This window comes from Doryrhamphus excisus, chromosome 3 (assembly GCF_030265055.1).
Source record: "Doryrhamphus excisus isolate RoL2022-K1 chromosome 3, RoL_Dexc_1.0, whole genome shotgun sequence".
Classification (NCBI taxonomy): domain Eukaryota; kingdom Metazoa; phylum Chordata; class Actinopteri; order Syngnathiformes; family Syngnathidae; genus Doryrhamphus; species Doryrhamphus excisus.
This window is the reverse complement of record NC_080468.1, coordinates 15,629,663-15,734,741: the sequence shown is the minus strand read 5'-3', so window position 1 is coordinate 15,734,741 and position 105,079 is coordinate 15,629,663. Positions and strand designations below refer to the sequence as shown.

At 39.9% G+C, this 105,079-nt stretch overlaps 2 protein-coding genes and 1 long non-coding RNA gene across 5 annotated transcripts in view; 1 reads left to right on the top strand and 2 right to left on the bottom strand.

The window, feature by feature from the left end:
- lrrc24 (leucine rich repeat containing 24) overlaps positions 1-21,853 on the bottom strand; it is a 23,226-nt gene extending 1,373 nt beyond the window's left edge. The window contains exons 1-5 of the mRNA XM_058068332.1: positions 21,510-21,853; positions 3,820-4,003; positions 1,410-1,688; positions 493-661; positions 1-386 (exon numbers count right to left, since the gene is read on the bottom strand). The exon at positions 1-386 is cut by the window's left edge and continues 1,373 nt beyond it. Of these exons, the coding sequence (XP_057924315.1) occupies positions 1-386; positions 493-661; positions 1,410-1,688; positions 3,820-3,981 (996 nt within the window). The 5' untranslated portion in view covers positions 3,982-4,003; positions 21,510-21,853. The remainder of the gene's footprint in view (positions 387-492; positions 662-1,409; positions 1,689-3,819; positions 4,004-21,509) is intronic.
- A 15,565-nt stretch (positions 21,854-37,418) lies between these two features.
- Positions 37,419-104,032, bottom strand: slc6a9 (solute carrier family 6 member 9). 3 transcript variants are annotated; one of them, XM_058066768.1, is made up of 13 exons: positions 103,852-104,032; positions 58,294-58,450; positions 56,980-57,111; positions 54,472-54,748; positions 52,829-52,961; positions 52,616-52,750; positions 51,109-51,212; positions 49,800-50,037; positions 48,666-48,800; positions 48,483-48,582; positions 48,228-48,328; positions 46,353-46,523; positions 37,419-44,688 (listed from the first exon to the last, which is right to left on the bottom strand). In XM_058066768.1, the coding sequence occupies exons 1-13, from the start codon at positions 103,879-103,881 to the stop codon at positions 44,446-44,448; spliced, it is 1,956 nt and encodes a 651-aa protein (XP_057922751.1). In that variant the 5' UTR covers positions 103,882-104,032; the 3' UTR covers positions 37,419-44,445. The 3 variants fall into 3 exon arrangements, with proteins under 3 accessions (XP_057922751.1, XP_057922750.1, XP_057922753.1); XM_058066767.1 differs by lacking the exon at positions 103,852-104,032 and adding an exon at positions 89,723-89,970; XM_058066770.1 differs by lacking the exon at positions 103,852-104,032 and adding an exon at positions 68,599-68,761.
- On the top strand, positions 47,693-53,581 carry LOC131125333 (uncharacterized). The gene is made up of 3 exons (XR_009129010.1): positions 47,693-47,942; positions 48,197-48,343; positions 52,800-53,581. It is a non-coding gene; the product is annotated as an uncharacterized LOC131125333 (long non-coding RNA).
- Positions 104,033-105,079: the final 1,047 nt, after the last annotated feature.

Below are 105,079 nucleotides of genomic sequence, written 5' to 3'. Positions count from 1 at the left end.
GACAGCTGTCACAGCTCCTCTAACGCCGGGTCGGAAAAGTTCACCGTTGGGACCCAGTTCTTGAACCAAGCCTCGCGGGGACAACTGAGCCTTACCATTTGAAGACTTTTTCCAGGTAACCTGAGGCTGAGGGTATCCCGAGGCTTCACAGGAGACTCTGAGGCTCTCGCCAAGTCTTACGGTTAAATGGGTGGGTTCCAGCTGCACAACAGGGGGGATGCAGACCAGGCTGTTTGGGGCCACTTCCCCCAGGCTGAGGTGGGAGAGGCGAGGTGGCTCGGAACACATCAGACGACGCTGCTCCGCAGAGCTTAGCAGGCGCTGCCCGTCCTCGCTGATCCATGTCCTCAGCCAGCCAAGAGCACAGTCACAACGCCAAGGATTCTCTGGAGGGGGGCAAAAGAAATATTGGAATATTCCATTGTTTACCAGGTGGAGCATTTCATTGTCCACAGTTTTTAGCTTAAAAGCTCCAGTCCCAAGACTATATACCTGTGACTCTGAGCACCTGAAGGCTGACAAGTGGCGTGAGTGACGAGGAGCCCAAGGTATGGAGGTGATTTCGGCTAAGATCCAGAAGAGCCAGGGATGACAGTCCGGACAGTGCTTTGTCTGCCAGAAGTTCGATGCTGTTTTCCTGCAGGTGGAGTTCTTGAAGGCGCTGCAAGGACAGTGCGGAGAACGACAAATATATTCATTCATTTTCCCACCTGTCTTCGGATGAGAGGCGGGGTACACCCTGGACTGGTGGCCAGCCAATCACAGGGCACATATAGACAAACAACCATTCACACTCACATTCATACCTATGGACAATTTGGAGTCGCTAATTAACCTAGCATGTTTTTGGAATGTGGGAGGAAACCGGAGTACCCGGAGAAAACCCACGCATGCACGGGGAAAACATGCAAACTCCACACAGAGATGGCCGAGGGTGGAATTGAGCACTGGTCTCCTAGCTGTGAGGTCTACGCGCTAACCACTCACCCGCCGTGCAGCCCCCTGACAGTGTTAACGTAAGATAATACCTGAAAAACCCCCCGGCTAAAACAGTAAAAATGCTAACATTTTAACTGTTAGCATGCTAACACCTAGCGAAATAGCGCTTAGTCTTGGTGTAAATTTCTCCATAGAAAAATGAAGATGAATCCTTTATTGCGGAAATTCATTTATCGAGTCTGGAAGCAATTTTAATAATTAAAATTTGTTGAATAAAATTAATTCATATTATAGATGGCTGAGGGTGGGATTGAACTTGGGTCTCCTAGCTGTGAGGTCTGCACGCTAACCACTCTCCCGCCGAATATAAACAGCAAAAAAATATGGGATACATAAAGTACTGCATATACGTCACAACAAGCCGCCATCCACCAATCTTACCACGCAAACGATGCATAATCCAAACCAACCTGCAAGCCCCGAAAGGTGTTGTCCTGTATCCGAGTGATCTGGTTCCCGGCAAGGTAGAGGATCCGAAGGTGCACAAGACCCCGGAACATGCCTGGGGTAACCAAATGGATGAGGTTTCCATTGAGGGCCAGCTCAAGTAGCTGGCCCTGGCTGAGAAACGCTCCTGGCTCCAGAGCTGAAATGCTGTTGTTTTGGAGGTACAGGTAATGGAGGCTACCCAGCCGGGTCAGGTCCTGAAGGCGGATCTGAACGATAGCGTTGTCCTGGAGGAACAAGGTCTGTAGGGTTGAGAGGGGAATTTGAAAGTTAGTCAGTCAATCAGTCAGGCAGCGCTTTGGTTTTTAAAAATCACTGAAGATGTTCGTTGTGGTGGCAACATAGCCTAGTGGTTAGCATGTTGGCCATGCAATCAGGAGATCGAGGATTTGACTCTAAAATCAAGGGTATATGAAGTCCAGGGTGTACCACACCTCTTACCCTAAGTTAGCTTGGATATAGGCTCTAGGTTACCCGTGACCCGAATGAGGACGAGTGGTATCGAAAATGGATGGCATCAACAAAAGCCTAATACAAATACGGTTTTGTTGTGCAGATCCTGAGGTGTCTTCCCCGAGGTCTCCTCCCGGTCAGACATGTCCTGAACACCTCCAGGAGGCATCTGACCAGATGCCCAAGTCCATAGTTCTTACCCAGAATAGGGTAGAGTTTCATCTCCGGGTCGAAGTTGATAGAACTGGAGATCAACAGATGGATTGGTGTGGCATCTGCAGTCATGTGGTCTTTGCATTGGTCGGTCCGTCATGGTGGCTGGGGCATCTGGTAAGGAAGGACTTCCAGATGTCTCCCTGTGTTCAGGGCATGTCCAACTTGTCGAAAAGGCTCTGTTGGCTTTGTTGTGCAGCTCCTTCGGACAGATCCTGAGGTGTCTTCCCCGAGGTCCCCCCCCCCCGGTCAGACATGTCCTGAACAACTCCAGGAGGCATCGTGACCAGATTCCCAAGTCCATAGTTCTTACCCAGAATAGAATGTCTGGGTCGAAGTTGATGGAACAGAAGATCGACGGATGGATTGGTGTGGCATCTGCAGTCATGTGGTTTCTGCATTGGTTGGTCCGTAATGGTGGCTTGGGCATCTGGTAAGGAAGGACTTTCAGATGCTTCCCTGTGTTCAGGGCACGTCCAACTTGTCGAAAAGGCTCTAGGTTACCCATGACCCGAATGAGGACGAGCGTTATCGAAAATGGATGGCATCAACAAAAGGCTAATACAAAAATGACTTTCTTGTGCAGCTCCTTCAGGCAGATCCTGAGGTGTCTTCTTCGAGGTCTCCTCCCGGTCAGACATGTCCTGAACACCTCCAGGAGGCATCCTGCCCAGATGCCCAAGTCCGTAGTTCTTACCCAGAATAGAATGTCCGGGTCAAAGTTGATGGAACTGGAGATCAACAGATCAGAGTCATGTGGTCTCTGCATTGGTCGGGTCATCATGGTGGCTTGGGCATCCGGTAAGGATGCCTTCCGGTCATCTCCCTGTATTCAGGGCATGTCCAACTGGTCGGAAAGACCCAGGACCTGTTGGAAAGACTGTCTCAACTAACCTGGGACCGCCTCAAGATCTGCCGGGAGCGACCTGACCTTGAATAAGCTCAAGAAGATAGATGATTGGACGATTCCCAAACCCCTAATGAGGAGTCATTGTTTCGAATTGTAAAATTTTACAACCCAAGTCCCAACCCTCGCCAATGCGGGCGTGCTTCCAGATATTTCCAGTCCTATAATATATGAGCCAATGGTTTTGCGACTTGGCAGAGGTGTTCCGTACTTCTCTATCTTCTTGTCATTGTGTTCTAAAGCCAAAATGCAAATCAGACCAAACAGGACGAACATTTAGCAGACGTATTGTGTGGGTGTTTGGAGGACAACAAGTCTCGAAGCAGTGATGGATAATGTATGGACGTTTGCTCCGTTAATCACATGCTGGTGTTTTCCAAAGACAAAAACAAGAGACGTGAGATAAAGTACAATCAACAAGACAGACTTAATGGAAGGAATTATTCCAGACATGGTTTCATGAATATTCATGAGCTGCACTAATGTTGGGATCGTGACCCCATGAAGAGAAGACGAGGCGATGTTAAACGTCTTCCTGACAGATGATCAGAGGGTCGTTGCCCCTCCCTCGGGCTTATAGCAGAGAAATGATTAACCGCAATCGTTTCACTCTAATAAGCTAGAATGAATGACAGCTTGGCGTATCGTTGTACGCCTGTCTCATAGTCCGAAGATTCAGGTTAGAATCCCCGTGGAGTTTGACTGTTCTCTCGAACCAGAGACTCTAAATTAGGTGTGAATCCCGTTGGAAAAATGGCTACAAATGGAAGTGAATTATAATCCGGACTTGGCCAACTGACCTCAGTGAAGGAGGGGACCCCCGGCGGGATTTCTTTGATTCCGAGAGATCCGCACTCTACCGTGAGACTGTAACAACGGCAACCAGACGGACATCCGACTGAGGTTTTGGAGAATAAAGCCAGAACCATCAGGACAACGACGGACGACCACAGGAGAGCCATGGTTGTTGAACAGCTTGAGAAACTACAACAGAGGAAGGAGAAGCAATAATCGTAAGTAACCATGGAAACAACACAAATACGTGGAAGAGAAACAAGTGGGTTAAAACACACAAAACTGCAAAAAATACCCGCAAACAAGCAGTATTTCTTTATTTTATTTCGTCGACTTGTGTACTGTGGTGTGTTGCTGCATGATAACATCAACCTGTCCGGGGACAACTGGCGGAAATTAGCCTCTGGCTAGAATGTAGCATTTCCATCATGAATATGTGCTGTACATATTTAAATAAAAATACACATGTAGTCACATACTCACAACTCAATGGACTAGGCTTATTTCAGGAACATTAATATATTACTCATATAGTTGAATACAGATTGTATACACTTCATAAAAATGATATATTGATTTTTTCCCATTATATTACTGCATGCTAACTTTTACATTTACAGTTAATTGGATGCAAAATAATACCGTATTTTCCGGACTATAAGTCGCACTTTTTTTCATAGGTTGGCCGTTATAGGGGCCTATAGTTGGCCTTATACTCCAGAGCGACTTATAAATGAAAAAACTGTTTATGTTGCATAAACACTGGACACATTTTCTGTTCATGTTTATTTTTTTGTGTAGCTGAATAACTATTGTGTTAGCATAGCTTACACTTATTCATTCTCTATTTTTTTATTATTAGAACTTGCCTTCCAAGATGATGTAATGCAGGGGTCTCAAACTCAATTTACCTAGGGGCCACTGGAGCTAGGGTCTGGGTGAGGCTGGGCCGCATCAGGTAAAAAAAAAAAAAAAAAAAAAAAAAAAAAAAAATATATATATATATATATATATATATATATATATATTAAAAACAGAAAAAAATAAGATGGAAAAATAAATAAGCAAATCAAAAAACAAATGAAACAAGTGAAACAAATTAACAAATAATTTTTTATTTATTATTAAATTATTAAATAAATGTTTAATGTTATTTTTTTATTTTTCGACACAATATAAGATGGAAAAATAAATAAGCAAATCAAAAAACAAATGAAACAAATTAAACTTTCATATCAAGGCGGGGGCCTCAAACTAGCGTCCCGCGGGCCACATTTGGCCTGCCCGTCGCGAGTTTGAGACCCCTGATGTAATGTCTGTTTTGTTCCAAAAACATGCTAGGTTAATTAGCGACTCCAAATTGTCCATAGGTATGAATGTGAGTGTGAATGGTTGTTTGTCTATATGTGCCCTGTGATTGGCTGGCCACCAGTCCAGGGTGTACCCCGCCTCTCGCCCAAAGACAGCTGGGATAGGCTCCAGCACCCCCCGCGACCCTCGTGAGGAAAAAGCGGTAGAAAATGAATGAATGAATGAAAAAAAACCCATAAACTATATTAGGAAAGCAGGAAGTGAACAAATGTAACAGTTACTGATTGTAAAAGTACCAGGTGGAGGGGTAAGATTTAATAAACTTTGCTTCTTCCTACTCCTTTTGGACATGTGGAACTGTGAACTGATTATGTGATGCGTTCAATTGTAATCTGATGCATGTTCAAATGAAATAAAACCATTACCATTACCATATTATTATTATTATTATTATTATTATTATTTGTTACAGCTGTAGAAGATACAGTATAGTGTGCTAATCTACCACCATGCTGTTCTAGTTATACAGTAAACCTCGGATATATCGGATTCAATTGTTCCCACTGGTTTTGTCCGATATAAGCGAAATCCGTTATATGCGTATACCGGAAAATGTCCGTTTTACGCATATATCGGATTTATATCCGGTATATGCGTAAATCGGATTTTATCCATTATAAAAAGGCACTTCCTTGACTATGTTTCCAATGTACCTGGACGCGCAGGCAACGCTGCAAACGCTGCAAATGACGTCGTATAGCGGCCTGTCACGATTCGGCGAATCGGAGCGCCACGATGCGGCCATCCGATATATATGTGAGGGAAATTTAATGGAAATGCATTGGAACGGGACTGAAATAGGCGAAATCCGTTATAAAAAATCCGATATATGCAATGAATTTTTATTGGAAATGCATTACAGAAAAATCGGTTCTTTTTTATCTGTAAGCGAATTTCCGATATATCCGAGTCCGATATATCCGTGGTTTACTGTAGTATATCTACCTGTGTACTTTACTAAATGTTGTGCTGAGAGAGCGTATAGGTCGCCATGTTGCTTGTGCCCCCTGGCAAAAAAAAAGGGCTGCTAACGTTCCAGTTGGAAAGATCTGTGCCTCATCCTGGCCTCTTTTCAACGTACGCGAACAGCTTCTGTCTGGTGGAACGGCAGCCGCTTCTGCTTCTATTGTGGCCTCCAATTAATTAAAGATGTTATAAAAAGATTTGCCACAAGGATGTCTCCCTTGTGTTGTTAATGCATGCACAAACATACGCTCTCCCTCCGTTTCTCTCTCTCGAGCGTCGCAGGGTAAAAACAGACATCTGCACAAACTGCAATTCCATTGTAGACTTTGCTACCATAATAAAGAGTTTCTATTTGAACTTGCAGCAAAAGCACACTGGATTCAGTTTTAGGCCTTAAAAGAACATTTTTTTTTCACACCAAAACAAACCTGCGGCGCCATCCATCTCTAATCTAATTTTCTGATCAAAAAAACATCAACGTTGGCTGCTGGCGGCGTGTCGCTGCCGCATCTTCCTTTCACTTCATCACTGAGCAAGTTTTCCACGCTCCTTCTGCAATTTCTACACAGCTTTGTTCACATCAAAAAACCCGCTCGCTGGACTCGCTGTTCAATTCCCTTCAGGCCCGGCTGCGAATCTCTGCAAGATATGCCGGGGTTGTCGCTACAATGCATGTTGAACCGTCACCTTGGGCCTGTCAATCTGACTCGGAGACAGCAAATAGGGTCACGGTACTCTGGCTAGCACCTGCTTCCTTTTCACAGCGTCTGGCTTTACAGTAAAGTACACAGAAATACAGTAGTTGATAAAACACATACATTTAGAGTAGTTACTGAGGAAGTAATGAGGAACTAATGTCTAAGGTCCATACAGTTATGTAGTAGTTATGAAGTAATGAATAGTTGTTGAGTAGTTATGGTGTAAAACAGGGGTCTCAAACTCAATTTACCTGGGGGCCACTGGGGCTAGGGTCTGGGTGAGACTGGGCCGCATCAGGTTTTAAAAAAAAAACAAAAAAAAAAAACGCATTTATTAAAAACAGAAATTTTAATTTTAATTTTTCTGCAAGAATAAATCAAGAATAAAGAAAATTAATCAGTAATAAATAAATATAATAATAATAATAAAACAGCAAATAATAAAAACTTAAGAAACCACATATAGTTGGTGGGTAGACAAATTATTTTTTTCAGATTAAAATGAACAAAGCATTATTAGAGCCCTGTAGACATGACAAAACACGACTATAGTCACATTTATACTCTTTTTATTTACAACATATTGCACAACTGCAGGGTCTTGAGACACTTGCTAACTCGCAAACTAGAGAGCTATAGCGACCTAAACGGTAGCCTCCAAGTTATTTCCTTTACACTTAAAAAAAGCCAAAAACTTACCACTTCCACACGGATAGGGAGGATAACTATTAACAGTTATTTAACCTTTAACATGAACATTAATCAAACGTAATAATTTTTTCTGGGTACATGATACCATACAGCATCCATATCAAACATTAAACTTTCATATCAAGGCGGGGGCCTCAAACTATTGGCCGCGTGTTTGAGACCCCTGGTGTAAAATAAACATTTATCAGCTGATGAACTTTATCAACTTTATGAACTTGTTTGCATGAAATTGCGGATTAAATGTATTTATTATATTCCTTCAGATCCAACAGTTCAAAATGTAAATTCTTGCCATTTTTCAACTGGTCTGAGAACTGTGACCCCACCGACCCCAAACATTTTGGGGATGTAGGGTTCTTGATCTGACTGTATTGTTTTAAATAATGGCTCATAATTCCGAAATTGATGTAATTATCGTTTTAGCTGCACATCGAATTGTTTACCACAAAGATATTTACGCTACTTATATATAAAAACAGATTTCTATCTGCGATTAAATGTGATTAATTCCAAGTTAACTGTGGTCAAAATGTGATTAATCGCGATTAATTATTTTAATCGACATTTTTTTTATTGACTGATGACTGCCCTATATATATATAGTATGTATATATACTGTATGTATAAATATATATATGAGCATACAGGCTACTGATAAAAGCAACGGCAGAGCTTAAGCTGACACGCATAAAAGGCTAATTCCGACAAATCTCCCTGCAAGTACCTTCTCCCTCTCTGTCTCTGTTAAGTGTCTGTCAAAGAATTTCATGTATTCAGTTTGTGTCAGAGCTACCAACCTTGAATAAATGTTATTAGTAGCAAAGGATGGCATATTGTTATATACTGTATATATCAGGGGTGGGCAAACTTTTTGACTCGCGGGCCGCATTGATATAACAAAATTTCCGGGGGGGGGGGGGGGGCAGACTATATATTTTACACGTAACAGTCCACCTGGTATTATTGTATCTGTAAAATTGTCATGCAATCTGCTATTATTATTTATTATTTTATATTTATATTTAAATATTTTAAAAATAATAAAATATTATAATAATTAAAATAAAATTAAAATAATAATTATTGTATTATTATTATGTAAAATATGCAAATATAACAATATTATTATATATAATTAATATAATAATTAGCATTAATATAATAAATATAATAATCATAATAGTTCTAATAATAATTATAATCTAATAATAATAATTATTATTATTATGTGCTTGTGTCTCTTTTTTCAGGAGCACTTTGTAAACAACAGACCATGTCAAACAATGAAATTGATACAACCATCAAAAGGTTGGCTCAGGCCATGATGCCAGGTTGTATGTTGAGTTTAAATTAAATACTTTTGAAAGATTGGTATTCAAACACTTGGTGGGCCGCATGTGGCCCCCGGGCCGTAGTTTGCCCACCCCTGCTGTATATACATATTATTATATGTTTTTTTCATACAAGTGTTTTGCTAGGGGGGAATCATGGGACGGTGAAGCGGATCCAGGCGAATAACGATGCGTGTTTTCTCCAATTGTGTGAGTGTGCATGGTGTGTTGCATGAAGTAGCTGAAAACAAGATGAAAGGAGTAAGCCGATCTTGAATGCAGCAGATGAAAATGACGCTTCCAACATTTTTTATCCGCGTTCTTAAAGGAAAAGTGTATGTTTTGGGAATTTTGGCCATTATCTCCAATCCTTATGTGAGACATGAACATTCATAAAAGAAGCTAAAAAGAAGCTAATTCATGCAAAAAATGCGACCCACTTACTCCGCCTAAAAGCCCAATATTAGCCAAGATGATAACTTCTGCTTCCCAAAATGCCTTCAACTCACGATTTCCGGGCTGCCGGCATGCTTCCAGGCATGAACGCCTCACCATTTTAGCAGCGTTCCTGCTTGTGGAACACACAGTGAATTGAGACCAAGAGGTCCCGTATCTGCACAGCGACTACAATAAATTGAAAGTGTTCACGTCTTACTGCACTGCCCGGTGAAGGGATTCTTGCCCTGCATTAAATTATGCCTTATGAACTCTTCATAGTCGTCATATTCATACTCATTACCAGAACGTCTACAGTGTATGCCGTTCTAATAGCACCAATCATGCAATGGCATATTTCAGTGTGAATTAAACTATTAAGACAATTAGCAATGAACTGGATGTTAATATTGCATGTTCTATTTACGAGGATAGCCTAGCTAGATGAATCCAACGTGGCCTACATAAAGTGAGCCCCGTCCCAGACTGGAAAGCAGGGCTCTACACTCTACACAAAAAATAATTCAGAGTATCTGTTGACAAAACTTGATTTAATACATAAATGCAATGTAAAAAATGTCATTAATTGATTTACATAAACTTTCTAAGTTGCTAACTTTATTTTTGAAGTTATGATCAAATAATAATGTCGGCTATTACATGAACTTAATTTAGTATTTTATTGTTGGTAAGCTTAAAACAAAATTCAAATTGGCATGACTTAGTAAAATTAGTTTACTGACATAAGTTACTGCTACTTTAAAAGCTGTGTAAGGCTAAAGGCTAAGGGCAGACAAATCAAGAATAAAGAAAATCAATCAATCAGTAATAAATAAATATAATAATAATAATAAAACGGCAAATAATAAAAACTTAAGAAACCACATATAGTTGGTGTGTAGACAAATTCTTTTTTTCACATTAAAATGAACAAAGCATTATTAGAGCCCTGTAGACATGACAAAACACGACTATAGTCACATTTATACTCTTTTTATTTACAACATATTGCGCAACTGCAGGGTCTTGAGACACATGCTAACTCGCAAACTAGAGATCTAGCGACCTAAACGGTAGCCTTCGAGTTATTTCCTTTAAACTTAAATAGCCAAAAACTTACCACTTCCACACGGATAGGGAGGGTAACTATTAACAGTTATTTAACCTTTAACATGAACATTATTCAAACGTAATAATTTTTTGCGCGGGCCGCACTAACTAATTAAACTTTCATATCAAGGCGGGGGCCTCAAACTAGTGTCCTGCGGGCCACATTTGGCCCGCGGGCCGCGTGTTTGAGGAACCTGGTGTAAAATAAACATTTATCAGCTGATGAACTTTATCAACTTTATGAACTTGTTTGCATAAAATTGCGGATTAAATTCAAACAAAATTCAAGTTGGCAAGTTAGTAAAATTAGCTTGGTAACAAGTTACTGCTACTTTAAAAGCTGTGTGCATTGTTACTATAATTAAGTCGACAACAAACTAAACTACTTTGAATAAAATGATTAAGTCAGTTGACTTAACATATTTTTTTCGAGTTACGAACTTAAAAACTTGTCCCTATGACAACAATTATTCAGTAAGCATGACTTAAAATAAGCTTTGAGTGAAGAGGAAAAGCTAATTCGTGTAATGCAGTATTGTTTGTCGGTTCAAAGCAATTTCTAATTAAGTTGTCATAACTAAGAGGCGGGGGCCTCAAAATAGTGTCCTGCGGGCCACATTTGGCCCGCGGGGCCGCATGCTTGAGACCCCTGAACTAAGGCATAGAAGGAACTAAAGGAACTAGTATATAAACCAAACTAAATAATGAATAGTTATTTTTGGGAAAATTAGGTTGGGAAAAAATGTAATTTTATTACAATAACATTTAAAAATTAATTTCAAAAATTAATATTTTTATGAGAATACATTTGTAATATGAAGAGAAATGTTTGTAATGTTGCAAATGTAAACGATTCTGTCCATTTCAAGATTTGCAAGGATTGGTTTGCAAATTAGCACCGGAATTACGCAGTCCGTGTAATTCCCAACAAGAACCGCTTTTAAAAAAAACTCTTGGCAGTATGGAATACCAAATATCACTGATTGGATTTACTTGCCCGAATTTTGTTTTAACTTGCCCCAGGCCTTCGGTACATTGTATATTGTCGATCCCTGGAAAGGATGTCTAAATCTAAAAGTCTTTGGAATGACAGAGCATAAAAAAATCATGTTAAACAAGGCCTTGGATTGTCATTGATTTTTTTTTTTTTTTTTTGTGATTCCCATTTGTGACAGGGTTTTAATTAGCTTTGACTGATAAAAAAAAGTGTCAGCGGGAGATCATAGTGCAAAGACACCGTCGCCCTCAGGCTAAGGGCAGACACACAAAAAAGGTTATTAAGATACAGTACGAGCTAAGCATAAAAGCAAAGAGCAGGTAAAAATCCTGACTTTATTATAGGAGACCTTGTGTTGTCATAAGGCTTAGATACTTCCACAAACAGAAAGAATAAAATGAAAGCAATAACAAAATGGCCTATGGCAGCGTTTCGTGAATCAATACAAACTCCAGCATGTTTTTTTTTCTGTATGTTTTATGTTTTTTTCCCTGATTTTAACGCTCATGTTTTGTCATGCTGGTGTAGGGATTTAAGTGTTGAGAGGTCAATTTGTTCATTTCAGTCCGAGTAATCCCCTGCGGTACATGCGTAATCTGCACAATCGGATGCTTGTTAGCTAAGCTGCTGTCGGCGCCGTAGATGTTTTTCCAGCGCGGAGAGAGGTCTTTTGTTGTGTGCTTTTAAAAAAACAAGGTCAGTAGCGTGTCCCCCGCTGACGGTGTGAAAATGTAATAGGATGATTTTAGCTTCATGTTGTGGACTTGGATGTGTGTTGAAAGCGACTTAAGAGGCGAATGTTAGTCCACAAAGACCACAGGGAATCTAATTAACAACACATTGTTATGGTCAAACCTCCGTTTTCATTATTAATTCCTTCCCAAAGGCCGGACAAAAACTGAAACAAAAACCTAAGCCATTTTTCCTACAGGGAAATCCAATTATTCTGTTCCACACACCCAAAATAGACACATAAATACATTTTTTACAGAAAAATATATATTTACATGCAGAAAGCAATGCAAAATATCGATCCACTCCCTGCTGCTTTTCCTCACAAGGGTCGCAGGGGGTGCTGGAGCCTATCCCAGCTGTCTTCAGGCGAGAGGCGGGGTACACCCTGGACTGGTGGCCAGCCAATCACAGGGCACATATAGACAAACAACCATTCACACTCACATTCATACCTATGGACAATTTGGAGTCGCTAATTAACCTAGCATGTTTTTGGAATGTGGGAGGAAACCGGAGTAGCCGGAGAAAACATGCAAACTCCACACAGAGATGGCAGAGGGTGGAATCGAACTAGGGTCTCCTAGCTGTGAAGCCTGCAAGCTAACCACTCGTCTGCCATGCAGCCAGCTAACAAGCTAACAAAGCTAATACAAACCAGATGGCCGAGGGTGGACTGGAACTAGGATCTTCTAGCTGTGAGGTCTGTGCGCTAACCACTCGACCGCCGTGCGAACGTCATATGTGAATTCTCATCGGAAAATGGTAACGTGCCGAGAGGCCACGACTGGACCAAAAGACATTTTTTGTTGTTTTGGGGGTTTGGTACCCCCAAACGGGGGAATATGCTCCAGGACAAGAAGGCAGCGACATCCCCTTCAACGTCATATGTGAATTCTCTTCGGAAAATGGTAATGTGCCGAGGGGCCAAGACTGGACCAAGAGACATTTTTTGTTGTTTTGGGGGTTTGGTACCCCCAAAAAGGGGGTAATATGCTCCAGGACAAGAAGGCAGCGAGATCCCCTTGAGCGTCATGTGTGAATTCTCTTCGGAAAATGGTAACATGCCAAGGGGCCAAGGTTGGACCAAGAGACATTTCTTTGTTGTTTTGGGGGTTTAGTACCCCCAAAAGGGGGACTATATTGTAAAATGACTACTTTCTTGTACACTGAATATGACCTTTCTGGTTTTTAGGTAAACTCTACTTGAACTTAAGAGGGCTACATGACTTGGGGAGGTCAACGTGACCTTATTGTTACACAAGATGTCTTTGGAGTCCAAGATTTTCTGCCAAAATACTTAAGTCCGGTCACGAGACTTGACCAGATACGGACTGAATTCTGGAAAATCCACGTAATTGCTATTGTTCATAAGGTCTATATAAGTATAAGCTGTATTAAATAAACACGAGGACCCTTTTGCTCCAACTGCAGAGGTGGTTCGTGTTGCATTATTTGCCAACACGACAAGGTGGTAAAGCATCTTATGGAAACATCTTTTATCTTTCAATTAAGACCACTTTACGTTCATTAAGAAGCCAATTTAACGATGGATACACTTGACCAATCTAAGCTATAAAGGTCATTTTCCCGCTCGTTTTCCACAATCATAACGAAAATCCCTAACAACGTATCCCGTAAAGTATTTAAGCAAAGTTGATGACTCACGGGACGCGATATCCAAAGCAGGAAAAACAATGTTCCTGAACGCACCTGACAGCCACAGAAGTTCACATCTGTGTGTTGCCATCGCTGCTGGTCTGCCTCAGCGGTTGTTATGGCAACGGCGGTAAGAAGTGGGAAGCGTGCTCATGGGACCCAAAGGCCAGGCACTGTTCCTGTGAGCTGACATTAGGCAAAACGCTGCACACAAATACAAGCTGTCATTTGTTGTGGAAAATTGCTCGCAGGAAGTTCAGCTCCGTAATGACCCCCGAGCCAAATTCGAAATTCTCTTTCATTTCGACTTGTTTTTCCGCCTCTCTCTCTCTCTCCCTCCCTCCCTCAATGATTTCTCTGAAAGCCTCCATCGTTTTTCCAGCCTCCCTTTCTGACCTCTTTCTTTTCTCATGGCTCGTCCTTGCGGCCTGACTGACGGGTGCTAAATCATTTGTCTCACGACATCCCATTGTCAACACGCCCGCTCAGGCCAAGGCGAGCTGGGACGGCGCGGCGGTGCCGGGGCCATAAAGAAACATCTGACTTTGAGTGATAGTCAGGAGCGTACGCGCAAACAACACAAGCACGGGAATGCTCATAAACATTCCGCGCGCAACCCAGGCAGCCTTTACGTTACAGTTTGACTGACAAGTCGGTATAAAACCCACACGCTGCTTATGCGCTCGCACATCCTGGCTGCCAGGATTCTCGGACACGAGTCAGATCCGGAGAGACGGACACAATTTGGGGTCGGTTGAGGGAAGGAAGCTCATTTCCCAAATACGACTCTGATAAGCTAACCAGTCATTAGCCATGTATACATGGACCCAAATGTTCCAATGTGCCAATCCGAATGAGCATATAATGGGATTCCTAGGGGTGGAATATTCCTTTCCCCAATCCGATTGAGGTATCTTGTAAAAAACGGAAAGTTATCAGGGTGCGTTCTTCTTCTTCTGTTGTTTATTGGTAGTTGGCAAGCAGCTTTCGTGTGCATTAGCGCCATCTGTGAACAGAATGTAAACCCTTTTATACTTTATTCACAAGTCCAGTTTTATTAAAAAAGAAAATATATATCCCAAATCCAAACTAAATTCCAAGAAAAACTGGCAATGTGGAGTTCTAGTGAAAAGTTGGTATCACGTGATGTTGATGTTAACGTTTTACTGGGCATGCCCCATTGACTATTCTGGTTGATTATAGCGGCGCATGTATACAGGAGATTGGAATATTCCTTTTCCATGTATACCGTTGTTTTCGGAAAAGTCATTTGGAAAGAGGAAAACTCCTGATGTAAACGTGGCTATTGATAAGCCGATAAAAATGTGTGTTCTAAATGTATTTTAATTTGTATTGTACTTATTTTTATGTACTGTGTATTTTTATATATACCGTATTTTCTTGACTATAAGTCGCTCCGGAGTCTAAGTCGCACAAGGCTAAAAATGCCTTATTAGGTATGGGTCACACTTAGATAGACAGGAGATTGGAATATTCCTTTCCATGTATACCACTGTTTTCGGAAAAGTCACTCTGGAAGATTCCATTCGGAAGGAAGAAAACTCCTCATGTAAACGTAGCTATTGATGAGCCGATAAAAATATCTGTTCTAAATGTATTTTAATTTCTATTGTACTTACTTTTATGTACTGTGTACTTTTATATATACTGTATTTTCTGGTTGATAAGTTGCGCCGGAGTATAAGTCGCAAAAGGCTAAAAATGCTCAATTAAGTAGAAAAAAACATACATAAGTCGCACTGGAGTATAAGTTGCATTTTTTGCAGGTAATTTATTTGACAAACTACTTGACCAAAACAGACATTACGTCATCTTGGAAGGCTAGTTCTAACAATAAAAGAATAGAGAATGAATAGGTAAGCTATGCTAACACAATGGTTATTCAACTACACAAAAAATAAACATGAACAGAAAAGGTGTCCAGTGTTTATGTAACATAAACAGTTTTTTCATTAATAAGTCGCTCTGGAGTATAAGTGGCAGGAACGGCCAACCAAAATAAAAAAAAGTGTGACTTATAGTCCGGAAAATACAGTATATATATTTTTGTTTGTTTTTACAGAACTGAGTACAATGCTGTAGCTATTGAGAATTTTGCGCTATTTTTTTGTTATCATCATTCCATCTGTCCAAACAAATGCACCTTTTAGTTGTAGCAGACGTTCCAATGGATCAATACGCTGAAGAAACAAGGCTGGTCTAATCATGTTTTCCATGGCTGTGTGTGTGTGTGTGTGTGCTTCGGAATGCCTGTTAGTTTATTTTGGCCGCCTCCAAAGGTCAGTTTGGATTGATGCTTTTTGATTCACGTTAATCAGAGCTGTGTTTACGATGAGCTGTCCTTTCAGGATGTGGAATGCATCCCAGCTCAAGGCTTTACAGCTTCTAAAATTTAAACCCAATTTTTGACAAAACCTTGTCAAAAGTCAATTCCAGGGCACATTCTTTATATACAAACATCTCAAAGGAATGCATGCATTTTTAGGCTCAAAATTAAAGTGAATTATAAGTGAAAAGTACGTTGGTGCATCAATCTTAAGCATATATAACACTTGAATGTTAAAATGTCACTACTTTATGATGGGGACTGTATAATTAATCACGTTTTTTTTTAGGTTGGCGCTCAGATTTTCTTGACTGAACGTCAGAGGAAGGTCAATGTGTCTGCCCAGTACAAGTAGCTCCTTGAAGTCTGAAACAATCTCCCCCGGATTTTTGAAGTTGTCTGTGATGATATGAGTGAAGATTCGGAGAGCAATTTCAAGTGTTGTTTCAGTTTAAGGTCATTAGACAGCGTGGATACGAGTCTTTGTCCAAACAATCTCCCCCGGATCTTTGAAGTTGTCTGTGATGATATGAGTGAAGACTTGGAGAGCAATTTCAAGTGTTGTTTCAGTTTAAGGTCATTAGACAGCGTGGATACGAGTCTTTGTCCAAACAATCTCCCCTGGATCTTTGAAGTTGTCTGTGATGATATGAGTGAAGACTTGGAGAGCAATTTCAAGTGTTGTTTCAGTTTAAGGTCATTAGATATCGTGGATACGAGTCTTTGTCCAAACAATCTCCCCGGATCTTTGAAGTTGTCTGTGATAATATGAGTGAAGACTTGGAGAGCAATTTCAAGTGTTGTTTCAGTTTAAGGTCATTAGACATCGTGGATACGAGTCTTTGTCCAAACAATCTCCCCTGGATCTTTGAAGTTGTCTGTGATGATACGAGTGAAGACTTGGAGAGCAATTTCAAGTGTTGTTTCAGTTTAAGGTCATTAGACATCGTGGATACGAGTCTGTCTAAACAATCTCCCCTGGATCTTTGACGTTGTCTGTGATGATATGAGTGAAGACTTGGGGAGCAATTTCAAGTGTTGTTTCAGTTTAAGGTCATTAGACAGCGTGGATACGAGTCTTTGTCCAAACAATCTCCCACGGATCTTTGAAGTTGTCTGTGATGATACGAGTGAAGACATGGAGAGCAATTTCAAGTGTTGTTTCAGTTTAAGGTCATTAGATATCGTCCATTTTCGTATGAAGCCTTCGTCTTTTGGAAAAGAAAAGAGTATATGTGTCACTCGGATATTGTGAACATCCAGCAGCAACACGACATCATGTTGCCTGTGGGTTTCCTGTGAGATCTTTCTGAGGTCTTTGTGTGTTTCTACTTCCGTTTTGAACGAGGCACTCTTTGTCAAATGAAACTGTCATCTCCCTTCTTGCTCTTTTTGTTCCAACGGAGATCAGGGTCACCTTTGTGACACCAGGATTTCTATTCTTAGACGTTTGAATGTCAATTCCCTCAACTCTTACCCACATGCTCATACGCACCGGAGCGCCGTTTCCATTTTAATCGCCGAGGATGATTGACATAATCGATTAAAGCAATTTAGTCCCTCTGCAGAATTTGCGGGTCAACTCGGTCTTTATATATTCTTCCCGTTTCGGCGTTCCTTCTGTCCAATTGTTATGCGGCCATTTCTTGACTGAATGGCAGCGTTTCTCACTGTAATTGATGGATGACATCTGACAGGATGGAGGATAGATGGTGGGATCTTGCACAAAAAAAAAAAAAAAACCTTTCAGCTTCATATTTCACCCGAAGCATTCACGCTGAAGAATATAGACTTAATTCTGCTTCTTTTCAAGCTCAAGTATTATTATGCGTCTGGACGTGTCACAGCTGGCTGAACCGAAATTGTCAATGTGCTCGCTGACAGCGCGACCGTTACTCACGAGTGTCTCCTAAAAGGCAAAATGGAAAACAATGCTTTAATAAAGATTCCTTTGCACTCGGATGCATTTGAATGAATATTGAATGTACGATACTGCGTGCCGTAAGTCATGGAGTCCAAATGGATTAACTTCCTGGTTGCCATGGAAGTGAGAGCAACTGCCAAAAGTGTGTCATAATAACGCTGAGCTGGATAAATGGTGAAAAGTGTTTTTCCTGATATGAATTTCTTGCTGTATCGGAGTTTTTCATTCTTAAATCTTCCGTTGGCCAAACAATACGCCCGATACACATTTCATCATCACTGTCTGGCAGACAGAGGTCCATAAAAAATTGAAACATCTCTCCGGCATTCAATCTTGTCCACATCGGCCCCCGTATGAAACCGACTCCACACCCCACACACCCCCGCCTCCCAGCTCTCGGGTTAGACAAACAGGGTTCTATGCAAGGGTCTCCTGTTTGATTCCCGTGATGCTCCATGTCCTGAATAGCAATTACGCAGAGTGATGTGCATAACAACTGTGACATTAGCCCAGAAATGGCACCAATTAACGTTGAGAATGAGAAAACACTACGACCTTCCAGCCACCATCAAATCACACTGTAATGTTTACGTCTGTGTACGGATGTCACAGCCTCAGAATCCAGTTTTGATGGCGTCGCCTTTGGATATAAGCAACATTTTACAGAAAAATATGGAAAAATTGAGGGAAAATAGGAGACTTCCCTAACAGGCTGAGACCATCGCTGATTGGAAGCTTAGCATGTCCGTCAAAACTACAGTGAATTAGCTTTAAAATACTAGAACACTAGCATGGCCAGGCCAATACTTTTCACTCGTCCTCTTATAATATTCCCAAATACAGTCATTCAAGTCAGATTCCTTATTTCTAAATACAATATTTCCAAAGGAAATATGTTTTTTTTAACATGATTAGAGCCCTCCATCCATGAAAAAACACCCCTATAGTCGCCTTTATATGGGTATTACGCAATATAGTTGACATGCAGTGGAAAAACTTGAGGGTGACCCAACTTGAGAGTGAAGGGTGGACAGGAAGTGGGTTTGGGGGTTTAGCTTTAATGGTAGGGCTTATTAGCATGTCCGGCAAAATACTATAAAATACTATAATACTAGCATGGCCAGGCCAATACTTTTCACTCGTCCTCTTATAATATTCCCAAATACAGTCAGATTCCTTATTTCTAAATACAATATTTCCACAGGAAATGAGTTTAAATATGTTTTTTTTAACATGATTAGAGCCCTCCATCCATGAAAAAACACCCCTATAGTCGCCTTTACACGGGTATTACGCAATATAGTTGACATGCAGTGGAAAAAACTTGTGTTCTACAGCAGGATGGTTTTCTAGAGCAAGTCCACCAAAGCAAAGGATCCGATTGAGATGCTGTGGCATGACCTTCAAAAGACGTTCCATGCCGGAAAAGCCTCCAATGAATGACAACAATTCCTCCACAGCGCTGGAAGGGACTCATTGCAAGTTATCACCAAGGCTTGATTGCAGTTGTTGCTGCACTTATTAGCTTTAGGGCCAATCAGCATTCTAAGAAATGCATTTTGGGGGGGAAGTCAGTGAAGGGTGGACAGGAAGTGGGTTTGGCTTTAACGGTAGTGATTATTAGCATGTCCGGCAAAACTAAAGTGAATTAGCTTTAAAATACTATAACACTAGCATGGCCAGGCCAATACTTTTCACTCGTCCTCTTATAATATTCCCAAATACTACAGTCAGATTCCTTATTTCTAAATACAATATTTCCACAGGAAATGATTTTAAATATGTTTATTTTAACATGATTAGAGCCCTCCATCCATGAAAAAACACCCCTATAGTCGCCTTTACATGGGTATTACGCAATATAGTTGACATGCAGTGGAAAAAACTTGTGTTCTACAGCAGGATGGTTTTCTAAAGCAAGTTCACCAAAGCAAAGGATCCGATTGAGATGCGGTGGCATGACCTTCAAACGGCGTTCCATGCTGGAAAAGCCTCCAATGAATAACAACAATGAATAACAGGGACTCATTGCAAGTTATCACCCAGGCTTGATTGCAGTTGTTGCTGCTAAGGGTGACCCAAACACTTGTTATCTTTAGGGCCAATCAGCATTCTAAGAAAGGGGAAGTGAGTGAAGGGTGGACAGGAAGTGGGTTTGGTAGTTTGGCGTTAAGGGTAGGGATTATTGTGACTGCTGTGAGAGCGAGCAAACCAGTAATAAAATCCTGGTGCTTGTGTGTCATGAAACATTCCAGTATTTTTACTAACACCTAGTGAACAGTGTGCAGTTTTACACATCATTGTAATGTATTTGAATGCATCTTCTGAATGCCTTATACAGTAAACCTCGGATATATCGGACTCGGATATATCGGAAATTCGTTCACAACGGACAGATAAAAAAGAACCAATTTTTCTGTAATGCATTTCCAATAAAAATTCATTGCATATATCAGATTTTTTATAACGGATTTCGCCTATTTCGGACAAAATCTCCAGTCCCGTTCCAATGCATTTCCATTAAATTTCCCTCGCATATATCGGATGGCCGCATCGTGGCGCTCCGATTCGCCGAATCGTGACAGGCCGCTATACGACGTCATTTGCAGCGTTTGCAGCGTTGCCTGCGCGTCCAGGTACATTGGAAACATAGTCAAGGAAGTGCCTTTTTATAACGGATAAAATCAGATTTACGCATATACCGGATATAAATCCGATATATGCGTAAAACGGACATTTTCCGGTATACGCATATAACGGATTTCGCTTATATCGGACAAAACCAGTGGGAACAATTGAATCCGATATATCCGAGGTTTACTGTATGTGTATTTTACTTGAGCGGCAAAAATTGATGCGTGAATCGGCGAAGGATTAATGGATGTGTTTTTCATTTGGAGCGTTCTTGGATGCTGGAGAACTTTGGAGGCAAAACGTAGTTATAATAATCAATATTGGTATCAGGAATACTGCAAATAGAACTCCAAAAATACACATTTTTGTGCTATGGTGCAATAAATCGGCTGCTCAAGATGTTTATTTTCGGTTTTGTTACTTTATGAGGCACAAACAGCTGCAATATTGTCGCTTGTGTTTATTTTGATTATGTTTATGTCATATATTGTGTGCCGTATGATGAATTATTGGACTCTAATAACGTTTGTACCCTTTTACATGGCTAAAATATTCATGTATGTTCCTATTGTGGAATTATTACAGTGACAATAATATAGTAATGTACTTTTTCTGTTTAGAATTGAGTAGCTTCCGGTATTTGAATGCGTTATGTGTTACAGTGCAAAAACAACAGCAATAGAAATAACATCGTATATAATAGCATATCCCTTCGTAAAAGATGTGTTCGAACCCCCGCTGTGTACCACTAATCCACCGATACACAAAAAAACGACTTACCGATTGTCCTGCCGGAAGGGCTGCTCTCCCCGCCAACTTCCTCTCCGAGCCCAACAAGGACGATAAACACCGAACGTCCACCGTGAAGCCCCGCAGGCGACGCTCCTGCTCCTCCGCTGGTGTCGGCGGTGATAGTCCTCAAAGTGGGGGCTCGTCCATCCGCACTGGACGCTGACAGGAAGCAGATCATGTGCGCCGAAACCGGACGTCAGCGACGATGATGATGATCGATGAGACTATTTTCACCTGCCCGAATCTTTTGTTCTTATCTCCTCCAACTGTATGATGTTATCTAATAGTAATAAGGAAGCTATCTGATGTTGCTGTGAGAAGTAATTGTCTCATTTGGTCCTTCTCAGAGAGAGAGAGAGAGAGAGAGAGAGAGAGTTAAAGGAGGCGGGGCCTTCCTCATTGATTCATTGATAAAGCATACATTTATACAATGAATAACTTTAACTTAAGGGTGCAATACCCTCCTGACCCATTAGATGGCACTGTTCCAGACCCTCGAGAGTATAGAAAAGTATATAGAAAACATGTTTATGACTTTATGAATACGGTTTTTAGCATTATTACAACCCTGTAGACATAAGATAACACACCTTTACATATTTTATTCATTTTTATATCACATTGAGAGGGTTGCTAGCTAGCTAACAAGCGAATTCATTCATTTTCTACCGCTTATCCTCACGAGAGTCGCGGGGGATGCTGGAGCCTATCCCAGCTGTCTTCGGGAGAGTGAGAGGCGGGGTACACGCTGGACTGGTGGCCAGCCAATCACAGAGCACATATAGACAAACAACCATTCACACTCACATTCATACCTATGGACAATTTGGAGTCGCTAATTAACCTAGCATGTTTTTGGAATGTGGGAGGAAACCGGAGTACCCGGAAAAAACATACAAACTCCACACAGAGATGGCCGAGGGTGGAATCGAACTCGGGTCTCGTAGCTGTGAGGCCTGCGAGCTAACCACTCGTTCGCCATGCAGCCAGCTAACAAGCTAACAAAGCTAATCCAAACCAGATGGCCGAGGGTGGAATCGAACTCTGGTCTCCTAGCTGTGACGCCTGTGAGCTAACCACTCGTCCGTCATGCAGCCAGCTAACAAGCTAACAAAGCTAATACGTACCAGATAGCCCAGGGTGGAATCGAACTCGGGTCTCCTAGCTGTGACCCCTGCAAGCTAACAACTCATCTGCCATGCAGCCAGCTAACAAGCTAACAAAGCTAATACAAACCAGATGGCAGAGGGTGGAATCGAACTCGGGTCTCCTAGCTGTGACCCCTGCAAGCTAACAACTCGTTCGCCATGCAGCCAGCTAACAAGCTAACAAGCTAATACAAACCAGATGGCCGAGGAAGGAATCAAACTCGGGTCTCCTAGCTGTGACGCCTGTGAGCTAACCACTCGTTCGCCATGCAGCCAGCTAACAAGCTAACAAAGCTAATACAAACCAGATGGTCGAGGGTGGAATCGAACTCTGGTCTCCTAGCTGTGATGCCTGTGAGCTAACCACTCGTCCGTCATGCAGCCAGCTAACAAGCTAACAAAGCTAATACGTACCAGATAGCCGAGGGTGGAATCGAACTCGGGTCTCCTAGCTGTGACCCCTGCAAGCTAACAACTCGTCTGCCATGCAGCCAGCTAACAAGCTAACAAAGCTAATACAAACCAGATGGCCGAGAGTGGAATCGAACTAGGGTCTCCTAGCTGTGACGCCTGTGAGCTAACCACTCGTTCACCGTGCAGCCAGCTAACAAGCTAACAAAACTAATACAAACCAGATGGCCGAGGGTGGAATCGAACTCGGGTCTCCTAGCTGTGACGCCTGTGAGATAACCACTCGTCCGTCATGCAGCCAGCTAACAAGCTAACAAAGCTAATACAAACCAGAATTGACCTAGGGTCTCCTAGCTGTGACGCCTGTGAGCTAACCAGCTAACAAAGGCAGCTAACAAAGCTAACAAAGCTAATACAAACCAGCTTGTGGTGTCATCAACTGTTTTGGCTTCTCATGAAACATGAAAAAACATAAAATATGTCAAAATACGTTGCTGGTCCGGGGCGTTCTCGTTGATAAAAACGTCTTTGGTACTTTAATTAAGTTAAGTTTAATTGGTCCCATTATTGACCCCTGGGGTACACCAGTGTGTACTACACTAGAAGTACCTGGAGAAAACCCACGCATGCACGGGGAGAACATGCAAACTCCACACAGAGATGGCCGAGGGTGGAATTGAACCCTGGTCTCCTAGCTGTGAGGTCTGTGCGCTAACCACTAGAACACCGTGCCGCCTAATTTGATTTTATTTTAACATAGTCCTAGCATATAAGTGTTTCAAATTTAGTTCTTCCCTGAAATAATCATGGATTCAATTCAAAGGGTGGAAGTGAACCCTGGTCTCCTAGCTGTGAAGTTTGCGGGCTAACCACTAGGCCGCCGTGCCGCCTAATTTTCATTCATTCATTCATTCATTTTCTACCGCTTTTTCCTCACGAGGGTCGCGGGGGTGCTGGAGCCTATCCCAGCTGTCTTCGGGCGTAAGGCGGGGTACACTCTAGACTGGTCGCCAGCCAATCACAGGGCACATATAGACAAACAACCATTCACACTCACATTCATACCTATGGACAATTTGGAGTCGCTAATTAACCTAGCATGTTTTTGGAATGTGGGAGGAAACCGGAGTACCCGGAGAAAACCCACGCATGCACGGGGAGAACATGCAAACTCCACACAGAGATGGCCGAGGGTGGAATTGAACCCTGGTCTCCTAGCTGTGAGGTCTGCGTGCTAACCACTAGACCACCGTGCCGCCTAATTTTATTTTATTTTAGCATAGTCCTAGCATATAAGTGTTTCAAATTTAGTTCTTCCCTGAAATAATCATGGATTCAATTCAAAGGGTGGAATTGAACCCTGGTCTCCTAGCTGTGAAGTCTGCGGGCTAACCACTAGGCCGCCGTGCCGCCTAAGTTTATTTTATTTTATTTTATTTTAACATAGTCCTCGCATAATAAGTGTTTCAAATTTAGTTCTTCCCTGAAATAATCATGGATTCAATTCAAAGGGTGGAATTGAACCCTGGTCTCCTAGCTGTGAAGTCTGCGCATAAACCACTAGACCGCCGTGCCGCCCATCCTGGTGATTGTCTGTTGGAAACAAAGTCCAGAACACTTTCAGAACCAAGGACAGCGACACAGTCTTTCATTCTGGAAGCTTTCTGTCCGGCGCCTGCGGATGTCATGCTTGACTCTACCGGACCGCGATGATGTTGCGTTTCATGCACACTGAAAAGGAGTGCGAAGAATCATTTATCCCGACCAGCGCGGCCTTAGTGTCGCACGCAACCACATTGCTCATTCATACACACCCGTATCTGGAGGCTGAGTACGGGCAGAAATAAGATTTGATAGCACATTCCAAGCCCCGTGGTGCTGATTGTTTGGGATATGCAACATTGAACTGCTTAGCTGAATTGATGCGGCGGCGGTGGCGGCCTCGAAAACGGGTCCTCGTAAACACAACCAGGCGGGTAATATGAGCTGAGCAAGCTCAGCTAAATCCTCCATCATGCCCCCTTAATGCAGGCATTTAAATTGACTTCGCTCTCAAACGTTGAGTTTCAAAGAAATATTTGCCCCCACAAGGCAAAGCACTTGAGACAGAAGTCGGCCCTTCAATCATTTTTTCATTAGTTTGCAGCCACTCCATCCGTTCGCCGAGCCATCGAGGAGCCATCGAGCGACGGTTTGTGTTGCATCAGGAAATGACTTAAAATCTACTGCTCTTTAGAGCTGCTTAATCCTGATACCATCCTTATTACCGTCTTGCCCTTGCAGTGCTTAAAAAGATGTAAATAAGTGTTTCAAAAAAGCTAGCAAAGCTTTACAGATGACATTCCTTGTTGCCATTTAGTAAATAGTAGCAGGTCATTAATAAAGGATACAATGAACACAATAGCCAGGTATACATGGACCCAAATATTCCAATTGAATTCGGTTTATTTACTCAAACAGAATGAATGTAACCTTTGTATACACCTCATTCCGAAAGAAAAGTACCAATCCGAATGAATATATAATGGGATTCCCAGGGGTGGAATATTCCTTTCCCCAATCCGATTTAGGTATCTTGTACCCGCTCAAACTTCTTCTGTTGTTTATTGGCGGTTGGCAAGCAGCTTTCAGTGTTAATTAGCGCCATCCGTGGAACAGAATCTAAACCCTTCTATACTTTATTCACAAGTCCAGTTTTATTAAAAAAGAAAATATATACATCTATATAAAACATGTCCTGAGTTTAATTATAAAATATTAGCAAGATTGAATTTGATCTTTTTCTGTTTAAATTTGCGTTCTTTCAACGTATGCTAAGATATGACGTAAAACGCAGCTCCAGATGTTCTTCAGTTTTAAAAATGGAGGCTGGACTGCTGCGGAAAGTTTGTTTTTGATCCAAACTAAATTCCAAGAAAAACTGGCAATACAGAGTTATTCCAACAAGTGAAAGAAAAACTCGGAGAAGTCGGTATCACGTGATGTTGATGTTTACGTTTTACTGCGCATGCCCCATTGACTATTCTGGTTGATTATAGCGGCGCATGCATCATTTGGAAAGATTCGATTCGAAAAGAGGAAAACTCCTCATGTAAACGTGGCTATTGGTAAGCTGATGAAAATGTCTGTTCTAAATGTATTTTAATTTGTATTGTACTTACCTTTATGTACTGTATTTTCTGGACTATAAGTCACTCCAGAGTATAAGTCGCACAAGGCCAAAAATGCACAATTAGGTATGGGTCACCCTTAGGTAGACAGGAGATTGGAATATTCCTTTCCATGTATTCCTTTTCCACTCGGAAAGAGAAAAACTCCTCATGTAAACGTTGCTATTGATATGGTAGGAAGTTAGTTATATTTAGTATATTTCCAGACTGTCTGCTTTGTGATAAAGGTAAAAAAAATATTTTTATTTTTATTTTTATTTTTATTTTTATTTTTATTTTTATTTTTATTTTTATTTTTATTTTTATTTTTATTTTTATTTTTATTTTTATTTTTATTTTTATTTTTATTTTTATTTTTATTTTTATTTTTATTTTTATTTTTATTTTTATTTTTATTTTTATTTTTATTTTTATTTTTTCTTGTAAAATTACTGCTGATTTTTCTATTTTTGCTTTAATTAAATTCTATTTTTAGATTGTGCTGCGGGCCAATAAAAAAAAAACATGAGCCACAAATGGCCCCCAGGCCACACTTTGAACACACTAGTTTTAAACGCTCGGCCCCTCCCATGGTTGACAGCGAGGTCCGTTTACAGCGTCTTATAATGAATTTATAACCAGCAATAATGTTTTAAAGGGCTTTAGAATTCCTCAGCTAACCTGTTTTGAAGAAATATTCATCCGTGTGGGAAGTAGAAGGACCTTGAAGGTCCACAATACATGCAAACCAGAGAACGGAATAGTTCATCATTCCAGCAGCTCCCACTGACGGATATAACATATCAGTGGATTCATGCTTACTTGTTTGAGGCTGCCGTGCGTCGCTTTGTGTGAAAAGGTTCTCATGCTTGAGGAACTCCAGCTTGTGTCTAATTGTGTCTCGGTGAAGTTAAGCATGGCACGCAGCGTGTGTGTGTATGTGTGTGTGTGTGTGTGTTTGAGATCCGAGTTAATGAGCCCCTCCTATACCCCGGAGTGTGTTTCAACCCAAATCGGCATAATTAACATCAAACCCAAATATCTGGAAGACCTATCTGCTCCTTTTCACCATCTCAGCAGCAGCATCTCTCAATGCATTTGTACTTAAGTCAAATGCATGTGAAGGAATTGCTCCATAAACCTTACCAACCTTACCGACCACTCTGGAGTGGTGGCCAGCCAATCACAGGGCACATATAGACAAACAACCATTCACACTCACATTCATACCTATGGACAATTTGGAGTCGCTAATTAACCTAGCATGTTTTTGGAATGTGGGAGGAAACCGGAGTACCCGGAGAAAACCCACGCATGCACGGGGAGAACATGCTAACTCCACACAGAGATAGCCGAGGGTGGAATTGAACTCGGGTCTCCTAGCTGTGAGGTCTAGGTGCCAAATGTCTAAATGTGCAAATATACCAGTGTACAGTGACAGTTATGATGTCGTCACTACCAACGGCACTAAATTCATCACATAGCAACTTAACACCCAAAAGGTGCACCTGATATAAACATGTATCAGCCTTAGTGATGCTAAGTCTGGAGACAGCAATTAGAAACTGTATTTAGATGAACTGTGTTTCCATTATTTCCAATGGGAAGAAACCATTGCCATACTTTCCCTACTCTGTGCCTTCTGAAGAGCTAAAAGAGGCAGCTAATTAATGCACTTATTGGGACACACCTATTCCGCCTACAAAGCTATTGAAACACCTTCACAGGCACATTACAGACAAAATGTAATACTTTGTCATGTACAGTGTTGGCCACGTTACTTAAAAAAAAGCAATTACTTATAGTTACTAGTTACTTCTCAAAAAAAGTAACCAAGTTACTAACTGAGTTACTCCACTACAAAAGTAACTAGTTACCAGTAAAAGTAACTATTGCCTATTTTTAGGCGGCTTCAGTAACATGCAGTAACAGGGTATCCAAAATGGTAACGGCGTTACTTTGACAGTAAAAGTAATTAGTTAGATTACCTGTTACTGAAAAAAGTAACAGCGTTAGTAATGGTAATGGTAATGGTTTTATTTCATTTGAACATGCATCAGATTACAATTGAATGCATCACATAATCAGTTCCCAGTTCCACATATCCAAAAGGAGTAGGAAGAAGCAAAGCTTATTAAATCCTACCCCTCCTTCTGTTACTTTAATAATCAGTAACTGTTACATTTGTTCACTTCCTGCTTTCCTAATATAATTAAAGTTTTTTTGGGGGGGGGTTAATTTTTATTTTTTTTGTTTGTTTTTTGGGGGGTAATGGTAATGGTTTTATTTCACTTGAACATGCATCAGATTACAATTGAATGCATCACATAATCAATTCACAGTTCCACATGTCCAAAAGGAGTAGGAAGAAGCAAAGCTTATTAAATCCTACCCTTCCATCTGTTACTTTAATAATCAGTAACTGTTACATTTGTTCACTTCCTGCTTTCCTAATATAGTTTACGTTTTTATTAAATTAAATTAAATTAAATTAAATTAAATTAAATTAAATTAAATTAAATTAAATTAAATTAAATTAAATTAAATTAAATTAAATTAAATTAAATTAAATTAAATTTTGTTTTATTTTATTTTATTTCCTTACTCAATCCATTCCATAGTTTGATTCCACATACTGAAATGCTATGGCTTTTTAATATAGTAACGTTATTTTAAACACTGTTATTCCTATCACTGGTAATGTTATGCTAGTATTTTTACCGAGAGCCATGGCTGGGATTGAATGAGGTAGTCCAAAAGTGAAATATTTATGTTGCGGCGTTTCAATGTGTGAAACCGAGCACCAAAAAAAAAAACACGTTTGTGATTGTATCTATGTCTCTTGCTGTCAAATTAAATGTTTGAGCAATTTTGTGATAGCTTGAATCATTTTCACAGAGACAGACGTGTGATAAAGACTCGGTGCTGTGATTTATGAGGAAATAATTGGCGGGTGCATTTCCATGTAAATATGTATGTGGGTGGGGGGGGGGGGGGTACAGGTGAGAAGCTGCTATTGTTGTTCATACTGCGGTCTGCATGGGTTTAAATCAATAACAAGCGCTCGCATATGCTGGCGAGATAAGAATGAGTAAAAGGTACACACACTGCGTATAATGAGATCATCTTCCGTGAAAAACACGCAGGACATGAAAGCAGCACCAACAGCTGTCACATGACACGCAAACATTTGTTCCACTCATCATCGATGCAGCCTGAGAGAGTCTTACGGTATTAGTCTGTGTGAGACGCCCAACACCAGCGAACCCCCCAATATACCCCCCCACCCCCCACCCCACACACACACAAGTGAATGTGTCCATCATGCCCTGGCTTGGCACTCACACACACACACACACACACACTGACAGCTGTCAGTGATGAGATTTATCTGCAGGGTTCCCCGGAGAACCGACACTGACTGAAAGGTAGTACGCATATCAAGGTATACATTCCACTTTTTGACAGGAGAAAACTCTAAAAAAAAACAGCACATGTAACGGCGGCACGCTGTATAAAGACGCATAACTGATGAGAGTTTAGTGGATTTCTGCACCTCTGATTGTGCTATGTGAGTGTGTCAATAAATATTCATTTTTCCGAGAAAAAACCTCATGATTTTATGGTAATGGTAATGGTTTTATTTCATTTGAACAATCCTAGTACCCCTCCATCTGGTACTTTTACAATCAGTATTTGTTAGATTTGTTCACTTCCTGCTTTCCTAATATAGTTTGAGGTTTTTATTTAATTTTAATTTTAATTTAATTTAATTTAATTTAATTTAATTTAATTTAATTTAATTTAATTTAATTTAATTTAATTTAATTTAATTTAATTTAATTTAATTTAATTTAATTTAATTTAATTTAATTTAATTTAATTTAATTTAATTTAATTTAATTTAATTTCCATTCCAATCCATTTTATTTTATTTTATTTTATTTTATTTTATTTTATTTTATTTTATTTTATTTTATTTTATTTTATTTTATTTTATTTTATTTTATTTTATTTTATTTTATTTTATTTTATTTTATTTTATTTTATTTTATTTTTTAATGACCATCCAATGACATAATGGGTACCACCGTAACTGTCAATATAGTGATATATATAGCACATCATGACATCATTTATTACAGGTTTTTACATTGTTATTGTCAAGTTTATTGCATATTATTACAAGGTTTATTAACCTTTATTACATGTTTATTACATGTTTATTTTGAGGTTTATTACATGATTTATAACATGCTTATTGCACAGTTTATTGCATGTTTATTGCCAGGTTTCTTACATGATTTATTATTACTGTTTTTTATTATTATTTAATGCGGAGGATTTGTGGAGCAGTTTTTGTTATGGAATCAGACGAGTGTAGGAAGGAAAGACCTGCGATACCTCTCTGTCGCACACTTGGGATGTATCCTCCCGTCACTAACTGAACCCCTTTGGTGCAGCGAGAGCATGTTGGAGGGGGTGGGGGGGTCATTGTCCGTATTATTTTTTACAATTGCGAGTTCAGGTAGAGAAATACTTTTTTGGGATCTTGATAGGCCGATATCCCTAAAGCATTTCCTCTTTTGCATTTAATCTCCATTCTGATTTTAAAGATACAGAATGGGCCTAATCGTAAATATTGATCTCTGCAGCTCATAAATGCAGAAAATACTTTTTTTTTTTTAGCATCAAACTGCCATTTCCAGTGAAAACGTATGAATTAATGTGATTCTTTTAGCCCAGGGGTCTCAAACTCAATTTACCTGGGGGCCACCGGAGCTAGGTTCTGGGTGAAGCCGGGCCGCATCAGGTTTTCAAAAACCCCCCCCCAAAAAACGCATTTATTTAAAACTGGAAAAAAAATTAATTAAAAATATAAAAATAAAATAAACAAATTCAGAATAAAGACAATAAATCAATCAATCAGTAATAAATAAGTAAAATAATAATAATAATATAACAGCAAATAAGAAAAACGTAAGAAACCACATACAGTTGGTAGAGAAATTATTTTTTTCAGATTGAAATGTACAGTATTAACACTTATTTAACCTTTAACATGAACATTAATGAAACTTAATAATTTGACCCAATTAGCAAGATAGCATCGTACTCGGTTCCATGTGGGAGCAGCGTCGTAACTTTAACAACATGTTTTAATGAGATGCTTTATCTTGATGTGTATTTTCCGTTTTATTTCCTGCATTTATTTGTACCCGGCGTCATTAGCATTTAGCTTCATTGCTAATCCAAAGCAAAACAGGGCGGGGTAACAGAGTAGGATAACAGTACGGGCGGGGCACAAAATCATGTTAATTGTGTCCGTTGTGCACACAGCTTTAAGCTGTCATTTCAACAAGGTGGGGGCCTCAAAGTAGCATCTCGCGGACCACATTTGGCCCGCGGGCTGCAAGTTTGAGACCCCTGTCGTTTCAACATTCAACTTTGGTATCAAGGTGGGGGCCGCAAAGTAGCGTCTCGCGGACTGCATTTGGCCCGCGGGCCGCAAGTTTGAGACCCCTGTTTTAACCCTTGGGATAGTGGATTATGTGTGTGTGTGTGTATGCTTCGGAGGGATTTGTCCATTTTACCCAATTAGCAAGTTAGCATCGTAGCATCAGTTCCATCTGGGAGCAGCGTCGTAACTTTAACAACATGTTTTAATGAGATGCTTTATCGTGACGTGTATTTTATGTTTTATTTCCTGCATTTATTTGTACCCGGCGTCATTAGCATTTAGCTTCATTGCTAATCCAAAGCAAAACAGGGCGGGGTAAAACAGGGTAGGGTAACAGTATGGGCGGGGGGCAAAATCATGTTAATTGTGTCCGGTGTGCACACAGCTTTAAGCTGTCACTTCAACAAGGTGGGGGCCTCAAAGTAGCGTCTCGCGGACCGCATTTGGCCCGCGGGCCGCAAGTTTGAGACCCCTGTTTTAACCCTTAGGTTAAAAGTGGCATATGTGTGTGTGTATGTTTTGGAGGGATTTGTCCATTCTGTTTTACAGTTTTTGGGAAACAGCAGATATGGAAGAGACGGATATCCCTAAAGCAAGATAAATAATACTAAAACTGTCTGCATGGCCAAATAACACAGGAGTTAATGGGGAAAAGGATATGAGATATGCTAAATGGACCTTTTAATCGTCTGCTTGTGCTTTGGTGCTCTCTAGTCCTACAGTCCTGAATGAGGACTTATGCACACACACACACACAGACACACACAACACACACACATAACAAGGTGCAAACAAGCCGGACAGAGGTGTTTGTCTCTTTGGGAATATCCCCTGATGGCTTTTCATCTGTGATTTCTCAGGAAGTCCATTACTATTGCAGACGGGTACGGTTGCTCCGGCTCCGCAATCAATACTCTTCCATTAAGGTGATGAACGGTCTGTTTCTCCAAACCGCTACAGTCCAGACAAATTCTCAGGACCCCACTGATCCAGATCTGTCGGTGTGGATATGACGGCGTATTCACACCGAAACGACAACATGGAAGCTTGAGGAGAAACTTCGAACGTAAAATCGTTTTTCATTCATTCATTTTTGGCAACCGAGGTGCTTTTGATCTGGGAATCGAGCCGAAAGGACGGAGTATTAGTACTGAGTACGCTGCTAAAATACACGACATTGATTTCTGCTCAGTGCGGCGAGATGTGCTTTGAATTACAAGAACTTACCGAGGCTCAACGTAAGGCCGACTCAAAAGACGGAAGTCGCCCACACTGCAAACACGTCCACCTCGTACGGCGTCACTCACAGTCACTCACCGCGGTTTGACGACTGAATGATGAAGTGAAACATTGTTGCTAGGTAACTGTGATTAAAGTGACGGGCGCTGACGTGCAGTCAGGAGACGCAGAGCTTCATTCAAATATCAATAAAAAAAAAACAAACGGAATCGACCCATCGGCGGCCAAAATGAGGCGCCAGATGAGGCGGTTCGGGCATCTAATCAGGATGCCCCCTCCTGTTGGAGTTAAAGTCCCTGAATTAGCACATTTCCTGGCTAAATACCGCTAGAACACTAAGGTCAGGGTGCCGTCTGAGTGCACTCGGTGAGTACACTAAGTTGGATAAGTTGAAGAAATGACCTTCTCAGACTGCAATGTAAGGACTTGGAATCAATCAAGGAATCGACCGTCGCCGTGTTTACATTTGCCGCTCTTTCCGAGATAATGTTTTTCATCAAACAAAAAATAAAATAATCTTTTGATTTGTGAAGCAATCAAAGGCACCGGCAGGGTTTTTAGTGCATGGGCATCACTCTACGCTGCACTGGAGACAGCCTCGCTAATATGCTAATATGCTAATATGCTAATATGCTAATATGCTAATGTGCTAATGTGCTAATGTGCTAATGTGCTGAAATGCTAATGTGCTAATGTGCTAATATGCTAATATGTTAATATGCTAATATGCTAATGTGCTAATGTGCTAATATGCTAATGTGCTAATATGCTAATGTGCTAATATGCTAATGTGTTAATGTGTTAATATGCTAAGGTGCTAATGTGCTAATGTGCTAATGTGCTAATATGCTAATATGCTGATGTGCTAATGTGCTAATGTGCTAATATGCTAATATATTAATATGCTAATATGTTAATATGCTAATATGCTAATGTGCTAATGTGCTAATGTGCTAATATGTTAATATGCTAATATGCTAATGTGCTAATATGCTAATGTGTTAGTGTGCTACTATGCTAATATGCTAGCGTGCTGACATGCTAATGTGCTAATATGCTAATGTGCTAATGTGCTAATATGCTAATACAAACCATAAGTCGTGACACCATATAGTGTCAGCCTATTATTAGCATTTCAGCCACATAATCAGCCTATTGGGATATGATTGACTAGCATAGTTAGCATAATAACATGTCATGGTGACGCGGCATGGGTTGAGTACAATCTGGCGGCATCCCTCAGGTTGTTGTACCAAGTTAGCATTGCTATGCATCTTAATAAAACTCTTTTTTTTATTGATGGGGAAAAAAACGTCTAGAAAAAAGTGTAGAATCTGATGCTAGTCGATAGTCCAAGTGGTTTTTTTTAAATGGCTCGCATTCTAAAATGATGAATATAAATAAAAAATACATTCACACACCATTTTTTTTAATATTAATTCATTGATAAAACATGCAGCTCATGCTCTCAAGGGCATTCACACATTTATAATTCTTCTCCATTTTTGTGTGAATGATCCATTGATCCAATTAGATCAAAGGCATTTAGAGAAGCACATCCACATTTCTCAACAGATTCCCACCTCCCTGACATCAAACCATTCCATCAATAATTGAGCACATACCCACATACCTTTCTCGATGTTCCTATTTTTCCAGAATGCCGAATGCCTTTGATCTAAATAGATCAAAGGCATTATACTTTTTTTTCACTTGCTTAGTTATTATTATTATTATTATTATTATTTTGCCCCCAAATGTGATCAAACATCCACCATGGGACGTGGATTAAAACTAAGCAAGATTAGAATGGGGTTTCGTGCCATTAATTATAAGGTAAAAAAAATTGAACTTACAACAGTATTTGCTCAAAAGCGTCAATCCAAAACTGCCACCAGGTGAACGTTTGCTTGGGATCCAAGCAAAGCGTCTTGTGGTTTTTTATCTTTCAGGCAGCCAACAAAAGGCTTGATTAATGACGGCCCCGCCATCAGGATAAAGATGGCGCCGTGCCCTAATTCATCTGTGGCGGCACCAATTACAATAAGACTGGAAGACGCACAAAGGTGTGACTTTACCGAGTCATGCAGGGCTCGGAAAAGGTCCTGCACGATTGGAGCCGCGCTTTCGAAATAAACGCCGCCATCATCTCGGAGGCTGCTAAAAAATTGCTTTCTGTCAAAAAATAAATCAAAAAAAAAAAAGTGAGTTTTGTCTGGGAGACTCCTTCCTTCACAGGAATGAACACACCTCCCCACTGCAAGATGCTGGAGCTAGCGTCCAACCCCTGCGACTTTTTGACACCAAAGTTCAAATCCTACAACAAATCTGCTGCATTTTACACCACAGAGACGCTCTACTAATTTGCTATAAAATTGTTATAAATGACCGGGTTTAATGCTCATCGATGCTCATTAACAACCTGCTGTCCGTTCATGCATCCGATGCACATGATGGATGGCCGGTGAGAATATGCAGCAACACTGCCCCCTGGTGGCCGACTTATGCCAATGCTTGTAACGTAAAGTCCTAAATCAACTGTATTCACATCATTTTACGACTTTATTTTTTTTTTTTACGAGTTTTTTTTTCTAATGTGGCCCTAATACTCCATGGTAATATATACATTTAGATGAAATAAAAGAAATGAAGGATAATTATTTGTCTATTTATCAGTGTTCATGTGAAACACAATACATATCCTTTTTTTCATGTATATTATATTACTTTATTCTTGTAAAATGACAAATATCCTCCTTTGATTACAACTTATATTTGCTCAATATTTTTATTTTAATTGTTTTTACTGTTTTTTTTTACTTATATTTCAACTCTATGCTACTAAAATGAAACTATTTCTTTGTAATTATATCCCCACTTTCCCATAAAAGCGTGACTATTTCCTCTTCCAATATTTTCACTTAAATCTCCCCAAATCATATTTTTTTTCCTCAACCCAACTTTCCTTAAATGTTTTTCATATTTTCACTCAAAGAAATGTTTTCTGTAAAACTTGATGCTTATTTTTGTCAAATTAGGACTTCATTTATTTTATTCTGTTTAATATTACATATTTTTTGGTTTTTATATGTTGACTTGACTTCTTATTTTGCTGTTTTATCTTCCTTGTTAAATTAGATTTCTATTGTTACTATTTTCACTTTTTTGTTTTTCCTTTTTTAGTTATATTTTTAGAATTTTTAAAATAACATTTCAACATTATTCTACTAAAAATATGTTTTTCCTGAAATTAAATAATAATAATAATAATAATAATAAAAAATTACACTTGTTGGATTATAACATTTTCCCCCTTATTTTTAGAAAATATTTTGAAGATGCTTATTTTTGTCAAATTAGGACTTTATTTCTCTTAGTTTGTTTAATATTACATCTTTTTTTGTTTTTATATTTTGACTTTAATTGTTATTTTGCTGGTTTATCTTCCTTGTTAAATTAGATTTCTATAGTTACTATTTTCACTTTTTTGTTTTTCCTTTTTTTAGTTATATTTTTAGAATTTTTAAAATAACATTTCAACATTATTCTACTAAAAATATGTTTTTCCTGAAATTAAATAATAATAATAATAATAATAATAATAATAATAATAATAATAATAATAATAATAATAATAATAATAATAATAATAATAATAATAAATTACACTTGTTGGATTATACATTTTTTCCCCTTATTTTTAGAAAATATTTTGAAGATGCTTATTTTTGTCAAATTAGGACTTTATTTCTCTTAGTTTGTTGAATATTACATCTTTTTTTGTTTTTTGATGTTTTATATTTCTTGTTAAATTAGATTTCTATTGTTACTATTTTCACTTTTTTGTTTTTCCTTTTTATAGTTATATTTTTAGAATTTTTAAAATAACATTATTATTATTATTATTATTATTTGTCACGCGCTGTGTGGGTTCCTGTGTGACAGTTTGAGTTTCCTGTCTGGGCTTTGGTTTACTTTTTGGGACACTCTTATTTTGTAATGGACTTCCTGTTTTTGCCCTGTCTTCCTTCGTTGTCCCAATCATCCACACCTGCCCCTAATTTGTGTCTATTTAGTTCAGGTGTGTGCGTCTCCCTGTGTTGGATCATTGTTGGTTGAGTTGCGTTTTCTTCTGCTGTTATTATAGCTAAAATAAATATTAATTTACCTGCATTTGGTCCTGCTCTCTGCACCGCAACACAGACATGCCGATCCGTGACATTATTATTATTATTATTCTGCTAAAATTATTTTTGTCCTGAAATTAAATAATAATAATAAATTACAGTTGTTAGATTATTTATTATTATTATTTATTATTATTATTTATTATTATTATTTATTATTATTATTTATTATTTTTTTCCCTTATTTTTTTGAAAATATTTTGACTATTTAATTACATTGTATTGTGCTGCGTCTGTTTCCATCGAAGAGGACGTCATCGTGGGTTCGATAGAAGTGCCAGCAAGACAGAAGACAAGGCGGCTGATCTTTAAAATAGATTTTATTTCCCAATGTAATTGAACAGTTTTACAATATACAGCTGACAGGACTAAGACGTGAATGTATTTTGGCCCTAAAGACTGAAGAAGAAGAAGAAGAACAAGACACCGTTAGAGATGATAGAAGGTACCAGAAGAACTGTGCTCTTTTCACCTGTGCTTTTCCTCGCCCGTGCTAACATGCTAACATGTCTTTCCGTGGGATGAAGCGGTTCAATTCAAGTCCAAACATGGCGGTGGATTTTTTTTTTTCTACACGAGTCCGGTTCTTCACCTCCGTGTACATTTCCTTTCCATGATAAAAGATAACCAACCGTCTCAGATGCGGAACATACCACAGACTGCCGGAGAAATATCGGGAAAAATGGCTCCTGAAATCCGTGGAATATTTTTCTAAGGTTAACGTTGTTATTATTTGGTGTTGCTTTTTGTTGTTGTTGTTGTTTTTCGGGTTAGGCTCGGAATTAGTGTTCGTTTTTTATAGACAGCTTTTCGCCTCACGCTACTCTTCGAGACAAAAATCTAAGAAAAAGTCACTGCAGGCCTCGCCGGAAAAAATACCACGGAGTTTGAGGGCCATGTGAAAAAAAAAGTCGCAAATTTACACGAAAAGTCGTCATATTACGTGATTAAAGTCGTAAACGTAAGAGAAGAGAGTCATACATTTACGAGAAAAAGAGTTATAAATTAACGAGAATAAAATATATCGTAAATGTACGTACAATTAAGTCGAAAAAAGTTGTAATATTGAGAGACTAAAGTCATAAATGTACAAGACCAACGTTGAAAATCAAAGAGTAAAAAAGTCGTAAAATTATGAGACAATGAAATATATCGTAAATGTACGTACAATTAAGTCGAAAAAAGTCGTAATATTAAGAGAGTAAAGTCATAAATGTACAAAATCAAAGTTGAAAATTGAAGAGTAAAAAAGTCGTAAAATTACGAGAAAATGAAATATATCGTAAATGTACGTACAATTAAGTTGAAAAAAGTCGTAATATTAAGAGAGTAAAGTCATAAATGTACAAGACCAATGTTGAAAATCGAAGAGTAAAAAAGTCGGAAAATTACGAGAAAATTAAATATATCGTAAATGTACGTACGTACAATTAAGTAAAAAAAGTCGTAATATTAAGAGAGTAAAGTCATAAATGTACAAGACCAACATTGAAAATAAAAGAGTAAAAAAGTCGTAAAATTACGAGAAAATGAAATATATCATAAATGTACGTACAATTAAGTCGAAAAAAAGTCGTAACATTAAGAGAGTAAAGTCATAAATGTACAAGACCAACGTTGAAAATCAAAGAGTAAAAAGTCGTAAAATTGCGAAAAAATGAAACATATCGTAAATGTACATACAATTAAGTAAAAAAAAAGTCATAATATTAAGAGAGTAAAGTCATAAATGTACAAGACCAATGTTGAAAATCGAAGAGCAAAAAAGTCGTAAAATTACGAGAAAATGAAATATATCGTAAATGTACGTACAATTAAGTCGAAAAAAAGTTGTAATATTAAGAGAGTAAAGTCATAAATGTACAAAACCAAAGTTGAAAATCAAAGAGTAAAAAAGTCGTAAAATTACGAGAAAATGAAATATATCGTAAATGTACGTACGTACAATTAAGTCAAAAAAAGTCGTAATATTAAGAGAGTAAAGTCATAAATGTACAAGACCAACGTTGAAAATCAAAGACTAAAAAAGTCATAAAATTACAAGAATAAAGTCATCAATTTACGAGACCAAAGTTGAAAATCGAAGAGTAAAAAAAGTCGTAAAATTCCGAGAATTAAGTCATCAATTTACCAGGAAAAAAAAGTCACAATTCCCAACAAAAAAAGTCATACATTTATAAAAAAAAAAGTCGTACATTCACAATAAAAATATGAAAACACCATCGTACATTTACGATAATAAAGTCAAATTTACGACAAAAAGGTCAAAGTCGTCGGGAAATAATTCCGATTTTTTTCTTCTCAATTTCGGAGAATAAAGTTGTTGTTTATTCTCGAACAATGTGGCCCTCGTATTCCGTGGTAAAATCCTTCCTGTCCATCCTTCTAGAGTTCAAGTTTTAATCCAAAGCTTTTGTTTGGCAACGCTTGCAGAATATTACCTAACATCTGACGATGAAATACTCGATGTCCATTTCTTTCTCCTCTTTTAGTACAAAAAAATACTTTGAAAAGACATACTGTATATATAGATGTGTGTACATATGTGTATATATACTGTTTCTACAGTATATACTGTATATATGTGTGTGTATACTGCATATACACAGTGGTGTGAAAGGTTTGGGCACCCCTGGTCGTTTTATAAATGATCAGCTATTCCAGGTAAAAATATCATAGAGCAGACAAATGAAGTTTATAGGACAAAATTTGAGCAACCCGACCAAAAAAAAATGACATAAATATTTAGTAGATCCTCCTTCTGATCACATATAAAGGTTTCCTATAGCTTCAAATGAGTGTCCGGGTTCTAATTATTTATTCATTCATTCATTTTCTACCGCTTATCCTCACGAGGGTGCTGGAGCCTATTCCAGCTGTCTTCAGACGAGAGGCGGGGTACACACTGGACTGGTGGCCAGCCAATCACAGGGCACATATAGACAAACAACCATTCACACTCACATTCATACCTATGGACAATTTGGAGTCGCTAATTAACCTAGCATGTTTTTGGAATGTGGGAGGAAAACCCGGAGAAAACCCACGCATGCACAGGGAGAACATGCAGACTCCATACAGAGATGGCCGAGGGTGGAATTGAACCCTAGTCTCCTAACCACTTGACCGCCATGCAGCCCGAAGTTCATTCATTCATTTTCTACCGCTTTTCCTCAAGAGGGTCGCGGGGGGTGCTGGAGCCTATCCCAGCTGTCTTTGGGCGTAAGGCGGGGTACACCCGAGACTGGTCGCCAGCCAATCACAGGGCACATATAGACAAACAAGCATTCACACTCACATTCATACCTATGGACAATTTGGAGTCGCTAATTAACCTAGCATGTTTTTGCAATGTGGGAGGAAAACCCGGAGAAAACCCACGCATGCATGGGGAGAACATGCTAACTCCACACAGAGATGGCCGAGGGTGGAATTGAACCCTGGTCTCCTAACCACTTGACCGCCATGCAGCCCGAAGTTCATTCATTCATTTTCTACCGCTTTTCCTCACGAGGGTCGCGGGGGGTGCTGGAGCCTATCCCAGCTGTCTTCGGGCGTAAGGCGGGGTACACCCTAGACTGGTCGCCAGCCAATCACAGGGCACATATTGACAAACAACCATTCACACTCACATTCATACCTATGGACAATTTGGAGTCGCTAATTAACCTAGCATGTTTTTGCAATGTGGGAGGAAAACCCGGAGAAAACCCACTCATGCACGGGGAGAACATGCTAACGCCACACAGAGATGGCCGAGGGTGGAATTGAACCCTGGTCTCCTAACCACTCGACCACCATGCAGCCCGAAGTTATTTATTCTCTTTCCAAAACATCTCCAGATGGTTTCCAAGCACTGGTTCATGAAGACTGGTGGCAACAATCTGGTGATACCGACTGGAAGATTTCTAGTACCTGCACTGCCCCCCCCCAAGCCCCCAAAACATGATGGAACCACCACCAAATATTACTGTGGGTAGCAAGTGTTTGTCTTGGAATGCTGTGTTCTTCATCCGCATGATGAATCGTTGACGGATGCCCAGTGACAACATCTGCATCTACATCAGGTTGGAGGTCTTTGGAGCTGGTCTCTGGGGTTGGATCTGAGATTACATAATCTCGGACTGCCACTCCGGGCCTTAACTAGAACCGTTCCTGTGGTCTTCCAGTTTTTCCACTGTTTGTATCCTTCCCTTAGACCATGATGTTGAACAATCTTTGTTCATGTGGTCATGTGAGAATTTCTTATGATTGGCTTCACTTTCAGGTCAAGGGTCAAAGGTCAATGAGTCGACCTAGCTAATTTATTGTTTCCCTTGTCATCTATCAGTTCATTGGTCTGCTATATAATATATTTACCTGGAAAACCTTGTAAATTACCACTTTTTCATACCATATATGTGTATATACTGTATATATATATATATATATATATATATATATGTATGTGTGTATATGTGTATATACTGTCTATATATTTGTATATACAGACAGTATATGAGTACATGAGCAGAGTAAGAGTGAAAATTAGAGGTACGTTGACATTAATACTACGTCTGCTCTACATGCAGACTCAGCAGTAGCGGACGCTAACGCACTATACACACAAGTAGTACACACTACACGTGACGTCTACGTTACACTAAGAAGGACAAATGAAAAGCAAAACAAACGTGCCTCGCTAACGAGAAACGTAAAGATACACAGTCAGTACTGGAATACCATTTTTTTTTACATGACTGTACAAAGGTTGGGGGAGTGATGGGGGCCAGCAGGGATGGAGGTGGGGGTGTGGTGGGGGTTGGTGGGGCGGAGGGCGTATACACAGCTAGTATGACAACATGGCGGCGTTAGAACGACGTCACGGGGATGCTGAGACCGCTAACGGAGGCATGGTGTCCACGCTTCCTGTCTAGAAATACGGATCAGAGGGTGTTCAAAGTGCGGCCCGGGGGCCGTTTGCAGCCCGTGCCACATTCTAAAAATATAATTGAACTACAAACCTAAAAAAAACAGCAAAAAATGGCAACACAAGACAAAAAACTGAGAGAAAAAGTAGTAATTTTTTTTTATCAGAATCATGGAGTGGGTAATATTCCCAGGAAAAATAAAATTTTTTAGCATGAAGTTAAAGTCTAAAAAAATTTCGTATTATTATGAAAAACAAACAAAACAATGAATGAAGTTGGAATTTTTGGAAAACTGTGTAGCGTTTCTAAAGATGAAGTGAAAATATGATGAGAATTCCAAGAACAAGTTGAAATAATTGGAAATATTTGAGAATATTAATATTATTAATTAATATTATTAATATTAATATTCATATTAAGAAAAAAGATTTCCAAGAATAACCTGGTGTATTATTTAAAAAAATTGTATTATAGAAGAAAATACTCTTTTGTGTTTTATTTGTACTATTTTGAGGAACCAAAAAAAATAAGTAAATTTAAAAAAAATGAGGTTTGGTAGCAAATTAAAATATTATGGGAATAAAGTCATAATATGCCAAAAAATATTATGAAAATGATTAAAGAAGTAAAGAAGCAATAGCGGTGTTCGTACAATATTTCTTCCTGCATTAATTTTTCACTATGTGGCCCTGGCTTTGTAGAACCGACACCGAATGCCTGCTACCTCCAACTGTACACAGGAGAACAGCCCCATCCTGTGGACGAAAGGTGCAACTGCAACACAACGTGGCAAAGCGGGCCAATTTGTCCCATTACACTGTCAATAATAATAATAATTCAATAATTATGTATGCCTGTCCTTCATGTTGGTAAAATAGCATTCACCGATTTATGTCACCATCAACTCCGCCCTTCTATGGACTAATAATTATTATTATTAATAATTATTATGCAAGACTGAGACAGGTCATTTTTTGGGACATTTTAGGGCAAAATGAGCTTCCTTGCAGTCTTAGAGCAATCCCCACTGGTGTAGATACTACAGGATACAGTAATCCCTCCTTCATCACTTCCAGGCCCGACCATGATCCCGACCATGATCGTACATTCCGCCAAGTAGGACTCCTTATTTAGGAATGGAATATTTTGTTAATTACGTTAAAGAAAACCTGTTTACCACCTTCAAAATTTGTTTTGTTTTTACATTTGAGACCTCTAGACATGAAATAACACCCCTATAGTCACCTTTACGCTCATGTGATCATAATGATAAGACATAAATAAGACTATATTGCTGTGAATGTGTTCAAAACCCGCAGTAAAAGCCTGGTGCTTGTGTGTCTCAAATAACATTACAGTAATAAGAGCCCTCTAGACATGACATAGCACCCCTATAATCACATTAGAGTGACATTACTGACCCTTGGTGACCAGTGTAGAACACTACATGGCATTGTGACATCTTTCAATGCATCTACTGAATTCTGAATGCCTGAAATTTTTACTTTAGTTAATAAATAAATTTTTCTGCGTGAAATCTTTTTTTAAAAAACAAAAAAATGAGCTTAAAAATGCATGTAATGTAATAATAATAATTTATTTTAATATATAAATATATATATATTATATTATTATTATTATATTATATAATTTATATAATTTAATAATTATTATATATAATTATATATAATTTATTTAATATATTTTTGAACAAGCGTGATGTGGCGAGGGATTACTGTATCTGTGATTTCAACGAGGCAAACCTCAAAGCTTACTTGGACCCTGAGAAGTGAAGAAAGTGAAAGTGAAAGTAAAGAAACAAGAGAATTAGTCTGTGAGGTCACGGTGCGGTGCAAGGTGTATGCAAAGGAACGTCCTTTGAACGTGGTAATTCATTTTCACCTGGTGTGTATTACGACACAGTAGATGGGGCCGAAAGAGGGGTGGGGGAGGAAGGTGGGGGGCAAAGTGGGGGTTTAAAAGGTTCTGCTTCCACCCATCCCATGCGGGCCCAGGTTCAAGATGTCAGGAGAAGAGTGCGTGCGTCTGTGCACGACACAAACAGCATCTAGCATACCTCTAACTGCATGTGAAGATGAGGAAATATTAAATTATGTGCAAGAAACGAAACAATCCCACGCACGCACGCACGCAAACATACGCAAATCATTTGGACGATGACCCAATTTATTCCTTTTTTTGTGCCTTTTTTTTTGTTTTTGCTCCTAGAGATATCACAGCTAGACAGCAGAGGTTAGGATAGATATAATAAGCCCTTACAATATGTAAAGGTCTCCAGCAAAAAGGGATCTCCCCCACAGAGGACTGTGGGAAAGTGGGGTGAGGATTGGAGGAGAAGGGAGGAGAAAGGATGGAGGAGGAGGGGGGGGCGCACGGCGACGGTAGCCTGGCCCGCCGTCTATGCACTCGGGTTGGGGTTGTTGTGCGTGTTGGTGGAGCCGTTGCTTCCCTGGATGGTGAGGCCGATGTCATCCTTCCTCTCCTTCTCCTCCTCCCGCAGCTCCTCTTTCAGCTCGTCCTTCTCCTTGAGGGGACGAGCCTCCACAGTGTCTTCCGTGGCTGCCGGGGCGTAGCGGCCGATGCGGTGCTCCCGCAGGGCCGGGCCCCACTTGGGATGAGGCTGGCAAGCACTCTTCAAGCGCTGATACAAAAAGCGAGAACAATAAAACTGGCGTCAAAAATAAGTGGGGTGGGAAAAGCGATTCTTTTCAACGACTCGGTTTGTAGAAAGTCTGTGAAAATGGAGTCTTTGTAGAACAGTGAGTGAGTCAGTGATAAACGAGTCTTCCCCAATTACCCATAAGTCTGTGAAAGGTGAGTCTTTTTGTCAAACACCTGTGACTCAGTGAAACTCCAGTATTCGTTGAGCACTTGTGAGTCAGTAAAAAATGAGTCTTCCCCAATTACCCATAAGTCTGTGAGTCTTTGTCTCTACTTGTGAATCAGTGAAACTCGAGTATTCGTTGAGCACCAGTGAATCAGTGAAAAACAAGTCTTCCACCAATCGCCCATAAGTCTGTGAAAGGTGAGTCTTTGTCAAACACCTGTGACTCAGTGGAACTCGAGTATTCGTTGAGCACCCGTGAATCAGTGAAAAAACGAGTCTTCCACCAATCGCCCATAAGTCTTTGAAAGGTGAGTCTTTTTGTCAAACACCTGTGACTCAGTGGAACTCGAGTATTCTTTGAGCACCCGTGAGTCAGTGAAAAACGAGTCTTCCCCAATTACCCATAAGTCTGTGAAAGGTGAGTCTTTGTCAAACACCTGTAACTCAGTGAAACTCCAGTATTCGTTGAGCACTTGTGAGTCAGTAAAAAACGAGTCTTCCCCAATTGCCCATAAGTCTGTGAGTCTTTGTCTCTACTTGTGAATCAGTGAAACTCGAGTATTCGTTGAGCACCGGTGAGTCAGTGAAAAACGAGTCTTCCAGCAATCGCCCATAAGTCTGGGAAAGGTGAGTCTTTTTGTCAAAACCTGTGTCTTAGTCAAACTCGAGTATTCGTTGAGCACCGGTGAATCAGTGAAAAACGAGTCTTCCACCAATCGCCCATAAGTCTGTGAAAGGTGAGTCTTTTTGTCAAACACCGGTGTCTTAGTCGAACTCGAGTATTCGTTGAGCACCCGTGAATCAGTGAAAAACGAGTCTTCCACCAATCGCCCATCAGTCTGGGAAAGATGAGTCTTTGTCAAACACCTGTGACTCAGTGGCACTCCAGTATTCGTTGAGCACCTGTGAGTCAGTGAAACACAAGTCTTGCCCAATCGCCCATAAGTCTGTGAGTCTTTGTCACTACTTGTGAATCAGTGAAACTCGAGTATTTGTTGAACACCTGTGAGTCAGTGAAAAACAAGTCTTCCCCAATCACCTATAAGTCTGTGAGTCTTTGTCAAACACCTGTGACTCAGTGGAACTCGAGTATTCATTGAGCACCCGTGAGTCAGTGAAAAACGAGTCTTCCCCAATCACCCATAAGTCTGTGAGTCTTTGTCACTACCTGTGAATAAGTGAAACACAAGTCTTTGTCGAGCACCTGTGACTCAGTGAAAGTGGAGTATTCGTTGAGCACTCGTGAGTCAGTGTAAGTAGTCTTTGACAAAAACCTGTGAATCAGTGAAAGTCGAGTCTTCTGTACGCACATGCCAGTCAGTGAAAAGTCTTCAATTAGCACAAGTGAGTCGGTGAAACACAAATCTCTGTTGAGGACCTGTGACTCAGCAAAAGTCGATGCTTCGTCAAGCACCCATGAGTTAGCAAAATTTGGGTCTTCCTTGAGCACCTGCGAGTGTACGGTGACCAAAACCTACCTCTCTGAAAGTGGCCCCCGGGGACCTTGAGATCTTGTAGAGGGCGTAGATGGGTATGCAGATGACGGAGGACAGAGCCATGGCGAAGCCGATGGCCAGGGACCAGCCGGGGTAAACGTAGTCATTGTAAGTGATGGGCTTGTACTGGATCACCGTGAAGATCAGGATAAACTGCGGGGGAAAGGGCAGAATGAGTGAGTGCCGATATGCGATATCCGGTCATTATTGCAGGTCATTATTTCAATATAACAGTCTGACTCATAGTGCCATCTTGCAAACAACATTAAATTCATCACACTGCAACTTTACACTCAATGGTTATACCTCAGAAATATAGCAACATTGCAACAGTTGGGTTTAAACACATTTTTAAATCATATTGGGACATATTTGTATATTTGTTTATACACCTCTTGAGTATTAAGTCGCTGTGTGATGAAATTAGTAGTTGTGATTGTGATCGTATATAAATGCATAAGCAAAAGGATCAAAGTTTAAGAAAAAGTTGCAACTTTTATGGAATTTACAGTATGTAAACATGGCTTGGAGAAACCAGGCTAGCCTCCTAGCCTCTAACGCAAAGTCAGACCATGACTTTGTGTCCATCTGGTCCTATATTTTGGTCAAAAATAGCAGTACTTTTTTTATATATGTCTCAATTACTCCCCATTTTCTGCCATTTGCAGAACGTTTTCGAACTTCGATAGGTTAAATTTTAACTCGCTGGTTTCATTCAAAAGCTTATTAGAGTTATGAAGATGAAAAGTCATCTTCACAGACCCTGGAGAGCAGACTTTTAGTCGATAATGCAATGAATGAAAGGGAAAAAAAAAGGCCTGAAATGGAAGCTGTAATCCACAACAATGCATTTGGTGTTTGGTTCAGAGGCTTAGTGGACTAATAATACATGTGCTTGGGAAAATTCTACTGATAGAGGCTGCTCGTGTCCATTTCCCAGTCAGAAAGATTTGAGGTTGGAATTCGGAAACAAAGACAGATTAGCTCCGGAAATGTAGGTCAGATTCCTAAAATGTGTTTAGCGGTATTCAAACGTGGTGTGTTAATGTAACAGAGTTAAAAATGCACTTTATTATTTATTTTCTAAATGCGGGAATTTATTATTATTTAGTTATTGTGAGAATTTTTATCTCAATTAGTATTTTTCTTATCTTGTTTACTCCATTTTCATTGCTTTATTTTATCCTTTCAATTCTGCTCCTCCCGGGCTTCCGTAGTTGGCCCCAGCTCTGGTAGCACTTCCTGTCTTTGCCACACCACGTGACTGGCATTGACGGAGGGTAAGTTCAGTTAAAGAGCTGCAGACAAAATATGTTGTTTAGTTTAAGATTTGGTCATCTGTGTTGTGTATATTGTTTTTATGTCGATATATTTGTCATTTCAAGCGGTTTTTGTGTTATTTCGATTGTTGGTTTTAGTTAAAAGGGCTTCTTTTCATTTACATTTATGGCGGGATTTTCGTTACATTGGTTTACAATGGTTTTTTGTTACAATGTGTAATTTATGTCCCGTCTGTGTAGGGTGCAGAAGTGGAGGAAAAAAGAACTTTATTTTCATTCTTTTGTCCATCAGGTATGTGTTTTTCATTTTTGTAATCATAATACTTTTTCGTGTGTCATTAATTGCTCCTTCCGCTTCTCTCCCCCACTCTGTTACTTATGTTGGCCACTAGTCGGCAGTGTTGTGAAACATTGTAAATATAATCTGTGTTTTGTTTACCATTAAAACAAGTATTTCCTCTCTTTGCCACACAACGTGGTTGGCATTGACGAGGGGTGCAGAAGTGAAGGAAAAGTAACTTTTATTTTCATTCTTTTGTCCATCAGAAACCCAACAAAGGCCGTTACGTTAACTTACAGAAATAATAACGGGGGAGATGAACCTCCAGCACACTTTGAAGAAGAGCGGAGGAGGGAAACCCAGCATCATCTCAACGTCTTTGAAATAGTTTCGGTGACCTGCAGGAAAAGACGGTAAGCAAAAACATCATCTTGGGTTGCCTTACTTCTATGGCAAAGAATCCGAGTAGTACTTTTATTGATATCCATGTTCTCGGAGGATAACCAATAAAGATAGAAAACCATGCCAAAGTGAAAGGCAGCCCATCCTTACCATAAATATACATGATGCAGACACACATAATGCAGGAAATGATGACCAGAGAGAAGCTAGCAGCGTAATTGTCCATCAGGAGCAACCAGTAGATTCCTGCCTGCGAGCAGAAACACACATGCGGTAGGAAAATGGGAGGACTGGGAATGCTCCAGGATGGGAAATGCATCCTGGTGGACTTACCTGAGTTGTTAGCGGCACTCCGAGTAGGAATCCGACAATCGCCACGCACAGTGTAACCACGGTCTTGTTTCTGATGATCCAGTCGGTGCCGATCTCATCCACAATGGCCGTCACCAGCGTCTCCAGTAAGCAGAACTGAAGGAAGAACAAACGAGAATTATTTATGTTTTTGCTATGAAAGATAATTATATACTTCAGGAGCTCGTTTATTGCAATTAATGGCTCCGTGGTAAATTAATTTCCGCAAAGTAGGATTCTTTATTGACAAATACCCTGTTTGCAACCTTCTAAATACACTTTTCAGTATTATTAAAGACCTCTAGACATAAAATAACACCCCTATAACAACATTACAGGAACATTACTGACACCTAGTGACCAGTGTACAATACTACATATCACAACAGCTTTTTAATTCATTTAGCCCAGGGGTCGGCAACCTTTACTATGAAAAAAAAAACATTTTACCCGCTTGCTCACTAAAGAGAGATAGCCTGGAGCCGCAAAACATACTTTAAAAACAACTTTGGTGGGAATTTGGGGGTATCAAAGTAGTTCATATAAGAAAAGACAAGTTGGAGTACTCTTGCTAGTATTGGAAGTAAACTTACATAAAAGTACATATGTGTAAACTACTGTAAACTGAAGTTTTTAAAAAAAAATCATCTCTAATTTATTTTTTTAGAAATGCCAAATAGCTCTGGGAAAGTATTATTTCTTATTTTCCTTCATGTTTCTGCTCATCCAATCACCAGCCAGAAATCAGTCAGGATGCATTCATGGTCTCACATAAAGTTGGATTTTTAAAAACTCATTACAAAGAAGTGCATTTTCCCCACTCAGGTGTTAAAAACATATTCAAGCATTGCAAAGGGAGCCATAACATATAGGCCACATGCGGCTCTGGAGCCGTGGGTTGCTGACCCCTCCCTTATTTAGCCAATAATATGAATCAATATGCTTAAGTCATGAAAAAACATGTGAAATTCTGACTAATAGCAACCACAAAACAGCATGATTGATGAATATATTAAAAAAAAAGTGTTATGGTGTACTTGTACGTACAAATATGACATATGCAGTAAATTCCTTCCACCATGATGCTTTTCGGTCAACCGAGTATTCCAGTCTCACCTGAGTACCCAGCCCGAGAAGGATGAGCATGAAGAAGAAGAGCAGCGACCAGAGTGGGGAAATGGGCAGCAGAGTGAGAGCCTCCGGGTAGGCCACAAAGGCCAGACCCGGGCCGTGGTCGGCCACCTCCGATACGGGAACGTTCAGATGGTGTGCCATGAAGCCCAGGATGGAGAAAATGACAAAGCCGGCGTAGACGCTGGTAGCACAGTTGGTGATGCTGATGATGATGCTGTCTCTGTACACGGAAAAGCAGATTGGACAGTCAGATCGTGGCTAGATTGGAAATGGAAATCACATTTTGCAGTAATTTCATTTCAAAGAGATTCTTTTGTGTAAATTAGGAAATTATCTATAATGTTAGCAATGAAAAAAATGCTAATTCTCATTCATGGTCATGACAAACTGTTGGAAAAACCAAGCTGGAAGCTGTATTGCACCAAATTGCATGGCATCAGTGGCGTCAATGGGCCTATTTTAGGGGAGCTTAAGTGCCCCTAAAATGTTCTTAAGCCCCCCTAAATAATTTGATATTTTTTATACATTTTTTGTTTTTTTTTTAGTTTTTACAAAAAAACCCTCAAAAACAAATTTCATATAATAGGGCAAAAGAAGCCAATAAGCAGACTAATACTAGCCTACTACTACTAGTAGTAGTTGTTGTAATAATCAGAAGAAGAATACTGAAAAATAATAAAATAAATAATTTCATATTTTTTTATTGATCTTTTTTTTCTTTTTTTCCAAAAAAATCTCTGACAAATTTCATATAATAGGGCAAAAGCAGGCTAATAAGCAAGCCAATAAGCAGGCTAATACTAGCCTACTACTATACTAGTTGTAGTAGTAATAATCAAAAGAAGAATAATGATGATAGTAACAATAATAGGCTTATTAATAATATAATAATAATGATGATATCATTGATCCCTGTCCACTGGATAGAATGGTTGCAGAGCTTGAGCAGCGGTTTTGCAGTATAGATTGTGTGTACTTGTGTACATTTAATGGTGGCCTAAAACAATTGAGTATCTCTACTAAATCTTGTCCAAAAGTGGGAAAGTTATATCCCGGTTCTTGGATTTTTTTGATTTTTTTTGAATGTCTACTACATTGATTCATATCCTGTACATCTCCAGGGGGCTTGGTATGATAAATGATTAAGACTCGGAGAGAGTAAAGTGGTTTTTAAGCAATAATCGATTCCCCGGATGCTTGGCCTGCCTTGTACATTGTGGACCAATCAGTGAGGCCAAAGAATAGCGGAGCTATTCTCTGATGCACCTTTATGAGGAATAGTGTGAAGTACCTGAAACAATTGTTGTGGAACTTGTTATAGGAAGCCATCGTAATGAGGCCGCCCCACGCACATCCCAGGGAGTAGAAAATCTGTGACGCGGCATCTCCCCACACCTGGGAAAACAACACAAGAACCAATAATTCGCGCCGCTACTCATTATTGACAAAGTCGGAAAACTGGTACTATATAAGGGTATCTGTATATATATATATATATACATATGTAAAAAATATATTGTATGCTCGAACTGGGATTATTTTGGTGTAAATTTAAATTTATCTGAAATTTTATATTATCTTGTCTTATCTTAAAGTTTCTATTATGAGACAAAAGCCACTGCAGGTAACAGGAGTGAAATGTGATTATAGGGGTGTTATTTCATGTCAAGAGGGCTCTAATGTTCATTCATTCATTCATTTTCTACCGCTTATCCTCACAAATTGCTTGGTATCAGTGACGTCATTAGGCCTAATTTAGGGGGGGCTTCAGCCCCCCTAAAATGTTATTAAGGCCCCCATAAATAATTTGATATTTTTTATTGATTTTTAAAATTTTATTGATTTTTTTTTACCAAAAAAAATGCCCCTAGTGCTGGAGCCTATCCCAGCTGTCTTGGGGCGAGAGGCCGGGTACACCCTGGACTGGTGGCCAGCCAATCACAGGGCACATATAGACAAACAACCATTCACACTCACATTCATACCTATGGACAATTTGGAGTCGCTAATTAACCTAGCATGTTTTTGGAATGTGGGAGGAAACCGGAGTACCCGGTTTAGAAAACCCACGCATGCACGGGGAGAACATGCAAAGAGATGGCCGAGGGTGGAGTCGAACCTTGGTCCTCCTAGCTGTGAGGTCTGCGCGCTAACTCATTCATTCATTTTCTCCTGCTTTTTCCTCACGAGGGTCGCAGGGGTGCTGGAGCCTATCCCAACTGGTGGCCAGCCAATCACAGGGCACATATAGACAAACAACCATTCACACTCACATTCATACCTATGGACAATTTGGAGTCGCTAATTAACCTAGCATGTTTTTGGAATGTGGGAGGAAACCAGAATACGCGGAGAAAACCCACGCATGAACCCACTCCACACAGAGATGGCCGAGGGTGGAATTGAACTTGGGTCTCCTAGCTGTGAGGCCTCTACTGTATACTACTAAATATAATAATAGATACTGTATACTACAAGTCTAATCGAGACATTTTGTCCCATTCCCCTCACTAAAGAGCTCAAGTTCTGTCAGGTTGCATCGGGATCGGGCGTGAACAGCTCCTATAGCAGGTCCAGCCACTGTACTGAGATCTGTGGTTTTGACTTGGCCCCCCGAGAAGATTTACTTTGCTGTGTTTCAACAAGTTCTGTGTGGCTTTTGCTGCATGTTTAAGGGAGGGGGGGTGGGACGATGGGGGGGTCGCTGTCTCCCGAGGCGTAGTTCTCATGCAGGTTGAAACAGATTATGGCCCACCATTATCGACACCTCAACAAGTTATATATGGTTGTAAAAATACCTTAGCATCCAGGACCTTCTGCCACTGCGGAGTCAGGTAGTACATGATCCCGTTGATGGCTCCGTCCAGGGTAATGCCGCGGATAAACAGGATGGTCAAAACCACATAAGGGAATGTGGCTGTGAAGTACACCACCTGGAATTACACATCACACGCATGTGACGTGTACACGTCACTCACGCAGGGAGAGAGGAGTTTCGTGAGAACACGGACCTTTCCCGAGGATTTGACGCCCCTGATGAGGCAGAGGAAGACCACCACCCAGGACACAGCCAGGCAGCCCAGGATGGGGAGGCGCACTTCTCCAAAGTTGCCGATGTCGTCGGAGATGTCCAGCACGTAGTGTCTAAAATAAACACACAGCTTTTATATGCATTATCAAGCACGTTTTGTCTGCTGAAATCAAGTATAAAAAATGCTAAATTAGCTAAAATACAAATATAATATGCAGTATTGCACACTGGCCACCAGGTGTCAGTAAATTTGTCTGAAATTTTATATTGTCTTATTTGTGAGACAAAAGCCACTGCAGGTAACAGGAGTGAAATGTTATTATAGGGGTGTTATTTCATGTCGAGGGGGCTCTAATGATGTAAAAAATATATTGTATGCTCGAACTGGGATTAAATATATCTGAAATTTTATATTATCTTGTCTTATCTTAAAGTTTTTATAATGAGACAAAAGCCACTGCGGGTAACAAGAGTGAAATGTGATTATAGGGGTGTTATTTCATGTCGAGAGGGCTCTAATGATGTAAAAAATATATTGTATGCTCTAACTGGGATTAAATTTATCTGAAATTTTATTTTATCTTGTCTCATCTTAAAGTTTCTATTATGAGACAAAAGCCACTGCAGGTAACAGGAGTGAAATGTGATTATAGGGGTGTTATTTCATGTCAAGAGGGCTCTACTGTTCATTCATTCATTCATTTTCTACCGCTTATCCTCACAAATTGCTTGGTATCAGTGGCGTCATTAGGCCTAATTTAGGGGGGGCTTCAGTCCCCCTAAAATGTTCTTAAGGTCCCCCTAAATAATTTCATATTTTTTATTGATTTCTTGAAATGTTTTTATTGATTTTTATTTATTTTTATTGAAAAAAAAATGCACCTAGTGCTGGAGCCTATCCCAGCTGTTTTGGGGTGAGGGGCGGGGTACACCCTGGACTGGTGGCCAGCCAATCACAGGGCACATATAGACAAACAACCATTCACACTCACATTCATACCTATGGACAATTTGGAGTCGCTAATTAACCTAGCATGTTTTTTTGGAATGTGGGAGGAAACCAGAGTACCCGGAGAAAACCCACGCATGCACCCACTCCACACAGAGATGGCCGAGGGTGGAATTGAACGAGGGTCTCCTAGCTGTGAGGCCTCTGCGCTAACCACTCGACCACCGTGCAGCTTGAAATCAAGTATAAAAATGGCTAAATGAGCTAAAATACAAATATAATATGTAGTATTCCACACTGGCCTCTAGGTGTCAGTAAATTTGTCTGAAATTTTATATTGACTTATTTGTGAGACAAAAGGAGTGAAATGTGATTATAGGGGTGTTATTTCATGTCGAGAGGGCTCTAATGATGTAAAAAATATATTGTATGCTCTAACTGGGATTATTTTGGTGTAAGTCACAATTTGGGGGAGGAACTATGATCTCTGAGTGCTGTGACTTGTCTGCAAAATAAATAGCACGTGTCCTGCATGTCGTTCATGAGCTGTTCCACTCCGATGAAAGGTTGTAGCATTTCCAGGAATCTTGAATAAATATTTGACAATGGTTGGCCGAGGTAACTGAGGTCACGTCATTCCCAAACTGCCAAACAGGGGAATACAAAGTGCTTACTTCCAGTATTCCTCGCTGGGACTGGTCCTCTTGGTGCGATTGACGACCTCGCTGACCCCCGCCGCCACGCCGCGGGTGACGTTGGCCAGGGTGCCGTTAATCTGGCCGCTTTGGCTCACCACTCCGCTGCAGTCGGGCGTGTTCCAGGGGTTGTTGCAGTACGTCCACGGCAATAAGTTAGTCATGGACATGAAGAAGTAGTAGAAGGCGATGCAAATCACCACGTTGTAATAAATCCCGATGTAGGTGGACACCACCATCATGCCGTAGCCCACACCTGGCGGGGAAGAACACAGGTTCGAGTTCATCCATGCAGTTCTAGACACCCAAAGGATCCTCTTAGGAAACATGGCTGGGATTGAATGAGTTATTATTATGGGCTTGCAAGCCCCATAGACTATGGGGCTTGCATTATATCTTAATCTTCCCATTTTTGCGCGCGTAATGCGGCCAAAACCGCAAAAAGGACCCCCACAGATGTTACACCGCCGGAATCGTGAGGCTCGGGACTACAGCAGTATTTATTTTTTGGAATGTTTTGTGTAACTATGGCGACGCTATAAACCAAAACGTTCAAAAATGGGCCACTAGATTAGGTACACATGTTCTACAGTAAACCTCGGATATATCGGACTCGGATATATCGGAAATTTGCTCACAACGGACAGATAAAAAAGAACCAATTTTTCTGTAATGCATTTCCAATAAAAATTCATTGCATATATCGGATTTCGCCTATTTCGGACAAAATCTCCAGTCCCGTTCCAATGCATTTCCATTAAATTTCCCTCGCATATATCGGATGGCCGCATGGTGGCACTCCGATTCGCCGAATCGTGACAGGCCGCTATACGACGTCATTTGCAGCGTTTGCAGCGTTGCCTGCGCGTCCAGGTACATTGGAAACATAGTCAAGGAAGTGCCTTTTTATAACGGATAAAATCCGATTTACGCATATACCGGATATAAATCCGATATATGCATAAAACGGAAATTTTCCGGTATACGCATATAACAGATTTCGCTATATCGGACAAAACCAGTGGGAACAATTGAATCCGATATATCCAAGGTTTACTGTATTATTATATCTTAATCTTCCCATTTTTGCGCGCGTAATGCGGCCAAAACCGCAAAAAGGACCCCCACACATGTTACACCGCCGGAATCGTGAGGCTCGGGACTACAGCAGTATTTATTTTTTGGAATGTTTTGTGTAACTATGGCGACGCTATAAACCAAAACGTTCAAAAACGGGCCACTAGATTAGGTACAACCTGTTTTATTTTTAGAACAGCCACATTCCAGAGAAAACGAGAATTTACAGACTTTTCACAGCCTTGTAGCTCAGCCATACGGCCATGATTTACGGCTCATTTTTTAGATAAACTTCTCAACTCTCTCTGTGGCGAAATGCTAATTGCTAGCATGTTAGCATTTAAGCTAATCTACTCATGTCTAAAGGCAAATACACACATGGCATGATGTAGGGAAGTTATAGGACAACCTTGGCACTTTCTAAACTTGAGGCCCTCTTGCTAGGTGCTGGCATGATGACTGTTAGCATGTTAGCATTTAAGCTAATTTACTCATGTCTAAAGGCAAATACACACATGGCATGATGTAGGGAAGTTATAGGACAACCTTTGCACTTTCTAAACTTGAGGCCCTCTTGCTAGGTGCTAGCATGATGACTGTTAGCATGTTAGCATTTAAGCTAATTTACTCATGTCTAAAGGCAAATACACACGTGGCACGATGTGGGGGACACTATGGGACTGCCCCAAACTTTTCGTGACCTGAGGCCGTCTTGATAGGTGCTAGCTTGGTAGCCGTTAGCATGTTAGCATTTAAGCTAATTTACTAATGTCTAAATGCAAATAGACACATGGCATGATGTGGAGACACGATGGGACTGCATCTACCTTTTCGGTACTTGAGGCATTCTTGCTAGGTGCTAGCATGGTAACCGTTTGCACACCGGGCCCGAGGTTCACAGCACAGGTGGCAAGCCCATCCAAATTTCCGCGGGAATTTTCTAGTTACTATTATTACTCCTCAAGAAAAAAAGTATTGTGTTTTTACTGATAAAATGCGTGTTTGCAAAAAGTAAACCCCCTCAGACTGTAAACTTGATGAAAAACGTGACTCGTGGAAGCCAAAGTACAAAGTTATGTTGACTTGACCTCACGTTCTTAGCGATGTATGCTTTTCACGTGCAGATGTTTTCTCCAATGTGACGTCCAGGAAGTGGGAACTTATACCTAAATCAACTCCTCTTTGGACCCAAAGACTTTTTTTTGGATATGGATATGTTGTTGTGTTCGGTTGTTCGGGATTATAAAAACATATATCTATGTCTTTGGTGTTGAATTAGTTAAGGGAAAATTGTTTCGGTTAGCATCCGTTTCAGTTTCCGTCTGGAAGGAATTAACGACGCTAACCAAGGTTCCATGGCAACGTATGCAATCCGATTTATGAGTCTTACACACAAAATACACAACAAACCTTTGAACATTGGGCTAATCTTCCAGACTCCCAGACACCCCAGGCTGGCAAACTGGCCGAAGGACAACTCCAGGAAGAAGAGCGGAATGCCACAGAAGACCAACATGATAAAATACGGGAGCATAAAGGCACCTGGAAGGGAGAACACACACGACTCAGTCAATTCCAGTTAGATGTATTATGTCTTTTTTTCAAAGCAATAGTAGTTTGAGTCGTTTGTACACTCCTGGAGGTTAGGAGGACTGAATAAATTTGTCCTAATCAAATATATAATATACTACGATCAGGAGAAGCAGAGCACAGAGGGGGAAGAGCATCCTGCCGTGGCCCAGGAAGGTGCACTGTATTCGGGCACATGCTCAGAGCAGCTGATACGACATCATGGAGGTCTCTGGCAAATCTTGTGCAATTTTCAAACACCATGGCACTGCCATTTCAGGTAGCCGATAAACATATAATTTAACAAGAAACTACAAAAAAAAATGGAATAAAGTCAAAATAATAAAAAATGTATATAATAATATAAAAAAAATAATATATAATTAAAAAAAATCAAAATGTCCTAATTCTAATAGTGTCACATATTATGAGGAAAAATAACATTTAGCATGAAGTTGAAAAAAAATAAATAAAGAAAATAAAATAAAAAATAAAAATAAGTTTACATTTTTGTAAAATTAGTTTGTGGAAAAAGTTATGTAATAAGAATAAAGTCAAACTATTATTGGAATAAAGTCACCATTACAAGAAGAAAAAAGAAAGTGGAAATAGCTTCTGAAATAGCAGAAATTAAAAAATAAATGCTGTAGTTTTACAAGAATAAAGTCAAAATATGAAGAAAAATAAGTAGCGTTTTAACCAACAGTGTCACAATTTTACAAAAATAAACTGTTAATATATTTGCGATTGGTGGCTATTTTTATTGGCCTACGCCATATTCTAAAATTATAATCAAACATAAAATATTTAAACACAAAAAACAGCAAAAAACAAAAATTCATATAAATATCAAATGATCATATTAGAAGAATAATCTAAAACTAATGCCATAAAATAAAATAAAATAAAATAAAATAAAATAAAATAAAATAAAATAAAATAAAATAAAATAAAATAAAATAAAATAAAATAAAATAAAATAAAATAAAATAAAGAGCACAGACAAAAGTGGATATTAATCGGCTTTTTTTACATGACAAAGTGGAAGTAGCAATTATTATTTAGAGTCCGTAGTCAGGAAAAAGCTGAAAGAAACAAACAATTTAGATAATACCAAAGTGTTCCTTGCAGTCGTTCATCGTCCAGTCTACCTACCTCCTCCGTTTCTGTAGCAGAGGTAGGGGAACCTCCAAACATTTCCCAGACCCACAGCATAGCCCACACTGGTGAGGACAAACTCGATTTGGTTGCCCCAATTCCCTCGTCGGGAGTTTTCATCCTTCCTCACCGACTCGCCTGGAACTGCTCCATTCTGCAACAAAGAGGCGTTCATGGGTCGTTCCGCTGTAAGCCACATCTTTTTCAATTCTTTCATAGCTTTTATTTCAAGAAGACACCAAAATATGTCCACAATGTTCATACTGTTATTGTTTTTTTTTTTTTTTGCATGATTGACACACGTTTCAGATCAATATTAGTCAATTGCTTAGTTAGTTAGTTACAACCATTCACACTCACATTCATACCTATGGACAATTTGGAGTAACCCGGAGTAAACCCACGCATGCACAGGGAGAACGTGCAAACTCAGAGATGATCGAGGGTGGAATGATGCATATATTCAAATGAAAAGTAAAAAAAAAAAAACAGATACTAAAATCGAATTTGAGTTTTATGTTGCATATTTTATTGTTTGCTGTGTTTAAATGTGTGCACCAGACTGGTTCATAATGGGAAGTTTTACTCACCTAATTGTGGTCTGAAAATGTTGCCAAGATGCTTTTACAGACACTCACTTCTTGCGTTTTGTCGCAAAGATCTTAAAAGATCTTAAGAGATCTTAAAAGATCTTAAGAGATCTCAAAAGATTTTAAAACATCTTAAGAGATCTTAATAGATCTTAAGAGATCTAGATCTTAAGAGATCTTAAAAGATCTTAAGAGATTTTTAAAAATCTTAAAAGATCTTAAGAGATCTTAAGAGATCTTAAAAGATCTTAAGATATCTTAAGAGATCTTAAAAGATCTTAAGATATCTTAAGAGATCTTAAAAGATCTTAAGAGATCTTAAAAGATCTTAAGAGATCTTAAAAGATCTTAAGAGATCTCAAAAGATTTTAAAAGATCTTAAGAGATCTTAAGAGATCTTAAAAGATCTTAAGATATCTTAAGAGATCTTAAAAGATCTTAAGAGATCTTAAAAGATCTTAAGAGATCTTAAAAGATCTTAAGAGATCTCAAAAGATTTTAAAAGATCTTAAGAGATCTTAAGAGATCTAGATCTTAAGAGATCTTAAAAGATCTTAAGAGATCTTAAGAGATTTTAAAAAATCTTAAAAGATCTTAAGAGATCTTAAAAGATCTTAAGAGATCTTAAGAGATCTTAAAAGATCTTAAGAGATCTTAAAAGATCTTAAGAGATCTTAAGAGATCTTAAGAGATCTTAAAAGATCTTAAAAGATCTTAAAAGATCTTAAGAGATCTTAAGAGATTTTAAAAAATCTTAAAAGATCTTAAGAGATCTTAAGATCTCTAAAGAGATCTAGATCTTAAGAGATCTTAAAAGATCTTAAGAGATCTTAAAATATCTTAAAAGATCTTAAGAGATCTTAAGAGATTTTAAAAGATCTTAAGAGATCTTAATAGATCTTAAAATATTTCATACTTGCATATATATATATATATATATATAGATTTTATATATATATATTGTATATATATAGATTTTATATATATGCACATTGATGTGGTATTTAGAGCTAAAAACTGACCATGAAATCATGTATGTACAAATGTACTTGGACAAAGAGCATGTGTGCCTTCATCTTAATGGGCAGGCGATCAATAAATATCATCCATAAAGTCGTTTCTATTCCATCCCAAAGTTGAGCATGAGATGGACGCGCTGGAGCAGACGGGATTTAAAGTGAAATCACCGCCTTAAGACGAGAGGCCGTGTACACATTTGGTCTTGTCCTGATTTCCAGCTTCTTCTACCGCTTTCCTCGCTCCCTCCATCTGCTGCCATCAGATGGTTCCTCTCCCGCCCTGCTCCGTAATAACCTCGGCCGCGTCTCCCTGCGTGTATGCGGATGCAAATGTCCACACCGGACAGAAGGGTACTCCGATTGACAATGCATGTTTGTACCATAATGTCGTCAGATTACATATTTATAGTGCACAAGCAAAATATTCTGATTATTTTTTCAAATGCACACAAACACACACTATTAAAATAATGTTTTTTTTTAAACTTGCTGATATAGTTCATCTTCAAACAGCTAAAATAATATCATATCAACTTGTATTTCAGTACTTGATAAAAAAACAAACGAAAAAAAACACACAAAAAAACTTAAATTATATTATGAAAGCAGGAAGTGAACAAATGTAAGAGTTACTGATTGTAAAAGTACCAGATGGAGGGGTAGGATTTAATAAGCTTTGCTTCTTCCTACTCCTTTTGGACATGTGGAACTGTGAACTGATTATGTGATGCATTCAATTGTAATCTGATGCATCTTCAAATGAAATAAAACCATTACCATTACCATTTTCAATATGTCAATATGGCCGTCGCAACACACTTAAAGGTACTTCAGCGTCTATTTGACGGTACTTTATAGATGGTCATTTATTGTAAAAAAAAGCGTTTTGACCTGTTTGGACTACATTTAGAGGTGAAAACAACATGAAAACCAGAGATCTGACCACATTTAGGCTTAATCTTTATATAATATTTTTATTGTGACTTACAATATCGTCAATATGGCCGTCGCAACACACTAAAGGGTACTTTATAGATGGTCATTTATTGTAAAAAAGTGTTTTGACCTGTTTGGACTACATTTAGAGGTGAAAACAACATGAAAACCAGAGATCTGACCACATTTAGGCTTAATCATTGTATAATATTTCTATTGAGACTTACAATATCGTCAATATGGCCACTATCTTCACTTAATTTCTATCAGCAGCTCCAATCCTTATTAGTTAACATGATTCTCCCAAGCGGTAGTGCACCAAAGAAAAGAAAAGCCATTACAGTGGAAGCGAAAATGAGCAAAAAAAAAAAGCTGAGAGAGCGGAAACAGGGCCACCATCTACAACATTGGTTATTAGTTAACTTAGGAGACTTAATGATTCCCATTGGTGGCAGTGCACCAAAGAAAAGGAAAGCCATTACCACAGGAGTGAAAATGAGCCGAATAAAAAGCTCAGAGAGCAGAAACAGGGCCACCAAGATCATTGGTTATTAGTTAACTTAGGGGATTTCATGATTCTCCTAAGCGGAAGTGCACCAAAGAAAAGGAAAGCCATCACTATGGGAGTGAAAATGAGCCGAATAAAAAGCCCAGAGAGCAGAAACAGGGCCACCAACAACATTGCTTATTAGTTAACTTAGGGGACTTCATGATTCTCCCAGATGGCAGTGCACCAAAGAAAAGGAAAGCCATTACAGTGGAAGAGAAAATGAACCTAATAAAAAACAAAAACGAAAGAAAGAGCCATTTCTATCTTTAGCAATGGTAAAATGCTGCCAGAGCCTACAACAACAACAGACACCCACCACAAACACTAAAGGTGCCGTGGTTCAACCAACAGCATGACTAGGAATAAATACTCATCGCTCAGCCGGCATAATAACACGTTTGTAAAACAAACAGCAGATTGTTGTTGTCTTTTGAGTCTGGCTGTGCTCAAACAAAAAACCCGACTTTCCCATCCCGTGACCCGTCCCCGTGCAGATGGAACGCACGGGGAGCGCGGCAAACAAGCGCCGTCGCTGCCCAGATTGCTCAGAAGGAAACGGGTCACAGCAGTGGGCAAGCGGAAATCCCCAGCGGTGAGACCGCCCTCGCAGCGGTCCACTTATGACGCGACCCCCGTCTGGAGTTGATTTTGGAAGAGAAAAAATGGCCGAGCCGGGGAGCAGCTGTGTGTGTGTTTCTTGTTGCAAAGCACACATACTGGAACTTGGCTATCAGCAAGCAGGTGCGTGCCTTCAGAAGACATCCACAGATGCGTCAACACTGGATGTGTTGACTCAGCTCCAATCTGACCGAGATGAAGACGAAACATCGGGAACAGCAACGACTCGGGAATCTGTGGCCTCCTCATTCTGATTCAGCTAGGTTTGAGGTCTCCAAAGTGTAGCCCGGGGCCGTTTTGGACCTCCAGCTTGCTTTTTAGCTACACTGAGGAAAACTAAAATTGGTCAGTAGTCAACTTTTTACAATTTCTGTAGTCTCCTAAGTGGCAGTGCACCAAAGAAAAGGAAAGCCATTACAGTGGAAGCGAAAATGAGTATGATAAAAAGTTCAAAAAGCGGAAACAACATTGCTTATTAGTTAACTTAGGGGACTTCATGATTCTCCTAAGCGGAAGTGCACCAAAGAAAAGGAAAGCCATCACTATGGGAGTGAAAATGAGCCTGATAAAAAGCTCAGAGAGTGGAAACAGGGTCACCAAACACATTGTTTGTTTATTAGTTCACTTAGGGGACTTCAAGTGGCAGTGCACCAAAGAAAAGGAAAGCCATTACAGTGGAAGTGAAAATGAGCCAAATAAAAAACCCAGAGAGCGGAAACAACATTGCTTATTAGTTAACTTAGGGGACTTCATGATTCTCCTAAGTGGAAGTGCACCAAAGAAAAGGAAAGCCATTACAGTGGAAGCGAAAATGAGCATGATAAAAAGCTCAGAGAGCTGAAATAGGGCCACCAACATCATTGCTTATTAGTTAACTTAGGGGACTTCAAGTGGCAGTGCACCAAAGAAAAGGAAGGCCATTCCAGTGGAAGTGAAAATTAGCCTAATAAAAAGCTCAGAGAGCGGAAACAGGGCCACCAACATCATTGGTTATTAGTTAACTTAGGGGACTTCATGATTCTCCTAAGTGGCAGTGCGCCAAAGAAAAGGAAAGCCATTTCAGTGGAAGTGAAAATGAGCCTAATAAAAAACCCAGAGAGCGGAAACAACATTGCTTATTAGTTAACTTAGGGGACTTCGTGATTCTCCTAAGTGGAAGTGCACCAAAGAAAAGGAAAGCCATCACCATGGAAGCGAAAATGAGCATGATAAAAAGCTGAGAGAGCGGAAACAGGGCAACCAACAACATTGTTTGTTTATTAGTTAACTTAGGGGACTTCAAGTGGCAGTGCGCCAAAGAAAAGGAAAGCCATTACATCCCATTGGGAGTGAAAATGAGCATGATAAAAAGCTCAGATAGCGGAAACAGGGCCACTGACAACATTGCTTATTAGTTAACTTAGGGGACTTCATGATTCTCCCAGGTGGCAGTGCACCAACGAAAAGGAAAGCCATCACCATGGGAGTGAAAATGAGCCCAATAAAAAGCTCAGAGAGCAGAAACAAGGCCACCAACAACATTGCGTATTAGTTAACTTAGGCGACTTCATGATTCTCCTAAGCAGAAGTGTACCAACGAAAAGGAAAGACATTACTGTGGAAGCAAAAATGAGGATGATAAAAGTTCAGAGAGCAGAAACAGGGCCACCAACATCATTGGTTATTAGTTAATTTAGGGGAATTCATGATTCTCCTAAGTGGCAGTGCGCCAAAGAAAAGGAAAGCCATTACAGTGGAAGCGAAAATGAGCCAAATAAAAAACCCAGAGAGCGGAAACAATATTGCTTATTAGTTAACTTAGGGGACTTCATGATTCTCACAAGCGGAAGTGCACCAAAGAAAAGGAAAGCCGTTACTATGGGAGTGAAAATGAGCCTAATAAAAAGATAGGGAGCGGAAACAGGGCCACCAACATAAGTGGTTATTAGTTAACTTAGGGGATTTCATGCTTCTCCTAAGCGAAAGTGCACAAACGAAAAGGAAAGCCATTACAGTGAAAGTGAAAATAAGCATAATAAAAAAAACTCAGAGAGCGGAAACAACATTGCTTATTAGTTAACTTAGGGGACTTCATGATTCTCCCAAGCGGAAGTGCACCAAAGAAAAGGAAAGCCATCACTATGGGAGTGAAAATGAGCCTAATAAAAAGCTGAGAGAGCGAACGCCCACCAATAACATCGCTCATGAATTAACTTTTGGGACTTCCTTACATCTCCCAGAGTAGTGAGCCAAAAGAAAAGGAAGGCCAGAGGGGCCCAAAGTGGGGGCGGGGGTCCATTTACTATAAAGATATCGACTGAATAGATTTTGTAAATTTGAGCTTGAAGGTTTAGATTAGATGTCAAATTTGATATTTTTTTTGACATTTCATGACAATTTCTCTAATTTGAGCGAACGCCATGTCCCCACCCAGGTGTTGTGGCCCGTGGCGTTGGCGTCCGGGGAGCCCCTGTGGTCAGTCAGTCAGACGACAACCTCTCCCTCCTTTTTCTCTCCGTCACATGCGACTTTTGAAGCCATCTGGGATTTACATAAGACCACACATGGCCTTGCCCGTTTATCCACCCTTTGAGTTTTAGCAACTTTTCCAAGGTCACTTTGGGGTCACTGTTTACTTTGCCAAAAACATTCGTACATCTGCCACTTAGCCGGACTTTGCCGCGGGAGGACACCATCAAGAGCGGTTGAGTCCACATCAGCGTATGTTAAAATACGCCATATTAATTTAGTGTGTAATGTTACTGGACAATTTATATTTTATAATTACTTCATAATGTCATTAAATAAAGTAATATTTTGGTAATGTGCAATAAAAAGGACCTCTCGAAAAAAAAAAAAAAAGATACACATCGGCACGGTATTTGTCATTTCTGAAAGTTTAACATGTCAACACAGCTGAAGCGTTTATCATGTGACCTTTGACAGCTGGTGCAAGTGCAAGTGTCACTGCGCTGACACATGCGCTCGGCACACGTGCACGTGCACCACAAATAAACACTGCCGATTAAACAAAACGGCTTTTAGTTACAACTTTTTCTGACTATTCTACATGACATAGTGGGAATAGTGGGAATAGTGGGAATAGTGATAGTGATCATCACCGCACAAGTTTGCCAAAGTACGTTCCAACATTGGACTCAAATCCGTAACGTGACAGGACAGGAGGAGGGTTGAAAGATCACACCTGAGCCTCATGCGTCATTTTTTTTGAGCAAGCATGTGCGTCCCTGAAGCCGACTGAATTATGCAACGTTTGGCGTCATCAAACGAAAGCAGGGGCTTGCAAGCCCATTCAAACTCATGCCGATAAAGATCTACAAAAAAAAAAGTCTGAAGGTCGCTCCAGAACCAGTGACGGCACGCTTCAGAATACACAAGAATAACATTGCCATTAGTTAACTCTTTACATTCATTATTTCTCTCCAGCAACAGTGCGCCAAAGAAAAGGAAAGCCATCGTCCATAGTTTATCATAAGGGCGATTGAATGCTACCGGGGTCATGGATTCTGTGCGCTGTTACAATGAGACTTGGGATGAGAAAAGGAATTTATCCTTTCAGACTACCTTGGGAAAATGACAGAACTGTTTTATAAACCTAGGATGGGGGTGTCCAAACTGCGGCCTGGGGCATTTTTTTTTAATTAGCCTATTCCAAAAATAGAATTTAACAAAAAATAAACAAATAAAATGAAAAAAAAAACAGCAAACATGGAAAAGCTAAAAGCACTAAAAGTCCCTGATCTCTGCATATTGGGGTTGCTGGCACAACTCCCAAATGCCAAGACGTGACATGCATGTCTGTTTGACCCTCGCACATCCATGATTGAGCATTTATGGCCATGAAAATTTTTATTGCTATGTTAAATAAATAAAATAAATAAAATAAAATAAATAAAATATAGTATATAATAGTTTTTTGTTTAAATTTAAAAATAGTTAACTTAGTAATAAAAATAGTAATAATAATAATAATAATAATAATAATAATAATAATAATAATAATAATAATAATAATTATTATTATTATTATTATTATTATTATTATTATTATTATTATTATTATTATTATTATTATATAATATTATTATGATCATTAATAATAATAATAATAATAATTATTATTATTATTATTACTGATATATAATTATTATAATTATCTAATAATAATAATAATAACAACAACAATTATATAATAATAATAATAATTATTATTATTATATAATTATTATTTTTATGAATTATTTCAATAAATAGTTAATAAATTATTTAAAAAAACAATTTTAATTATTTTAAAATAATAATAATAATTATTATTATCATATAAATTCAAATTTTCTCCAAAAAGAAGCCCTTTTCATCAAAATATTTATGATTACATTATTGTCATTATCCTATATGTAAAATACTATTATAAGATTAGACATTTTAAAACATTTTTCTCCAAAAATGTTTTTTTTTTCTTCACAGGAATCACATTTTATTCAACATAAGTTGGTAATAATTTTAAAAATATCTGATCATTTTTATCATATTTATATAAAGCCACAATAATACAGGTAAAATGTACAGCATACATTAAAAAAAATGCATGTTTGAGTCTTTATGTATCACTGATCACGTTGATCGCCGGTCCTTGAATGCATCACAGTTGCTGTGAACGTATTGTATTTGATATTTATATCATGCTTAAGGTTTTAAGAAAACATATTATCAATTATGGGAATGTGTGTTTGGTTAAGATTCAGGAATCCATTCATGTCTTCCATTTACATTAATTAGGCTCCTGTGATATTGAGATGACCATTAAAATACAATCAATATTTTAATACCGAAATCATTAGTGTACGTCTCGGCCACTAAGTTGTGCCTAGCATGGTATTATTTTGCAACCAATCATCCGGCCTCAGTGGTTGAAAGTGGCACACGTAATCTCCTTCACTCAACCTACGCAGAATTTAGTAAACATGTCTATCTGCACTGACTGAGTCCACTCAACCATTATGGGACAAAAAGCCCACCGGATCCCCTCAGAAACAAGACCGTTCAAAGCCGTCTTTATGAGTGAGCTGTGAGGTGAGAGTAATGGGCCTAAAGACAGGGTAGACTGTGGCTTCTCAACCTGCTACCGTGGGGGTGTGGGGGGGTCTATTGGACAGGGACTGAATTAATTCCCATTCCACGGCTGAATAATACAACTCAATGGATGGCTAGTGTGGACTGGACATCACAGATTTCATTGCGTTGTACATGATGCTAGCAATGCTAACATGCTAGCAATGCTAACATGCTAACACCGAACATGATACTGTCAAGTATACAGAATATATAAGTGTCAACCTAGAAAAACAGCTACAAATGCTAGTATGCTAATGTTAGCATGCTAACACTTTGCTTGATCGTGTTAAGTGTTTATATACAGGTAAGTGTTTACCTATGGAAACAGCTATAATGCTAACATTATGGTGGACACTAGGGGGCAAGTTGGGGTCGTGGTTTGATGCCACGTAAACGTTAGCGCTATATAAGAGACGTTCCATGTTTGTGATGCGGTGGTTTTTGAGCCGTTGTCAAATAAAGATCGGCATGAGACGAAACACTGAGTCTCTCCTGCAACAGCCACAACATGCCGATTTTAGCATGCTAACACCTAGCATAATAATGGTGTTTATAAATGTGTTTAATTATGAAAATTGATAAAAATGCTACTTTGCTAATGTTGTCATTCTAGCAACACTTACATGCTCACCTTAGCATGCTAACACTGAGCATTATAGTTAGTTTTACAAAAAAGAAAACATTTTGGAAAAAAAAATCTGCAAAATTAGTATAATAACTTTTTTATAATAAAATTTTTTACAAACTGGATCATTTTGTGAATTTCTGGGGTTTTTTTTGCGATATTTGGACAATAATGAAGATGACACAAAATGATCAGAAATATTGTGATTTTTCAAAATGTATTCCCCTCAGTAGCGGCCATTTTAGACGATATGGATGGATTTTTTTTAATGACACAAAAATATTGTTTTCTATGACTACGTAAACATGGAAACCCTACCAAAACAAAGATTACACTCTTTCATGCCAAAAAAGCCATGTGCCACTTCTGGCCATTGCGCCGCACTTTTGACAGCCCTGTGTTAGAGTAAGAGTACTGATTATCTTTTCTAATTAACCCAAATATGTAAACAAATAAGACATTTATCAAGGCTTTTTATGACTAAGATTTCATAATTTTGGGCTACAAATGCAATTTTTCCAGGATTCCGAGTCCTTTAAATGAAAATTTATTTCTTAAATATGCGATCTGATGAACGTGGAAGACACTTTACCTCATCAAAACATAAATTTCATACATAATTTAGACACAATTTAATTTGATTTCAAAACTGTGTTATTTAAAAATAACATTAAATTTTAAATAACATTGGTCTTAGTTAGAGTCAAAGTAATATGTTATCGTTTTTGCTAAGATCCAGAAATAAAAACATAGTAACATGACCAATCTGACAAGTAAAAACCTTTTCAGATGATTTTTAGACCAGATCGGACTATCTGAAAGTGCGCCTGTATCCATGAGATAGCTTACCGTGACCTGATGTTCCATGTTGAGGAACTTGCAAGCGCAGCATCAGCCTCCAATGGTCCAAATAACGTATTGGCTGGCCAACCTCCCAAACTTCCTGATACTTTGACGACTAAACACAACATGCTGGAGTCCTGAAATACCTCCCCCCGGGGGGAGGGGGTTGGGGGCCAGTTATGTCTTTGTGGCGAGAGAGCGAGAGAGCGAGAGAGCGAGAGAGAGACAGAAAGAGAGAGAGAGACATGGCGGGAAAGCGGGTATGGGAGTGTGGGATGTGCCGGGGGGCAAAGAGCAGAAGGGGGCATTGGAAGTTTGAAATCAATATTTACAAAGTTATTCATGTTGGGATTTCAACCCAGCTCAGTCAATACAGACAATAAATGATTGGCAGGTAAACATGAGATTAGGCTGTAACTGTACAGTAAGACATATTCGCATAAGAGAGATTATAAATTAATATGCACAGGATGGACTTTGCAAACTCGGAGAAAAGTCCGCATTTGTCCTCATTTGATTCGGAATGAAAGTTGTCAAGGCACTTCTTCATTCGTCTAAACCAGGGGTGTTCAATGTGTGGATCGGGGGCCGGAGGTTGGACTTTATAAAATATAATTTAACAAGACAAGAGCAAAAAGGGGCAAATAAAAGTCAAAATATGACGAGAAAATGTTATTTATCGTATTTTTTCCGGACTATAAGTCGCACTTTGTTTCATAGGTTGGCTGTTTTAGTAGTTAAAAATATGTTGAAATTTTTTTTTTAATTTTAACAAAAAAAACTAGAAACAGGAGAATTAAACCAAATATAAAATGAAATCATACTGTGAAACTCAAAAAGTTGTAATTTACAAGCAAAAGTCAAAATTTCATTCGTCTAAACCAAGGGTGTTCAATGTGTGGCCCATGGACCGGAGGTTGGACTTTATAAAATATAATTTAACAAGAAAAGAGCAAAAAGGGGCAAGTAATAGTCAAAATATTATGAGAAAAAGATATATACCTTATTTTCCGAACTATAAGTCACACTTTTTTTCATAGGTTGGCTGTTTTAGTCGTTAAAAATGTGTTGAAAAATTCAAAAAATATAAACAAAAAAACTAGAAACAGGAGAATTAAACCAAATATCAAATGAAATCCAACTATGAAACTCAAAAAGTTGTAATTTACAAGCAAAAGTCCAAATTTCATTTGTCTTAGCCAAGGGTGTTCAATGTGTGGCCCAGGGGCCGGAGGTTGGACTTTATAAAATATAATTTAACAAGAAAAGAGCAAAAAGGGGCAAGTAATAGTCAAAATATTATGAGAAAAAGATATATACCTTATTTTCCGGACTATAAGTCGCACTTTTTTTCATAGGTTGGCTGTTTTAGTAGTTAAAAATGTGTTGAAAAAGTCAAAAAAAAATTAACAAAAAAACTATAAATAGGATAATTAAACCAAATATAAAATGAAATCATACTATAAAACTCAAAAAGTTGTAATTTACAAGCAAAAGTCAACATTTCATTCGTCTAAACCAAGGGTGTTCAATGTGCGGCCCGTGGGCCGTAGGTTGGACTTATAGGTTGGAATATAGTAATTTAACAAGAAAAGAGCAAAAATGGGGCGAATAAAAGTCAAAATATTATGAGAAAAAGTTATATATCGTATTTTCACACTTTTTTTCATAGGTTGGCTATTCCTGCCACTTATACTCCAGAGTGACTTATAAATGAAAAAAAAAAGAAAAATACAGTATTTTCTGGACTATAAGTCGCACTTTTTTCATAGGTTGGCTGTTCCTGCCACTTATACTCCAGAGCGACTTATATATTAAAAAAACTGTTCATGTTACTTAAGCAATGAACACTTTTTCCGTTCATGTTTATTTTTTGTGTAGCTGAATAACCATTGTGTTAGCATTGTGCATTGTGTTAGCAAATAGGATGTAATGTCTGTTTTGGTCAAGCAGTTAAAATTAATTACCTGCAAAAAATGTGAATTATACTCCAGTGCGACTTATATTTTTTTTCTACCTAATTATGCATTTTTTTAGCCTTGTGCGACTTATACTCCGGAGCGACTTATAGTCCAGAAAATACGGTAATTTAACGAGAATAACATTGCAATATTACGAGGAAAGTTGAAATACAAAGATGTGTTATTATTACTATTACTATTACTATTATTAGTTATTATTATTATACTATTATTAGCATAAAGATACATGACATATTTAATCCAAATCCCTCCATTTTCTCTTTCTCGTTGTCTTCACTGAGGTCAACATCCTGTGCCGTGACACTAAGAGGAGGTCAAGTGCGGCCATTGCGTGGAAACACTTTGTCACATCCTTTGTTATTCCTAGCAAGCCACTGCGGTCGATGGCGTCGATGTGATGAAACCGCGGGCGTTGCCCCGCGCTGTTTTTACTCTCGTCATTCGTCATAAACTCCTGATCAAAATTGCAAGAATTTACATTTCGCAATCTTAAGAATGTTCTAGGAAAAGCTTCAAAACGCCAGAAGAAGAAGAAATGGAAGTTATTGCAACGAAGCATGAAAGTGAAACAGGCTGATCACCACTTGATCAAACCTTTAAAAAAATTGTCAAAAATGGGGATTGAATATGATTTAGTGTCGGGTATTCACACTGTTGTGATCTCTTGATGGCAAAGGCAAAACAGCTTTCTGTCTTTGAACACGGTGGGATTGTTGAACTGCACTTCTTCAAACATCGTGAGGCTCATGGAACAAAAAAAATCAAGCGGAAGACCCGAAAAACCGTCATCCTATTGGGTTGTCCGTCAAGACACGGGACCATCGACGGCCCAGTCTGAAATCCATCAGTCGGAATCTGAAGGATTTGAAGACGAAAAAACGTCCTGTTTGGAATTTGCAGAAGAACACCAAACATGGGACATTAAAAATCCATCCCATAATGATCCGTCAACAGTGGAGTTTCAGTTTGTGCAGGGGTGTCAAACGGCGTACGCCTTAACTGAAGGCTCCATTCTTTGCGGTAATGGCCTTCACCAAGGAGCACCAAACATGGCACATTAAAAATCGATCCCATAATGATCCGTCAATGGAACAGTGGAGCTTCAGTTTACGCAGGGGTGTCAAACGGCATCCGCCATAACTGAAGGCTCCATTCTTTGTGGTAATGGCCTTCACCAAGGAGCACCAAACATGGGACATTAAAAATCCATCCCATAATGATCCTTCAATGGAACAGTGGAGCTTCAGTTTGTGCAGGGGTGTCAAAACGGCATCCGCCATAATTGAAGACTCCATTCTTTGTGGTAATGGCCTTCACCAAGGACCTCTTCCAGACCAATAAGCTGACTCTTTTAGACCATCCTTCATGTTCTCCTCAACTAAATCCGATGGAGAACAATCGGGAATGGACGGCAAGAGAAACTTACCAAAATGGACATCAGTTCCAGACACTAACAATAATAATTCTGTTAACAAGAATTCCACAGAAATTCATCAATTCAACAAATGGGTTCCCGCTACTATTTTTCACAGCTTGACTAAACGTCACTAAATAAAGTCCAACATGAAGTCATCCATGCACAAGACATCGTCAGCTGCGTCCTTAGCTGACCTGCTCTTTGGTGTCCGCTTTCACTCCATCTCGTCTATGGGGGGGGGGGGGGGGGCACGTTTAGCGTAGCACGAGTGGCGTCACGAGATGAGAACTTTATTTTAAAGAAAAGTACAATGAAAAAATACATGGAGTTTTGGAGTAATGGAGTATTATTCATTCATTTGTATTATTCATTCAAACTGGAACATAAATAAGTGCTGTATATTGTGTTAATCAGGGGTGTCCAAAATGTGGCCCCGGGACCATTTGTGGCCTGCAGCTTTTTTTTTTTATTGGCTCATGGCACGTTCTAAGTGTATCATTTAACAACAAAAAAAATATGAAGAAAAAAATAATTGTATTCTAAGAAGAAAACTATATATTTGACAAAAAACAAACTTGTAATATTATGAGGAAAAATAACTTAATTTTAGTAGTTAAAAATGTGTTGAAAAATGTAAGAAAATTTAAACAAAAAAACTAAAAACTGGAGAATTAAAGCAACTATAAAATGAAATCGTACTATGCAACTCAAAAAGTTGTAATTTTCAAGCAAAAAGTAAACATTTTACAAAAACTATGAAATTGTGAGAAAAAAAAAATCAGCATAAAGTTGGAATATGGAAGAAAATCAATCATTTTAAAGTTGTATCAGTATGAAAAAGAAACAAAAAACAAATAAAATTGGAAAATTGGAAAATTAAGTTGAGGAAAAAGTAATGCTATGAAAATCAAGTCCAAAAGATAATTATGAGAAGAAAATTTACAAGAAGGAAGTTGAAATATAGCCGTAATTTTACCAGCATAAAGTCAAAATACTACCAGGGCAAAGAGGTTGTCTTCAAACAAGAAAAAAGGCAATTTTTTTCCAGAATAAAGTCGTATATATTTAATATTATGAAGAAAAATTATGTCATTTCAGGAGCATAGAGTTGAATATTTAATAATAATTTTTACGCTTCATTTAGGCCAAGAATACATAACATTTGCTTGATATGCACATTTTTCGCTGACGAAACAGCAACCATGAATGAATTAATTCCTGAAAAACCGTGATATAGCGAGGAAGTGATAATCGAACCGTGGAACAATATCGCGAGGGATTGCTATAAACGACATAGTTCTCAACATGCTTTTGAGACCAAATTATATTCAATATTTCTCTTAGTATGCCATCTTTCACTGGTGTAAAGTTTGTGACGTGTACTGTATTTCCAATTTCTACCGTCTGTCAAACATTTGCAGCATTTCTCGAAATACTACCTTTGCAACTATATTAAACAGCAGCGTTTCTTTTGCGAGTTCATCGAGTCTGGGGTTGTACTCATTACGACCAATGTCTGATTTTCATTTTGTTGTTGTTTTTTCTCAGTGAACATGCAAAAACTATGAGATTTCCAACTGTATATTATTTTTGGAATAAAATAAAATTGATATCCCTTCACTCCTTTAAAATGTGATGTAGTTATCGTAGTCGCGTATGGAATGGTTTACCACAAAAAGATTGACATCCCTACTTATTATAACTAAAAATGTATTTCTATCTGCGATTAAGTGCCATTAATCGTGAGTTAAATATGGACAAAATGTAATAAATTAATTTCACGTTTACTACAAAGGGTTTTACCTTCATACTTATGGATGGATGGATGGATGGACGGATGGATGGATGGATAGATAGATTGTCATTGCACAATAACACAGCAGTGAAATTGCCAATGAAATGTCGTTGTCTGGCTCCCGTATAATAATAATAAATAATAATAATAATAATAATGTGGAGAATAAATAGATGACATCAAATATGAACAATAATGTACAGCGTAAACAGTAAATTGTACAAATAATTTAAATAATTTAGAATAAATCATAATAATGTATTTATTTATTTATTGATAAACTGCGCTAAAGTGTGATTAATTAGGAGTTAATTATGAACAAAATGCGATTCATGGCTTTACAGACGTAGTTTTCAGTTTTCAGCATCAATAAATGAATTGACCTCACTGGTCCAATACTTGTGGAGGGGGACTAGTCCCTGAAGGCATCTTTTATTGTAGAATGAGAGTAATTCATCATAGTGTTGACAGCATAATGCAATCTGTTCTCTAATGGAGTTATCTGACAACATGGGGACTGGGAGCACTGGGAGTGGGGGGGGGGGGGCGTTTGAAATGGAGAGAGGAGAAAATAGACACTTTTTTACACGTTTTACACTCCCGGACGGTGATGTGTGCAGACAGTTAGGCAGGCCGCTTCAGCCGCGTGCGCCCAATACCACCACCACCACACAGCCCCCGCCCCCACCCTACCCCGCCCCGCCCCGACCCTCGCTCGGTCACTCATTTGCTTAACAAGTTCACTTGTGCGTACGCCTTCATCGGGTATGGCTGTCAAGTGATGCGCGAGACTGGCCCGCGGAATTGTTGGCCCTCGCAAGCTGTTCACCTGCATCCACCCCCCCCCCCCCCCCCCCCCCCCCCCCCCCCCCCAATGCCCCAACCCCCCCTGGAGCGCACACACACAGACATGGCTTCCAACATGCATGATGTGCTCCGTGCAATGAGCAGTGGAGCTGACGTGTATCATTGGATAGCTTCTTTTGTCTAATTTACACCAAGACTAAGCGCTATTGTGCTAGGTGTTAGCATGCTAACAGTTTGAATGTTAGCATTTGTACTGTTTTAGACTGTTTTTTTTCAGGTGTTATCTTACATTAACACTGTCAGGGGGCTGCACGGCGAGCGAGTGGTTAGCGTGCACACCTCACAGCTAGGAGACCAGGGTTCAATTCCACCTTCGGCCATCTCTTTGTGGCGTTTGCATGTTATGAATGAATGAATGAAATTTGAATTATGAAAATTGTTTCCAGACTCGATAAATGAATTTCCGCGATATAGGATTTATCTTCATTTTGGTGTTAGCATGCTAACAGTTAGAATGTTAGCAATTGTACTGTTTTTTTGTGAGTTTGCATGTTATGAATGAAATGAAAATTGTTTCCAGACTCGATAAATGAATTTCCGCGACATAGGATTCATCTTCATTTTTCTATGGAGAAATTTACACCAAGACTAAGCGCTATTGTGCTAGGTGTTAGCATGCTAACAGTTTGAATGTTAGCATTTGTACTGTTTTAGACTGTTTTTTTCAGGTGTTATCTTACATTAACACTGTCAGGGGGCTGCACGGCGAGCGAGTGGTTAGCGTGCACACCTCACAGCTAGGAGACCAGGGTTCAATTCCACCCTCGGCCATCTCTGTGTGGAGTTTGCATGTTATGAATGAATGAAATTTGAATTATGAAAATTGTTTCTAGACTCGATAAATGAATTTCGCGATATAGGATTTATCTTCATTTTGGTGTTAGCATGCTAACAGTTAGAATGTTAGCATTTGTACAGTTTTTTTTGTGGAGTTTGCATGTTATGAATGAAATGAAAATTGTTTCCAGACTCGATAAATGAATTTCCGCGATATAGGCTTCATCTTCATTTTCCTATGTAGAAATTTACACCAAGACTAAGCGCTATTGTGCTAGGTGTTAGCATGCTAACAGTTGGAATGTTAGCATTTGGACTGTTTTAGATGTTTTTTTTTCAGGTATTATCTTACATTAACACTGTCAGGGGGCTGCACGGCGGATGAGTGGTTAGCATGCAGACCTCACAGCTAGGAGACCAGGGTTCAATTCCACCCTCGGCCATCTCTTTGTGGAGTTTGCATGTTATGAATGAATGAATGAAATTTGAATTATGAAAATTGTTTCCAGACTCGATAAATGAATTTCCGCGATATAGGATTTATCTTCATTTTGGTGTTAGCATGCTAACAGTTAGAATGTTAGCATTTGTACTGTTTTAGACGTTTTTTTTTCAGGTATTATCTTACATTAACACTGTCAGGGGGCGGCACGGGGTTAGCGCGCAGACCTCACAGCTAGGAGACCAGGGTTCAATTCCACCCTCGGCCATCTCTGTGTAGAGTTTGCATGTTCTCCCCGTGCATGTGTGGGTTTTCTCCGGGTACTCCGGGTTTCCTCCCACATTCCAAAAACATGCCTACCAGGGACCCAAAAGAGTGGGAAATTAGGAATCTGACCCTGCAAAAAAATATATATATTTTTTTTAATTAAAATTTTAAAAAAAATTAAATATAGCAATTAAATATAAAAAAATATTATCAGTGAAAATTAATTTTACTATTAATCTTTTCATGTATGGTTAAGCTCTATAACAGTTATTATATCGAAAATAACAAATTCTTTTGTATTTTTTTGCATATACACAGTTACTCATTGAATGAAATGGGCACTTCGAGGGTTAAAATAATGAAAATATTTTGTATTTTTTGTTAGAAGTCAAGTTGATTCAGAAATCTAAGCAAAAAAAAAAGTAAAAAAAATATTATTTGCATTTTCTGGCCTTTTTTTGAAGGTTAATCCACACTTAATTGCAGCAATTACGGCAAATTTGACTGAATCGAGCGGTGGTGCTGTTGATTGAAAACGATGAGAACTAAAATGTCAGCAAGTCGAGCTCCATCCGTGCAAACCTCCACCATGGCACAACTTTTTTTGGCAACATGAACTGCCACCTAAAAAAAAAACAAAATGTAATCGACCACTAAAATGATTACACACGGAATATTAGGAGTATGTGAAAGTCCCGACTCGTTTACTTCCCCGACAACCTCCTCCGCAAGTTTTGCAATGTAGCAAAAACACGGAACATGAAAGCAAAAGGTAAAAAAACGGGCAAATTTCATACCAAATAGCACTTTTATGAAGAACCCGTACAGCACTAGAAGCGCAGTCTCTTGCATCGAAAACCATTGCACTAATTAATTTCAATTAATCTCAAGACTCATTTAAAAAGAGCAATTAATGGCCGATGCGACTAGAAGCCTGAAGAAAAGAACAGAACTTCGGGTGTGTCGCTCAAAAAAGATATTCCCATCTTTATCAGCCCACTTGTGCAAAGTGTTCACCGATATGTCCACGGCGACATGTGAATGTGCGACCCCACTGATAGAGAGATAACGCTCTCCCGTGGAGATAAGACCACCAACAAAGAAGTCCTCAAGATGAACCCTCTAACCCCGACCAACACATTTAGCAGCACCATGCTGGGAAGCCATGTTGGCTGGAATGTCCGACACGCACTTTTCAATTTCAGACCATTCCGTGGTATGGGTGACTACATCTTCCTTCGTGACAAGAACAGGCATTACGGATTGGTTGGAGATTTAGTAGCGAGGCTGACATCCCGTTAGAAAAGTTAGCCAGATTGTTGCCAATAAATAAACATGCTTTTTTTTTTTTTTACAATTTAAATTTTATATTGTGATACAATCCAAAAACATCCTGATATATGCTAAGGTCCAATATCGCCCAACCCTACTTGGTACTTACTTGGTAGTACAGTAAACCTTGGATATATCGGACTCGGATATATCGGAAATTCGCTCACAACGGACAGATAAAAAAGAACCGATTTTTCTGTAATGCATTTCCAATAAAAATTCATTGCATATATCGGATTTTTTATAACGGATTTCGCCTATTTCGGACAAAATCTCCAGTCCCGTTCCAATGCATTTCCATTAAATTTCCCTCGCATATATCGGATGGCCGCATGGTGGCGCTCCGATTCGCCGAATCGTGACAGGCCGCTATACGACGTCATTTGCAGCGTTTGCAGCGTTGCCTGCGCGTCCAGGTACATTGGAAACATAGTCAAGGAAGTGCCTTTTTATAACGGATAAAATCCGATTTACGCATATACCGGATATAAATCCGATATATGCGTAAAACGGACATTTTCCGGTATACGCATATAACGGATTTCGCTTATATCGGACAAAACCAGTGGGAACAATTGAATCCGATATATCCGAGGTTTACTGTATTAATCAACTGCAGATTGATGAATACTGGTATGAGTCGGTATGAGATCCTGTATAGTATAATAAATTATACTTATAATTATACTTATAATAAATTTGTAGTAGTGATGGAAGTGGTAACATTTGTCGGTGATAATAATAATAAAGATTGTAAGACTGTTGTAATTTATTTGTATGTACCGTATTTTCTGGACGATAAGTCTCTCCGGAGTATAAGTCATGCAAGGCCAAAATGCATAATTAGGTAAAAAAAAACATACATAAGTCGCACTGGAGTATAAGTCGCATTTTTTGCGGGTAATTTATTTTAACTACTTAACCAAAACAGACATTACGTCATGAACAGAAAAGGTGTCCAGTGTTTATGTAACATAAATAGTTTTTTCATTTATAAGTCGCTCTGGAGTATAAGTGGCAGGAACAGCCAACCTATGAAAAAAAGTGCGACCGGAAAATACAGTATTTTTATTATCTATATTATATATACATTTAATTCATTCATTCATTCATTTTCTACCGCTTTTCCTCATGAGGGTCGCGGGGGGTGCTGGAGCCTATCCCAGCTGTCTTCGGGCGTAAGGCGGGGTACACCCTGGACTGGTGGCCAGCCAATCACAGGGCACATATAGACAAACAACCATTCACACTCACATTCATACCTATGGACAATTTGGAGTCGCTAATTAACCTAGCATGTTTTTGGAATGTGGGAGGAAACCGGAGTACCCGGAGAAAACCCACGCATGCACGGGGAGAACATGCAAACTCCACACAGAGATGGCCGAGGGTGGAATTGAACCCTGGTCTCCTCGCTGTGAGGTCTGCGCGCTAACCACTTGACCACCGTGCCGCCCCATATATATATTGATTTTATTTATTTTATATAATAAAAACATTATTGTGATATAGTTATTATTATTGTTATTAATGACATTATTATCTATATTATTAATATTATTTAATTTTTATTTATTTAATATTTTTTATTTTTTTTATAATAATTTTTGTTTGTTTTTGGTGGTGTATTTGATTGTCTGAGGGGGAAAAAAAGCACGTCATTTTTATAACACGATGAAAGTGGAACACATATTATTTCAAATCCAGTCTACTGGGACTAATCCAGGACCTCAAGTCATAACACAATAAATATTTCCTTATTTAAAAAATGCAATACTTTAGGTTAGGGTTAATTTTCAGACGTAATTTTCATCTCAGGTACACTTCAACTTCGAGACATAATGTTAAAAAAAAAATTTTGTATATTCTTGCAAATATTTGAATGCCTCTAAAAAATCACGAATCATGTGACTACCACATATTTAACTTCTCCTCAAGGAAGCTCTTACGTCCTCCACTTGATGCCTGCATTAGTGTTAAACTGTATAACAGACACAAGTCCACGGCCTCAAACAGTCAGACTCCAAACTCCACCACAGTCAAGACCAGAACAAAGGCCAGGATAAGCTATGGAGCTACAGGCTAATTCAACTGTGTTTCCACTAATTCAAAAGAGATCCAGACCGGAGACAATCTGCATGATCTTAAGGGAGAATGTCATGTGATCAGATGAGACCAAATTCAAACAAAGGATGCTGAGCTGACCATCCCTAGGTGTGAAGCTCCAGGTGGAAACATCTTATCAACATGAAGTTCCTAAATCATGTCAGGGTCCCTTTAAATGTTTTACTACAAGATCAGGTTCCTGAGGTCTTTGCATCTCGTTCATCAGAGCAACCGTTGGATGAACGTGATGTTGGCAACTGTGGCAGCTGCGAGCCCTCAAGCTTAACTTAGTCAAGTCAGGGGAAGGTTAGTCAGGTTAGAGCAACCGCAGGAAGTGGATGTGGCACACACACACACACACACACACATACAAACTTGATCCGTCTTGTTTGCTAAGTCCTGGTGCAATAAGTAAACAGAACTACACTTCACTTCCGCTCCATAAACTGCCATATTTGCCCCCGATAAGCGCTTGCAATTTATAACGTGCATGGGACCAATGATAAAGTAGCCACGGGCCACAGACGGCCCCTGGGCCGCACTTTGGACACGGCTACTTTTGTGGCTCTGTGAATATTTTTGGAGGTGCATGTCGCACAATGCAGATTTGCAAGGCGAGTCGGCGTGTGATGCGGATTGGTTGGTTTTCGGGGGCAAATGGGGGGGGCGGATTCAGGGGCCAACATGGGTGCCTGCACTGTTGTGATTTTTTTATTTTTTTTTTGCATTTATTTTTGAGAATAGGGCGGCACCAGGGTTCAATTCCACCCTCGGGCATCTCTGTGTGGAGTTTGCATGTTCTCACCGTGCATGCGTGGGTTTTCTCCGGGTACTCCGGTTTCCTCCCACATTCCAAAAACATGCTAGGTTAATTAGCGACTCCAAATTGTCCATAGGTATGAATGTGAGTGTGAATGGTTGTTTGTCTATATGTGCCCTGTGATTGGCTGGCCACCAGTCCAGGGTGTACCTGATACATGTTTGTATCAGGTGCACCTTTTGGGTGTTAAGTTGCTGTGTGATGAATTTAGTGCTGTTGGTAGTGACGACATCATAACTGTCACTGTACACTGGTATATTTGCACATTTACACATTTGGCACCTAGACCTCACAGCTAGGAGACCCGAGTTCAATTCCACCCTGGGCCATCTCTGTGTGGAGTTTGCATGTTCTCACCGTGCATGCGTGGGTTTTCTCCGGGTTCTCCGGGTTTCCTCCCACATTCCAAAAACATGCTAGGTTAATTAGCGACTTCAAATTCCATATTCCATAGGTATGAATATGAGTGTGAATGGTTGTTTGTCTATATGTGCCCTGTGATTGGCTGGCCACCAGTCCAGGGTGTACCCCGCCTCTCGCCCAAAGACAGCTGGGATAGGCTCCACCACCCCCCGCGACCCTCGTGAGGAAAAAGCGGTAGAAAATGAATGAATGAATGATTTTTTGAGAATATTTTCTTAATTGCTAGTCTTAGCATCATTCACAGAAGAGTTTATACCTAGCGCTCCATTTAGCTACCAAGGCTCAACAAGATGCTAGTTTAATTAGCATTTTTAAAATCAATCAGTGTACGTTAATACATTAATGCATGATCACAGCATGGATATATATATAGCATGCTGATATATTTATTTTTAGAGGTCTTCATAGTGGAAATATGTGTATGCCAATGATAGCACTGTAAGCTAGCTTAAATTAACTTGTTTTCATGTTATAATGCACAAAAAAGGGAAATAAGTATGTGTTCATGTTTAACATAAGGACTGGGAATGATGAGCAATATTCCAAAAAAGGTGCAGTTCCCCTTTAAGTTCCAGTAGTGCAAAATGTACATACTGTAAATACATGCAATTTTTGACCAATTTTGACCATTTGAGTGAATAATGTGTCCTGTTCCAAGAAGACGTGAGTGTGTACTTCTGGTAAAAAAAACAAAAGTCGCGTGCAACGTCTTTTGAAACCATGGAACTGTTAAGCAGAAAGGGGAAATTAATATAGGGAACTATGATGAAAAACAACATTTCGCCAAAAACAGAAACAGTTTTCCAGGGCGAGTCCCGTTATAGCACTTGGTGCTGCCAACCCGTGTTGCGCAATCACAGTGGACAAAGTTGTCTCCTCCGAAACAGACGCTCAACCACGGGACGCAGCGTACCGGGCGGCGGGTCGTCCACCCATCAGGCGTGGACCAGTCTGCGGACGCCCGGTAATCCATTTTCCTCTTTTATTCACTTTTACTGTCTTTTATTTCAACAAGGTTGAATTGACAGATTTTTGATCTTATGACATCATAAATACCAGCCTGATGATTATTGGGTCAATATGAGGAATTATGACATACGTAATACCAATAAGTCCGATAACATTGAAAAACAACACTGATATCCAATAACAATTTTTTTCATTTGGGATTTAATTTTGGAAATGTCGTGTTGCTGCTGGATGTTCACAGTACCTTAGTGCTAGTTTGTTTTCTTATCCATAAGAGGAAGGTTTAAAACAACAATAAACAAAGCAAGTGCAGCAAAGGAGAGACAGATGGACGCCCATTTCCAGTTCTGTCCTTTGCAGTGATCATTTCACTGATGACTTTTTCAAAAGTTACGGTACGGTATAAATACACGTTTTTTCGCCGATACACAGGAAAAAGACAACGAACAAAGAAGGACTATTTCTTCAAAGTTGCCACAGAATAGCATAAGTCATGTCTTGTTTACATCATGTCTTCCCAACACTATTCCACAATAGCGACAAGGCTGTAATGTATTAGAATTGCTATATAAGCATCTTTACAGAGTGATTTGAAAGAATAATGAAAGGATGAGCAATTCCGGAGTCATTTCCTACTTTTTCCGATGTTTGTTGACCTGAGTGATAGTACTCCCATGGCGATCTCGTCATGGCTAGCGCCATAAAAAATAGAACAATGTAGACCATAATTCCAAACAATATATAGCATATTTAAGAGAAGGTGATGAATCATGTCAGAGACCTTGCATGTCACTGTGGCGATTCCGAAATCAGGAAAAAAACAAATAAAAATAAAAATAAAAATAAAAATAAAAATAAAAATAAAAATAAAAATAAAAATAAAAATAAAAATAAAAATAAAAATAAAAATAAAAATAAAAATAAAAATAAAAATAAAAATAAAAATAAAAATAAAAATAAAAATTCATTTTCTACCGCTTATCATGAGGGTCGCAGGGGATGCTGGAGCCTATCCCAGCTGTCTTGGGGCGAGAAGTGGGGTACACCCTGGACTGGTGGCCAGCCAATCCCAGGGCACATATAGACAAACAACCATTCACACTCACATTCATACCTATGGACAATTTGGAGTCGCTAATTAACCTAGCATGTTTTTGGAATGTGGGAGCACGGGAGAACATGCAAACTCCACACAGAGATGGTTGAGGGTGGAATTGAACTCGGGTCTCCTGGCTGTGAGGCATGCGTGCTAACCACTTGACCACCGCGCAGCTGCCTTATGCCTAATTAACCTAGCATGTTTTTGGAATGTGGGAGGAAACCAGAGTTATAATAATAATAATTATTATTATTATTATTATTTGTTATTATTAATTATTTATTTATTAATTTAATTAATGAATAATTAATAAAATTATAACAAATATATAAATTAAATAATTATTAATTTATTAATTATTAATATATTAATTATTAATTTATTAATTAATTCATTAATATTTTTTTATAATTATTATTTTTATTTCATTATTTTTATTATTAATATAATTATTTTATTTAAATTTTTTAGGCTGTTTCTTTGACACAAGCACCCCATCCAAATCCCGAATGTGAGTGTGAATGGTTGTTTGTCTATATGTGCCCTGTGATTGGCTGGCCACCAGTCCAGGGTGTACCCCGCCTCTCAGCTGGGGTAGGCTCCAGCCCGCCACCCTATTGAGTATAAGCGGCATAGAAAATATTAAGGATGGAAGTCAGTAGGAACCTCCTTGACACCAGCTCACATGAGCAACCAACAGGTCCCAGCCTGGAGGCACCGATGCCCAAGAGACGTCGAGGTTCCCTGGGGGAGGGGGGGGGGAATCAACATATACACCACAAGGGGAGATGCTAAATATGAGTCCGAGTATGTTCAAATAGGATCCATGTGTTGCAGCTAAGCTGTATGAATCTTTTTGCAAGTGAGGAAAACATCTCAACACAACGGCCTCATTATCTTCTTGGCACGCTTTGATGCGATGCAGAAAATCTGCTTACGTACAAACCAATAATTTAGGTCAATCTGTTAAGCTAGTCTTTTTCTTCCCGTTATGACTATTTCAAATTGGCTACGATCGACGATGCCTCTAAAAATATCCAAACCAGATTGGAGAATGCAAATAAAAATATGTATATAATATGTCGTATATTTCAACTAAAAACAACCGATTACTGATTAATTAGTGCTGATCTAACAACTTCATTTGATCTGATCTTTTCTTCCAGGGAGAGGAAAAAGCGTTCCCGTCATGAATTCCTTATTATTTCAATTATTAGTCGAGCATGTCTGGAAAACCCGAGTACCTCCTGCGGTTGTTGTAGCACCTTGGGTTCAGTCCACCGCTGAGAGGGGGGGAGGGGGGGGACCGCTGCCATTGCAGTTTATCTTTAAAAAACATGAGTTAATCCCATTGACAGCATAGAATGTGTGAATGTGCTACAGCAGGGGTCTCAAACACGCGGCCCGCGGGCCAAATGTGGCCCGCAGGACACTAGTTTGAGGCCCCCGCCTTGATATGAAAGTTTAATGTTTGATATGGATGCTGTATGGTATCATGTACCCAGAAAAAATTATTACGTTTTTATTAATGTTCATGTTAAAGGTTAAATAACTGTTAATAGTTATCCTCCCTATCCGTGTGGAAGTGGTAAGTTTTTTTGCTATTTAAGTTTAAAGGAAATAACTTTGAAGGATACCGTTTAGGTCGCTATAGCTCTCTAGTTTGCGAGTTAGCATGTGTCTCAAGACCCTGTAGTTGCGCAATATGTTGTAAATAAAAAAAGTACGAATGTGACTATAGTCGTGTTTTGTCATGTCTACAGGGCTCTAATAATGCTTTGTTCATTTTAATAAAAAAAATAATAATTTGTCTACCCACCAACTATATGTGGTTTCTTAAGTTTTTATTATTTGACGTTTTATTATTGGGCGTGATTAGAGCATACTCACACTAGCTTAATTGGACATTTCACACCTAAAGTCCGATACGTGTGGCGTTCACGTTTTCAAATTCATTGGGAAATTAGTGTTTCAGTTAACTGAGTAATCGATTAGGCCCGAGACGGACCAAATCAATATGAAGCAAATGAGAAGAAGGAGCAGAGCTCAGTTTACCGGTCAATACGTTCCTATCCAATGGGTTTTCTCTGTAGGGGGGCGGGGGGGGGGGGGGGGGGGGGGCAGGGCTCTACCGTAGGTGAGAAGCACTGTCATTTGGGAGAAACTCGGAGTAGAACCGCAGGTCCTCTGTACTTCGAGGAGCCCGACACGTTGGAGAGACTATGGTCTCTCAACCGGCCTGGGAAAACCAAAGTCGTCTGGGAGAAACTCGGAGTCGAACGCTGGTCCTCTGTATTTAGATGAGCCCGATGTGGTGGTGGCTCGGGTATCTGCTAAGGACGCCTCCTTTTGGAGGTGTTTAGGGCACCGGGGAAGACCCAGGACACGTTGGAGAGACTACGGGCTCTCAACCGGCCTGGTAAAACCAAAGTGGTCTATGACTGTCCTCTACAGGTTGTTCCTGATGTTCCTGTTTTAGCCTCTTTCTTTACCTTCTGAGGTTTTTCTTGGTCTACCTGTTGGACGTCTGGTACGGAAGTAAACCAGCATTTGGTTTCTGGTTTCTTCATGACATTCCAAATGGTTGTTGACCAATGTTCAATGCTGCTGATTGGTTTTTCCATCTTCTCTTGGATTCACCCAGAGATAGGTTGATGGCTCTCATATTGTTTTCACCTCTAAATTCAGTCCATGCTGGCAAAAACTATGTTTTGGGGGTTTAAGGACCCCCCAAATATATTGTTTGCATTTCTATTAAATTAAGTTGTTCTTTCACAACATGTTGTTTTCACCTCTAAATTCAGTCCACGCTGGCAAAAACTGGTGTGCCTATGTGCCTATGAACATGTCAGGACACAGGCATTTAACCAAGGAACATTTTTTAGTTGTTTTGGGGGTTTAAGGACCCCCAAATATATTGTTTGCATTTCTATTAAATTAAGTTGTTCTTTCACAACATTTCTTCTTATCAATGGCTCTCATGTTGTTTTTACCTCTAAATTCAGTCCATGCTGGCAAAACCTTAGTGCCCTTATGTCCCTATGTCCCTCGGGTGAACAGGACAGGCATATAACCAGGGAACATTTTTTTGTTGTTTTGGGGGTTTAAGGACCCCCCAAATATATTGTTTGCATTTCTATGAAATTAAGTTGTTCTTTCACAACATTTCTTCCTATCAATGGCTCTCATGTTGTTTTTACCTCTAAATTCAGTCCACGCTGGCAAAACCTATGTGCCCCTATGTGCCCCTATGTGCCCCTATGTGCCCCTATGTGCCCCTATGTGCCTATGTCCCTGGGGTGAACATGTCAGGACACAAGCATTTAACCAGGGAACATTTTTTGGTTGTTTTGGGGGTTTAAGGACCCCCAAATATATTGTTTGCATTTCTATGAAATTAAGTTGTTCTTTCACAACATTTCTTCCTTGGGTGGGGTCCTGCCAATCCAGAGGTACTGTTCACTGCTACCCACTTCATACCTTGTTATTCTCGTAATATGACAACTTTATTCTCAAAACATCAGATTTAGCCTCATACTCCGTCGTAGATAAGGAATTTGTCAACTGCACAGCTAGCGTTGATACACAACTCTTAGACGTAGGCTACACAGGGACAAAAAATCACATCGAGCTAATCAATCCATCCATCATTAGGGTGGGGGTATGCTGGAGCCTATCCCAGGGTACACCCTGGACCCATATAGACAAACAACCATTCACACTCACATTCATACCTATGGACAATTTGGAGTCGCTAATTAACCTAGCATGTTTTTGGAATGTGGGAGGAAACCGGAGTACCCGGAGAAAAACCCACGCATGCACGGGGAGAACATGCAAACTCCACACAGAGAATGGAACCCAGGTCTTCCCGATCTCCTGGCTGTGTGGCCTACATGCTATGCTAACCACTCGGCCAATAATGAGTGACGAAGAAAGACAAAGCAAGAAGCCAAAAGTGTACCACTTCCACACAGAATGGGAGGAGTATTCCTTTTCACTCCGTCATGTCCATGACTGCTTAAGAGTGCTTGAGGCTGTTCGACTCCTCTCTCTGCCAGCGTCCCTGGCTGATTCCCTTCGGTGCAAGTCATCAGAGTAAAGCATATTCCCAACCAGAGCATCATTTGTCTTTATTCATCTATCTGCCAGCGACGCGTATTGACTGGTAATACAATTCTAGGCTCCTCCACTAGATGGCAGTAATCAGTGTATTGTGGGCTGTATGTCCACCCACCTGTTGCCATTTACAGTATGCATCCTTTTTGGTTCCAAATATGTGCCTTTGCTCAATAATAATATGCGTTCATGCAGCAATGCAAGGTATACCGATATACATTGTACTTACAAAGATATAAGTGATATATTGACTTAAATATAAAATGTATTAAATATATTTTGTATACAATAATAGTCATAAAAACATGTTTTCCAATCCAATTTCATAGTAAGAGGTAGATCCTGTGCATAAGTGGAAAAGTACGAGCCGCCATGCTGTAGGTCAGGGGTGTCCAAAGTGCGGCCCGGGGGCCATTTACGGCACGTGGTTGTTTTTCTATTGACCCGAGGCACATTCCATAAACACAATTCAACAAAACGACAGCAGCAGTCATTTCTGCGAATAAAGGCAAAATATTAATATTAAATAATATTATATTATTATTAAATTAATAGAATTATTATAAATTAATATAAATAATAATATTATATTATTATTAAGAATAAGGTCATAATGAAAGAGATTTTTTCTATTTTTTAAACACTTAGTGTGAGAAAGGAACAAAACAAAAACAAACAACAAAGCCATAATTTTAGGAGATTTAGGTTGGGTAAAAGTTAAAAAATTAACTATAATTATTACAAATTAATTCGCATCATAAAGTCAAAATATTATAAGAAAATAATGACACAATATGAATAGAAAAACATACAAGAACTATTTGTAAAATAAATAAAAACCAAGCAGATACAGGCCTTTCATGTGTGCATATTGAGGCGGGGGGGGGGGCACATTATTATTTCACTTTGGAAATTCAACCATTCAAACAGGCTCGAATTGATATGTAAATTATAATGGCCCCTTTTTGAAATTGTTACTTTTCACTTTCTACTTTGACCTTTGCCATCACTGTGGCTTTTTTATATTCAGCAATAGTGATGTCATGTTTTACTGAGAATTCATCTTTTTTTTTGTGAATGGGGGAGGTAGTGGGGGGGCACGACTCCCCACACATGCATGGCATTTTGGTTAAACTGCTTTTTTAAGGCAATCATATTTACAATACATGTATCGCTCTTAAAGAGAACTGCACGGAAAATGGAATGTCACATGTAATATTAACTGAGCTACAGCAACATAATAATAATAATAATAATAATAATAATAATAATAATAATAATAATAATAATAATAATAATAATAATAATAATAATAATAATAATAATAATAATAATAATAAGTAAATAAAATAAATAATAAAAAAAATAAATTAAATAAAAAAATAATAAAATATTATTATTTTTTATATTATTATTAACATTTTTACTGGTGTACTGAGACCCCGCCACAGCACACCGGCTAGCTACTAGCCGCTTATTGAATAGCGTCACCACACACTGTGCTGTCAGTGCCCCAGACCAGTACCAAGAGACAAGTAACATCATTGCTTAAAAGTACTGTAAGTATTCCACGTTATTGTGTTACTACATGCAGACTGCATGGACATAAAACCATAAACCTTGTTGGATGCTTTTGGGTGGGGGGGGGGGTCCCTCTTTATCTCTTTTTATACCTTCATGTCCCTCATCAGGATTGTGCATGATGGGAAAGAAATGTCCTTTAACTACAACAAAAAAAAAAACATAAAATGATGTTTGTATACTGAAATTTGCAACAATTGAAATACTTGGAAAATAACTAAAGGTTGGCGATGGGTGGCTTCAACTGTCAATTTAGTTTGATGCCATATTTCCATCCTGCCAGTCGTAGATTTGGGCAAAAACATTGGAGATATGATCAAATGAACACAAGAGCGTTGGCTTAAAAAGGTAAACGCACACACACACACACACACACACACACCTCAGCAATCGGAAACAGGAAACAAGGACTTGGCTCCGTGCGTTACGAGGTGGCAGCGCGCTCGGGTCCACACACACACACACACAGGTTTTTTGTTCCAGGCGGCCCGTCATAAATAACGTGTTTATCTTAAACAGAGCAGAGGATTCCATTGTCCCGCCTGCCATCTGAAGGAAACGGGGCGTCCGTGCCAATGCGTTTGATTACAGCGGCTTGTGTATGGGGGAGGGTGCCGGCCGGACGGGGGTGGGGGGGTGGGTGGGGGGCATAAATATGGTCCCTTTCTGCACCCATCTACTCCGTCACTCTCTTTCACACACACGGCGGTCCGGCCCACTTCCTTAGCGGTCCCATCTCTCACAGCCACGGCCCCCCTGGACTTCCCACTGCAATTACTTATAAAAACTTTTCAGGGCCCGCCACACGTGGTCAGGTTTTTAAAGAGCTGCGTCCCCCTCCTCACGTGGCGCGGGGGGTATTGAGTCGTCACAGACCCCCTGAATGATCACTGAAAAATAAGGCGGCGGAGACAATAGCTCGTCTTGATGAATTCAATTCTTTCGGGAGGCTGTACCGTTGTCCGGGCAGCTCCCGGGAAAAACAATAGTTTCTTTGATGCTCCCAGAAAACACACGCTCAACTTCCTCGCTCCTATAAACTGCGTCTAAGTACTTTCAAATGAGGATCTAAACACAATTCATCCTGAGCGGAAGCAAAGCCTCCTTACGAGGATGCAAAAACTCCAAACTGACCTGATCTGCAGTGGAAGCAGCGATGGCGTTGGACTCGGACATGGTGCGATGCGGTGATCCAGTGGTGCTGCTCTGCCGGATCCGGTATGTTCCGTCATTCACACCTTGCCTTTCAGTTCCTCGGCCAACGATGGGGGGGAGAAAGAACAGTATTCGCTCCCCTTTTTTTTTTGCCCCGGCTTGATTAATGCGGAATTACTTTCACCTCATTTCATCCGATGAAGCTCCGCTTCCTCTCCGCCTCTCTCGCTCATTCGGCATGGTAGCCCACTCGCTCTCTCTCTCTCTCCCGATTCCCCCCAACACCCCCCATCCCCCCTCCAAGCCTTCTTCAGTGATCCCGGGTTCTCCCTCCCCTTATGCTCTCTCTCTCTCGTTGATTTACCGCCCCTTTTTTTTGCCCCTGTTTTCAGCCGTATTTCAGGAATATGCACCCTCACGCTTTTTTGCCTCCCTGAAGAACCCCCCCCAAAACATCCACCTCCTCAATCAATGAATGGCCTGTTGTCACTCTAGCACCTAGTCGGAATACAGAAGCAGAAGAAGAAGAATTGGGGTGCCGGTGGTGTTGGGGGGCAATCCAGGGTTTTGAACCTCTCTAAACAGCCTGGCAGAGGAGGATGACGAGTGCGGTGGAGCATTTATGGGCGGCCGCCAGCCAAAGCTCCTTCTTTTCCGACAGATTAAAGTTAGGAGACAAAATAAGTGGCCAGCAGGCGTTACATCAGACTCGTCTGCCCCCGTCCCCGTCCCCCCTTGAACCTTTTCCCGCTCTCATTTCTTTCCGTTTGTTTTCAGAGGCAGCTGCTGCGATTCCGCGGACCACCAACAACTCCCCTTTCAGCGCCACTTGACTCTTCCAAATCCTCGTCTGTCTCTACAACCTGACATTGCCAATGCCGCCCACCCCCCCCACCCCCACAACTACTCTCCCCTCCCCAACCAAACACACACATACACCCTCTGAGAGGCCCCCGCGGCCAAATGCCCTCCTACTTTAGTCTTGTCTGCGACATGTTCACAGAGTTACACCCTTTTAAATTCAGGCGCTTCTGTTTTGTTGCGTGCATTGTTTCCCCGCCATATGGTTGGTGTCGGGCCCCCACAAAAAAGATGAGGGAGGGCCGTACGGAAGCAGGGAAGGTAAAAGTGCAATGGAGAGGTCAGCCAAGCCAAGATAATGTCTTCCGACGACGCATCGCTCGGTGATGTACTACAAGCGATGTCAAAAGTCGACAGGCAACTGGAACCAAGCCTAACGGGGGTTTAAGAGGTGGGGACAATGGTTGCTGCCGCTCGAGTGCGGAGCCTTCAGTTATGCTCACCTCCAGATGAGAAACGCTGACAGGATGCTATTCATTTGTCTATCAATTTAGAGCCTGGGGATCTCATAATGGGGTCATTAGCATATGCCCGCCCCGTTCACTGGCAGAGAGGATGTGCCGGGGGCAGTGAAAGGCAGTTAGGACCACAACGACTGGGACCGGTCAGGTTCTTTTGCTTTTGTTCTTTTGGATTTTGCGGGCTTTTTGGGGGATTCTTGTGGCCAATGAACCAAATATGGCCTGAGTCTGGCTCGCATCTGGACAAACGAAAGGATGGATGAGTGGATGGATAGATGGATGGATGGATGGATGGATGGATGGATGGATGGATGGATGGATGGATGGATGGATGGATGAATGGATGGATGGATGAATGGATGGATGGATGGATGAATGGATGAGTGGATGGATGGATGGATGGATGGATGGATGGATGGATGGATGGATGGATGGATGGATGGATGAATGGATGGTTGGATGGATGGATGGATGGATGGATGGGTGGATGGAAGGATGGATGGATGGCTGGTTGGGTGGATTAGTGGATGGATGGTTGGATGGATGGATGAGTGGATGGATGAGTGGATGGATGGTTAGATGGATGGTTAGATGGATAGATGGATGGATGAGTGGACGGATAAATTGACAATGAATGGATATAGATAATGGATGGATGAGTGGATGGATGGATGGATGAGTGGATGGTTGGATGGATGGTTGGATGGATGAGTGGATGGATGGATGGTTGGATGGATGAGTGGATGGATGGACGGATGGATGGTTGAATGGATGAGTGGATGGATGGTTGGATGGATGGATGGTTGGATGGATGAGTGGATGGTTGGATGGATGGATGAGTGGATGGATGGACGGATGGATGGTTGAATGGATGAGTGGATGGATGGTTGGATGGATGAGTGGATCGTTGGATGGATGGATGAGTGGATGGTTGGATGGATGGATGAGTGGATGGATGGACGGATGGATGGTTGAATGGATGAGTGGATGGATGGTTGGATGGATGGATGGATGAGTGGATGGATGGTTGAATGGATGGATGGATGGTTGGATGGATGAGTGGATAGATGGATGGATGAATGGATGAGTGGATGGATGGTTGGATGGATGAGTGGATGGATGGATGGTTGGATGGATGGATGAGTGGATGGATGGATGGTTGGATGGATGAGTGGATGGATGGGTGAATGGATGGATGGATGGATGGATGGAAGAATGAGTGGATGGATGATGGATGGATGGATGGATAGATGGATGAATGGATGGATGGATGTTGCAGCCTAAAAATGCCAAAAAGTTGGCAAAACTTGTGATGGTTTGAGTTGTATTTTTTTTCAACACATTGCATCATGTTGATATTTTATGGATATTATTGAGAATTAATCTTTTTATATAGATATATATGTTATTCATGTTTTAAGTATTCTTTGTAACCTTCAGCCCAAAAAGCAAAGGATTCTATCATATACCATATAAATGTTAACATACCCAGAGTGAACCCGTTACAGGCATTTGTCTTGGTTTAAGGGACTAATAAAGAAAAAGTAAGTCAGAAGTGCATATTTGCTATAGTATCCAAGTTACAGTATTGTGTCATTTCTCAGGTGATGGTACTCTACGCCTGTAGTCACAGCTGCCCTGTGGTGTTTTAATATCAAGCTTTATAGGCAGAATTGGTGTGTCCCATTACGTGCATAAATGAGCCACCGCTCATGAGCTGTTTTTATATCTTTTTTTTTTTATCTCTCTATTTACATTATGTCTCACATAATTGTGGATGATGGGCAACATTCTTCACAAAAAAGTGCATTTTTCCTACAACCCTGAAGGATTTGACCATGCAGGAGTTAAGACCTAATGTGACATGAGTGGAGGCTGCAGCTGGCTGTTTATGGGGGGGGGGGGGGGGGGGGGGGGGTGTTGCGCTAACAAATTACCCTATTACGTTAGGTCATGTAGCACGAGAGTTACACAAAGCCAGCTGTTGCTGCACACAATATGCGCTTACAATATGATCACTTGATCACTTGATCACTCAGATATGACTGATACGATACCGGGCAGCTTGATCACAATCGGACGCCACTGGAGTGACAGGAAGTCATACTAGTAGAGCACAATCTTGCCCTGGAGCGCGGCCACAGGGAGCCAAGCACTTTGCAGCTGAGGTTCCCTCCGTATGAAAAACAATGATGGCCGCATGGCGTACACCATTGACGCTTTCATTGTGTTTTTAACACAACCTTGGCTACGTATCAAGAAACAGACAACCTGGCAACCTGATGATTCTTATTCTTGTCGTATTGATCCACAATATGCTCGGGTCCATTCATCTATGCTACTACAATGATTCTGCCAGCGCTATAGGCATATTGTTGCATTGACATTCACAAATCAAATCCAATCGCAGCTCACTGAAGCGTAATTAAATCGACCCGTGAGGTAGCTACAGATTCAATTTCGCTATCAATACAGCGTGTTCCTGCACGCCCACGAAGAGACAGACTTTTGTGGGATTTTTGGATTGGATTTGTCCTGCATGAGGCAGCTGCGCGGTGATGGAGTGGTCATCACGCATGCCTCACAGCTAGGAGACCCTAGTTCAATTCCACCCTCAACCATCTCTGTGTGGATTTTGCATGTTCTCCCGTGCTCCCACATTCCAAAAACATGCTAGGTTAATTAGCGACTCCAAATTGTCCATAGGTATGAATGTGAGTGTGAATGGTTGTTTGTCTATATGTGCCCTGTGATTGGCTGGCCACCAGTCCAGGGTGTACCTGATACATGTTTGTATCAGGTGCACCATTTGGGTGTTAAGTTGCTATGTGATGAATTTAGTGCTGTTGGTAGTGACGACATCACAACTGTCACTGTACACTGGTATATTTGCACATTTGGCACCGTTATATTTTAACATAGCTGCATGGAGGTCGAGTGGTTAGTGCGCAGACCTCACAGCTAGGAGACCCGAGTTCAATTCCACCCTCGGCTATCTCTGTGTGGAGTTTGCATGTACTCCGGTTTCCTACCACATTCCAAAACAATGCTAGGTTAATTAGCGACTCCAAATTGTCCATAGGTATGAATGTGAGTGTGAATGGTTGTTTGTCTATATGTGCCCTGTGATTGGCTGGCCACGCCTCACGCCCAAAGACAGCTGAGATAGGCTCCAGCACCGCCCGCGACCCTCGTGAGGATAAGCGGTAGAAAATGAATAAATATGTTAAGGACCCTTAAGGGGATAGTTGACATTTTTGGACCCCCCATCCTCAGTGTAGTCCATCAACAGCTCCCAAATCCAGTTCTGGTTGGACTTTGTTGATGAAGAACATAGTTCCAAAACATTAGCTTCTCAAAACGATATACGCCCAAAAGAGAAATATATACAAATTATGATACATGAGTGATATTTATTTTATTGTAGTTGTTGCCAGTCGGTGAGTGTATATTTAACAAAGTTTTCACATATCAACAAGGATGGAAAGATGCCGTATCAGCTGTACACATTAACCCACACTAACTGCAAACTGGATGTTCTCTCCTGCCTCAGTGGACACAGTCGTCACACTAAATTGGTCTATGATCCCAGAGATGTCAGATGATGAAACGATACAAGAGACACGAGCCATTGAGTTACCATTGTTGGAAAAAGCTAAAAAAAGCACATGATTATTTGAAAAGATTGTCGTGAATTACCTTTTTGCGAAACCTCTTTTACACCAAACTCAAACGAGGCCAACTTGCCCCTAAACTGATGAAATCTTTATATACATCATATACTTTATAACAATTAGGTTAATATGGCTTCACCTCTTATTATCCCAGCATGCCTGTGATGGGACCTCTGACTGTGACAAAGGCCCTTAACTGAAGGAAGCATCCGTACAAGTGATCTTCTCTCCTCCTAAGAGCAGCTCACATGAGTAAAACGGAGAGAGAGAGAGAGAGAGGGGGGGGGGGGGGGGGAGGGCGGAGGAGTCGGAAGAGAAGACGGAATGAGAGAAATGAAGTGAAGGGCAGGATAAAAGTTTGAGGTTCAAAACGGGACACGCACTGTCAAAGCCATCGGAGAAAGGGTGGAAAGGATGGAGCTCAAAAGCTCAATTTTCAGCAAGCAGGTCGGCTTTGTTGGCCGCAACAAAAGGACTAAATTGTTTGGAGGGGAAATGAGCTTGTCCTGGTCGGACCTTAAGCAAAGGTGCAAATGTAAGAAATGAAGCAAAGGGATTAAGAAGAAAACGAGACATTTATTTTAATGACGCTTGATGGTTGTCCAACTGACCTGACCCGGCTGCTCTGGAGAGAAAAACGAGAAAAAAAAAAAAAAAAACGAACAGAGAGACATTGCCAACGCTTGGTTTAACCTGAAGTTTCCATGATAATTTCTCTACCCAACCCCCCCGACCCCTCACTGCTTTGGCTGGGAGGGCCCCAGCTGTTGGGTCTGTATAAATAGCGTGAGGCTTCGGCCTCGGACCCCCCGGGGGAGTGCCGGGCTCATCGGAGGGAAGGCAAAGGGAGCAAATCGGGCTGGAAAAAAAAAAAAAGCACACAACGCACACATTTTGACAAACATATGGGACCGTTGCTGGGAATGAAAGCAAGGTACATGTGACTGAAGTTGGACACACGTGGCTCAAGTCACTGTCGCGCTTGTAATGTGACACAAGGGGGGGCGGGGGGGCAAAAATTATAGCATTTCTGTCTCTTATCATCTTCAAAGTGCATAAAAATAGCTTTGGTGAAAGATAATTTCATGGAGACTTTGATATCTGGTTTAGTCAGAAAGTCAACATTAAAGGGTTCCTGACATGATTCATCAACTATATATTGTTTATATATTATTGTTTATATTTTTGAAACGCAAAAATTACATTTCTACTTCATGGCACCACCCATAGCAAAATCGTTTTCACGATTAAGCAAAGCTTCTCGACATAGATGACCAACTTGTTTCAGGATATTTTTCAACAAAATAGTAATGTTGCAATGTCGAGTTGCTGCTGGATGTTCACATTATCCGAGTGATACTGTAAGCTTGTTTCTTCTTCCAAAAGTGGAATGTTCTTTGTTTGAGTTTTGTTCTTTGAAGTGATCATTTCACAAATCATTTCTTTGAAGAAACAACTTTAGAATAAGCATTTGGTGCGAAAGTATAGTTTCAGCGCAAGGGGTTGCCATTGGTACACGAAAAAAAAATTCAACAAAAACATTCAAAATTCATCTATTATTTCATAAGGACAGAATCGATACTAAATTTTTAAAGGGTTCCTGACATGATTCATCGACCCTGTGGTGTTCCTAATATATTGTTTATATTTTTGAAACGCAAAAATTACATTTCTAGTTCATGGCACCACCCATAACGAACTAGTTTTCAAGGTTGAGCGAAGCTTCTCGACGTAGATGACCAACTTGTTTCAGGATATTTTTCAACAAAATAGTCATGTCGAAATGTCGAGTTGCTGCTGGATGTTCACATTATCCGAGTGATACTGTAAGCTTGTTTGTTCTTCCAAAAGTGTTTGTTCGAGTTCTGTTCTTTGCAGTCATCATTTCACAAGACACTTCTTTTAAGAAACAACTTTAGAATAAGCATTTGGTGCGAAAGTATAGTTTCAGCGCAAGGGGGTGCCAGTGGTACACGAAAAAAAAATTCAACAAAAACATTCAAAATTCATCTATTATTTCATAATGACAGAATCAATACTAACTTTAAGTCTTTTAAGGCCCTACAGATGTCTTTTCCAATATGTACTAAATAAACAACTTTGGTCCCAGTGTTGAGCCCTGGGGGATGCCGCAAACCAGACCCAAGCATCTTCACAAACTTCCTGATTGCTAGCTTGCTTTTCACCCAACCCAGATGAAGTAAAAAACAGGGTAAAGAGTGATAAACAACGCAGGGGAGGGGTCCTTTCCTTGCAGGAGAGGCCTGTCCTGCCTTACGAAAAACAGACCCACCACCCGCCACCCCCGCCGCCGCCCCTTTAGCTGCCATTCACCCGTCACAAGCAGGGAGCAGGTTGGGTTCAAGCGCAACAAATTACCTAAATATGTTTCACTAAGGGCCTTTCAAAACGATTCAGTCGTAAAGCTTACTACTCAAATACCCAAAGAAACCGGGGGGAGATTTACGGGGACCCTGTCCATAATTTTAAGAAAAAGTGACGTCCCTTGTTTTGCTACATCGCTTGTCTTTTTTGTGGGGTAGGAATGAGCCCCATTGACCAGAAAAGAAAGATGGAGGTGGAAAACCTGAACAAAACCACGTTTGTTAACACAATTTCAATTTCCAAAGTCCTTTCAAAGTCCTTTTATCGAAAAAAAAAAAGCAGAGCATCCGGGGTCCTTGTCTGTCAGGTACCAATGGGGACTTCTTAGTAGCGCCTGACCTGATGATCCTCGTACAATACCGAGTGCCTCGAGTCTGCACGGTGCCTTGTACCGCCCCCTGTGCTCCGTACAACCAACTGCATGTCACAGACGTTCCGACTGTGCCCACTACCATCGCCACCCATCGTTCAAACGCTCGCACCCTGAATGACCGCTTCCGTCTTACAAGGCGCTGGACCACCTGTGACCTATACGGCCGCCTGCATTCGCCTGCCCTCCTCGTTCAGCTGGTCAGTTGGGTGGGTGAGATCACACACACAAAAACACGTCTGCCGCCCCCAACATCCACCCCCACCGCCCCGTGCCCTTAGAGCACTTTCTCCCTCGGATCACATCTGTTTGTTGGCCCCCCAACCCCAGAGGCGGTCAACACGGTTGCTGAGCACTGCTGTTAACTAAACTGGCTGACTGGCAACTCAATATGCTCCTTACGTAATGACGGATTGGGCGGGGGCGATGGCGACTGTCGACTTACACCTGTAGTGAGTGGGCTCCAACCACGTGGAGTGCACGTGTAAGGATGAGTGGGTAGAAATAGTAGAAATGCTTTTGACGTATAGCATGAGCAATTCATTCCATTGTAACCACGTTCAAATAAAATTGAACTATTCTCTTTACCATTACAAAGAGCCCACGAGGGGCTTGAAGTGGTTTTAGTGTTGCATCGGTATGATATGATGCAGACATCAGCGATATGCTTACGTATGTGCGGCCCGTCATGTTTGAAGGTCTGTGTTGTGACCCTGGGCAAGTTGTAGCTGTGGCGTCTACTATTTCTTTTCATTAGTTATGGTGCCCCAGGGAGACTTTCTGTGTGCGCAAACACAGGGTACTAAGGACTGGCCAATGACAGACACTTGGTTCTTTTTGGTGACGTTTGTTCCCAGGAGTCACTCACTGAAGTGAACTGGGTGTTTGATTTACTCGAGTCACTCGTCATCAAATGTGTGGGCAGAAACTGGCGCTTGTTGCAACAAGTTGCAACTGTGAGTCAGTCAATATGGAGTTTTTGTGTACTCGTGTGTCAGTGAAACTGGACTCTTTGAGTACTTGTGATACAGTGAAACAGGAGTCTTTGAGTACTCGTGAGTCAGTGATACTTGAGTCTTTGAGTACTTGTGAGTCAGTGAAACTGGAGTCTTTGAGTACTTGTGAGTCAGTGAAACTGGAGTCTTTGACTACTCATGAGTCAATGAAATAGGATTTTTTGAGTACTTGTGAGTCAGTGAAACTGGAGTCTTTGAGTACTAGTGAGTCAGTGAAACAGGAGTCTTTGACGACTTGTGAGTGAGTGAAACTGGAGTCTTTGACTACTCGTGAGTCAGTGAATATGGAGTCTTTGAAGACTCGTGAGTCAGTGAAACAGGAGTCTTTGAGTACTTGTGGGTCAGTGAAACAGGAGTCTTTGAGTACTCGTGAGTTAGTGAAACTGGAGTCTTCGAGTACTTGTGGGTCAGTGAAACTGGAGTCTTTGAGTACTCATAAATCAGTGAAACAAGAGTCTTTGAGTACTCGTAAATCAGTGAAACAGGAGTCTTTGACTACTCGTGAGTCAGTGAAACTCAAGTGTTCGTCATCCGGTGTGGTGAACTGAGCCTTGAGTACCAGTGAGTCGGTGACACTTGAATCTTCGTCGATCAACTCTGAGTCAGTGAATCTCAAGTCTTGGTCGAGTACTCATGAGTCAATGACATTCCAGTCTTTGTGGAGCACCTGTGAGTCAGTGAAACTTGCATCTTCGTCAAGCTGTGGAAAAACGTGTCCACCTAATGTGAGTCGATTCCACACATAAGGTGCAGATTATAACACATTACCATTACGGACCATTATGCCCATTATGACCATTCTGCTTAAATGTTACTGATTAGCATTCCAAGGACTGGTACATTTTATAGCCGTTCAATTTAGCATCTGGTGGACAGAAAAGACATTTTAATACAGTAGCAAGAAACACAAATAAATCTCTGTGTCCTCGTGTATTCACGCCCGGCGAAAGCAATTATGTAAGCATTTTAGATGGCCTGCATGGGGAAGGAAGGCGGGCAAGGTCCGCAGACAAATGAGCAAAAACCTCAGTTCAACTCCTCCTTCTCCTCCTCCTACCCTCACATCCCTACACATCCATCTAAACAGGAGACACCAAGAGGAAAGCAAGCAATGAGAGTACAAACAAAGAGACGGCTCTCCGTCCAAATAAAGGCTTGTGCCAGGGCACCATCTGCTCATCCGTTCGGTGGAAGTGCTGGCTTCCAGAGGAAAGTCAGGAAAGATTGACGGTACGAGTCTCCCTCCGAAACAGTACGTCTTGGGCTGAAAGAGCGGCAGCAGAAGGCTACCGGGCCGAGCCAAGCAGGAAGCGAGCGCCCTGTGTGTTACCAGATTTACGCCCATGGGTCCATCCACCAACCATCTGCGCCTGTGTAAATTACGCTACCGTGCACGCTGGAACAATGGGAAGTTCTTTCAAAATAAAAGCAAACATTATGATTGAAGTGTTATTATCAACAGGGGAGGCAGCGGGAGACTGGAAGAATGGAAAAGAAGACAATGCAGTGCCAGTTGGTGATGGGGGCGACGCACACACACACACACACACACACATACCCAAACACAAAAGATGTGTGTGTGAGAGTGATTTATTGATGTATTCATGGAAGAATACATGGCTTAGGCAACCATGAGTTGGTGAAATCAGTGCATATCAAACATTACTATGCTGAATATATTATATTGTTTTATAATATATTATATTATTATATGCATGAAAGCTGCCATTATCCGGTTCAATTCCACATAACTTTTATTATGAAAAAAACAAACTGTTTGCAGCCCACGACTGCAACTGAAACACTCCAGCCCGAGTCACGCACAACCACATTAGCACGCTAAGCAATGCTAACCCCGGCTAGCTTCCATTCACTCTCCAAGGTGCCGCCAACCAATCACCATTTCAATCTGTTTAAATAACTGCATTATACATATAATGTGCATACATGGTATATTATGGATATAATAAAATGTACATTATATTTAGTAATAAAGATAATCTACATTTATTATAAATATAATGTTAAAAATAGAAACAATACAAGCAGTTGATGTTTGCTAAATAAATATATATATCACTATATTGACACTTACGATGGTACCCATTATGTCATTGTATGGTCATATCACCTCCTACTTCGGTACGTGACAAAAAATAAAATAAAATAAAATAAAATAAAATAAAATAAAATAAAATAAAATAAAATAAAATAAAATAAAATAAAATAAAATAAAATAAAATAAAATAAAATAAAATAAAATAAAATAAAATAAAATAAAATAAAATTTAATTTAATTTAATTTAATTTAATTTAATTTAATTTAATTTAATTTAATTTAATTTAATTTAATTTAATTTTTTTTAAATAAAAAAGAAAAACCTTAAACTGTATTATGGAAAGCAGGAAGTGAACAAATGCAACAGTTACTGATTGTAAAAGTACCAGATGTGGAGGGGTAGGATTTAATAAGCTTTGCTTCTTCCTACTCCTTTTGGACATGTGGAACTGTGAACTGATTATGTGATGCATTCAATTGTAATCTGATGCACGTTCAAATGCAAATATCGAACCTAAAGCCATGATTCATTCGTTATGTCGCTTGTCCTCACCAATGTCAGAAACTATGAAATGCTGGAGCCTACCCCAGCTGACTTTGGGTGAGAGGCGGGGTACACCCTGGACTGGTCACTAGCCAATCACTTCCACTATATGCTGCACAAATGATCATCAAGAAAATACCCGAGTGGAGCTCCCCCGGAATGTGAAAATGGATCCACACAAGACTGAGTGAGCTCAAAGGTGAGTGGAATTCCCCACAGATTATCTCTAAGACTGTAAAGTGGACATATTTACAACACGCAAGTGGCAACACTGCAAGGTTCTACGCTCGAAATCATCTGTAATGTAAATTTACATGACGGTAGGTGCTGCTCTTTTGGGTAACAATGCTGTTAAAATTGACATATGTCAATTTGTTCTACAAGCAGATCACATTACTCAGATGTTTATATATAGAGTCAAACTTTGGTTTTCAAACACCTCGGTTTTCAGATGATTAATTAGACAGCAGCCAATCATAAGCTATGTCAAAAAGTCACAACAAGCTTGTCAACCCATTGCAAAAGTCTCATTTTGACTCCCGCTTTCACCTTACAAATTAATGAAATACAAATAATTAAATTCATCACACAGCAACTTGACTCTCAAACATTGTACCTCAGAAATATACAAATATGTAACAATACAATTTTAACACCAAATGAAAAATTCAAGTTTTAGACAAAATGTGTGAGAAAACTATTTCATTGGAGGAGCATAGAAACCATACAAAATCGTGGGTGGCTCCATAGCCCAGAGGGAGGCTGACGTCATTGCAGCGCTCCAATGAATGCATTGCTCAGATGCAATGCCTTATAGAGAGAAAACCTTTTGTTTCATTTTAAACTCATATCGGTACATGTTTGTATCGGGTGCACCTTTTGAGTGTTAAGTTGCTGTGTGATGAATTTAGTGCTGTTGGTAGTGACGACATCACAACTGTCACTGTACACTGGTATATTTGCGCATTTGGCACCGTTGTATTTTAACATAGCTGCACGGTGATCGAGTGGTTAGCGCGCAGACCTCACAGATAGGAGACCTGAGTTCAATTCCACCCTCGGCCATCTCTGTGTGGAGTTTGCCTGTTCTCCCACACAGAGATGGCCGACAGTGGAATCGAACTCGGGTCTCCTAGCTGTGAGGCCTGCTGTGCTGTAATGATAACAATAAATTATAATAAAAACTCAAACTGGAAGAAATTGACTTTAACGTTTACTGATTGATACTGGGGACGCATGCCTCACAGCTAGGAGACCCGAATTCAATTCCACCCTCGACCATCTCTGCCACCAGTCCAGGGTGTACCTGATACATGTTTGTATCAGGTGCACCTTTTGGGTGTTAAGTTGCGATGTGATGAATTTAGTGCTGTTGGTAGTGACAACATCATAACTGTCACTGTACACTGGTATATTTGCACATTTACACATTTGGCACCTAGACCTCACAGCTAGGAGAACAGGGTTCAATTCCACCCTCGGCCATCTCTGTGTGGAATTAGCATGTTCTCCCTGTGCATGCGTGTTTTTTTTTCCGGGTACTCCGGTTTCCTCCCACATTCCAAAAACATGCTAGGTTAATTAGCGACTCCAAATTGTCCATAGGTATGAATATGAGTGTGAATGGTTGTTTGTCTATATGTGCCCTGTGATTGGCTGGCCACCAGTCCAGGGTGTACCTGATTACAAAAAAGGTGTATCAGGTGCACCTTTTGGGTGTTAAGTTGCTATGTGATGAATTTAGTGCCGTTGGTAGTGACGACATCATAACTGTAACTGTACACTGGTATATTTGTACATTTACACATTTGGCACCTAGACTTCACAGCTAGGAGACCCGGGTTCAATTCCACCCTCGGCCATCTTTGTGTGGAATTAGCATGTTCTCCCTGTGCATGCGTGGGTTTTTTCCGGGTACTCCGGTTTCCTCCCACATTCCAAAAAACATGCTAGGTTAATTAGCGACTCCAAATTGTCCATAGGTATGAATATGAGTGTGAATGGTTGTTTGTCTCTATGTGCCCTGTGATTGGCTGGCCACCAGTCCTTCGTGAGGATAAGCGGTAGAAAATGATTGAATATTTTAAAATCTTTTACATTTCCCTCCCTGTTTTGTTGCGTTTGCACTGTGGAGGGAAGAAAACGTAATTCGAATGCCGCATACGTATGTCCTCGATATTGACAATATATTCAACCTTTGCTGCGATCCATCAACAAGCGCGTTTCTCACCAAGTCCTCTGCGGCATTTGAGTTTAGTTCCAATTTTTACCAATGAACTTTCATGCAAGACATTGATTGACAATCAGCCGCCACACGCTGAAAAAAGGTTGTCATAGCGAGAGCAGGAAGCAGGACAGACCGATAAACGTTCCACCTCGAGAAGTTCAAGTGTGAATGCATTTGAAGGACATGAATAGGAAATAGAAAAAGTGACTTCAGTGGAGTGTGAATGTCAAGCGGAGAGCCGGAGCCGTGTGGGTTTGTGTTTATCTCCTTCTCAAGATGGACAGGAGGACCGGGACTAAACAGGCGAGAAAGCGAGAGAAGGAAAGAGCGGTGACCTGACTGCCAATGATGCCAAATCTCTATTTAACGCCTCGTCGGGGGCCTGTCAGCGCCACGTTTTTAACCTCCTCACCGGATCACTGATCCGGCAGCCAAAAAAAAAAAAAAAAAACAGTTGAGATGTGATGGATGAAAACTTCACCAAGAACTTGAAGACGGTCACTGAACTCACCAGGATCCCAGCGATCTGCTTGTCTTCCATCCTTTCAGGACCTCGTGGCCGAAGACCCACTTTGCCTCTGGAATGCCCGAATCTTTGGGATGGACTCGTCGCTTCCAGGAGTTCCCGACGTTTCTTCACCCCCGTCACGGTCACTCTTGGGTCGCTGTCCCTCCCCTGCCGCTTCAAGTGTGGCTTCGGAGTTGGAGCTGGAGTGGCGTCGCTGCTTTGTGTTAATTCTGCTCTAATCCAGAACTTTTCTATGCTGTGAAAGGAGCATGTGACAAGCAGAGAGGGATAGGGGTGAGACGTGGAGACCGGGTGGCAGTGGGGGTGGGTCTAGGGGGGTATGGGGGGGTGACACTTTCTAAACACATGCCCCCTTGGTCATTTGGTGACCTGCTGCTTGGTGCAAAAATAAAATGAAGTTTCTTAATGCAGACAAGAAAGTTGCAGGCGACGTATTAGCATTTTGTAGCAAAGCAGCTGCAATAACAAAGTCTCCTTTTGTGATAAGAGATTAACTGTTGGGGGGGGGGGGGGGTTCAAATAGCCACTGACTGCTTCTGTATAATATAAGCCCCCACCCCAAGCAATGTATCTATAGTATCGCATTTATATAATTAGTCCCGCTCGGAAAACAATAAAAACTTTCGCCACAAAACAGACTATGAAAATGAAGCTGTGATGTTGCAAGAAATTAGAAAAATTTTAAATATGAAAGAAAAAAGCTGTCGTTCCTTCCCTAACGTATGAGTCTGTATTACAGTATATATATATATATATATATATATATATATATATAAGTGTATATAAATACTGTATATACAGTATATACGGTATGTACATAAACAGTGAAATCTGTTTGTCTCATAATATCATGGCTTTAAAGAATTATGACGTTTTTATTTAATGTTTCACCTAATCTAATAAATTGGTGTTATTTTTCCTCGTTAAGTTGTGACTATTTTTGTCGTAATTTTCACAACATTTGATCATTTTTGTGTTTTTTTTTCCCCCAATTAATTTTACAACTTCTATTTTATTTTTGTCCGTTTCTCATCATATTACAACTATTTTGAAAAGTCTTTTTCATGTAATATTTCAACAACATGCTACTAAAAGGATGTTATTTTTTCGCATAATAGTATAAGGATTCTGATTCGTTTCAGTTCATATTTTTACTTTATTTTTCTAAAGCTACTGCTGATTTTTCAATTTTTTGTGGACAATTAAAAAA

Bases quoted from the DNA above. Each gene is read 5' to 3' on its own strand.
- slc6a9 (XM_058066767.1), bottom strand. From the start codon at position 89,764: ATGTCCGAGTCCAACGCCATCGCTGCTTCCACTGCAGATCAG. The intron at 57,112-58,293 runs GTAGGTAGACTG...TCTCCCTTCCAG, and splicing joins CTGCTACAGAAACGGAGGAG to GTGCCTTTATGCTCCCGTAT. The intron at 44,689-46,352 runs GTAGGTTTTGGT...TTTTTGTATCAG, and splicing joins CGGGGGCCACTTTCAGAGAG to CGCTTGAAGAGTGCTTGCCA.